Source organism: Salmo salar, chromosome 17 (genome assembly GCF_965601325.2).
Source record: "Salmo salar chromosome 17, fSalSal1, whole genome shotgun sequence".
NCBI classification, from domain to species: Eukaryota; Metazoa; Chordata; class Actinopteri; order Salmoniformes; family Salmonidae; genus Salmo; species Salmo salar.
The window spans coordinates 24,176,377-24,290,348 of record NC_138307.1 but is presented as its reverse complement, the minus strand read 5'-3'; the positions used below and the strand labels follow the sequence as shown (position 1 = coordinate 24,290,348).

The 113,972-nt window shown below is 45.2% G+C and overlaps 1 protein-coding gene across 1 annotated transcript; it reads right to left on the bottom strand.

Annotated features, from left to right (window-relative positions):
* Positions 1–10,208: 10,208 nt before the first annotated feature.
* Positions 10,209–63,761, bottom strand: LOC106574839 (Krueppel-like factor 7). Its single transcript, XM_082963635.1, has 4 exons — positions 62,822–63,761; positions 24,736–25,375; positions 17,502–17,625; positions 10,209–14,358 (listed from the first exon to the last, which is right to left on the bottom strand). The coding sequence occupies exons 1-4, from the start codon at positions 62,921–62,923 to the stop codon at positions 14,307–14,309; spliced, it is 918 nt and encodes a 305-aa protein (XP_082819761.1). The 5' UTR covers positions 62,924–63,761; the 3' UTR covers positions 10,209–14,306.
* Positions 63,762–113,972: the final 50,211 nt, after the last annotated feature.

The following is a 113,972-nucleotide window of genomic DNA, read 5'->3' as shown; positions in this document are numbered from 1 at the left end:
AGAAAAATGCTTATTGAAATTCTCAATTATCGTGGATTTATCGGTGGTGACAGTGTTTCCTAGGCTCAGTGCAGTGGGCAGCTGGGAGGAGGTGCTCTTATTCTCCATGGACTTTACAGTGTATCAGAACTTTTTGGAGTTTGTGCTACAGGATGCACATTTCTGTTTGAAAAAGCTAGCCTTTGCTTTCCTAACTGCCTGTGTATATTGGTTCCTAACATCCCTGAAAAGTTGCATATCGCGGTGGCTATTCGATGCTAATTCAGTATGCCACAGGATGTTTTTGTGCTGGTCAAGGGCAGTCAAGTCTGGAGAGAACCAAGGGCTATATCTGTTCTTGGTTCAACATTTTTTGAATGGGGCATGCTTATTTAAGATGGAGAGGAAAGCACTTTTAAAGAATAACCAGGCATCCTCTACTGACAGAATGAGGTCAATATCCTTCTGGGATACCTGGGCCAAGTCGGTTAGAAAGGCCTGCTCACTGAAGTGTTTTAGGGAGCGTTTGACAGTGAGGAGGCGTGGTTGTTTGACCGCAGACCCATTACGGATGCAGGCAATGAGGCAGTGATCGCTGAGATCCTGGTTGAAGACAGCAGAGGTGTATTTGGAGGGCAGGTTGGTTAGGATGACATATATGAGGGTGCTATACAGCTACAACCGGAAGTTACTTTTTCATTGCAGGTTAAGAGAACGTACGCAGCAGGTTAGGATAATTAACATAGCAGGTTAGGAGAATTAGGTTAAGGTTAGGACTTTTCATCCTAACCTGCTACGAGAAGTCACTTCCGGTCGTAGCTGTATCGAAGGGGCGTGTTTTTAGGGAGTCCCAGGTGGGGGCAGTAGAACACTGTCTGTGAGCATGCTGTATAGATCTGCTGCCACCCTCAAGCTGCAAATCAGCAATAGGAAGCCTCTACAATCTGGGTCCTGTTGGAATACATACAAAAATACATGCTTCCATCTTCCCTTTAGAAAGAAAGGGATAGGTTTTGATTAAGGTCTCTACTAAAGCAATACCCAATATCGTGTTATTGTAATTATTGGCTAGGTACTTTCAGTTATCTAATCTCTGATTAGTGATCACGTTGAGGGAGAAAGGAGGCATGTTTTGGTATTCCAACAGAGAAAACCCTGATCTTGTATTGTGGGAAATGCTGTGCTGGGGTTATTGAGTTTCTGTTCATTTTATAATGCTCAAGATGCCCATTTAATTTGCTTTATCTGTCTAGTATTCCTCTCCAACTTACACAAGCCATAAAAAAACACCCCTTTATTGCAGACACAAAATTATCTGTGTTATAAAAGAAATGAACCCTCAGCTTTGGCAGCTGGTGCAAATCCTAAGGGAAACGTACACTTCAAACCAATTTATGACAATCATCTTTATTAGTTTTAAAACATATTTTTTTTTTAATAGATTGAACCATATAGTCTATACACCCCCACACGCATTCAGCAAACAGTGACTGACCTTGAGCTGGCAGTGAGTGGAAGACTGGAGTGTTTCTCTGACGATCCCCCCCACTGTGCAACTCCTCCAGGAGGGCGTGTTTGTGTTCGTGTGTGAACTCCCTCTAGCCTTCACTCCAACACTCAGCAATACTGTATCCTTCAGCATGAAGCCAGTCTGCTCTTTTTATCTGTGCTGTTAGAGACTTTGCCTACTGTGCAAAGTACACTCATTGTAAAAAGAGGAGCCTACAGGAAATGAAACGTTTACCTTAAAAATAACTTTACTTTTTATTGTTTGGATGATGCTTAAAATCTTAAATCCATAAATTGTTGTCAAATTTTCCACATTCGCTTCATTTGGAACACACTCACACACACAAACATGTGTGCATGCTTTACCTAATAACGCTACAAGAATGCAGAGGAGAAATGACCACAACCACCTAGCTCTTGAGATAGGCCTAACAGCCATAGCCTGCTACACCTGGGAAAGAGTAAAGACAGAGGTGGTGGGAGAAAAAGACAGTCGCTGATCTATTTTTACTGCAGAGAGACAGAGGGAGAGGTGGTGAGATGGCGACAGAGTCCTACATAATGCATGAAGGCCAGGCGTCCCCACAGTGCAGCAGCACTGCCGTGTCTTCATCCACCAACCCACCAGCTCTCCTACTGCACATCCAGCTGGCTACCATCTCCTACTGCACATCCAGCTGGCTACCACCTCCTACTGCACATCCATGTGGCTACCACCTCCTACTGCACATCCAGGTGGCTACCATCTCCTACTGCACATCCAGCTGGCTACCATCTCCTACTGCACATCCAGCTGGCTACCACCTCCTACTGCACATCCATGTGGCTACCACCTCCTACTGCACATCCAGGTGGCTAACATCTCCTATTGCACATCCAGGTGGCTACCACCTCCTACTGCACATCCAGGTGGCTACCATCTCCTACTGCACATCCAGGTGGCTACCATCTCCTACTGCACATCCAGGTGGCTACCATCTCCTACTGCACATCCAGCTGGCTACCACCTCCTACTGCACATCCAGGTGGCTACCACCTCCTACTGCACATCCAGGTGGCTACCATCTCCTAGTGCACATCCAGGTGGCTACCATCTCCTACTGCACATCCAGGTGGCTACCATCTCCTACTGCACAGCCAGGTGGCTACCATCTCCTACTGCACAGCCAGGTGGCTACCATCTCCTACTGCACAGCCAGGTGGCTACCATATCCTACTGCACATCCAGGTGGCTACCATCTCCTACTGCACATCCAGTGTCTCCCTACCCCTCCTGTCTCAGCCTCCAGTATCTATGCTCCAATAGTTTGTGTCGGGGGGCTAGGGTCAGTCTGTTATATCTGGAGTATTTCTCCTGTCTTATCTGGTGTCCTGTGCGAATTGAATTATGCTCCCTCTAATTCTCTCTCTCTCCCTTCCCTCCCCGAGGACCTGAGCCCTAGCACCATGCCTCAGGACTACCTGGCCTGATGACTCCTTGCTGTCCCCAGTCCACCTGGTCGTGCTGCTGCTCCAGTTTCAACAGTTCTGCCTGCGGCTATGGAACCCTGACCTGTTCACCGGACGTGCTACCTGTCCCAGACCTGCTGTTTTCGACTCTCTTTCTCTACCGCACCTGCTGTCACTAAGTCTGAATCATCGGCTATGAAAAGCCAACTGACATTTACTCCTTAGGTGCTGACCTGTTGCACACTCTACAACTACTGTGATTATTATTTGACCCTGCTGGTCATCTATGAACGTTTGAACATCTTGTCCATGTACTATTATAATATCCACCCGGCACATCCAGAAGAGGACTGGCTACCCTTCAGAGCTTGGTTCCTCTCTAGGTTTCTTCCTAGGTTCCTGCCTTTCTAGGGAGTTTTTCCTAGCCACCGTGTTTCTACATCTGCATTGCTTGCTGTTTGGGGTTTTAGGCTGGGCTTCTGTACAGGACTTTGTGACATCGGCTGATGTAAAAAGGGCTTTATAAATACATTTGATTGATAAACCGCTGTGAAATATCTTTTCAATAACCAAAAATATTGTATTTTCAGCTGTTTAAACCTGGTGTACAAAACCAAAAGTCAAAACAAAACTTATGAAAGGGAAGCATAGAAATAGTGCAGATAAAACAGATCTATCGCTTATTAGACTTGCTGTCAATGAGAATGATAGATCTAGAACTCACATTTCTATGTGAATTTTGTCAGATCGCCCAAAAAGTGACATATTGCAGGTTTAAAGCAGCAGAATGAGGAGGGCTGGCGAGGGGCGTCGGAGAGCCAGGTGGAGACTAATCAAACATTGATGAGGACTACACTCAGAATTCACCGGGATGATTAGGCTTTAATTACCGAGGGCCACGCTGACATATTCCCAATGACTGGATATATCTAAGGGCTCCCGTTGCCCCGAGCGGGGAACAGAATAATCCATTGGAGTCGGTGATGAAATCCAAAGCTGTGAGGTGAGGAGGATGACCATCTCACAGACTTCCTAAGCGGGGGGTCACAGACAGGCAAAATCCACCCTTCTAGCAAAGCAACCACTGAATAGACTCCTGATACAATGCGAATGCCAAGAAGTTTATTCTTGTACGTATGTTTGTTGCATGTTTTTAATGCAATACATTTATTAGACAGCTCATTCATGTACATCATCCTTTTCAATAATGCTATCTTTATTTTCCCTACAGGCCTAATGGTACTTTTCACCAGCGAATCATCTCGTTACCAGACACCAGTGTCAGAGCATAATGAACACCAGACACCAGTGTCAGAGAATAATGAACACCAGACACCAGTGTCAGAGAATAATGAAACCAGACACCAGTGTCAGAGAATAATGAACACCAGACACCAGTGTCAGAACATAATGAACACCAGACACCAGTGTCAGAGCATAATGAACACCAGACACCAGTGTCAGAGAATAATGAACACCAGACACCAGTGTCAGAGCATAACGAACACCAGACACCAGTGTCAGAGCATAATGAACACAGGCACCAGTGTCAGAGCATAATGAACACTAGACACCAGTGTCAGAGCATAATGAACACCAGACACCAGTGTCAGAGCATAATGAACACCAGACACCAGTGTCAGAGCATAATGAACACCAGACACCAGTGTCAGAACATAACGAACATCAGACACCAGTGTCAAAACATAATGAACACCAGACACCAGTGTCAGAGCATAATGAACACCAGACACCAGTGTCAGAGAATAATGAACACCAGACACCAGTGTCAGAGCATAATGAATACCAGACACCAGTGTCAGAACATAATGAACACCAGACACCAGTGACAGAACATAATGAACACCAGACACCAGTGTCAGAGCATAATGAACACCAGACACCAGTGTCAGAGCATAATGAACACCAGACACCAGTGTCAGAGAATAATGAACACCAGACACCAGTGTCAGAGCATAATGAATACCAGACACCAGTGTCAGAACATAATGAACACCAGACACCAGTGACAGAACATAATGAACACCAGACACCAGTGTCAGAGCATAATGAACACCAGACACCAGTGTCAGAGCATTATGAACACCAGACACCAGTGACAGAACATAATGAACACCAGACACCAGTGACAGAACATAATGAACACCAGACACCAGTGTCAGAGCATAATGAACACCAGACACCAGTGTCAGAGCATTATGAACACCAGACACCAGTGACAGAACATAACACCAGACACCAGTGACAGAACATAATGAACACCAGACACCAGTGTCAGAGCATAATGAACACCAGACACCAGTGTCAGAGCATTATGAACACCAGACACCAGTGTCAGGACATAATAAAGCTGTAACATGGAAGGAGCAACAGGGAGGGGAAATCTCAACTCCACCTCCCACTTGGTAGGCAGATCAACACTGCCAGATGTGACAATAATGTCCCCTAAACCGCTGGCGCTGCCAACATCCTGCAGACACCTGGCACCGCTCAATGATTGTTCTGTTGCACAGCCAATAGGGTTTGTATCAGGGCAGTTTAACAATTGTTTTGTTTTTACCAGGGATGTAGATTTGTAGATTTGTAGTGTATTATTTTACTCTTTCTCTAGCTTGTCTCTACCACGGTCACACTACTCATTCTGATCATTCAGAATTTCCCACAGTGCACATTGCCGACTTCTATAGCTATATCCCAAATGGCATCCTTTCCCCCCAAAGTAGTGCACTATTTGGGGAATAGTTTCATTTGTCACGTAGATGTTTAAGCTGCCTTTTCTCAGTGGCTGAGAACTGTGATTAGGCAGCCTGTTTTGAATCGATGTCAACATTTCCAATACAGTCCTGGGGTGTTGGTGTGTTGAATAGTCCGGTCTAGACCGAGGATGAGTCACACACGATCCAAAATGCCCGCAGGTAAGGAACGACTGGGAGATGTAAACACTAGCTGGCCAGCTTTTTTTCCCTGTCACATTTTATACAGCCAGGCAGACAGACAAGTGAAAAGGAAGAACACACACCTAGGTCCATGTGAAAAACACTTCTTCATCAATTAAACACTTCTTCAATCGACTCATCACATCAATCAAACTAGGAAATATTCATGTCATGTAGCCTATTGACCAATCTGAATAACGTCCCTGGTCTGGTGTTCTGGGGTTAAGGTGGGCATTACCTGAAGTACAGCCCTGACATCAGACTGACTGCTCACTTTGGACAATGTTATGCTATAGCCATCTTCTTTACAAGAACACCAAAGCATTAGGGACACGAAGTAATGTAGCTATATTAGCGTTCAAAAGTTTAAGGTCACTTAGAAATGTCCTTGTTTTCCATGAAAACATACATGAAATGAGTTGCAAAATGAATAGGAAATATAGTCAAGACGTTGACAATGTTATAAATAATGATTTTTTAAAATTGAAATAATAATTGTGTCCTTCAAACTTTGCTTTTGTCAAAGAATCCTCCATTTGCAGCATTTACAGCCTTGCAGACCTTTTGGCATTCTAGTTGTCAATTTGTTGAGGAAATCTGAAGAGATTTCACCCCATGCTTCATCAAGCACCTCCCACAAGTTGGATTGGCTTGATGAGCACTTCTTACGTACCATACAATCAAGCTGCTCCCACAACAGCTCAATAGGGTTGAGATCCGGTGACTGTGCTGGCCACTCCATTATAGAAAGAATACCAGCTGACTGCTTCTTCCCTAAATAGTTATTGCATAGTTTGGAGCTGTGCTTTGGGTCATTGTCCTGCTGTAGGAGGAAATTGGTTCCAACTAAACGCCGTCCACAGGGTATGGCATGGTGTTGCAAAATGGAGTGATAGCCTTCCTTCTTCAAGATCCCTTTTACCCTGTACAAATCTCCCACTTTACCCCCACCAAAGCACCCCCAGACCATCCCGTTGCCTCCACCATGCTTGACAGATGTTGTCAAGCACTCCTCCGGCATCTTTTTGTTTTTTCTGCCTCTCACGAATGGTCTTTTGTGTGATCTGAACACCTCAAACTTAGACCTTTTTTCCAATCTTTCTCTGTCCCGTGTCTGTGTTCTTTTGCCCATCTTAATTTTTTATTTTTATTGGCCAGTCTGAGATATGGCTTTTTCAATGCAACTATGCCTAGAAGGCCAGCATCCTGGAGTCGCCTCTTCATTGTTGACGTTGAGACTGGTGTTTTGCGGATACTATTTAATGAAGCTGCCAGTTGAGGACTTGTGAAACACCTGTTTCTCAAACTAGACACTCTAATGTACTTGTCCTCTTGCTCAGTTGTGCACCGGGGCCTCCCACCTCTTTCTATTCTGGTTAGAGCCAGTTTGCGCTGTTATGTGAAGGGAGTAGTACACAGCGTTGTAAAAAATCTTCAGTTTCTTGGCAATTTTTTGCATGGAATAGCCTTCATTTCTCAGAACAAGAATAGACATGAGTTTCAGAAGAAATGTCTTTGTTTCTGGCCATTTTGAGCCTGTAAGGCTGATGCTCCAGATACTCAATTAGTCTAAAGAAGGCCAGTTTTATTGCTTCTTTAATCAGGACAACAGTTTTCAGCTGTGCTAACATAATTACAAAAGGGTTTTTAATGATCAATTAGCCTTTTAAAATGATAAACTTGGATTAACTAACACAACGTGCCATTGGAACACAGGAGTGATGGTTGCTGATAATGGGCCTCTGTACGCCTATGTAGATATTCCATAAACAAATTTGCCGTTTCCAGCTACAATAGTCATTTACTACATGAACAATGTCTACACTGTATTTCTGATCAATTTGATGTTGTTTTAATGGACACAAAAAATGTGCTTTTCTTTCAAAAACAAGGACATTTCTAAGTGACCCCAAACTTTTGAACGGTAGTGTACGTCTAGATAATGCATTTCTGCCAATTAGGAATCCCCAGCTTCGAATTCAATAAGCTGGAGATGGAATCCACCTCTGTTTCTCTCCATGCCTCAATGCATTAGCTTGTTTCCCCAAGCTGCCAGACACCATTAGAGAACTGCAGAAGGACTGCAGGGTAAACTGGGTGGTGAAAAACACTTCTTTGGCAGCTTCTGTGTTTGTCATTGAGGATCTGACTGTTCCGTTCTGTGAGGCAGGGATGGAATATGTGTGTTGGTGGGAAAATGACATTGATGCATTCTCAACTGGAACAAACTGTTTTATCTCACGGGTTGACTTGTCCAGCCCGGGGAAATGTTTGGTACGTCTTGGGACATCTCACACATCTACAGGGCCTAGTGAAAGTCTACACACCCCTTGCACCTTGTTTTCACATTTTGGGGGACTTTATTTTTTTCCTACAGATCTACACAACCTACTCCAGATTTTTATTTTTTTTATTTTTTTACCCCTTTTTCTCCCCAATTTCGGGATATATAATTGGTAGTTAGTCTTGTCCCATCGCTGCAACTCCTGCACGGACTTGAGAGAGGTTAAGGTCAAGAGCCATGCGTCCTCCGAAACACAACTCCGCCGAACCGCACTGCTTCTTGACACACTGATCGCTTAACCCAGAAGCCAGCTGCACCAGTCGAAGGAAACACCGCTGGCGACCGAAGTCAGAGTGCATGCCCCCGGCTTGAATAAGATTCTACCAACCTCTTATGGAAACATACAGCCATTGTTTTTGTCAAAACTGCTCAAGCTCATTACATTTGGTTGGGAGTCATTGATGGAAGCAATATTCAAATTTTGTCTCAGATTTTCAAGCAAATTTAAGTCAGGATTGAGACCTGACCACTCAGGAACACTCAACACCTATTGGATACATGTGTGTTGACATAAGAGTTGTACAAGGTTGGTAGAATCTTATTCAGTATGATCCACAGCTGTAATGGCTGCCAAAGGTGCTTCCACCAAGTATTAAGTCTGGAGTATGAAGACATATGCAATCCGAGACGAGTGGTGCAGCGGTCTAAGGCACTGCATCTCAGTGCTAGAGGCATCACTACAGACCCTGGTTCGATTCCAGGCTGTATCACAAATGGCTATGATTGGGAGACCCAAAGGGCAGTGCACAATTGGCCCAGTTTCATTAGGGTTTGGCCGGGGTAGGCCATCATTGTAAATAACAATTTGTTATTAACTGACTTACCTCGTCAAATAAAAATACATTTTATTTTAATGTGTATTAATTAGGAACATTTTCTATAAGTTTCTTTCACTTTGGAAATGTGGAGTAGGTTGTGCAGATCTGTAGGAAAAACATCAATTTTAATCCCCTTTTAGATGTAATTTTAAGGCAGCAGAATGTGAAAGGGGTGTGTAGACTTTCACTAGCGACTGTATGTATCTTTTCCCCTCTTTTTTTTAACAAACACACTCCCATTCCCATTTCATCACTAGGAATCTTATGACATGATAGGGGTATCCCTGAATATTAAAAACTACTCATGGGATATGAGGGACGGTGGATGAAAAATGACTCTCTCGTTTCTAATTTCATAACCTGTCCGATAGATTGATCTAGTGTAGGTACAATGGGCAGTAGGTACGAGGGGTGTGTGTGGTGATTGTCTGTAATTACACATAGAGGAACATTAAGTCTGACAGATACATGGAGGCTGCTTGATGAGGGTGCCCATTTCAATTAAGGACATTAAATGAGAAAACCTTAGAGTAGTTCCCTGCCAGACATAAGCAGAATTAATACACTGCACAGGCTCATTAACTAGCATGTTAATTGCACCCTAATTAACCATTTAGTTATTTGAGTACCCTTTTATCATTTAGTCACAGTCAAAAGGAGAAGAAATGGCAGGTATGTCATCACCTTGGTTACTAACAGTTGTAATTCATCCATCATGGGTCTCAGTGTGAGTCTTGGGTTGAAAGTAGAACAAAATTAATTTCCATTGCCTCAACAAGACAATGGACTGTAACGCCTCCACATTGAATGTGAAATTAAATGAACTGATGAAAGAGTGCATGTAGGCCTACTCCCATATTGATGGTTGATTGGTCAAATAATGAACCTGTCACTGTAAGCAGGGAGAGAACGTGATTAGGAAGAGGAACCAAAATGGCCGCCAAGGTGTGAGCATAGAGATAGATAGAAGACTCATCTTTGTATCTGTGCCATTATGACGTCTGTGACAGTACATTTTCTTCTTCTCGATTGGCTGATCCCTGCTGCTGTCCCGGTTAGACATGACTCCAACAGGGTGCAACCTTTCTTCTATGAAAGAAGAAATCCCCAATGTATTTACAGGGACTAGCCAAGAAAAGAGAGACCACTGGCCAGTGTGATTCTACTATTTATTACACATATTACATTCTTAAATACAAATGATTCACTCAACAGTTCTTGCATAGAGATATTACAATACCAATTTAAAAAAGAATTATGAAACAAACCAGTAACAAAAATAAATCTTTCCTTTTTCCATAATAAAGAACGTCGTCATACTAACATCATAAAATAATAATTTTGAAAACACTTTGTACAGCAAAAAAAAGGAGAGAGAAAGAGAGAGAGAGTACAGTTAGGAATATGGGAGGGGGGCGCTGGTAGAAAAAGGGAATGTTTTTTGAGGTGCTGTTTCACTAAGGATGGTGTACAATACATCTTCATTTACTCTCACACAAAGCAGTGATTTAGTCCCACACAAAGCAGTGATTTACTCCCACACAAAGCAGTGATTTAGTCACACACAAAGCAGTGAAAGCCATTGTTGTATAACCAAGCTCTGATGCACAAAGACAAGTAAACATGAGGTGTAGACTGCAGACATAAAGTAAATGTGAAGTGTTTGTCTGTTTCAGTAGTTCTTTGTGAATGTTTTTACTAACTTACTGATGTGTCTCTGATCACAAACAGGAAACATGATGTGTCTCTGATCACAAACAGGAAACATGATGTGTCTCTGATCACAAACAGGAAACATGATGTGTCTCTGATCACAAACAGGAAACATGATGTGTCTCTGATCACAAACAGGAAACATGATGTGTCTCTGATCACAAACAGGAAACATGATGTGTCTCTGATCACAAACAGGAAACATGATGTGTCTCTGATCACAAACAGGAAACATGATGTGTCTCTGATCACAAACAGGAAACATGATGTGTCTCTGATCACAAACAGGAAACATGATGTGTCTCTGATCACAAACAGGAAACATGATGCGTCTCTGACAGGAAACTGGAAACAGGAAATACATCAACACTGGTGTGTGCATCATGATGTTTCAGGGAGCCGAATTTGGGACGTAACATCCAAAGTTCATGTGGTGGTCAGACAGCTGACATGGTAGTGGGCTTGAAGATGATGACAGAGTGCACAGCAAACACATGTCATACAGTACATCAAGATGCAGTGTATAACTATCCACAACTGTAAAACAATCAAAATGCCTGTCTTTCTGTCACTTTGAAATGTTGTAACAAATTGTAGTGCTGAATTATACCGACTGAAGAGATGAGGTGATGAATTATTTTGTACATTTTACCTCCCTTTTTCTCTACAATTTTGATCTTGTCTCATCACTGCATCTTCCCAACAGGCTTGGGAGGCAAAGGTGGAGTCAGGCATCCTCTGAAACATGACCCGCCTAACAGCGCTCCTTAACACCCGCCAGCTGAACCCGGAAGCCAGCCGCACCAATGTGCGGGGTGACCTGGGTCAGCCTGCAGGCACCCGGCCCGTCACAAGGAGTCGCTAGAGAGCGATGAGGTAAAGCCCCCCCGGCCAAACCCTCCCCTAACCCGGACGATGCTGAGCCAATTGTGCGCCGTCCTATGGGACACCTGGCCACGGCCGGATGTGGCACAACCCGGGAATGAACCCGGGTCTGTAGTAACGCCTCTAGCACTGCGATGCAGGGCCTTAGACTGCAGCGCCACTCGGCAGGCCAGAATGAAGCTTAATTTTGACTCCGCTTTGTATAAACCGCCCCAAAAGGGAACTCTGTTCAAGTACACAGTGAATCTTGTTGTACGATAAAAAAAAAGATGATATCACAATCAACATCTCAGTAATCAACTGGTGGCTAGCATTTACAGAGAAAACCTACATAAGAGCATTTAGTTAAGTTGTTGTCTTGACGGTTTCACCCTGGAATACAGAAAGGTCTGAGCACAGCGAGCTGCCAATGGAGGAAACATTAATCACAGTCCCAACTACTCTAAAACATTTGATGTTGCTTGTTTCCTGCTGTGTTTCCTACAATAAAACGGGTTTTGATTCTGATCAACCACCGTTGTCTGTGCATTTTTGGTCTTTCATGCTGGTTTATTGGAACCAATCAGACACATGGATATTGGACAGTAAGCCTCAAGGGAGAGTGTGGTAAAGGTTTGATATACACAGAACATTATTACCAGGTTCCTCTTTTGGTCTCTTTTATACAAATCATTGAGATGACGTGTGCAATGCATTCAACCTCCCTGCGTGTGTTTGTGCACAGCTAAGCTAGACGGGCCTGGAGGTCTGGGTTGTGTTCATCCAGGAACACTGTAGCAAAAGGTTTTAAAACGTCCATGCGGTACGTTCAGGTGGTAGCTTGTTTCACTCGGATTAATTTCCTCCCTACTGAACATGACCCTGGAGTTTGTATTCCTTGGTATTTGCGAGTAGCAGGACAGGAGGCGGACACTTTCTAGCAAACTAATGCCGGGGCTGGGAATCGGGCCGTGTTGGTCAGTGGGGAAATGTATGTTTGTCTGTCTTCTCGCCAAGTGATGTGTGCGTTTCTGCACCTGCCAATTCTTACACAGTTCAGGGTGAGGAAAGACCACGGTGATGATAATGGTGAAGAGAAGACTACCGATGAAAGTGAATCACACTGCCTGGCTTGTGCTTCCCAGTACCACCTATATGACTGCACAACAATCCCACTGACCAAGTCCTTTCTGGGTGCTAATGCCATGCACAGACAGACAACAGTACATTCACAATAACTCACTCACCCTCCAAAAAACCTTGAACGGTAACAAGAAGAATCCTCCCTCAACATAAAATACATTTCCCACATCCCACCTTGAGTACAAGCATCTCAGCCTATTGAAATGAACTGTAGACATGAGCAGAATTCTGTTAGAAATGCAAGGGGCCGACAAAGTCTCTGTCTGTATGCTTTTGACTCTGGCTCTAGTTTTGTCTTTTGTCTGGTAGTTGCATTCTGTAGTTCTGTAGGGGGTTGGCCAAGTACTCCCATAGACCAATGTATCATTTCAAGCATGTTGAAGAGTTCAGAGGCTTGGTACTTTGATGGCGAGGTGCTGTACAGGATCTGTGCGCTCCGAAATGAATTGTTCTCAGCAAAACATATAGGGAAAGGGAAGAGATTTTAGAAAATAAATTAAGAAACCTGTACACATAATTTACGATATCCTTTGCAGTCTGTGCTTCGGTAGCTGTTTTGCTACTTGTCTTTCGCTTGTGCATATGGCAGTCCACACTAGAACAGTATGTGTCCAAGCCAACGTTTGGTGAGTTTCAAGACTTTCCAGTTCAAGACCGAAGGGTTTACAAATTACATTTTTTACAAAAGTTTTAAAAGTGTCACTGCGCAGCTGTGGAGGGGAACTCAGAGAGGAAACAGAGAGGAGACAGGCAGGAAACAGAGAGGAGACAGAGAGGAGGCAGAGAGGAGACAGGCAGGAGACAGGCAGGAGACAGAGTGGAAACAAAGAGGAGACAGGCAGGAGACAGAGAGGAGACAGAGAGGAGACAGTGAGGAGGCAGAGAGGAGACAGAGAGGAGACAGAGAGGAGACAGAGAGGAGTGCATCTGGAAAATAGGAGTATGAATATTATAGTTCAATGTGATCATCAGTTGTCTGTCATTGACTGGGTCAATGTCTTCCGGTTGACCTTTGACTCCTTACAAGAGGAGTTTGACTGGGTTGGCTTTGCAAAGTAGTCTTGTCCTGTGGTTATTTGCAGTTGTCCAAACTCTAAGATAACCTTTGAAAGAGCAACAGAAAATGGGACGACATTTCTTTTACTCTTTATACGACACAAGTGTCAGTCGGTATTGTGTTACTGTCTCCAGGCAGAATCCCAATCTGGCAGTATCAGATTTCCAGGACTCGGGTGAGGCAGAGCTGCTTTGGGAACAACATTAGACCAGACTGTCTGTTTGTCTGTCTGTCTGTACACAAACGCCATGATTACGTGCCCAATGCAGCCCCACAGACACTGTCCTTTTGTCTTGCTCTCCCATGTCTTCCAAGGCTGATCCGATCCTTGATCTGATGCAACCAAGCTTTTGATTGAACTCTCTCTCCTCAGTACCCTTTTCAACACAACAGAGACGGGCGTGATGTTCACCTCCATCTTCACCTCTCCTCTTCTCGCTCTCCTCCTCTCCCTCTCTTCTCCCTCCACCTCCTCAGATATGCCTTTTCATGTGTAGTGCCAAGTGATCCGATCGTGAGAAACATCTGCAGAACGGACAGAAATGATGTCGTTAGCTTGTTGCCATGGCAGGAGGAACTATTGTTGAGTCAACAGTCTAACTGCTGCTGTTAGCGAGTCGCTAGTGCGTCAAGGCAATTCTAATGCACATGCAATTAAACATGTATGACTAATTCATAATCAACATTTCAATCAAGATGTTCAACAGGGCCGGTAATGACTGCAGCTGCATTATGAATAGGAATGGAAGCTGCAGATGAATCTGTTGAACCAGTGGTGGAAAAGCAACACTAACAGCGTTTGTTCTACCATTAAGGCACAATTAGTTGAGCTGTCTGCATGTATAAGAAATGCACACAAACAACATCAGAACTAAATTAGTAGAACATATTGAAATTGGACTCATATATTTGTTCGAGACCAAAGTCAACAAAGTAAAACATGAAATCACATTATGTACCAAATATGAATATTTTATTCGATCATATTCCTAACTTTTTCTTCTTTACTTTCCTCATTGCTACAAATAACGACATATTTATGTCTGACTCATACGTCTGGATGAATGGAGATGTTGGACACACAGGTCCCTGTCTGACTCATACGTCTGGATGAATGGAGATGTTGGACACACAGGTCCCTGTCTGACTCATACGTCTGGATGAATGGAGATGTTGGACACACAGGTCCCTGTCTGACTCATACGTCTGGATGAATGGAGATGTTGGACACACAGGTCCCTGTCTGACTCATACGTCTGGATGAATGGAGATGTTGGACACACAGGTCCCTGTCTGACTCATACGTCTGGATGAATGGAGATGTTGGACACACAGGTCCCTGTCTGACTCATACGTCTGGATGAATGGAGATGTTGGACACACACAGGTCCCTGTCTGACTCATACGTCTGGATGAATGGAGATGTTGGACACACAGGTCCCTGTCTGACTCATACGTCTGGATGAATGGAGATGTTGGACACACAGGTCCCTGTCTGACTCATACGTCTGGATGAATGGAGATGTTGGACACACAGGTCCCTGTCTGACTCATACGTCTGGATGAATGGAGATGTTGGACACACACAGGTCCCTGTCTGACTCATACGTCTGGATGAATGGAGATGTTGGACACACAGGTCCCTGTCTGACTCATACGTCTGGATGAATGGAGATGTTGGACACACACAGGTCCCTGTCTGACTCATACGTCTGGATGAATGGAGATGTTGGACACACAGGTCCCTGTCTGACTCATACGTCTGGATGAATGGAGATGTTGGACACACACAGGACAGGGAGGTGAGGTGACACACGGATGAGGTGTTGTTGTGAACATCAACATACTGTATTACTGTACAGCTCCTCAAGCTCCTCTCACGTTGTCATAGTAACATAGTCTCCTATAAAAAAAAAGTATAACCTGAGGGTTCTGAACAGTTGTCATGGTAATATAGGCTCCTATAGACAGCAGTATAACCTGAGGGTTCTGAACAGTTGTCATGGTAATATAGGCTCCTATAGACAACAGTATAACCTGAGGGTTCTGAACAGTTGTCATGGTGATTTAGGCTCCTATAGACAACAGTATAACCTGAGGGTTCTGAACAGTTGTCATGGTAATATAGTCTCCTATAGACAACAGTATAACCTGAGGGTTCTGAACAGTTGTCATGGTAATATAGTCTCCTATAGACAACAGTATAACCTGAGGGTTCTGAACAGTTGTCATGGTAATATAGGCTCCTATAGACAACAGTATAACCTGAGGGTTCTGAACAGTTGTCATGGTAATATAGGCTCCTATAGACAACAGTATAACCTGAGGGTTCTGAACAGTTGTCATGGTAATATAGGCTCCTATAGACAACAGTATAACCTGAGGGTTCTGAACAGTTGTCATGGTAATATAGTCTCCTATAGACAACAGTATAACCTGAGGGTTCTGAACAGTTGTCATGGTAATATAGTCTCCTATAGACAACAGTATAACCTGAGGGTTCTGAACAGTTGTCATGGTAATATAGGCTCCTATAGACAGCAGTATAACCTGAGGGTTCTGAACAGTTGTCATGGTAATATAGTCTCCTATAGACAACAGTATAACCTGAGGGTTCTGAACAGTTGTCATGGTAATATAGGCTCCTATAGACAGCAGTATAACCTGAGGGTTCTGAACAGTTGTCATGGTAATATAGGCTCCTATAGACAACAGTATAACCTGAGGGTTCTGAACAGTTGTCATGGTAATATAGGCTCCTATAGACAACAGTATAACCTGAGGGTTCTGAACAGTTGTCATGGTAATATAGGCTCTTATGGACAACAGTATAACCTGAGGGTTCTGAACAGTTGTCATGGTAATATAGGCTCCTATAGACAACAGTATAACCTGAGGGTTCTGAACAGTTGTCATGGTAATATAGGCTCTTATGGACAACAGTATAACCTGAGGTTTCTGAACAGTTGTCATGGTAATATAGGCTCCTATAGACAACAGTATAACCTGAGGTTTCTGAACAGTTGTCATGGTAATATAGGCTCCTATAGACAACAGTATAACCTGAGGGTTCTGAACAGTTGTCATGGTAATATACTCTCCTATAGACAACAGTATAACCTGAGGGTTCTGAACAGTTGGACAGTGGATCTGTGTTTGTGTTTTTACTCCGCTTCTGTTGTTTTTCTACACTTCTGTAAGTCTTTACATTTCTTAAGGACTGGAAGACTAGCTCTTGGTGGGCTAAAATACATCCTTATAAAAACCAATCAAACAGGTGGGAGCAGAATGCAAACACATAGGAATCTAGACGGGACCCTGCAATGAATTTCTCAGTAAAGTTCATCTTTGTTGGCTTTTTTTAGGCCTCTTTTAAGGCGTTTAAGTGCTCCCAACATGACGGGTGCCTTTCTGATCTTTATGGTCTGGACCTAACATGACTACTATATGCCCTGTACTACAGTGTTGCTTACTAGGGCTGGCTGCATCAGTCTGTTAAGTACTGTAACTGCCTTGCCAAACACTGAGCTTGAGTAACGCATGCCTCGCCTTCAGAGTCGATACACTTAACAGGCTTGTGTTGCTGCCTGTGTGTGTGTGTGTGTGTGTGTGTGTGTGTTTGGTGTGTGTGTGGTGTGTGTGTGTGATGCGATTGTGTTTTGACATACCTGTCACAGTGGTCACACTTAAAAGGCTTTGCGCCCGTGTGTTTGCGGTAGTGTCTCGTCAGCTCATCGCTCCGGGCGAACCGCCACTCACAGCCCTCCCATGAGCACTTGTAGGGCTTCTCACCTGAGGACAGAAAAAAACACTCCTGTTTATTACTCATCCACCAATCACACGCATGTTTAACACTTATGCACCAATCATACGGATGGTTATAGCAAGCATCCACCAATCCCACGTATTAGAGCTTGATTATTACCCCTCGGTAAACTGATATAACCATTACAGTTTATGATGAACAGGATCGACGTTGTACAGAACAGCTGCATGGCTACATAAAATCAAACATTAACATTGGGCTCAGTCAACTAGATGGGGGGTATATTCCCATCGTACTGTGTTTCACGTGCAGCTAAGTTGATAGGAGACTTCCATTTAGGAGGGTGTGTGTGTCTGTAGCAGCAGACTGGTCATCTGGCATTTCGGGCAAATGCCAGAAGGGCTGGTCCATTTTTTGCCCATTGGGCCTGTCTGACTTGGGGTTTTTTTGCACAAAATTATAATTTGTCAAATAATGGGCGTCTTAAGGAAAACATGAGCCGCTGTGTTAGAAACGCCATGGCTGATTCTGGTTCCAGTCTGCCCCTGTGTGTGTGTATGTGTGTATGTGTGTGTGTGTGTGTGTGTGTGTGTGTGTGTGTGTGGGAGTGTGAGAGAGAGACATGTTAGGTGTGTGTGTGTGTGTGTGTGTGTGTGTGTGTGTGTGTGTGTGTGTGTGAGTGTGAGAGAGAGACATGTTAGGTGTGTGTGTGTGTGTGTGTGTGTGTGTGTGTGTGTGTGTGTGTGTGTGTGTGTGTGTGTGTATAGTGTGTTTTCATGGATGCGGAGGGGTTCCCAGTGGTCTCTTATCCTGCTGAACGGGCAGAAATGAAAAGGAGGAGAAGAGGAAGAGGAGAGGGGCAGAGATACTGGTGGGAGGTGTGTGTATGTGCATGTGTGTGATAATTAGGCCAGTGGTGTTGCTTAATGGGAAGTTACTCTATATTTACAATCTGCCAGCTGCCTCCCTCTCTAAGGAGATGTCACACACATCCACCAATCATCCCAACTAGACTGCATAACACAGACATCAGACTAAATACAGTCTCATAGAAACACCAGACTAAATACAGTCTCATAGAGACGCCAGACTAAATACAGTCTCATAGAGACGCCAGACTAAATACAGTCTCATAGAGACGCCAGACTAAATACAGTCTCATAGAGACGCCAGACTAAATACAGTCTCATAGAAACGCCAGACTAAATACAGTCTCGTAGAAACGCCAGACTAAATACAGTCTCATAGAGACGCCAGCCTAAATACAGTCTCATAGAGACGCCAGCCTAAATACAGTCTCATAGAGACGCCAGCCTAAATACAGTCTCATAGAGACGCCAGACTAAATACAGTCTCATAGAAACACCAGACTAAATACAGTCTCATAGAGACGCCAGACTAAATACAGTCTCATAGAGACGCCAGACTAAATACAGTCTCATAGAGACGCCAGACTAAATACAGTCTCATAGAGACGCCAGACTAAATACAGTCTCATAGAGACACCAGCCTAAATACAGTCTCATAGAGACGCCAGCCTAAATACAGTCTCATAGAGACGCCAGCCTAAATACAGTCTCATAGAGACGCCAGACTAAATACAGTCTCATAGAGACTAGAGACTATATAATATAATATAACCTTTATAATATAATATATATACTATAATATAACCTATATAATATAATCTATATACTATAATAGAATTTATATAATATAACCTTTATAATATAATATATATACTATAATATAACCTATATAATATAATCTATATACTATAATAGAATTTATATAATATAACCTTTATAATATAACATATATACTATACTATAACCTATATAATATCATCTATATACTATAATATAACATATAATATAACCTATATAATATATATACTATAATCTATACAATATAATATCATCTATATACTATAATATAACTTATATTATATAACCTATATAATATCATCTATATACTATAATGTAACTGATATAATATAACCTATATAATATATATACTATAACCTATGTAATATCATCTATATACTATAACTTATATAATATAACCTATATCCTATATAATAGGTTGTCTATCCCTGTGGCTCAGTTGGTAGAGCATGGTGTTTGCAACGCCAGGGTTGTGGGTTCGATTCCCATGGGGGGTCGGTACGGAGAAAAAAGAAAAAAAATGTATGAAATGAAATGTATGCATTCACTACTGTAAGTCGCTCTGGATAAGAGCGTCTGCTAAATGACGTAAATGTAAAATAATATATATATAACCTATATAATATCATCTATATACTATAACTTATATATAATATCATCTATATACTATAATATAATCTACATAATATCATCTATATACTATAAAATAACTGATATAATATAACCTATAAAATATATATACTATAATATAACCTATGTAATATCATCTTTATACTATAACTTATATAATATAACCTATATAATATCATCTATATAATATATATATGCTATAATATAACCTATATAATATCATCTATATACTATAACTTATATAATATAACCTATATAATATCATCTATATACTATAACCTATATAATATAAATACTATAATATAACCTATATAATATAATATATATACTATAATAGAACCTATAATAATATAACATATATAATATAATCTATATACTATAATATAAACTTATATAATATCACCTATATAATATATACACTATAATATAACTTATATAATATCACCTATATAATATATACACTATAATATAACTTATATAATATCACCTATATAATAGCTCCCCAGTGTGCTTGGATGGTTTAATGAGGCACGGTTTGTAAGAGCAGTTGTCACACGTTTTATATCTCTCTTCAAGAGCTCCATCCAATCCACATAACACTTGCTTCATCAGCTTTCAGAATGCAATTAAGAAAGGAAGGAAGCATTTTGTGGTTTACAGTGCTTTTATAATGACCTGCCTGCTATCTCCCCAACCAAGCTGCTGAAGAACTGAAAAGGTACATTACCATAATAAAGCAAATGGGATGACGTGTGTCAGCAGGTGAAGATGTTTTTAGGGGACTAGCCCCCTCTTCCTCCTTGGGCCAGCCTTCTTTGGTGTTACTCTGATGTTGTCCATAAGGAATTCACTACTCAACAACTTAAAATACCAGAGGCCATTCTTATATTGAGAGGCTAGCTGAGTGGTAGGTAACAGAGGCCATTCTTATCTTTAGAGGCTAGCTTGGTGGTGGGTAACAGAGGTACCAGGTGTGTAACAGAGTACTTATCACTCACATCCAACTCATTCCCCAACACAGGTTCACATTTCCCCTATCCTCCCCTCTCCTCTAGCCCCATCCTCCTCTCCTCTCCTCTAGCCCCATCCTCCCCTCTCCTCTGTCCTTTCCTCTCCTCTAGCCCCATCCTCCCCTCTCCTCTAGCCCCATCCTCCTCTCCTCTCTCCTTTCCTCTCCTCTAGCCCCATCCTCCTCTCTCCTCTAGCCCCATCCTCCTCTCTCCTCTAGCCCCATCCTCCTCTCTCCTCTAGCCCCATCCTCCTCTCTCCTCTAGCCCCATCCTCCTCTCCTCTCTCCTCTCTCTCTCTAGCCCCATCCTCCTCTCTCCTCTAGCCCCATCCTCCTCTCTCCTCTAGCCCCATCCTCCCTCCCTCTCCCCTCCTCCCCCTCCTCCCCTCCCCTGTCCTTTCCTCTAGCCCCATCCTCCTCTCTCCTCTAGCCCCATCCTCCTCTCCTCTCCCCTCCTCCTCTCTCCTCTAGCCCCACCTCCTCTCCCCCCTCCTCTCTCCTCTAGCCCCCCCCCTCTCCTCTAGCCCCATCCTCCCTCTCCTCTAGCCCCATCCTCCCTCTCCTCTAGCCCATCCTCCCCTCTCCTCTAGCCCATCCTCCTCTCTCCTCCTCTCTCCCTGTCATTTCCTCTCCTCTAGCCCCATCCTCCCCTCTCGTCTGTTCTCTCTCCTCTGTCCTTTCCTGTCCTCTGTCCTCCTCTCCTCTGTCCTTTCCTCTCCTCTAGCCATATCCTCCCCTCTCATCTCCTCTAGCCTTAAAAACAAGAGGGGCAGATTTAGGTCTGGCCCACTCCCTCCCTCCCTCACACCGGCCAATTATAGTCCTGGGAGGCATGGATGCCTGACTCAGTCTCCTAGCAACGGGGTAAGGGATGAAACACGAGGAGGAGGCAGCTAGTGCAGCTGGCTGGATCTGGCATTGGCAGCACACGCCGCTGTGCCACTAGCCAATTACCACTCACGCTGGCAGAAAAGAATGCAGTTGCCTAGCAACCTGCACTGTAACGCTGTACATTCTTGGTGGGGGTAGGGGGTGTGGTGGTTGTGAGGGGGGAGGCATAGTGGAGAGAGCATCGATACAGGCTGAGACCAGTGCCTAGAGCACAGCATATAACCACTCCAGCTACACACTCCTGCATTGATAGGCTATGGTTGCCTAGCAACTAACACACACACACACACACACACACACACACACACACACACACACACACACACACACACACACACACACACTACACACACGACCCAGCCTCTCAGGTGCCTGAGTTGTGGTTAACTGCATTTCCTCCATTAGCTGGAGATGGACCGGGGTATCGTGATCTCTGAGGTCATTATGGGGGCACTGGGAAAGCACTTTACAGACCAGTACTACTCACTCCTACACTTTTACTGTTACACTCGTCAATGCTGGCTTCCTTTATATGAGCAGAGAGGGAGAGTGTGTGGGTGTGCGTGCATTGGTGTGAGAGAAAGGGAGAGATGGAGGAGACAGAGAGAGGAGGGGAGGAGGAGGAGGCAGGACAGAGAGAGACGTGTTTTTACTCTTCCTCTCTTCAAAATCGAATTGCACACTTCCTTATCTGTGTTCAAACCTCCATTCATAAAACTCACTGCAGGGACGTGTCATTTCCACAAAGTCTGCTCGATTCCAGCTCTATTGTTCATATCTTCTCTGTCAGTCATTTATGGGAATAACAAGTGAAGAAAGGAGGGGTTTGAGTCATGCCCTGATGATTGAACGAGAGGCCCATGGCACTATGTCTCCGACAGATGTTTCTACCTCTCCTCCTCAGTGCTCGGTCACTGTCTCGGTTCTGTCAGTGGCTAAAGTAACTATTTCAGCTAGCTATAACACTGACCCTGCTCTTTTAGAGCCAGCATGTCACTGAACAGTACAGGTGGACTGAGATGTTTCTACCTCTCCTCCTCAGTGCTCGGTCACTGTCTTGGTTCTTTATGTCTCTGAGTGACTAAAACAACTGTTCCAGCTATACTCTCTTCCATGTGTTCCAGCTATACTCTCTTCCATGTGTTCCAGCTATACTCTCTTCCATGTGTTCCAGCTATACTCTCTTCCATGTGTTCCAGCTATACTCTCTTCCATGTGTTCCAGCTATACTCTCTTCCATGTGTTCCAGCTATACTCTCTTCCATGTGTTCCAGCTATACTATACTCTCTTCCATGTGTTCCAGCTATACTCTCTTCCATGTGTTCCAGCTATACTCTCTTCCATGTGTTCCAGCTATACTCTCTTCCATGTGTTCCAGCTATACTCTCTTCCATGTGTTCCAGCTATACTCTCTTCCATGTGTTCCAGCTATACTCTCTTCCATGTGTTCCAGCTATACTCTCTTCCATGTGTTCCAGCTATACTCTCTTCCATGTGTTCCAGCTATACTCTCTTCCATGTGTTCCAGCTATACTCTCTTCCATGTGTTCCAGCTATACTCTCTTCCACATGTTCCAGCTATACTCTCTTCCACGTGTTCCAGCTATACTCTCTTCCACGTGTTCCAGCTATACTCTCTTCCACGTGTTCCAGCTGTACTCTCTTCCACGTGTTCCAGCTATACTCCTCTCTCCATGTGTTCCAGCTATATCCCTCACTCTCTTCCATGTGTTCCAGCTATATCCCTCACTCTGGAATGGACCCCGACTCTAAATGGGAAGCTAGTGTGGATATTGGAACAGACCTGTTGAGGCTGTAGAACTGACATGGAGCGTTAGAGTCGGGGTCTATTCCATTTCAATTCAGGAAGTGAACTAAAATTCTAATTCAAATTCTCCTCAATGCCTTTCAATAAGAGAACAAAAAAAACAAAAAAATCTGAATTGGTTTGGTTTACTTTTTGAATTGACTGGAATTTAAATGGAATTGACCCCAAACCTGGTTAGCATACAGGTGTTTGAGAAGTGCCAGACTTATCCTATAGAAAGAGTACGTAGAGGGATACGGGGCGGCAGACTAAAATAAACTGGGAAACCACGGCTTATCCAGGTCAATCCATCAATCACGGGGCAGTTAGTCACTCTGCGGACAGTTTCCTGACGGAGGTCTGAGTGGTTTGGGATTGAGATTGAGGAGAGTGAGAATTATGGCCATTTCCCCCTCCGGAAATCTGCTGAGGAAGTAGTGTGGTAACCTTGAGGAGGAATACTGATAGCAGAGTATACTGAGGGTACAGGCAGCGCTGAAGAGTACTGAAGTACTCATTTTGGGTGCTGGTGCCAGGACTCTAAGTTTAGGTGGTAATTCTATTTTAGGGCCAATATTCTATAATTGGAGGAGCCAGTGAGCACTGACCCAGGGTTAGGGTTAGACGAGGAAGAGGATGAAGAGGCTGAGTAGGAGGTAGAGGATGATAAAGAAGATCTGTGGATCTGTTCTGTAATTCATAAATGAGGCTCCGTTCACAGAAAAGACCATGATGAGTACCAGGTATGATTGAAGAGAACCTGAGCTAAAAGTAAGGAACGTGAAACATGGATGGACGAGGGATGTCTAAGAAGGTAATGCATGATGCGTAGTAGTTGTGATGGTGTTGGTCTGTAGAGTCTGTCTGAGAGCTCGCCCTGCCTGTTAACGACTCAGATGATCTACCTCTTTGATAAATGATACTTATGTTTTCAGATTAAGTGACTTTCCCTGGGCAGAAGTGAACATAATTAAGCTTGCCTAGTGCAATGGGATGGAACAGAATAGTCCCAAAAGTGCCGTACATTTGGTATTCAAGGCAGGCTCAATCTGATGCTCAATGTATCTGAAATAAAAACCAATGCTATTTCAACTGTGCTGTAGACTGCAGCGTAGTGCTGATGAGTGTCACCTGTGTGTGTCCTCTGGTGTGCCTTGAGATGGGAGCTCTTGGTGTAGACCTTCCTGCAGCCGTTAAACTGGCAGCGGTGGACCCTCTTCTTGTTCTCAGAGATACCCCCCACGCCCATCACACACGTGCCCCCCTGCTCGCCGTCGCTGTGCCCGCCTGTGGTGTCATGCCTTGTGGGCAGGGGTGGCGCGTTTGTCGCCGCCAGCCTGGCGGCGCTCAGCCCCACCTTCCTCGCCACCAGTTTGAGAGTGAGCGTGCCGTCCGCGGACGCCGTCAGAGTCTGGTGGGGGTCGGGCTTGACCAGGTGGCGTCCCAGCTCCGGGGACGAGGGCGGCGTCAGGGAGGTGACGGCGCTCAACTGGGCTGGGTGTACCCCTCCCCCTCCAGACCCTAACCCCACCCCGTCTCTAAGTTTGGCAGACTTCAAGGCCCCAGAGAGGTGCTTCCGAGAGGGGCAGAGCAGGGGCGGTAGAGGAGGGCTGGGGGGGTCCGGGAGGCTGGGGAGGAGGGGGTCTAGTAGGTCCTCTTCACTGTCCTCCTTCAGGTAGGCCGGGGTGAGCAGGCAGTCAAGCTCCTCGTCAAAGAGGTCCGACAGCCTCTTGGGCTCCGTCTGTAGATAACGCTCCAACTCCAGACATGTCTGAAGGGAGAAGGGAGAGGAGACGGGGTCAACATACACACTCACACATAAACCCTATGTCTTAACACTGATATACAGGTACTTGTATAGTGGTACTGGTATTCCCAGACTGGACTCATAACCTTGGCTGAAGCACATGCTACATAGAATGACTATAGTGCAGATTTCAGTGGAATACTGGAAAACGGTGCTGCTGGTGGTGAACATCCCTGTAAAGCTGGGTGGATATTTCCTGTTCGGATTTGTTCACTAGATCACCTCATTCAATTAAAAAACCCTGACAACTCACATAATTACTACGCCAGTCAGGGCTGGGTGATATGTGGAGCTCTCTCATCAACTGATATAATGGATCCAAGTGAGCAGGCAACTAAGGCAATTCATTGATGAATAGCTCACCCCTGATGCCCTCAATTGCCCTTCGTTCCCACCACAGGAGGTTGGTGGCACCTTAATTGGGGAGGATTGGCTCGTGGTAATGACTGGAGCGGAATAGACGGAAATGGTATCAAATACATCAAACACATGGATGCCATTCCATTTGATGCCGTCCTCCCCTCAGCAGCCTCCTGTGGAGCCCACTCCCATACCCTATCATTCTGTATGTCTTTCTGACTGTAACATGTATACAGGTAGATCAGAGAAGACACATCCCTGATTGGCAGATGAGTGACCACCCTGATTAGAAGCACCTGCTGCTCGTCGGTTGTTCACCTGTGTTCCCTCCAAATGCTGTTCTGAATGAAAATGATTTGTACCTACACACTCAAGAAGGCTGCAGAGCCCAAACGTCCCTGATGCAGTGAAAATAAGAAAAAAATAGATATTTTAGGCGACATCTTTTTGAGTGCGGACCCATCATACCTTTTTATATACGCGGAGAAAGACTGCTGCAGTATTTTTAGAACCCCAGGGAGGATAGTAGATGGTAGAACCAGCCCCACATTACCAGGCCTGGCAGCTCTGCAGAGATGGCTCATTACACACAGATTGATTACAATGGCTGGAGTGGGGAGAGGAGCCCTGAACCGACTAACCTTTCTCTCTCTCTCTCTCTTACACACAAGCACAGGTCTCTCTTTATTGAGCACAGATAAGCCATGCGTGCAGTTTTACAACCCTCAGATAGGGGAGAGGACAGATTTATTAAGTCATCAGTCTTGGGATTTCCTTCTGGTTTGGCCGTATGCTAAAATAACGGAATACTCCATCATAAACGCCCAGCATATACCTAGTAGACCAACTCCATCGGACAAAGTCTGGCTCTGTTCAAGAGGGACGTGTTGGGTTGGAGTTGCAGGAACGCTGTTCAGCACAGCAGCGCTCTCCGCACAAAACCATAAAGGCGTTTTGTTTGATGGCAGGGCCCCTCTCTCTCTCTCTCTCTTTCTCTCTGATAGCTGTGAGTTGTGTTTGGCATGTAGAGGCTAAAGTACTCTGACAGTGGCAATGGGAGAAAACAGCACTGCTGCCGGGCCCTTATGCTAACCATTTCAACTGAGCCAGAGGAGAATGACAGACAGCTCCATTATGGAGGTGGAGGAGGTACAGACGAAGTTCATATAACTACACCCCCCCCTTGTTTCTGTGTTCTGCACTCCAAAAAAACATCCGCTCTTTATTATATGCATCTGTTGCTAGGTGATACTTTTATTTGGGGGGGGGGGGGACTGTTAAACTAATTTGCATATTAACGTAAAATTGTAAGCACCCCCAAGAGTGTGTCAATAGAGAAATGCTGCGGAAATATCTTTCTTACCTGTTATAATGGGGACTTATTTCAAGATGCTTTTAAAAAAGAACCTTTTCCGTGGTTTTACTGTTCCCGTGATTGCTGCGGACGTTGTAAAATGTAATTGGAAAGAACTGAATTTACGAGGGAGGCAATTTAAGTGTTGGCGACATTAAGAAGTGATAAGAAAATGCTATGCTACAATCTTCACTGAATTCAAAAGGGAGAACAATCATCGATACAGCCATTGGTCACTGTCTGAGTCTGCTAACACTAGTGAGCTCACTGTCTGAGTCTGCTAACACTAGTGAGCTCACTGTCTGAGTCTGCTAACACTAGTGAGGTCACTGTCTGAGTCTGCTAACACTAGTGAGCTCAATATGTTCATGCAGTGTATAGTTCATGATGTGGACACGTTCAGCTTTCATGATTCATTTCAAGCTATTTCCCTCCCTCCCTCCCTCCCTCTCTACTCATGGGGTTATGAGTAAAGAAAGAAAGAGGGGGAAGTAAAAATGTACGAGGAAGAGAGATGGCTGGAGAGGGAGGAGGGGAAAAGAGATGAAGAGAGAGACATGAGGGACAGAAATGAGGTATGGAAGAGCAACAGATGGAGGGAGAGTGAAGGAGGGGCTGAGGAAGACCGAGAATAACCGGGTGAACGAAAGTGTGAAAAAAAGGGGAGGCCGAGAGCGAGAGAGGGAGCAAGGGCTTGCCTTGGCTCTCACAGTGGGAGGTAAAACCAATCCCGGGCCTGTGACATTCACCGTAACGGTATCCTCACAGCAGGCTAACTAACACACGGCCAGGAGCCTTGCATTCTGAATACCCACCTCAGGGAAAGGAGAGATGAGACTGCCCTCTGAATACCCACCTCAGGGAAAGGTGAGATGAGACTGCACTCTGAATACACACCTCAGGGAAAGGTGAGATGAGACTGCCCTCTGAATACCCACCTCAGGGAAAGGTGAGATGAGACTGCCCTCTGAATACACACCTCAGGGAAAGGTGAGATGAGACTGCACTCTGAATACCCACCTCAGGGAAAGGTGAGATGAGACTGCCCTCTGAATACACACCTCAGGGAAAGGTGAGATGAGACTGCCCTCTGAATACCCACCTCAGGGAAAGGTGAGATGAGACTGCCCTCTGAATACACACCTCAGGGAAAGGTGAGATGAGACTGCACTCTGAATACCCACCTCAGGGAAAGGTGAGATGAGACTGCCCTCTGAATACCCACCTCAGGGAAAGGTGAGATGAGACTGCACTCTGAATACACACCTCAGGGAAAGGTGGGATAAGGCTGCACTGTAGCGGTTCCGTAGCAGTAAGTGTAGGTTTCTACCCAGTACACCTAGAAGAGGACTGGCCCTCCCCTCTGAGACTGGTTCCTCTCTACCCAGTACACCCAGAAGAGGACTGGCCCTCCCCTCTGAGACTGGTTCATCTCTACCTGGTACAGCCAGAAGAGGACTGGCCCTCCCCTCTGAGACTGGTTCCTCTCTACCCAGTACACCCAGAAGAGGACTGGCCCTCCCCTCTGAGACTGGTTCATCTCTACCCAGTACAGCCAGAAGAGGACTGGCCCTCCCCTCTGAGACTGGTTCCTCTCCACCCAGAAGAGGACTGGCCCTCCCCTCTGAGACTGGTTCCTCTCTACCTAGAAGAGGACTGGCCACCCCTCTGAGACTGGTTCCTCTCTACCTGGTACAGCCAGAAGAGGACTGGCCACCCCTCTGAGACTGGTTCCTCTCTACCTGGTACAGCCAGAAGAGGACTGGCCCTCCCCTCTGAGACTGGTTCCTCTCTACCTGGTACAGCCAGAAGAGGACTGGCCACCCCTCTGAGACTGGTTCCTCTCTACCCAGTACAGCCAGAAGAGGACTGGCCCTCCCCTCTGAGACTGGTTCCTCTCTACCCAGAAGAGGACTGGCCACCCCTCTGAGACTGGTTCCTCTCTACCCGGTACAGCCAGAAGAGGACTGGCCCTCCCCTCTGAGACTGGTTCCTCTCTACCCAGTATGCTGATGTAAAAAGGGCTTTATGAAACACATTCAATGTATTGAATATGAGTATAGGTCAGTGATGTCAGGTGACCTGTGTTGAGGAGGAGAGTGTATGCCAGTGGAGAGGTTTAAAAACCTTGGATTGGTGTAAGATAAGCATGGGCTAGAAGGACTTTCCACCATATTTCTTACAACTTCCCTTTTAAACCCAGGAAGGGAAGTGAACAGTGCTTTAGTCAAAGGGCTAGAGAATTGGGATACAGACAGGGTGTCTGAGGGGTTTATTGGAAGGTAGAAGATGGAGAGAAGATGGAGGGCTGGGAGAGACAGCAGACTCCATCTCTCTCATTAAAGGAATATTGTTCAAGAGAAGGAATTATTCAGCATTTTCTTCACTTGTCTGTGTATCTTTCTCTGCAATGTGTGTGGTTTTCCTCTCGTTGTCAGGTTTAAAAGCAGTGCTCTGGCATCCCTCGGAGGCTGATGTCTCCCAAAGGGCAAGATGGGGCGGCAGGTAGCCTAGTGGTTAGAGTGTTGGACTAGCAACCGAAAGGTTGCAAGATCAAATCCCTGAGCTGACAAGGTAAAAATCTGTCGTTCTGCCCCTGAACAAGGCAGTTAACCCACGGTTCCTAGATCGTCATTGAAAATAAGAATTTGTTCTTAACTGACCTGCCTAGTTAAATAAAGGTAAAATAAGTCCTCTTTATCTTTCATTTTAACAGGACACTTGGACTGACACTGATCTAAAAAGTCAACATGGATCATCTCCACACAAAGATATCTTTAAGTCTTTCAGGTTTAAAGCAGACTCCTTTTCTATGCATGACTTATAACAAAAGAGAAACCCTCTTTGGGCCGCCAAGTTGGAGCGGAACTGAGGTGAAGTTATCCAATGACCTGCTGCACAAGAAAGTCGTCCAAAGACGGATCTTTCCACTCCAACTTGGCGGTCCATTTAGTGCTAACAGTGAAGACATGCCCACAGCCAACAGTTGCATTCAGCCCTAACCCTGTCTGAGTCAGCATGTTGGGCAAACAAACAGTCCGTGATATGACATTTTGCTGCTATGATAACAAAGCCTTTGGGTGGAGCTGAGCTGTGTGTTAGTCACCAAGCCACCAGGGATAGTATTTATGGCTGGAGAACTGACCTGCCCCCCCCTCCCACACACACACACACACACACACACACACACACACACACACACACACACACACACACACACACACACACACACCACAACAAAGATAGGAGGGGACCCAGAGATGCAGACAAAGCAGATTATCGGTCCAAGCACACACACTCCCCACATACACACACTCCCCACATACACACATACTATAATTTTACCTGGACGTATGTACACACTTTCCCAGGGTGGGATTTAGGAACTGGGCACGCAAGGCATGTGTCCCGGGGCCCTCTACTTCCAAGCGTCAAGATTTAGTTTTTCGGTCGGGGCCCCCCAGATAGCATACAATCATGTTATATGCCATGCAGGAAATTCGCTTTAAAACGGCTAAATGTTCTCTCAGTCACATGACAAAATGTGAAGAACAGCATGATAAAACTACAAATGTTTCTCTCTGCCCCATGACAAAATGTGTTGAACAAACCCCTCAACGGCTATCTAGTATTACGCTTGACAGAGGCTCTCTCCAATACCAGTTTTTGTTTTCCTTCTCACATCAAGCTAGTCAGTGGCTTACCCAGACAGAGTGAGTCATGTGTCACACGCTGAAGTGAGAGCAGCTCAGAATAGCGAACAAAACACCACTGAGCCAATCGTCAGGCTGGGGTGAACTATACAGATAACAATGTTGTTCCCCTATATATATATATCCTATCTAACTTCTACATATAGTAGAGTATCCTGCCTCTGTCTTAGCCTCTACCACTGCAGTACAACTGTTACCCCATCTATCTCAACACAGCCTTCCCCCAATATTCATTCCCACCCACATGGCCACCACTAGTGTCCCTGCAGATACCAAGCCTGCCAACACACGCTATCCCTCCTCTCGCCCCCTTTAGCATCCCTCCCCTCAGCCCAGCACACAGCACGCCATTAGTATCAAAGTGCTAGCTAAGCTACCACCCACGGTTGTCTGCCTGGCTGACTGCTGGAGAGGCTGGTAAAAACAGAGGTTAGCCTATAAAAACAAACAGATTTCATAGACCCCTGACTTGAGGCCAGAACACAAGACACTTAAGTGAGATAAGGTGGATATGGGTCATTAATGTTGTGAAGATTTAATCCTGTTGCTTCAGTGCAATTATTTGCCAGTTAGTGGCCAGCCTGTTAGCTTGCATGATTCTTGCCATTCTCCTTCGACCTCTCATCAACGAGCTGTTTTCACCCACAGGACTGCCGCTGACTGGATGTTTTGTCGCACCATTTTCAGTAAACTCTAGAGAGTCCGTGGGAGAGAACCATTATCGTGAATGGGGTGGTGTACCTAATAAACTGGCCTCCGAGTGTATAGTGGCATCACTATTAGCTCCATGAAATCTTCATCGACATGGGTCATCTGTCAAGTCAGGTGCCTGTTCTGTCCACCAATGAGAAGCTTCGATGTGCTGCCTCACTCTGAGGTGTCACCAGCCAAATGACCATTCTCCAGCAGCCTGACTCAAGCAGAATCGTTTGGTTGCCGGGCTTCATCCCTGTGTGTGTGTGTGTGTGGTGTGTGTGTGTGTGTGTGTGTGTGTGCGCGCGCAGAGTCACAACACCAAATCGATGCGAAATGATGCGACAGTGTGTGGTCTCATCAGCCGAGGCCCTCATGGCCCTCCCAGAGGGTCATTTATGACTTCGATGAGAAATACTTAGAAATGTCCCTCCTGCCTCTCCACCACATCCTATCCCCTTCCCGCTGCTCCTCAGCCCCTCTCCTCCTGCCTGCAACTGCACTGCCTGCAACTGCACTGAATTGCTGCGGGGACTTGCTTCCATTCAACCACAACAGCATTAGTGAGGTCGGGCACTGATGTTGGGCGATTAGGCCTGGCTCGCAGTCGGCATTCCAATTCATCCTAAAGGTGTTTGATGGGGTTGAGGTCAGGGCTCTGTGAAGACCAGTTAAGTTCTTCCACACTGATCTCGACAAAACATTTCTGTATGGACCTCGCTTTTTACATGGGGGCATTGTCATGCTGAAACAGGAAAAGGCCTTCCCCAAACTGTTGCCACAAAGTTGGAAGCACAGAATCGCCTAAAATGTCATTGTATCCTGTATAGTTAAGATTTGCCTTCACTGGAACTAAGGGGCCTAGCCGGTACCATGAAAAACAGCCGCAGACCATTATTCCTCTTCCACCAAACTTTGCAGTTGGCACTATACATTGGGGCAGGTAGCCAAACCCAGATTCATCTGTCGGATTGCCAGATGGTGAAGCGTGATTCATCACTCCAATGGCAGCCGACGCTTGGCATAGTGCATGGTAATCTTAGGCTTGTGTGCGGCTGCTCGGCCATGGAAACCCATTTCATGAAGCTCCCGATGAACAGTTATTGTGCTGACGTTGCTTCCAGAGGCAGTTTGGAACTTGGTAGTGAGTGTTGCAAACGAGGACAGACGATTCTTATGCGCTACACGCTTCAGCACTCGGCGGTCCTGTTCTGTGAGCATGTGTGGCCTACCACTTTGCGGCAAAGCCGTTGTTGCTCCTAGACGTTTCTCCTAGATGTTTCTACTCCTAGACGTTTCTACAATAACAGCATTTACAGTTGACCGGGGCAGCTATAGCAGGGCCGGAATTTGACAAACTGACTTCATGGAAAGGTGGCATCCAATGAAGGTTCCACGTTGAAATTCACTGATTTCTTCACTAAGGCCATTCTACTGCCAATGTTTGTCGATGGGGATTGCATGGCTGTGTGCTCGATTGTATACACCTGTCAGCAACAGGTGTGGCTGTAATAGTTGAATCCACTAATTTGAAGTGGTGTCCACATACTTTTGTAAATATAGTTTACTAGCAGCAGCACAGGCCTGACTGACTTGACTGTTCACAGGGAAGAAGACATTACTCCATTTTCTGTACTGATCTGAGTGAGAGAACACTTAGACTATAGCCTCGGTCTATTACCATTTTTAAACTACTGAGCCAAGCCTAAACAAATATTTCACATTTCTTTTTTATTTTATTTAACCTTTATTTAACTAGGAAAGTCAGTTAAAAAACAAATGTATATTTACAATGACGGCCTACACCGGCCAAACCCAGATGACGCTGGGCCAATTATGCGCCGCCCTATGGCGGTTAGGGTTGCAAAGGGTCGAAAAATTCTAGGTCTTGTGGCATATTTTGGTTAAACTATCCCCAATTCAATGGAATTGCAACCCTCTTCATACACAGTGCATTCTTCCATCACATGTACAGCTGATTCTCAAGATCTTGCACACTAATGAGATGCTATTGAGCCCACACTACTACATTGTCTGAGCCAAGGACTACATGCTTTCTGGTAAGTTCTGATTACAATACCGGGTGGGGTGAATATATTTTATATGACATACATAATTTTTTATTAAATAGTATATAGTAGCCTACAGCAAAGTGTGTTTAAATAATTTCTAACTTGTTAACAATTTCTGCTAGTTAGTTTTTGCTACCATGTGGGTTTTAGCTTGCTTGAGCCTGCTAACTGAGGAGTGTTAATTCACCTGTTTCCATACATGTTTCATTTAAAACATTTATCTTACAAAGGAGTTGTTTACTCATTTTTTCCTAATCTTTAAAGGAAAATACCACAGGCACTATCTGTTGTGTGGAGACATTTCACTGCAGCTAATGTAGAAGGAAAAGCTGTGTATATTTGCAAATACTGTGCCAAATCATATGTGAAGAATGCAACAAAGATGCAGAATCATCTGGCCAAGTGCATAAAGTTCCCTCAGCGTTCACAACAAGGAACCTCTGACAAAAGTCCCTCTACTTCTATTCTAGGTAAAAATTACGAATCAGACACCTTATCGATAGCAACAACTCATGGTCCTCCTGGAATCAGACTTTTTTTTACTCAATGGAGGAACGTAGTCAGAGAAATGCTAACGAATGTCTTGCTCGAGCTGTGTATGCAACTTGTTCACCTCTGATGCTCACAGGCATTGTGTATTGGAAGAGATTTCTGAATGTTCTTGGCCCTGCATACACCCCTCCAACCATACATGCTTTATCTACTCATTTGCTGGATGCAGAGTTCAACAGAGTTCAAGTGAAGGTCAAGCAAATCATAGCGAAAGCAGACTATATTGCAATCATCTCTGATGGGTGGTCGAATGTTCGTGGGCAAGGAATAATTAACTACATCATCTCCATCCCTCAACCACTATTCTACAAGAGCACAGACACAAGGGACAACAGACACACCGGTCTCTACATTGCAGATGAGCTGAAGGCAGTCATCAATGACCTTGGACCACTGAAGGTATTTGCACTGGTGACAGACAATGCTGTGAATATGAAGGCTGCTTGGTCTAAAGTGGAGGAGTCCTACCCTCACATCACACCCATTGGCTGTGCTGCTCATGCATTGAATCTGCTCCTCAAGGACATCATGGCACTGAAAACAATGGAGAGCCAAGTAAATGGTTAGGTATGTGAAGGGTCATCAAGTTATAGCAGCAATCTACCTCACCAAGCAAAGTGAGAAGAATAAGAGCACCACATTGAAGCTGCCCAGCAACACCCGTTGGGGTGGTGTTGTCATCTTGTTTGACAGTCTCCTGGAGGGGAAGGAGTCTCTCCAAGAAATGGCCATATCACAGTCTGCCGATATGGACAGCCCCATCAAGAGGATCCTCCTGGATGATGTATTTTGGGAGAGAGTGTTAAGCAGCCTGAAACTCCTGAAACCTATAGCAGTAGCCATTGCACGGATTGAGGGAGACAATCCCATCCTGTCTGATGTTCAGACTCTGCTTGCAGATGTAAGAGAAGAAATCCGTACTGCCCTGCCCATTTCACTGTTGCTCCAAGCAGAGGAAACTGCAGTTATGAAATACATCAAAAAGCGTGAAGACTTCTGCCTGAAGCCCATACACGCCGCAGCGTAGATGTTGGACCCCAAGTATGCTGGCAAGAGCATCCTGTCTGATGCAGAGCTCAACAAGGCCTATGGTGTCATCACTACCATATCTCACCACCTTGGCCTGGATCAAATAAAATCAAAAATCTAATTTATTTGTCACATACACATGGTTAGCAGGTGTTAATGCAAGTGTAGCGAAATGCTTGTGCTTCTAGCTCCGACCAGTAATATCTAACAAGTAATCTAACAATTTCACAACAACTACCTTGTACACACAAGTGTTAAGGAATGAATACGAATATGTACATAAAAATATATAAATGAGTGATGGCCGAACGGCGTAGGCAGGATGTAATAGATGGTATGGAGTACAGTATATACATATGAGATGAGTATTGTAGGGTATGAAAACATATAAAGCAGCATTGTTTAAGGTGGCTAGTGATACATTACATCAGGATGGCAAGATGCAGTAGATGGTATAGAGTACAGTATATACATATGAGATGAGTAATGTGGGTTATGAAAACATTATATAAAGTGGCATTGTTTAAAGTGGCTCGTGATACATCTAATTACATCAAGATGGCAAGATGCAGTAGATGGTATGGCGTACAGTATATACATATGAGATGAATAATGTAGGTTATGTAAACATGATCTAATATAAATAATATAAAGTGGCAAGTGATAAATTGATTACATCAATTTTCCCATTATTAAAGTGGCTTGAGTTGAGTCAGTATGTTGGCAGCAGCCACTCAATGTTAGTGATGGCTGTTTAGCAGTCTGATGGCCTTGAGATAGAAGCTGTTTTTCAGTCTCTCGGTTCCAGCTTTGATGCACATGTACTGACCTCAACTTCTGGATGGTAGCGGTGTAAACAGGCAGTGGCTCGGGTGGTTGCTGTCCTTGATGATCTTTTTGGCCTTCCTGTGACATCGGGTGGTGTAGGTGTCCTGGAGGGCAGGTAGTTTGCACCCGGTGATGCGTTGTGCAGACCTCACTACCCTCTGGAGAGCCTTCCGGTTATGGGCGGAGCAGCTGCCGTACCAGGCGGTGATACAGCCCGACAGGATGTTCCCTCGATTGTGCATCTGTAAAAGTTTGTGAGTGTTTTTGGTGACAAGCGGAATTTCTTCAGCCTCCTGAGGTTGAAGAGGCGCTGTTGCTCCTTCTTCACCACACTGTCTGTGTGGGGGGACCATTTCAGTTTGTCTGTGATGTGTACGCCGAGGAACAAACTGAAATGGTTATTGGCAGTCTGGCGAAGTACACTTTCAAGCAAGGGCTTTGGGATGGAGATATGCCATATTCAATATGGCAGTCATACCAACATATCTCATCAGCTACCTGGTGGAAGGGACTTTGTGGAGCTGAGGCTCTTTCCCCTGTTGCCTCCATCATCCTCCAAATCCCACCAACATCAACCGCCTCAGAGCACAACTGGTCCTTGTTTGGAAACATACACCAAAGCACGCAACAGGCTGACCAATACAAGGGTTGAAACATTGGTGGCCATCTGGGCAAATTTGAGGCTTTTTGAGCATGACAACGAGCCATCCTCAACAAGGTTGGAAAGTGACAGTGAAGATGAGGCCTCAGAGTCTGATGTTCAAGAGGTGGACATTGAGGAGGTCCAGGGAGAAGACATGGAAGCCTGAGAGGAAGACAACCAAAGCTTTAGTTTCTAGACTATCATTTTACAGATGTATGTTGAAAACGTTTTTGGGAGATGCGATGGATCATTGGGATCATTCAATATTCCCTTTCTTTTGTTCAGTGAAATCATTCCATGTGAAGAGTCAACTCATTTAATTAAAGTTAAATTCTTAACTAAACAGTTTTTTATATTTCTATTGGAAGGTTTTAATCATTTGCAATTATGTCTACTTATGATAAGGTAAAAGGTTTATGTTTCTGTCTCCATATGATATGGTAAATATATCCAATGCAAAAAACATCTACATTTAAATGGTATTAATATTAATTTGCATATATTTCCATTAATTCCCATATATACAAGTTAATTCCCACGAAAAGTTTCCACCTCTGAATATTCCCTAGTTGTGATACAGCCTGGATTCGAACAAGGGTGTCTGTAGTGATGCCTCTAGCACTGAGATGCAGTGCCTTAGACCGCTGCGCCACTCGGGATCCATGGAGTGGTCGAGGTTAGGTTCAGCGAGATCTAACACCTTCTGCCACCACTTAAGAGGCGTTAGAGACCGGTGCAGCCAAGCAGAGCAGAGATGTGAGATAATTACACACACACACACACACACACACACACACACACACACCACACACACACACACACACACACACACACACACACACACACACACACACACACACACACACACACACACACCTTATCAGACGACATTACCCTCACAATATAATCTCCCAGATCCTTCAGGGCAGGTTTAAAAGGCTTTGCTCCCATATTCTTCACGGCAGGATTAAAGGGCTTTGCTACCAGATCCTTCAGAGCAGGATTAAAGAGCTTTGCTCCCAGATCCTTCAAGGCAAGTTTAAATGGCTTTTCTCCCAGATCCGCCAGGTCAGGTTTAAAGGGCTTTGCTACCAGATCCTTCAGGGCAGGTTTAAATGGCTTTTGCTCCCAGATCAGTCAGGGAAGGTTTAAATGGCTTTGCTCCCAGATCCGCCAGGTCAGGTTTAAAGGGCTTTGCTACCAGATCCTTCAGGGCAGGTTTAAATGGCTTTTCTCCCAGATCCGCCAGGTCAGGTTTAAAGGGCTTTGCTACCAGATCCTTCAGGGCAGGTTTAAATGGCTTTGCTCCCAGATCAGTCAGGGAAGGTTTAAATGGCTTTGCTCCCAGATCATTTAGGGCAGGTTTAAAGGGCTTTGCTCCCAACTCATTCAGGGTAGGTTTAAATGGCTTTGCTCCCAGATCATCCATGGCAGGTTTAAATGGCTTGGCAAGCATGGTTTGTGATGATAAGACACACTTCAGCTGGCTGTTCAACCCAAAGCGCTCACCCTGTGTACCCGGAACAGTCAACAACATTGAACATTCATTTGGTGCAATTAAAAAGTCGACTTGGGGCCTCTCCCTGAAACCTGCTTACCAGGTTGGTCTGAATAATGTCCATAGATACTTCAGTGCTAATCAAGAAATCATACGTCTGCACAGAGAAGCTCACAGAGAGAGCCACACGAGACAAGAACCAATAATATCCCACACGTATGCTCCCTACCTCCTCAACCATGCTGATCTATTTCAGACAGACAGGAGTTATACCACCAGTCAGACAGGGACCAACGTGTGGAGCTAACAGGAGTTATACCACCAGTCAGACAGGGACCAACGTGTGGAGCTAACAGGAGTTATACCACCAGTCAGACAGGGACCAACGTGTGGAACTAACAGGAGTTATACCACCAGTCAGACAGGGACCAACGTGTGGAACTAACAGGAGTTATACCACCAGTCAGACAGGGACCAACGTGTGGAGCTAACAGGAGTTATACCACCAGTCAGACAGGGACCAACGTGTGGAGCTAACAGGAGTTATACCACCAGTCAGACAGGGACCAACGTGTGGAACTAACAGGAGTTATACCACCAGTCAGACAGGGACCAACGTGTGGAGCTAACAGGAGTTATACCACCAGTCAGACAGGGACCAACGTGTGGAGCTAACAGGAGTTACACCACCAGTCAGACAGGGACCAACGTGTGGAGCTAACAGGAGTTCTACCACCAGTCAGACAGGGACCAACGTGTGGAGCTAACAGGAGTTATACCACCAGTCAGACAGGGACCAACGTGTGGAACTAACAGGAGTTCTACCACCAGTCAGACAGGGACCAACGTGTGGAGCTAACAGGAGTTATACCACCAGTCAGACAGGGACCAACGTGTGGAACTAACAGGAGTTCTACCACCAGTCAGACAGGGACCAACGTGTGGAGCTAACAGGAGTTATACCACCAGTCAGACAGGGACCAACGTGTGGAACTAACAGGAGTTATACCACCAGTCAGACAGGGACCAACGTGTGGAGCTAACAGGAGTTATACCACCAGTCAGACAGGGACCAACGTGTGGAGCTAACAGGAGTTATACCACCAGTCAGACAGGGACCAACGTGTGGAACTAACAGGAGTTATACCACCAGTCAGACAGGGACCAACGTGTGGAACTAACAGGAGTTATACCACCAGTCAGACAGGGACCAACGTGTGGAACTAACAGGAGTTATACCACCAGTCAGACAGGGACCAACGTGTGGAGCTAACAGGAGTTATACCACCAGTCAGACAGGGACCAACGTGTGGAGCTAACAGGAGTTATACCACCAGTCAGACAGGGACCAACGTGTGGAACTAACAGGAGTTATACCACCAGTCAGACAGGGACCAACGTGTGGAGCTAACAGGAGTTATACCACCAGTCAGACAGGGACCAACGTGTGGAGCTAACAGGAGTTATACCACCAGTCAGACAGGGACCAACGTGTGGAGCTAACAGGAGTTCTACCACCAGTCAGACAGGGACCAACGTGTGGAGCTAACAGGAGTTCTACCACCAGTCAGACAGGGACCAACGTGTGGAACTAACAGGAGTTATACCACCAGTCAGACAGGGACCAACGTGTGGAGCTAACAGGAGTTATACCACCAGTCAGACAGGGACCAACGTGTGGAACTAACAGGAGTTATACCACCAGTCAGACAGGGACCAACGTGTGGAACTAACAGGAGTTATACCACCAGTCAGACAGGGACCAACGTGTGGAACTAACAGGAGTTATACCACCAGTCAGACAGGGACCAACGTGTGGAGCTAACAGGAGTTACACCACCAGTCAGACAGGGACCAACGTGTGGAGCTAACAGGAGTTCTACCACCAGTCAGACAGGGACCAACGTGTGGAACTAACAGGAGTTATACCACCAGTCAGACAGGGACCAACGTGTGGAACTAACAGGAGTTATACCACCAGTCAGACAGGGACCAACGTGTGGAACTAACAGGAGTTCTACCACCAGTCAGACAGGGACCAACGTGTGGAGCTAACAGGAGTTATACCACCAGTCAGACAGGGACCAACGTGTGGAACTAACAGGAGTTATACCACCAGTCAGACAGGGACCAACGTGTGGAGCTAACAGGAGTTATACCACCAGTCAGACAGGGACCAACGTGTGGAACTAACAGGAGTTATACCACCAGTCAGACAGGGACCAACGTGTGGAACTAACAGGAGTTATACCACCAGTCAGACAGGGACCAACGTGTGGAGCTAACAGGAGTTCTACCACCAGTCAGACAGGGACCAACGTGTGGAACTAACAGGAGTTATACCACCAGTCAGACAGGGACCAACGTGTGGAACTAACAGGAGTTATACCACCAGTCAGACAGGGACCAACGTGTGGAGCTAACAGGAGTTCTACCACCAGTCAGACAGGGACCAACGTGTGGAACTAACAGGAGTTCTACCACCAGTCAGACAGGGACCAACGTGTGGAACTAACAGGAGTTATACCACCAGTCAGACAGGGACCAACGTGTGGAGCTAACAGGAGTTATACCACCAGTCAGACAGGGACCAACGTGTGGAACTAACAGGAGTTATACCACCAGTCAGACAGGGACCAACGTGTGGAACTAACAGGAGTTATACCACCAGTCAGACAGGGACCAACGTGTGGAACTAACAGGAGTTATACCACCAGTCAGACAGGGACCAACAGGAGTTATACCACCAGTCAGACAGGGACCAACGTGTGGAACTAACAGGAGTGACCTGGCCTTCTCTTCCTGGTGCAGCCAATCCAAAACGTTGACAGTGAAGTGCAGTCAGCACTGAGAGTAAAGAAAGGGGAGCTTCAATCAAGGAAAGAGCTGAGGTCAAGCTTCCTGCTATACTAGACGGACCCCACATTTTCTGGCCACTTTGGATGTCAGAGACTAACTCCAGCCCTCTTATGAAGCACACAAAAAGACGACCCCACCAAACATCTATAAACTATGACAATCAGTCATGGAGGGAAGGAACAGGGAAGTACAAAGCCATTCACCTCCAGGGAAAGGCCACCGCTCACTGGGTGCAGAGAGATCGCAGACCTGGTGACCTCGTCTAAACGGTGTGGAAAGACATTTCCCATTGCTTTTCTGCCGCAACACTGTTAGCTGCTCACCGCTACTACCCCCACACATCTTTCTTCAGCCAATGATCCAGCATGGCAGCTCATTTCAGCTGGCTGCAAACCCGGGTTATGTCCCAAATGGCACCCTATTCCCTTTGGGCCTAGGTTAAAAGTAGTGCACTACATAGGGAATAGTGTCCTGGTCAAAAGTAGCGCACTACATAGGGAATAGGGCCCTGGTCAAAAGCAGCGCACTACATAGGGAATAGGGTCCTGGCTAAAAGTAGTGCACATAGGGAATAGGGCCCAGGTCAAAAGTAGTGCACTGCATAGGGAATAGGGCCCTGGTCAAAAGTAGTGCACTATATAGGATATAGGGTGCCATTTGGGACAGGGTGGCGGTGTACTCTGACTGCCACAACCCCACCTCACAGTTAGGCTTACACCAAAATTCAATGCCAATAAAAACAGCTGGGAGTTATACACTTCCACTTGATACATGCTGTCAGTATACAACTGATTGTCAGTATACAACCGATAGTCAGTATATAACTGTCAGTATACAACCGTCAGTATACAACCATTGGTCAGTATACAACCGATAGTCAATGTATAACTGTCAGTATACAACCGATTGTCAGTATACAACCGTCAGTATACAACCGTCAGTAAACAACCGATTGTCAGTATACAACCGTCAGTAAACAACCGATTGTCAGTATACAACCGTCAGTAAACAACCGATTGTCAGTATACAACCGTCAGTATACAACCGATTGTCAGTATACAACCGTCAGTATACAACCGTCAGTAAACAACCGATAGTCAGTATATACAACGGATTGTCAGTATACAACCGTCAGTATACAACCGATTGTCAGTATACAACCGATTGTCAGTATACAACCGTTTGTCAGTATACAACCGATTGTCAGTATACAACCGATTGTCAGTATACAACTGTCAGTATACAACCGATTGTCAGTATACAACCGATTGTCAGTATACAACCGTCAGTAAACAACCGTTTGTCAGTATACAACCGTCAGTATACAACCGATTGTCAGTATACAACCGTTTGTCAGTATACAACCGTTTGTCATTACACGTTCTGACACATTCTACAGTAAATGGACAGACTGCTTTGAGATGCAAATCCTTCTAGAAGAAAAGTAATTAAAGATTAGGAGAATTGCTGAGGCAAAATCATGCAGTGCCTCAGGAAAGCAAACCAAATGTATTCTTCTGATCAGCAGTCTAATTTGGTTGTGACGTGCTGTGAAAACGCCTGTGTGTCCTGGCAATGAAGAGAGGATGGAGAGGACAGGGAGATGAGAGGAAGGGAGGAGGAGAGGAGTGAGAACAGAGGGTGGAAATGAGAGGAGAGGAGGAGAGAGGAAAGGGGGAAGAGTGTCAGGAGTTGAGAGGAGACGAGAGGAGAGGAAAAGGTGACAATGAGAGGAGATGAAAAGTGGAAGACATGAGAGAAGAGGAGAGATTAGAAGACAGGAGAGGAAGAGGGAAATAGGAGAAAGAGGAGAGGAGGAAAGAGACAAGAGAGAGAAAGGGGGAGAGGAGAAAAGAGGAGAGGGAGAGGAGATAGTTGTGGGGAGAGGAGCCAAGCCCAGTGGATTATCCCAGTGACTGGAGAGACTAGAGTGACGGTAGTGGAGCTCACTGGGGAGAGGATCCTTGTCTCTTTAACTGGCTTTGGTTGAGCTGCTGTTTATCGGTGTAGCGACTCGCCAAGAGGTCCCCTCTCAGCGGCCAAATCCACGCTAATCTAATCAGGAAACAGCCATTCCCATTCAACCAATCAACCGGCCGAAGAGTATTACCCCCCGCCCCCACTGCACACGCTCACAGAAAGGGTTGGAGAGGGTTAGGATAGGGGTTGGGTGGGAGACCAGCGTTTTACACCAGGGTTAACAGTTAGCAGGGGGATTTGGAGTCGTCTGTATGGTGGATTTGGGTACCCCATTGTGAGCCACAAGCTAGCTAATCTTCATTACCACACACAATGACAGAGCAGAGAGAATGGCACTTGGCTGGAAATGAGTTTGGCGAAACAAAAGAGCTGTGAGAGAGAGAAAGAGGGGGGGATAACAGAGGCAGAGGAGAGAGAGGGAAGAGATAAAGGGAACAGCGAACCGGAAAAAGTCAGCTTCCTCTTCATACAGGCTTGGTGCAGATACAGAATGGGAACCCAAGTCACGTCGGGGCACCCAAGTCACAGAATGGAGAACAGAATGGCTAAACTGGGTCTGTACAGATAGAAAAAAACCTAACAGGTCCTGTCTGCTGCACGGTGCTATGGGCGGCAGGGCACTTAACAGTTAAGAGCATTGGGACAGTAACAGAAAGGTCACTGGTTCAAATCCCGAGCAGACTAGGTAAAAAATCTGTAGCTGTGCCCTTGAGCAAGGCACTTAACCCTGATTGCTCTGGATAAGAGCGTCTGCTAAAGGACAAACATGTAAACGATTTGCCATGGTTCAAACACAGTCTGGTAGTGAGGGCTGAGGTGTGATGTCTACAGACATGCAGTGTTTGAAGAAAGGGGTTGTGAAAGGCTATTTCACAGCCAGTCATGGGACTGATTATTGCTAACCACTGAGGTTAACTAAGGGTCAAGAGGGTCATCTCCACTGATTACAGCATTGAGATATGCCCCCACTTAGGTTAACTAGGGGTCAAGAGGGTCATCTCCACTGATTACAGCATTGAGATATGCCCCCACTGAGGTTAACTAGGGGTCAAGAGGGTCATCTCCACTGATTACAGCATTGAGATATGCCCCCACTGAGGTTAACTAGGGGTCAAGAGGGTCATCTCCACTGATTACAGCATTGAGATATGCCCCCAATGAGGTTAACTAGGGGTCAAGAGGGTCATCTACACTGATTACAGCATTGAGATATGCCCCCACGGAGGTTAACTAGGGGTCAAGAGGGTCATCTCCACTGATTACAGCATTGAGATATGCCCCCACTGAGGTTAACTAGGGGTCAAGAGGGTCATCTCCACTGATTACAGCATTGAGATATGCCTCCACGGAGGTTAACTAGGGGTCAAGAGGGTCAACTCCACTGATTACAGCATTGAGATATGCCTCCACGGAGGTTAACTAGGGGTCAAGAGGGTCATCTCCACTGATTACAGCATTGAGATATGCCCCCACGGAGGTTAACTAGGGGTCAAGAGGGTCAACTCCACCAACCACTGATTACAGCATTGAGATATGCCTCCAATGAGGTTAATTACGGTTCAAGAGTGAAAAAGGCAGGATCTTTCGAAAGCAGGTTACCACACCCTGCTAGGGCCTCAGGTGACGAGGTTAAAGTTCATGAGGTCAAAATTGTTTACACGTGTGTGTGTGAGCGCAACTTACCTCCCGCGGGTTTAACTGGGTGGGTGTATACGCCAGAAGAAGGAGACAATGTGTCGTTCTCCCCTGTCTTCATTCACACAGGAACGCTTTTAAAACAAACCTCAGGAACACAGATTAGCCAAGCTGCTGAAATATTGAAGAAAATACCTCTCTGTTGCCACTGCAGTGGGCTCGCCTCCAAGAGATAGAATGGAAGAAAAGGCTGTGTTCTGTGCTGATTGAGGACTGTGCCATGGAAGAAAGCACGCAACTCTGCTTGAACCTGCTCACCCCTCTCTGCCCAGAGTTTGCCTCCTCAGTGAAACGCTGAAACAGAGTGCAAGCACTTTAATCCCAATTTCCTCCCTATAACTAAACCTGTTTTATAACAGAGCCTCTTCTTAATAACTGAGCCTCTTCTTAATAACTGAGCCTCTTCTTAATAACTGAGCCTCTTCTTAATAACTGAGTCTCTTTTTAGTGAAGATAGAAGCACTACAACCAGACTTTTGCTTCTGTGTGTGTGTTGTGTGAGTGAGTGTGTGCACGTGTGAGCTGTCTGTCACATGGACGCAGGGCATAGTATGAGTCAGACACTAATAATACACAAGAGACTGGATCTCGGTTTTGTAAGCCTGTATTTGATTGGTTCAGGCTTGGAAGCCTATTTTATAAGCCTATGTTTGATTGGTTCCGGCCTGGAAACCTGTTTGTAAGCCTGTATTTGATTGGTTCAGGCTTGGCAGGCAGGTCCCATTTAAAAGGAAATTAGTGCAGTATAGTATGAAAGGTGAGACTGAAGAGTTTATCTGAAAAGGGCAACAACACATCTGCCATACTGATCATCAACACAGGGGCCCCCCACGGATGCGTGCTTAGTCCCCTCCTGTACTCCCTGTTCACCCACGACTGTATGGCCAAGCACGAATCCAACACCATCATTAAGTTTGCTGACGACACAACAGTGGTAGGCCTGATCGCGATGAGACGGGAGAAGGTCAGAGACCTGGCAGTGTGGTGCCAGGACAACAACCTCTCCCTCCACATGAGCAAGACAAAGGAGATGATCATGGACTACAGGAAAAGGAGGGCTGAACACGCCACCATTCACATCGACAGGGCTGTAGTGGAGCAGGTCGAGAGTTTCAAGCTTCTTGGTGTCCACATCACCGACAAACTATCATGATCCAAACACACCAAGACAGTCGTGAAGAGGGCACAACAAAACCTTTCCCCGTCAGGAGACAAAATATATTTGGCATGTGTCCCCAGATTATAAAGATATTTTTCTACAGCTGCACCGTCCTGACCGGTTGCACCCCCCCTTGTTTTTACAATGGTGCTACTCGCTGTGCATTATCTATGCATAGTCACTTTACCCTTACCTACATGTACAAATGACCTCGACTAACCTGTATCCCCGCACATTGACTCGGTACTGGAACCCCCTGTATATAGCCTCGTTATTGTTATTTTATTGTTACTTTTTACTTTAGTTTATTTAGCGAATATATTCTTAACTCTATTTCTTGAACTGCATAGTTGGTTACGGGCTTGTCTGTAAGAATTTCACGGTAAGGTCTACACCTGTATTTGGCGCATGTGACAAATACAATTTGATTTGATTTTGATCTGTCCATTAATAAAATCATATACAGTGGGGGGAAAAAGTATTTGATCCCCTGCTGATTTTGTACATTTGCCCACTGATAAAGAAAGGATCAATCTATAATTTTAATGGTAGGTTTATTTGAACAGTGAGAGACAGAATAAAAAAAATATCCAGAAAAATGCATGTCAAAAATGTTATAAATTGATTTGCATTTTAATGAGGGAAATAAGTATTTGACCCCCTCTCAATCAGAAAGATTTCTGGCTCCCAGGGGTCTTTTATACAGGTAACGAGCTGAGATTAAGAGTGTGCTCCTAAAGGGAGTGCTCCTAACCGTAGCTTGTTACCTGTAAAAAAGACACCTGTCCACAGAAGAAATCAATCAGATTCCAAACTCTCCACCATGGCCAAAACCAAAGAGCTCTCCAAGGATGTCAGGGACAAAATTGTAGACCTACACAAGGCTGGAATGGGCTACAAGACCATCGCCAAGCAGCTTGGTGAGAAGGTGACAACATTTGGTGCGATTATTCGCAAATGGAAGAAACACAAAAGAACTGTCAATATCCCTCGGCCTGGGGCTCCATGCAAGATCTTACCTCGTGGGGTTGCAATGATCATGAGAACGGTGAGGAATCAGCCCAGAACTACATGGGAGGATCTTGTCAATGATCTCAAGGCAGCTGGGACCATAGTCACCAAGAAAACAATTGGTAACACACTACGCCGTGAAGGACTGAAATCCTGCAGCGCCCGCAAGGTCCCCCTGCTCAAGAATACATATACATGCCCGTCTGAAGTTTACCAATGAACATCTGAATGATTCAGAGGACAACTGGTGAAAGTGTTGTGGTCAGATGAGACCAAAATGGAGCTCTTTGGCATCAACTCAACTCGCCGTGTTTGGAGGAGGAGGAATGCTGCCTATGACCCCAAGAACACCATCTCCACCGTCAAACATGGAGGTGGAAACATTATGCTTTGGGGGTGTTTTTCTGCTAAGGGGACAGGACAACTTCACTGCATCAAAGGGACGATGGACGGGGCCATGTACCGTCAAATCTTGGGTGAGAACCTCCTTCCCTCAGCCAGGGCATTGAAAATGGGTTGTGGATGGGTATTCCAGCATGACAATGACCCAAAACACACGGCCAAGGCAACAAAGGAGTGGCTCAAGAAGAAGCACATTAAGGTCCTGGAGTGGCCTAGCCAGTCTCCAGACCTTAATCCCATAGAAAATCTGTGGAAGGAGCTGAAGGTTCGAGTTGCCAAACGTCAGCCTCGAAACCTTAATGACTTGGAGAAGAGCCCCATCCAATGTAAACCAATGGTACAGGGATCTTTTGTTACCCTATAGTTTGTTTCCACATTAGTCATGTAGCACAGCGGTCCCCAACCCCCGGGCCGCGGACCGGTACCGGGCCGCAGAGAAAGAATAAATAACTTACATTATTTCCGTTTTATTTATTATCTGAGTCTGAACGATATTTTATTTTGAAAAATGAACACGGAGCACAGACACCTTCTCTTATACACAGAAATAACATGGTTATCCCGAGGGAGATCGCTGGCCAGAGTGTTTGAATTACGAGAGCCACTGCAGAGATTTCTCTCAGAAAAAAAGTCACCGCTGGCAGCACATTTCAGTGACGAGGAATGGGTCGCAAAACTCGCTTACTTGTGCGACATATTCAACCTGCTCAATGAACTGTCTTCAAGTTGGCAGATAAAGTAGCTGCATTTAAAGCCAAACTGGATTTGTGGGGACGGTGCGTGAACAGAGGTATATTTGACATGTTTCAAACATTCGCGGGGATTTTGGAAGAGACTGAGCCTTCATTGTCCCAGCTGGTGCACGATCACCTGTCTTTGCTTTTAAAAGAGTTTGAGCGCTACTTCCCAACCACAAAAGACCCACGAACTGCCAAGGAATGGATCCGCGACCCATTTGTCAACAAACCAGGTGAATCCAGCATGTCTATGCAAGAAGAAGATCAAACTGCTGGAGATCGCAAATGACGGCGGCCTTAAAAGTATGTTTGAGACAACAACTCTGCCGGTGTTCTGGATTAAAGTCACGGCAGAATACCCTGAGATCGCCACAACAGCATTGAAAACCCTGTTGCCATTTCCGACATCCTATTTGTGTGAAGCGAGATTTTATGCAGTGACAGAAACCAAAACAAAATTACAGAGTAGACTGGACATAAGCAACACACTTCGGGTGTTATTGTCTCCCATTACCCCTAGATGGGACCGTCTCGTTGCAGAGAAACAAGCTCAGGGCTCCCACTGATTTAGCGTTATGGTGAGTTGTATTTTTCATGCACTTTATATTTGTTTTTGTGTTGTATCTTATTTTTAAGGCATGTTTAAACGTTACCATAGCGACCAGAGAGTGTTAGGGGGCAGAGAGGATGTTACTCATGTTATGTTGTTGGTGCGATGTTACGAGGACGCTGCTAATAAAGTTGCATACGAGTACACAGTGGATTCACGTGAAAATATTGTCTGACATTAAACCGGTCCGTGGCCCAAAAAAGGTTGGGGACCGCTGATGTAGCACACGACCTCATCTCAACCCAAACACAACCTTTCCCCAACTCACCTTTCTACGAGCCATATCTGGGCTAGTATTGCCTGTGTTCGTTCACCACTCACCGAGAGAGCGCCATTCACTTTGCAGAGATCAGTCACATGTGCTTGAGGGAGTGTTTGAATGAACGCTTTCCATAATGGACTGTGAGGTGTGCTTGATGTTGCCTGGTTGGTTGGAGCTATGGGGGACTGTTTAGAAGGAAAACACCAGCCCACAGTCCCTTGGCTGTGGGTTCACTGGTTGCACCAGTTCAGGCTTAAATCATTCAGACTAGTTGTGATTTAAGTGAACACATGGGACCTGCTCCACTAAACCTCATAGAGAGAGTGGTCCCAGCAGGCACCTGGGACCTGCTCCACTGAACCTCATAGAGAGAGTGGTCCCAGCAGACACATGGGACCTGCTACACTGAACCTCGTAGAGAGAGTGGTCCCAGCAGGCACCTGGGACCTGCTCCACTGAACCTCAGAGAGAGTGGTCCCAGCAGGCACCTGGGACCTGCTCCACTGAACCTCGTAGAGAGAGTGGTCCCAGCAGACACCTGGGACCTGCTCCACTGAACCTCGTAGAGAGAGTGGTCCCAGCAGACACCTGGGACCTGCTCCACTGAACCTCGTAGAGAGAGTGGTCCCAGCAAACACCTGGGACCTGTTCCACTGAACCTCATAGAGAGAGTGGTCCCAGCAGACACCTGGGACCTGTTCCACTGAACCTCATAGAGAGAGTGGTCCCAGCAGGCACCTGGGACCTGCTCCACTGAACCTCATAGAGAGAGTGGTCCCAGCAGACACCTGGGACCTGCTCCACTGAACCTCATAGAGAGAGTGGTCCCAGCAGACACCTGGGACCTGCTCCACTGAACCTCATAGAGAGAGTGGTCCCAGCAGGCACCTGGGACCTGCTCCACTGAACCTCGAAAAGAGAGTGGTCCCAGCAGGCACCTGGGACCTGCTCCACTGAACCTCGTAGAGAGAGTGGTCCCAGCAGACACCTGGGACCTGCTCCACTGAACCTCGTAGAGACATCATTATACACTAGGGCATGTAGAAGCATACAGGTAATAATGTACACAGATCACTGCCTTGCTATAGCACACACACACACACACACACACACACACACACACACACACACACACACACACACACACACACACACACACACACACACACACACACACACACACACACACACACACACACACACACACCAAAATTATTGATGGGCTCTCTTATAAAACACAGTCTGTTCCCTAAGGTATTCCCGGCAACATCACCGGGACTAAAATAGCTAGCGACCCAAATAACTCCCCTGTTGGAACTGTCTGAGGTGTCCAACGTTACACCAAAGCCATTTGTTTGACTGGGTAATTAATTCCCTCCTTTTTATAACCAAATGTTTATGGCCTATCTAGGCCAAGAGTGTACAGTAGTGGGCCAGGGAGAGGTGGGGGAGACAGTCTATTGTATATTGCCTGGGAGACAGAGACATAGACATACATTTGCTCTAAAATGGCTGCAGGACAGGAACTGATGTCACAAGATTACAGTAAATAGGATCAATTGCTTGAAGGATTTCCTCTTTGGCCAAATATAGGCCTTCTATAGTAGGTCTATACTGGTAGTGCATTGAGACAGACTAATAGTACTGATCAAAACCATGCCACTGATGTCAGAAGAAGGAATGACTTGCCCCAGGATTCATCAAATCACTGGGGGAAAAGATAGTCTGGAGACTAAATAGAGACCAGCCTAGCATTAGTTTCTGTAAAACCAGCCACCCTCCTCTCCTCCAATCCCAGCAGAGTTAGCCTGTAGCTGCTATTGTAACATAGGTGGTTTGGTGAACCACAATGTAACTGCCCGGGGTTCAAATCTAGGTCTGAACTTAGCCCTCTGAGCTGAAGCCTGGGCATTACTGCAGTACAGCTGATGGTGCATATTGTATTCCAGTAGCCTGCATTTCTCTGAGTGAGAGACAGCAGAGGGAGGACATTACATCGAGGTCCTGACACACACTGGCTGACTGGAGAGCGGCCAGGTCGTGTTGGAACTGAGGAAATGATTACTCAGAGCATATGGAAATACCGCTGGGTTTGCATATTGGGTCAGAGCTGAAGACACACAGGCCTACACACACACACACACACACACACACACACAGCTCTTATTGGGCAACTCAATACCACCACATCTTCAGCATCCTACAACAAACCTCTTCTCCGTGCCAAGACTACCCTGAACACCACATGATGGGTTACAACATCCCTAAAACGTAATGGCACACTTCTCTAATGAACATAATGGAACTCTCCACTTCACCCCATGCTAGGTTGGGGGGTTGAGAATGGAGCAGAAGACATTTCTGTTGTTCGCTGTAACATATAGACAATAAAGTTATATTCTACTCTAAACAACCATATGCGTTGGTTCTTCATCCCTGACAGTCCCTATTAGGGAGCCGTACGTCTGTGTGTCCTTGCTGTCGTCACCGTGGGGCTCTTCAGGCCTGTGATTGATGAGAGTGACATTAACAAACACAACCATCAGTGTTTACACTTGGTCAATGGTCCTTGTCTCTCCCTGTGTCTCCTTCCATCTATGAAGACACAGTAAAGGAAGCCAAGGTCACTTTACATTCTGAATCTAACTGCACTGTACACTCATGCGATCAGTCCCTTACTCTCTCATTCATCCCAATCTCCCTCACCATCATCCATGGGTAACTCTATATCCCAATCTCCTCACCATCATCCATGGGTAACTCTATATCCCAATCTCCCTCACCATCATCCATGGGTAACTCTATATCCCAATCTCCCTCATCCATGGGTAACTCTATATCCCAATCTCCCTCACCATCATCCATGGGTAACTCTATATCCCAATCTCCCTCACCATCATCCATGGGTAACTCTATATCCCAATCTCCCTCACCATCATCCATGGGTAACTCTATATCCCAATCTCCCTCACCATCATCCATGGGTAACTCTATATCCCAATCTCCCTCACCGTCATCCATGGGTAACTCTATATCCCAATCTCCCTCACCGTCATCCATGGGTAACTCTATATCCCAATCTCCCTCATCCATGGGTAACTCTATATCCCAATCTCCCTCATCCATGGGTAACTCTATATCCCAATCTCCCTCACCTCATCCATGGGTAACTCTATATCCCAATCTACCTCACCGTCATCCATGGGTAACTCTATATCCCAATCTACCTCACCGTCATCCATGGGTAACTCTATATCCCAATCTCCCTCATCCATGGGTAACTCTACAGTGAGGGAAAAAGGTATTTGATCCCCTGATGATTTTGTACGTTTGCCCACTGACAAAGAAATGATCAGTCTATAATTTTAATGGTAGGTTTATTTGAACAGTGAGAGACAGAATAACAACAAAAAAATCCAGAAAAACGCATGTCAAAAATGTTATAAATTGATTTGCATTTTAATGAGGGAAATAAGTATTTGACCCCCTCTCAATCAGAAAGATTTCTGGCTCCCAGGTGTCTTTTATACAGGTAACGAGCTGAGATTAGGAGCACACTCTTAAAGGGAGTGCTCCTAATCTCAGCTTGTTACCTGTATAAAAGACACCTGTCCACAGAAGCAATCAATAAATCAGATTACAAACTCTCCACCATGGCCAAGACCAAAGAGCTCTCCAAGGATGTCAGGGACAAGATTGTAGACCTACACAAGGCTGGAATGGGCTACAAGACCATCGCCAAGCAGCTTGGTGAGAAGGTGACAACAGTTGGTGCGATTATTCGCAAATGGAAGAAACACAAAAGAACTGTCACTCTCCCTCGGCCTGGGGCTCCATGCAAGATCTCACCTCGTGGAGTTGCAATGATCATGAGAACGGTGAAGAATCAGCCCAGAACTACACGGGAGGATCTTGTCAATGATCTCAAGGCAGCTGGGACCATAGTCACCAAGAAAACAATTGGTAACACACTATGCCGTGAAGGACTGAAATCCTGCAGCGCCCGCAAGGTCCCCCTGCTCAAGAAAGCACATATACATGCCCGTCTGAAGTTTGCCAATGAACATCTGAATGATTCAGAGGACAACTGGGTGAAAGTGTTGTGGTCAGATGAGACCAAAATGGAGCTCTTTGGCATCAACTCAACTCGCGTGTTTGGAGGAGGAATGCTGCCTATGACCCCAAGAATACCATCCCCACCGTTAAACATGGAGGTGGAAACATTATGCTTTGGGGGTGTTTTTCTGCTAAGGGGACAGGACAACTTCACCGCATCAAAGGGACGATGGACAGGGCCATGTACCGTCAAATCTTGGGTGAGAACCTCCTTCCCTCAGCCAGGGCATTGAAAATGGGTCGTGGATGGGTATTCCAGCATGACAATGACCCAAAACACACGGCCAAGGCAACAAAGGATTGGCTCAAGAAGAAGCACATTAAGGTCCTGGAGTGGCCTAGCCAGTCTCTAGACCTTAATCCCATAGAAAATCTGTGGAGGGAGTTGAAGGTTCGAGTTGCCAAACGTCAGCCTCGAAACCTTAATGACTTGGAGAAGATCTGCAAAGAGGAGTGGGACAAAATCCCTACTGAGATGTGTGCAAACCTGGTGGCCAACTACAAGAAACGTCTGACCTCTGATTGCCAACAAGGGTTTTGCCACCAAGTACTAAGTCATGTTTTGCAGAGGGGTCAAATACTTATTTCCCTCATTAAAATGCAAATCAATTTATAACATTTTTGACATGCGTTTTTCTGGATTTTTTTGTTGTTATTCTGTCTCTCACTGTTCAAATAAACCTACCATTAAAATTATAGACTGATCATTTCTTTGTCAGTGGGCAAACGTTCAAAATCATCAGGGGATCAAATACTTTTTTCCCTCACTGTATATCCCAATCTCCCTCACCATCATCCATGGGTAACTCTATATCCCAATCTCCCTCACCATCATCCATGGGTAACTCTATATCCCAATCTCCCTCACCATCATCCATGGGTAACTCTATATCCCAATCTCCCTCACCATCATCCATGGGTAACTCTATATCCCAATCTCCCTCACCATCATCCATGGGTAACTCTATATCCCAATCTCCCTCACCATCATCCATGGGTAACTCTATATCCCAATCTCCCTCACCGTCATCCATGGGTAACTCTATATCCCAATCTCCCTCACCATCATCCATGGGTAACTCTATATCCCAATCTCCCTCACCGTCATCCATGGGTAACTCTATATCCCAATCTCCTTCACCATCATCCATGGGTAACTCTATATCCCAATCTCCCTCACCGTCATCCATGGGTAACTCTATATCCCAATCTCCCTCACCATCATCCATGGGTAACTCTATATCCCAATCTCCCTCACCATCATCCATGGGTAACTATATCCCAATCTCCCTCACCATCATCCATGGGTAACTCTATATCCCAATCTCCCTCACCATCATCCATGGGTAACTCTATATCCCAATCTCCCTCACCGTCATCCATGGGTAACTCTATATCCCAATCTCCCTCACCGTCATCCATGGGTAACTCTATATCCCAATCTCCCTCACCATCATCCATGGGTAACTCTATATCCCAATCTCCCTCACCGTCATCCATGGGTAACTCTATATCCCAATCTCCCTCACCGTCATCCATGGGTAACTCTATATCCCAATCTCCTTCACCGTCATCCACGGGTAACTACCAATATGACAGAGGCTGAACCATGCCTAAGCCACAGACGTTTATCCTGCACTACGTTCCTGTCTGTAAGGCTTCCCCATTCTGTTTCTGGGTGCATCTGAAAGGGCATCCTTTTTCATATATTGTGCACTACTTCTGATCTAAAGTGCACTACTGTTTAACTCTCTCATTCCATGTCCCAGTAAAGGACTCTTTGGCTGTTACTAGATGTCAATCCTTGCTTCCTCCGTCCTTGTTTCCTCCATTCCTCTTCTCTCTCTCAAAGAGCATAGGAGGAGGTCGTCAGAGGGCAGGGTCCTGGGATCCTCTCCTCCAATCCACTTTACCAGAAAGGTGAGGAACGGAATAAACGAGGATGGAGAAAACAGATTTGACATCTCCCTTCTCTAGACCTCGATGTTCCATGGGTAGGTGGGATTATCGTTGCAGACTAAACAAACAAATGATCCTAAGCCTGCCTGGTGCTCGGTGCTGGCTGCTTAGCAACAGGTGTTGCTAGACTGGAGAGATCTGAGGTTGATTTTGTGTTTGGTTGTCAACAGCGGTTGATCATTGATTTGGCATGCTTGGACACCTTCCATTGACGTTTGTCTGGGGTAAAAGGTTATAGAGGAATAGGGCAGACAAGTCAAGTACCATGTATCCTTGGTACACTGTGTTCAGTTGGAACAAAACTCCATGGTCTTAGATAACAACAACGGTGAACCTTCTCAGTCTTCCAGTTCCTCACCGATGCTGAGTGTGTGAGAGAGAGACATGGAGAGAGAACGAATCAGAGACAGGCAGTCAGACAGGCAGACAAACAGGCAGGAAGACAGGAAGACAGGCAGGCAGGAAGACAGACCGAGACCGAGAGAGGATAGAAGAATTGCCAAAATGCCAAATTTTAAGGACATGTCGGAAATGTCTGAGCCCTCTCTCTCTCTCTCTGGTTGCAATGCCAGGATGAATTGCGACGAGGCATGTCGGATCACTCTAAAGCACTGTAACAGCTTCCCATCTCCACTCAAATGATGTGAAAGTCATTGCCTGGCCATGTGTGAGTCTGGTGTGAGAATAAATGACTGGCTCCCTCTCCTCACTGTTAATCAAATCCCCCCAGGGCAGGGTTGCCAGATATGCTCGACGTGCTCGTCCAGCGCGGAGATGACAGAACCCATACATAAAGATGTGCTTTCCCTCCCCTTTTCTCCTCTTCCTCATCCCCTCTTCCCCCCTCTCCTCTCATCGTCTCTCCAAGCGGGTGCTACTGACGTGACAGTCACTCCTCCGAACAAGACGAGCCAGACAAATGAATCCATCGTCTCCTCCCTCCATCCTCTTCTTTACTTCATCAACACTCCAGCTCTCCATCGCCTCCTTTTCAATGCATCACCCACCCATCACTCGCAATCATCTTCTCGCTTGTTGAATGACGAGCTCACCTCTTGGAGGAGCAGGCAGAGTGCATTGTGGTCCGATCACTTAAAAGATGTGTTCTGAGGTCACAGGGTGACACACACACACACACACACACACACACACACACACAACCCACACACACACACACACAAAATGATGATTATGAAATTATTCACAGTGGAGTGCTTGAATGCCCGTTGAATAATGAGGGCTTGCTTTTAGCAACAGTCTTCTAAAATGTTTGTATGCATGTCATTTTTCTCCCTGACAGTGCAATAGGAATCTCATTAAGAATCTCCTTGCTGTCAGTCATTGTATCTGGTCTGAATTGCACTCTGAACTCTATTGTTCAATGTTAGATACGTTAGATTAGCCTGGTGGTCCAGTCTGTGTTAGTTTCTATACATTATATTAGCCTGGTGGTCCAGTCTGTGTTAGTTTCTATACATTATATTAGCCTGGTGGTCCAGTCTGTGTTAGTTTCTATACATTATATTAGCCTGGTGGTCCAGTCTGTGTTAGTTTCTATACATTATATTAGCCTGGTGTTCCAGTCTGTGTTAGTTTCTATACATTATATTAGCCTGGTGTTCCAGTCTATGTTAGACTGGATCACCAGGCTAATCTAATGTATGTTAGATTTAGATACATTAGATTATACTGGTGATCCAGTCTATGTTAGATTTAGATACATTAGATTAGCCTGGTGATCCAGTCTATGTTAGATTTAGATACATTAGATTAGCCTGGTGGTCCAGTCTGTGTTAGGTTTAGATACATTAGATTAGCCTGGTGGTCCAGTCTGTGTTAGGTTTAGATACATTAGATTAGCCTGGTGGTCCAGTCTGTGTTAGGTTTAGATACATTAGATTAGCCTGGTGGTCCAGTCTGTGTTAGGTTTAGATACATTAGATTAGCCTGGTGGTCCAGTCTGTGTTAGGTTTAGCCAGCTCCTCTCTGTCAATTCATTGTCATGCCAGTGTATGGTCTGACGACGATACAAGAGTTAGAAACAGCAAATAGAACAGAATATAAGCTGTAGGTGTAGAGCTTAGATACTGCGAATAGAATATAACTTTATTAGACTTAGATACTGGAAATAGAATATAACTTCATTAGACTTAGATACTGCAAATAGAATATAACTATATTAGACTTAGCTACAGAAAATAGAATATAACTTCATTAGACTTAGCTACAGCAAATATAATAGAATATAACTGTATTAGACTTAGCTACAGAAAATAGAATATAACTTCATTAGACTTAGATAATGCAAATAGAATAGAATATAACTTTATTAGACTTAGCTACAGAAAATAGAATATAACTTCATTAGTCCATCTGAATTCTGTCCTCCTGTTTTCTAAGAAATGGCCGCTCAGTGGCTCCTGAGTACTGCGTAACGCCCTCCTGAGAAATGGCGCTCAACCACATGAAGCTCCCTTTCATAAACCGTGTGTCATGAGTGAAGTTAGCTCAGGACAATCTCTGTCCTCTCCATCCTCTCTCCATCCACATGATGACTATCTATTGGATTCCTGTGATTGGAACAAAGCTTTGCTCACCAAACTTTTTCTTCTTGTCGATTCCTTTGAGATGGTTTGATAGAATTGGTATTACGTTGCTTCATTACTTTGAAATGTAGAGATCTGGATCATATCAGATGACGATAGTGATTTATCATACAAGTTACTGCACGTCTGACAATATTTCAGGGTTTTCTCACTACGAATGGGGAAATGAACGAAAAATGTATGGAAAAATACTATAATTGAATGAATCCTTCCATAAGTGAATGGCTGAATTGAAGACTGCTCCTATACCAGTAACCTATCAGCATCAGAACAGAATCCGCGAGAAAACATGGCCCTTCTAAAGAGGACTGCAGGCTTGGTGGTGAAGACAGATATAGAATAAGCTAGAGAGGACTGCAGGCTTGGTGGTGAAGACAGATATAGAATAAGCTAGAGAGGACTGCAGGCTTGGTGGTGAAGACAGATATAGAATAATCTAGAGAGGACTGCAGGCTTGGTGGTGAAGACAGATATAGAATAAGCTAGAGAGGACTGCAGGCTTGGTGGTGAAGACAGATATAGAATAAGCTAGAGAGGACTGCTGGCTTGGTGGTGAAGACAGATATAGAATAAGCTAGAGAGGACTGCAGGCTTGGTGGTGAAGACAGATATAGAATAAGCTAGAGAGGACTGCAGGCTTGGTGGTGAAGACAGAAATAGAATAAGCTAGAGAGGACTGCAGGCTTGGTGGTGAAGACAGATATAGAATAAGCTAGAGAGGACTGCTGGCTTGGTGGTGAAGACAGACATAGAATAAGTTAGAGAGGACTGCAGGCTTGGTGGTGAAGACAGACATAGAATAAGTTAGAGAGGACTGCTGGCTTGGTGGTGAAGGCAGATATAGAATAAGCTAGAGAAGACTGCTGGCTTGGTGGTGAAGACAGACATAGAATAAGTTAGAGAGGACTGCTGGCTTGGTGGTGAAGGCAGACATAGAATAAGCTAGAGAGGACTGCAGGCTTGGTGGTGAAGACAGACATAGAATAAGCTAGAGAAGACTGCAGGCTTGGTGGTGAAGGCAGATATAGAATAAGCTAGAGAGGACTGCTGGCTTGGTGGTGAAGGCAGACGTAGAATAAGCTAGAGAGGACTGCAGGCTTGGTGGTGAAGACAGAAATAGAATAAGCTAGATATATCCTGTATCTTCCCATACAGAACATGCACTCACAACCCACTGGAGCTTATTTTACATTTACATTTTATCAGAAACACAGCACTTTTTGTGTGTTTTTGTGTGTGTGTGTGTGTGTGTGTGTGTTTTTGTGTGTTTGTGTGTGTGTGTATGTGTTTTAGTGTGTGTGGTGTTTTAGTGTGTGTGTGTTTGTTTTAGTGTGTGTGTGTTTGTTTTACTGTGTGTTTGTGTGTGTTTTTGTGTGTGTGTGTTTGTGTTTTAGTGTGTGTGTGTTTGTGTTTTAGTGTGTGTGTGTTGTTTTAGTGTGTGTGTGTTTGTTTTAGTGTGTGTGTGTGTGTTTTTGTGTGTGTGTGTTTTTGTGTGTGTGTGTGTGTGTTTGTGTGTTCATGTGTGCGTGTGTTTTTGTGTGCTTTAGTGTGTGTTTTAGTGTGTGTTTTAGTGTGTGTTTTAGTGTGTGTTTTAGTGTGTGTTTGTGTGTTTTAGTGTGTGTTTTAGTGTGTGTTTGTGTGTTTTAGTGTGTGTTTGTGTGTTTTAGTGTGTGTTTTAGTGTTTGTTTGTGTGTGTTTTTGTTTGTTTGTGTGTGTGTTTGTGTGTGTTTGTTTGTGTGTGTGTGTTTGTTTGTGTGTATACACACGTCCTCTTACACACTAACCAGAGTGTTGCGTCTGACAATCCCATTGGAATTCATTCCTCATTTCATATGAACGAACTAAGGAGGTGGGAAGGAGGGAGAAAAGGAGGAAGGGAAGGAGAGAGGTAGAGATGGAAGGAGAGAGCGAGGGAGGGAGTAAGTGCTCTCCACCTCCAGTCTGCAAGCTGTGTAAGAAAGCAGCTGGGGCCCTACTGAGGATTACACACACACACACACACACACACACACACACACACACACACACACGAGATACTCCGGGGCAGATTCCCTGGTCAGTCAAAGGGAAAGCCGGTCAGTTAGTCCAGCTCCATGTGTGTCTCTTCATGCTTTTCTTTGACTCTCTCTATCTCTACATCTTTCTATCTATCTGCTCCTGCAGGCTTGGCCCAGTGGACTGTGAAACCCTGCAGTAGCAAATGTGCATGCTTGGCACTTCACTCCTCTATCTCACTGTCCTCCTCTCCTTCTCTCCTTTCCTTCTCTCCTCTCCCATCCTCTTCTTGTCTCAACTCTCTCTCCTCCTCTCCTGTTCTGTTCTCGTTTCTCCTCTCGTTTCTCCCCTCTCCTCTCCTTCCCTCTCTTCTTGTCTCCTCTCCTCTCCTCTCTCTGCTTTCTTCTCCTGACCTCTCCTCCTATCCTCGCTCCTCTTTCTTCTACTCTCTCCTCCTATTCTCTCCCCTCTTCTTCGATCCTGTCCTCTCATTTCTCCTCTCTCCTGCCCTCTCCTCTCTGCTTTCTTCTCATCTCCTTGCGCTCTCTCTCTCTCTCTCTCTCTCTCTTCCCCTCCCTCCCTCATCAACCACCCTGCTGCCTGCCAGGTTGCTGGAGATCTCCACGCACGCACGCACGCATGCACGCACACGCACACACACACGCAGCTCCTCTATACAGACATGCTATATCCCTTTCCCTCCATTTAGAAACCAACCACATCTCTGATATGGTAGAGTGATATTCAGCCATGTTGCCTGAGTACTGACTAGACATCCCTTACTGTGAGTGAACCCTGAAGGACAAAGTGAGTGTGTTGGAGGACAGACAGACTGTGTCTGTAGGTCAATGTCAGCCAGCCCTTGTGTTGTGGCTGTAGTATTACAGTGTAGCCATGAGGTCCATGCGATGTGGCCAGTGATAACTCTACATCTACCAACTGGGTATACAGGGAATAACAAAACACTCTGCAAATTCTATCAAGGCAGCTGGTCTGTCAGTCATGTGACAAAATAGGCAATGTGCTCCTACTCGGGTTATGGTTGGGTGCTGAATCTGTGTTTTGTATTGTGCATCCTATTCATGTTCTATGGTCGGCAGTCTCACCTCGTGTAGGCCTAGCAGCTGATGCCATAACCATCTGATTGATGCCCTGTAGACAGGGAGGAGGGAACACCACGACAATGCCAATGGTGACTAACATGCAGTGCCCTTTAAAACCAACGTTCTATCACAGCATCACTTAAAGCATCACATCTCTACTGTGGGCCACAGCATTAAGACAACATTGTTCCATGTGTCAGGCAGAGTTTTATGTGTTTTATACAGGGAATATTTCTCCATGGAGGTGGACAATGCCAGTCGCATGTCCCTGAGTGGCTGCCGTCAGGTAGACAGGTCTGTTATAATGACTTATCTGGTCTGGGGATGTCAACTCGAGACCTTGAGACATTTTTCATTCACTCACACAAACATCTAGGAAATATTGCAAGCATATACATTGTCAGTACAATAGGCTGTGTCTCTAGAGTACAACATTTTGAAACTACACTAGGCCTATGTCAGCCTGGATTTGCCATGCATTCGACCAGATTGATGAGAGGTTTTATTCTCCAGGCTAGTATTCTACCAGATTGATGAGAGGTTTCATTCCCCCAGGCTAGTATTCTACCAGATTGATGAGAGGTTTTATTCCCCCAGGCTAGTATTCTACCAGATTGATGAGAGGTTTTATCCCCCCAGGCTAGTATTCTACCAGATTGATGAGAGGTTTTATTCCCCCAGGCTAGTATTCTACCAGATTGATGAGAGGTTTTATTCTCCAGGCTAGTATTCTACCAGATTGATGAGAGGTTTTATTCCCCCAGGCTAGTATTCTACCAGATTGATGAGGTTTTATTCTCCAGGCTAGTATTCTACCAGATTGATGAGGTTTTATTCTCCAGGCCAGGGCAGAGCCATGTCAGTAATACAGTAATATGACATTTATCAATGGTTACATAGTCTTTCAACTGACTGCAGTAATATCTGGTGTGTGACTGGACAGTGATCTTGAGTTAGTCTGGATGTTTGAGTGGCAGACAGCGGGAAGCCAATTAAGAAGGTGACTAGAGAGGGTAGAGCCATGGTCATGGACCACTGACTGACCACTAGCCTTCATTTACACACAAGAACTCTACTGGCACAAGTAGCCGGCATCAAATTACCATGCAAAGCTGTTGCCTGCTGCCCAGCGATGCTGGTGGCGAAAATGATCATCCCAAACCGCTTCCATCAGTGCAGGTGGATGGCATGCCGCATGGCAACCGCGTGGTTCTTTAAATGGGGCGGCAGGTAGCCTAGTGGTTAAAGCGTTGGACTAGTAACTGAAAGGTAACTGAAAGGTTACCAGTCTACGGAGAGTAGAGCAGTACGTTGGTTTCACTATGTGTCCCCCGGCGTGACATTTCACGAGAGCCTGTGCTAATAAAAACTATGACACAATGTGACTCGGAAACCCCGAGACTTGACTCCTGGACCATATCATTCTCTCATTATAATCCCCCTCTTCCTATTCTCCATTTCCACAGCATCTTGTAAAAAGACCACTTGCTTATCTCGAACGGCAACCCTATACATCTGCGTTAATACATTATGCATTTGAATGGGGAACCTCCTCGCCTAATGCCGCCGAGGGTTTCAAAACAAGTAATCCGACGGAAGCAGATGCATTATTTATGTACAAAGCACTGTTTTTATTATTCAGAGATCTACATCTTCCCTGTCGAAATTATGACCGCTTTTCCCTAATTGCTTTTGACAGCTGAGACCATGCGCACCCGTGAAGGATACATTAACGGCAGCGAATAACAACCTGCGCTCGGCTCAACACAGAACAGCACTCCGCTGGTATGATCTAATATCATAACACAATCATACTTGGTACGAGTTTACATTGCGACACTGTTCATATTAGACCACATGCTTCAAGTTAATCACACAGGGTCATAGTCTTAACAACAGCGTAACAATACATCGGTGCAGATTTAATTGCCTAGTATGAAGATTTAATTGCAATAGCGCAGCAGTTTCCTTTCATAGACTCATCTATTTGACAAGTTACTCTTACATTTAGGCTATAGTACCTCTCTCTCTGAACTTGTGATGCAAGGTATTGGAGGAAAGTTGACACCTATGTCAGTGATTCGAGCGCACTTCGGTGACTTTGCCAAACCACCATCAGCAATATAGCTACAGTTAACGATTGATATAGCTAACGATTGAAACTCTATAGTCACCTGCTGCCAATTCTCCTCCAGCGAAGGCATCGCAGAGAAGTAGCCGGTGTCATGCACGAGTTGGAGTTCCTGAAAAATACCGTGATTCGCCAAAACGTCCATGATGATGCTCTGTGTGCGGAGCGCAGAAAGGAGACTGTTCCACGAAAAAAAGGAATCCGGCTGTGCCTAATCAAATGTCCAAATCCACGTTCATGCCAGTCCTATCAGGAAATATAATGCATAGAAAGAAACAAACAGATCCGAAAGAAGGAAATATATAGTTTCACTATTTGCTGGAGACTCTAATGAACGAGTTTAGACTTGGTGAGAGACGCACACTTGCAGAGATGATGGAGGCTCCATGTGTATCCGTAGGCTATTGCTAGGTAGTAACCTTGCTCATCCCCACTAGGCTTTTCCCCAGCGCTCCGCTTCCGTAGGAAAATGTTCGGGCAGGATGGTAGTAGGCTACAGGCATCGCAAGACAAACGGGGAGGAGAGTAGCGAGTGGAGGGGCGTGTGCATACTGTCAATCAACTTCGTGCGTGGCCATATAAGGTAAATTGCTTTGACGATCCTGCCAACGGGGCGATTTGACAGGTTAAGGTGTGTAAAGAGGAAGATATATGCAAATCATTGGACCTCAATAGGCTCTCCCTCCCTGTCACTCAAGCCATATATAAGTTTGAAAGGTGAGCCATTTATCCGAGGCTAAATAGACATGGTAAGCGGCTCATCGCGGACTGTCTACTAAAATAAGTTAGAGCACAAACATCTAGTCGTTTTCGTGTGCTCCTCGAATAGACAGGGAAACCAGGCTATATTCGGTTATAGGCCTACGAAAGACAAACACAGACCTCGGAGTTTGCTTTGAAGGCACCAGGTCACCCGTGATACAAGTCAGTATTCCACATCCATCCATCTCTGAGGAAGTCCGGAAATGACGTGGGAAAAGGCCACTAGGGGCAATTGTGAGCGCTGTTACCTTTCAAGTAGGTTTCGTTTTGTTTGGGTGTTGGGGATGGTGAGTGGGGGTGTAAGCAACTGCTACTGTTGCAGAAAGTTGAATCCTTGAATCCAGTGATAAAAGTAATTTTTTAGACTTTTGTTTTAAGCCTGTCCCAAACCTTAACCCTTACGTTAACCATTTGGAGTTAATGACTAACCTCCCTCTAGTACAAAAGGTTGCATGTTCGAATCCAATGATAGAAAGTTGTTTTTGAGATTTTTGTTTTAAGCCTATCTCAAACCTTTACCCTCACCTTAATCATTCATAGTTAATGTCTAACCTTAACCACTTCAAAATTGTGCGTTTGGAACAACTTCAAAATGATGAAAGTCTAATTGTGACGTGAGAGTTTGTTGAAGGAACCAACATTGTGCAGTACATGTAGGATATACCCTGTGTCTTTCCCATTTGGGGTCACCAATTTACACAAGGCCCATTTATTATGTGAGGTAAACAGGAAGTGTATATAACAGTATCCTTCAGTGCAATGATGTTGTTGGAATACACCTTAAAGTTTGTGAATGGAACTTAACTCTTGTTTGACAGTAGACTACCATTGCGTGTTAGGGGTGCCATTCACTACGACCTCTTCTGAAAGAGGAAGTGAAGGAAGACTCCCTATGTGAGAATTAACTCAACCTTACACCCCCAGAACCTACATTTTCTTAAAGTCTATGTAGACAAGATTGTTGGCATCTTATTTAAAAGTCCTGCTGAGACTGAGGCTGTCCTAATATGGACACCGTAATACAAACATACAGTACCAGTCAAAAGTTTGGACACACCTACTCATCCAGGGGGTGTTCTTTATTTTGACTATTTTCTACATTGTAGAATAATAGTGAAGACATCAAAACTATGAAATAACACATGGAATCATGTAGTAACCAAAAAAGTGTGAAACAAATCAAGATATATTTTAGCCACCCTTTGCCTTGATGACAGCTTTGCACTCTTGACATTCTCTCAACCAGTTTCACCTGGAATGCTTTTCCAACAGTCTTGAAGGAGTTCCCACATGTGCTGAACACTTGTTGGCTGCTTTTCCTTCACTCTGCGGTCCAACTCATCCCAAACCATCTCAATTTGGTTGAGGTCGGGTGATTGTGGAGGCCAGGCTATCTGATGCAGCACTCCATCACTCTCCTTCTTGGTAAAATAGCCCTTACACAGCCAAGAGGTGTGTTGGGTCATTGTCCTGTTGAAAAACAAATGATAGTCCCACTAAGCCCAAACTAGATGGGATGGCGTATTGCTGCAGAATGCTGTGGTAGCCATGCTGGATAAGTGTGCATTGAATTCTAAATAAATCACAGACAGTGTCACCAGCAATACACTCCCACACCATACCTCCTCCTCCATGCTTTACGGTGGGAAATACACATGCAGACATCATCCGTTCACCCACACTGCGTCTCACAAAGACACGGCGGTTGGAACCAAAAAATGTACAATTTGGACTCCAGACCAAAGGACAGATTTCCACCGGTCTAATGTCCATTGCTCATGTTTCTTGGCCCAATCAAGTTGTTTCTTCTTAATGGTGTCCTTTAGTAGTGGTTTCTTTGCAGCAATTCCATGAAGGCCTGATTCACACAGTCTCCTCTGAACAGTTCATGTTGAGATGTGTCTCTTACTTGAACTCTGTGAAGCATCGATTTGGGCTGTAATTTCTGAGGCTGATAACTCTAATGAACTTATCCTCTGCAGCAGAGGTAACTCTGGGTCTTCCTTTCCTGTGGCGGTCCTCATGAGAGCCAGTTTCATCATAGCGCTTGATGGTTTTTGCGAAACTTTAAAAGTTCTTGAAATGTTCTGCATTGACTGACCTTCATGTCTGAAAGTAATGATGGACAGCCGTTTCTCTTTGCTTATTTGAGCTGTTCTTGCCATAATATGGACTTGGTCTTTTACCAAATAGGGCTATCTTCTGTATGCCCCCCTACCATGTCACAACACAACTGATTGGCTCAAACACATTAAGAAGGAAAGACATTCCACAAATTAACTTTTAAGAAGGCACAATTGAAATGTTAATTGAAATGCATTCCGGGTGACTACCTCATGAAGCTGGTTGAGAGAATGCCAAGAGTGCAAAGCTGCCATCAAGGCAAAGGGTGGCTATTTGAATAATCTCAAATATAAAATATATTTTGATTTGTTTAACCCTTTTTTGGTTACTATGTGATTCCATATGTGTTATTTCATAGTTGATGTCTTCACTACTATTCTACAATGTAGAAAATAGTGAAAATGAAGAAAAACCCTTGAATGAGTAGGTGTTCTAAAACTTTTGACCGGTAGTGTATATGAGGCTGTCCTAATATACACTGCTCAAAAAAATAAAGGGAACACTAAAATAACACATCCTAGATCTGAATGAATGAAATAATCTTATTAAATACTTTTTTCTTTACATAGTTGAATGTGCTGACAACAAAATCACACAAAAATAATCAATGGAAATCCAATTTATCAACCCATGGAGGTCTGGATTTGGAGTCACACTCAAAATTAAAGTGGAAAACCACACTACAGGCTGATCCAACTTTGATGTAATGTCCTTAAAACAAGTCAAAATGAGGCTCAGTAGTGTGTGTGGCCTCCACGTGCCTGTATGACCTCCCTACAATGCCTGGGCATGCTCCTGGTGAGGTGGCGGATGGTCTCCTGAGGGATCTCCTCCCAGACCTGGATTAAAGCATCCGCCAACTCCTGGACAGTCTGTGGTGCAACGTGGCGTTGGTGGATGGAGCGAGACATGATGTCCCAGATGTGCTCAATTGGATTCAGGTCTGGGGAACGGGCGGGCCAGTCCATAGCATCAATGCCTTCCTCTTGCAGGAACTGCTGACACACTCCAGCCACATGAGGTCTAGCATTGTCTTGCATTAGGAGGAACCCAGGGCCAACCGCACCAGCATATGGTCTCACAAGGGGTCTGAGGATCTCATCTCGGTACCTAATGGCAGTCAGGCTACCTCTGGCGAGCACATGGAGGGCTGTGCGGCCCCCCAAAGAAATGCCACCCCACACCATGACTGACCCACCGCCAAACCGGTCATGCTGGAGGATGTTGCAGGCAGCAGAACGTTCTCCACGGCGTCTCCAGACTCTGTCACATCTGTCACGTGCTCAGTGTGAACCTGCTTTCATCTGTGAAGAGCACAGGGCGCCAGTGGCGAATTTGCCAATCCTGGTGTTCTCTGGCAAATGCCAAACGTCCTGCACGGTGTTGGGCTGTAAGCACAACCCCCACCTGTGGACGTCGGGCCCTCATACCACCCTCATGGAGTCTATTTCTGACCGTTTGAGCAGACACATGCACATTTGTGGCCTGCTGGAGGTCATTTTGCAGGGCTCTGGCAGTGCTTCTCCTGCTCCTCCTTGCACAAAGGCGGAGGTAGCGGTCCTGCTGCTGGGTTGTTGCCCTCCTACGGCCTCCTCCACGTCTCCTGATGTACTGGCCTGTCTCCTGGTAGCGCCTCCATGCCCTGGACACTTCGCTGACACAGGAAACCTTCTTGCCACAGCTCGCATTGATGTGCCATCCTGGATGAGCTGCACTACCTGAGCTACTTGTGTGGGTTGTAGACTCCATCTCATGCTACCACTAGAGTGAAAGCACCGCTAGCATTCAAAAGAGACCAAAACATCAGCCAGGAAGCATAGGAACTGAGAAGTGGTCTGTGGTCCCCACCTGCAGAACCACTCCTTTATTGGGGGTGTCTTGCTAATTGCCTATAATTTCCACCTGTTGTCTATTCCATTTGCACAACAGCATGTGAAATTTATTGTCCATCAATGTTGCTTCCTAAGTGGACAGTTTGATTTCACAGAAGTGTGATTGATTTGGAGTTACATTGTCTTGTTTAAGTGTTCCCTTTATTTTTTTGAGCAGTGTATATTGACTCAGGAGACTAAAAACAGGTAGACCAGAAGTATTCTGATGCCTATCTGTTTTTATGTGAGTAACAGAGCTTATTTGCCTGGATTTGTGTCAGTCAAGTTTAAACTGAGTTACCTTACAAACACGGTGGCATGCAGCAGAGCCGTAATCTTATTACAGTGTTCTGGGAGACTGGCTGACGGCCCTGGATGTGTGACTTACACATGGCATTTGGGGAGGGAGAGCACGCTGCGAGCTGATGAAGCACTGACTGACATTTATCCATTTGACTTGTTCAGCTCACTCTCTCACTCTCGCTCTGTCTCTCTTTTTCTCTCTCACAGACACAGAGACACAGCCAAATACACGCATGCACACACGTAAACACAGTCTCTTTCTCTCTACCTCCTCTCTACATCGCTCCCTCTCCATATTTCTCCCTACGTGTTGAGCCAGAGAGAGAGAGAGAGAGAGAGAGCTCAGATAAGATGTTCTCCCTACATGTTGAGCCAGAGAGAGAGAGAGAGAGAGCTCAGATAAGATGTTCTCCCTACGTGTTGAGAGAGAGAGCTCAGATGAGATGTTTTCCCTACGTGTTGAGCCAGAGAGAGAGCTCAGATAAGATGTTCTCCCTACGTGTTGAGCCAGAGAGAGAGCTCAGATAAGATGTTCTCCCTACGTGTTGAGCCGGAGAGAGAGAGCTCAGATGAGATGTTTTCCCTACATGTTGAGCCAGAGAGAGTTCAGATGAGATGTTCTCCCTACGTGTTGAGCCAGAGAGCTCAGATAAGATGTTCTCCCTACGTGTTGAGCCAGAGAGCTCAGATAAGATGTTCTCCCTACGTGTTGAGCCAGAGAGCTCAGATAAGATGTTCTCCCTACGTGTTGAGCCAGAGAGCTCAGATAAGATGTTCTCCCTACGTGTTGAGCCAGAGAGCTCAGATAAGATGTTCTCCCTACGTGTTGAGCCAGAGAGCTCAGATAAGATGTTCTCCCTACGTGTTGAGCCAGAGAGCTCAGATAAGATGTTCTCCCTACGTGTTGAGCCAGAGAGCTCAGATGAGATGTTCTCCCTACGTGTTGAGCCAGAGAGAGAACTCAGATAAGATGTTCTCCCTACGTGTTGAGCCAGAGAGAGAACTCAGATAAGATGTTCTCCCTACGTGTTGAGCCAGAGAGAGCTCAGATAAGATGTTCTCCCTACGTGGTGAGCCAGAGAGAGAGACCTCAGATAAGATGTTCTCCCTACGTGTTGAGCCAGAGAGAGAGAGCTCAGATGAGATGTTCTCCCTATGTGTTGAGCCAGAGAGAGAGAGCTCAGATAAGGTGAAAGAAAAACTAACGATAGAGCTCATGCAAAAACACAGACCAAGACATGTAGCACACACACACACACACACACACACACACACACACACACACACACACACACACACACACACACACACACACACACACACACACACACACACGGCGTACCACCGTATCATCCCAGCCCATGTTGCATTGTAGTAAAATGCATGCATACACAAGCTGCTATTGCAACATAAAAGCTTCCGTCAGTACCTTTGAGAGTCCCTGTGTGCATGCATATCATAGATAAAAAACAAACCGTCCACCAGTCTGCTCACACTGTTGCATAGGGATGCTGACATCGCTTTTACCTGGGAGATGGTGCTTTTACAGTATAAATAATTGAACGACTGCGATCCATCATTGGAATATGAGGCAGCAGGGCTGCTAATCCCGTCAGCTGAATGCAGGGCTTTTATTGAGGAAGATGGATCAGGACAATTTCAATGGACTTTAGTGGAGCAGAGAGCACAATGACAGATGCCCTTTACCCAGAAGGCAGTGGCTGGGTGTGTCACTGACAGGAGTTCAGTCATTCAGGTATTTAAACAGGATGAGATTAATGGGGACCTCTATGCTCGGTGTTCATTGGTTCTAGTCTATTATGGTAAGCCTGCAGTGGAGTGGAACATCCATATGAACGCACATTTCAATGGTGAAAGCTAGTGTTCTAGATGTCTGTGTGTGTTACCGTGGTTGCACTTCCTGGGACAGTTTCCGGGACTCAGGTTCTACCTATTCTTGGACTAATAAGCGTTTTTAATGGAGATGCTTCATTGAAGAGATCAGTGGTGTAGTGGTGCCTGGAGAAGTGGGTATACTCTAATTTTGCTAAAACATTTCCCAAACGGACCGCCCGGCGAAGGAATGGCGCCCTGTGTGAAAAATCATATGAGAATTGTACTCTGAATGACCTAAAATGATCAATGCCATATTGGTCTTTCACAGTAAGGCCAACCCAAGCTGTGCTGTGGAGTAGGCTAATAGTAGGACTACAATTATAATAGATGAGTCTGTCATTTGAGTCAGAAATTAAATCAGAAACCTGTTTTCCCATTTCTTTCAGGTTTTCGCTCTCAAAGTCACACTTTTTTAATAGAAAAACAACAAAATTGGATGTTCTAAGTCCACAACGACGCTTAAATCACATCAGGAGACCACTTTTGATGACTGTTGTTTGGTTACCAGTGTTTCTGTAGCCCGCATGAGATGGAGCTGGCAAAACAAATAGCCTCTGGATCATGATATCATTTGACCAGGTAGACATAGGCTACTTTAGTTAACATTTAACTGAGAAGGTTTTGGGGAAGCCGTTCCATCAGAAAACAGTTGCATGTGTGGTGTACGTTTTAGAACAGTGTTTTCCAGCTAATTACCTTTGGGAACATTGGCATATAGGCTTAACCGCCGTGTGCACGTCGCAGCGCTTAAATGTGAAGAAATAATACTTTATCAACATTTTAAGATAAACATTCTGATCTGTTCCATCAGCCTTAATTGATACAGCATATACCTCCACTACACTACTTTGATACACATCAGAGGGAATTATGAAGTGAGTATATGCAATGCCCACTGAAAAAATGTGTGTATATGGGCGTATACCTGCATATAGAGTACCACAGTATGAGTCATAATATCCATGAAATCTATCGGTCAAACAGGGAAATGGTTCCATTCATTTTTCCACCATTCATTTTTCCCATAGGGGATTTCAGAAACACTTCAAATAAGGGCTGTGTTTCATGTAGGCTTACCCTGGCGTGATGTTTTGATAACCATGTAAATCTCTCTCGGACAAGGTGACTTTTATCAATATATTTGTCTCTATTTACTCTCAGAATCGAAAATGCTAATTAGCTAAATCCCCTATGGGGAAAAATGAATAGTGGAAAAACGATTGGAACCATTTCCCTGTTTGACCGCTAAGTTTTATGGGTATTATGACACCTCCACTGTGGGGCTCTATACCCTTCACTACACCACTGGAAGAGATTGTTCATCAGCACGGGAAACTGGCTTTGGTTCAGCATGATGCAGTGCCTACACCATGGATGTTTAGATGTGTATGTACATAGATAACTATACATATGCACTACCAGTTTGCAGTGGGAAGTCAAGACCACAGCTGAAGTCTAGGGCCTTTTGTAGCACCCTAATGGACAGTTTTCCTCTTCAGACTATTTTCTAAGACTCTATGCTTGGGCCCTGGATGCTGCAGACCTCCTCACTACCATCCTCCATTACTCATCTGAGCAAGTAGACAGGAGGGAGGAAAAGAGGAGGGAGGGACTGCAGGGATTTGGAGTGACAGACTGAGGAAAAACAGAAAAACGATAATGAATGCTAGGGGTTTCGGAGGTTCAGTCTCCCCCGCAGTCGCTGAAAGAGAGAACCAGGGATGGGGGAGGGAGACAGAGCCAGAGAAAGTGCCCTTTTTGCTGGGTGATATTTAGTGCTGCGCTGGTCCTTCCTAAGCCAGAACACGCAGCGGAAATAGAACATAGACAAGGCCACCGTGGCCAGCTGTTTAGAACCAATTAAAGCCCGTTGAGTGTGAGAGAAAGAGAGAGTGACAGTGTGTGAAACGGACTGTTTCTAGCATTGTCTGGGCCTGCCAGTCTGTTGAAGGTTATCTCCATGATACTGTGGCCCTTCTGTGCTGAGTGTGGCCATGATTGGAGACACCCATGTCCTTTTCACACTAGCAGAGCCGATCCGAGGCCTATCCAAGCAATGGAGTACACCAACAATTCAACATCATGGCGATCCAGGTATGAATAAAGGATTGTGATGATTGTGAAAGTAAATGTGTGGTTTTTGATATTGGTTGCAGTGAGATCTGCATTGATTAAATATTGTGACAGTAAACGGAGCAGTTTTCAGTAGGGTGTGAATTGGTTTTATCTAAATTGATTAAATATGATTTGTGACAGTAAAAGGAGCAGTTTTCAGTAGGGTGTGAATTGGTTTTATCTAAATTGATTAAATATGATTTGTGACAGTATAATGAGAAAGTGACAGTGTGAAACAGACATTTTATAGCACTGTCTGGGCCTGCCAGTCTGTTGAAGGTTATGTCCATGATACTCCATGAAAATACACAAGCCAGCTTACTATGCTTTGTGTGGGCATGATAGTGTGAATACGGTACCATTCAGGTTTGTCCATCTAGCCTCAACCTGAATGGCAATGAAAAGGAGTAGGAAAGGGCCCGTTTGTGCCATTGGTGGTACAGGCTTGTCATACAGGTGTAGGATCTTAATTTGACCTGTATTGACTGTTAAATAGCCATCACTAGCCGGCTACCACCCGGTTACTCAACCCTGCACCTTAGAGGCTGCTGCCATTTATACATAGACATGGAATCACTGGCCACCTTAATAATGGAACTTTAGTCACTTTAGTAATGTTTACATACTGCTTTACTCCTCTCATACTGTATGTATATACCGTATTCTATTCTACTATATTTTAGTCAACGCCACACCGACATTGCTCATCCTAATATTCATAGATTTCTTAATTCCATTCTTTTACTTTTAGATTTGTGAATTGTTGTGAATTGTTAGATATTACTGCACTGTTGGAGCTCGGAACACAAGTGTTTTGCTGCACCCGCAATAACATCTGCTAAATGTGTGTATGTGACCAATAACATCTGCTAAATATGTGTATGTGACCAATAACATATGCTAAATATGTGTATGTGACCAATAAAATTTGATTTGATTTGGAATTTGATTTGATTGTCAAAGCAAAATAATCTTGCAGCAACAGGATTTGAATGTTTAGTCCATAATGTTACTTGATCGCTGGTTAGAATTAATATAACCGTGTGTTAATGGGGGTTTTCAGTGAATTTAGGTAAATCACGAAGCTCATCTGCATTTCCTGTGGTGCAGTGAAAATTCTCAGCAACAAAAGAGTGATCAAAAAAAGATCCTACATCTGTAGCTTTGAATTCTCAATGGGTGACTTCCTAATGGCATTCATGACTTGTCTTCTGCTCAGTGACAAACATGACAAGGTGTGATGAGACACAGGAAACTCTAATAGCCGCTTGGTTTTGGAGCATGAATAGAGACTGGAAGGTATTCATCCACAGATGCTGAACGCCATGTATTATCTTGTCAAAAATGAAGCGGTGATTTTGATGTGTGTCTGTCTGTGCGTTTGTGTGTGTGTTCATGTGTGCTTGCGTGTGAGTTTTCTCTCTCTTTCTCTCACACACTCTTTCTCTCTCTCTAGCTGTGTGTTTGATTTGATTGCAGCTTCTCCGTGAGGTGAGTGGGCATAAAAGAGAAGACAAGAGGTCAAAGAAACTAGGCCATCCACTGGGGAGCCATGGCAACAGCACACAGCCAAGCAGCTGTCAGGTATTGACCTCCACAGCACACAGCCAATCAGCAGCTGTCAGGTATTGACCTCAGAGGGAGAAAAGAAGACCTGGAGCAACCCAAAGCAAAAAAACATTTATAATTTATTACTATCTAACACCTCTCCACAAAACACAGGAGAACTGCCTGGGACAGATATACTAATCTGCACATAGGCCTACATATGCAGTACACTGTACACCAGCATAGCAATCCCAGTTTTGAATAGGATTGTGATTATTGTGTGTTTCATATTTTTTGTTGTTGTGATTTTCAATATGGTTGCAGTAAGATCTGCATTGATTCAATATTAATACATTACGTTTTCTATGGGCTGTAAATTTGATTGAATCTGAATGGATTGATTACGATCTGAAAGTAAATGTGCTGTTGCCGATATACTTTCATTGATATATCGACGTTGATAGTTAGGGCATGTGTGATTGCAATGCATTCGTAGTCGGTGTCTGTGAACGATCCATTGGAGTATGGTCTGATAGTCTAGTCTAGCTGGTTGCTATGTGTCTTCAACAACTTGATCCTCTTTGATTTCCCCTGATTGTCCTAGCTTGTGTCCCAAATGGCACCCTAATCTTCATGGGCCCTGGTCAAATGTAGTGCACTATAATGTGAATAGGGCCCTGGTCAAATGTAGTGCACTATAATGTGAATAGGGCCCTGGTCAAATGTAGTGCACTATATAGTGAATAGGATACCATTTGGGAGGCATGCGTAGACATGTGAGAGGTGACCGTATTGCATCTGTATATTAATGTGTGTACCTTCCTCTCTTAATCCTATTTGGTACCCAGGTGGCCGTCTGTCTCTGTCAGGAGAGATGTGTCTGCTCGTAGTGAATGGTCCAATATTGACAGGACACCTCCTGCATCAATGAGCAGTGTTGCTGTGCAGAGAACAGAGAAAGCCCTCCCGCTGAGATGCAGCTGGAATCATTCTGGGGAAAAGTGTGTTTTATCCTATGGTAATTAATGTTAATGTATGTCATGTTCAAGATAATCCAAAAGGTATTCTTTAGACTAGTTCCTATCTGTTCAGTATGGACATAACATTAACAGAAACCTAATGAGAAGTAGGATAAATACTTTTTTTATAACATAGAGAGGGAGGGAGGGTAGCTTGTGAGATCTGGGCCCAGTTTTTCAAAAGTTAGCTATCTGGATTTCGCCTATCGGATGGGATTAAAAGCGTAGAAATAGAATGAAGAGAACGGGAGTCCCCATTCAAGTCAATGATTTGTCCGTTCTGTTCATTCTATTTCGGTGTATTTAATCCTATCCGATAGTTGCATTTTTTCTATACCTGGGCCCTGAGGGTAGCTGGTGAGAATTTTGATCTTGTAACTCTATAGTGTAATTAGTCGTGCATCATCTGAACTGCTAAATGTTTCTTTGCTGAAGAGATGGGAAAGGAAACATTTCCAACCCCCGTCTTCATCAGCGAGAGGCGTAATGATGTGACGCTCACCATAGGTCCTCTCTCCACGAGGCTGACGATCACATTCTGCCTGGGTAACCTGCTTTGACCCCAGTCAAAGGGGGGGAAGCAGGAGGCATCAACCCTGTCACCTGATCCCTGATCAGTAGATAGACCTAGGTGAAAAGGTGACAGGGAAGGATGAACTTCTTTCATCTCTAGGTTGTTGTTCATAATATTGGAGCTTCCCTCATCTTTTCCATTTCAAAGGCATGTGTGATAATGATTTACGAGAAAAGAAGTGTCTGCATTCGCAGTTCTCAGATTCTGAAAGTCTCTCTCTCCCTCTTACTCTCTCGCTCTTTGCTTTTCACCCTTTCATGAATACATTTATATATTTCTGTGAAGAGTGTGAGAATGATTGAGCCTCAGTTCCCCGCTGCTCTTTCAAGGTGCATCAACAGTCAGCCAGCAGGCCGTACGTCATTACCACTGACATTAACAGATGCCACCGCAGAGTCTCAGAACACACTAACACTGTGAGGTTCAAAGAGCCTTATCTGGATAAACAGAACAGAGGGAGAGGGAGAAGGATAGAGAGTGCATGTGTGTGTTCGCGTGCACGCATAAGAGACACCTGCTAACAGTGTGAGATAAAGAAATGGTTGATGGTAAATCAAGTCTCTCCACGCGTGACGATCATATACTCCCTTCTTACTTATGTCTCCAATCTACCGTGCAGAAGTCAGCCATTCAGATTAAACCACTGGTGACCTTCGATTAAGGTTCCACACCAGTAAACCTCTCCACTAACACCTCCACACCATGAAACCTCTCCACTAACCACTCCACACCAGTAAACCTCTCCACTAACACCTCCACACCATGAAACCTCTCCACTAACCACTCCACACCATGAAACCTCTCCACTAACCACTCCACACCATGAAACCTCTCCACTAACACCTCCACACCATGAAACCTCTCCACTAACCACTCCACACCATGAAACCTCTCCACTAACCACTCCACACCAGTAAACCTCTCCACTAACACCTCCACACCATGAAACCTCTCCACTAACCACTCCACACCATGAAACCTCTCCACTAACCACTCCACACCATGAAACCTCTCCACTAACACCTCCACACCATGAAACCTCTCCACTAACCACTCCACACCATGAAACCTCTCCACTAACCACTCCACACCATGAAACCTCTCCACTAACCACTCCACACCATGAAACCTCTCCACTAACACCTCCACACCATGAAACCTCTCCACTAACCACTCCACACCATGAAACCTCTCCACTAACATCTCCACACCATGAAACCTCTCCACTAACCACTCCACACCATGAAACCTCTCCACTAACCACTCCACACCATGAAACCTCTCCACTAACAGCTCCACACCATGAAACCTCTCCACTAACACCTCCACACCATGAAACCTCTCCACTAACCACTCCACACCAGTAAACCTCTCCACTAACATTTTTCCACACCAGTAAACCTCTCCACTAACACCTCCACACCAGTAAACCTCTCCACTAACCCCTCCACACCATGAAACCTCTCCACTAACCCCTCCACACCATGAAACCTCTCCACTAACCCCTCCACACCATGAAACCTCTCCACTAACACCTCCACACCATGAAACCTCTCCACTAACACCTCCACACCATGAAACCTCTCCACTAACACCTCCACACCATGAAACCTCTCCACTAACACCTCCACACCATGAAACCTCTCCACTAACACCTCCACACCATGAAACCTCTCCACTAACCACTCCACACCATGAAACCTCTCCACTAACCACTCCACACCATGAAACCTCTCCACTAACCCCTCCACTCCATGAAACCTCTCCACTAACCCCTCCACTCCATGAAACCTCTCCACTAACACCTCCACACCAGTAAACCTCTCCACTAACACCTCCACTCCATGAAACCTCTCCACTAACACCTCCACACCATGAATCCTCTCCACTAACCCCTCCACACCAGTAAACCTCTCCACTAACACCTCCACACCATGAATCCTCTCCACTAACACCTCCACGCCAGTAAACCTCTCCACTCACCACTCCACGCCAGTAAACCTCTCCACTAACCACTCCACGCCAGTAAACCTCTCCACTAATACCTCCACGCCAGTAAACCTCTCCACTAACACCTCCACGCCAGTAAACCTCTCCACTAACACCTCCACGCCAGTAAACCTCTCCCCTAACACCTCCACGCCAGTAAACCTCTCCACTAACACCTCCACACCAGTAAACCTCTCCACTAACATCTCCACACCAGTAAACCTCTCCCCTAACACCACCACACCAGTAAACCTCTCCCCTAACACCACCACACCAGTAAACCTCTCCCCTAACACCACCACACCAGTAAAACTCTCCACTAACACCTCCACACCATTAAACCTCTCCTAACAACTCCACACCAGTGAACTTCTCCACTAACATCTCTGATGTCCAGTCAAGACAAAGACTTAGACACAATAGTTGTTAGTGAACTAAACAGTGGAAGTTACCACCTTTCTTTAAACAGTCATTGCACAGTGACGGTGGACAGACACGTTTATCTTGTTATCCCTCAAAACAAGTTCAGAAAGGAAACGCCACGTGTACATTCAACCATTTATTAGAAAGATTACAATGCATAGGCTTGGCGTTAGGCTCTGCTCCTTCAGGGTAGCACACTGCCAGAGCCAAGCATCATATAAAGATGATAAAATATCTACAGGCAATGAGCACAATATTCTATACCAAATCCCCTGAAGGAAGAAACCCAGAACACTGGGGTGGAGGCTGGGGTGGTGGTGGGATAGCAGAAAACAGCAAGCATAGCGACTAACAGCTATTTAGAGCAGTAGCGCAATGGCAGCAAGCATTGAGGAAGCATGTGTAGAACTGGTCAACTTAAATAGACCGCATGTGAGTAGTATGAATCCAGTTGGTGTGATATCCGCTGACGCGATCAGCTGATGGCATCACACTGGCATGCTCCTTCTGAACTGGATCACTTCATTTATACTCACTTTTAGACTAGTACGTATAGTCACATGAAAATCATTCTATCAATTAACCCAAGAAATGAAATTGCCTGAAACTTAAACAATCCGCCACTCCTTAGACACGTTCAGGAACAATGTACTTTACTTCCTCAGTGATTCTGGTCTGGTGTGTACAATTCCTGGTAGCTAAACAGATAGAGGTCAAGTAGTGCACTATATAGGGAATAGGGTGCACTTTGGGATGTAGTCAGTGTACATTCTACATAACAGCCTCATCTTCCGCTGTCTGCATAATGAGGTAACTAGCTGCGAGGTAGACGGTTATTGGGATTTTTGATTTTCGGTCGCGCTTTCGGCACATTACAAAATCCCCTTTTCAATTTGTCGTCCCCGAGCTTGTATACGCTGTCTCGCTCCCCCGGCATGGGCCTAAAATGACTTTTCTGCATCCCTGGCAAACAAGGGCTACATTCCAAATGGCTCCCTATGCCCTACATAGTGCCCTATAGGCTTTGGTCAAAATAAGTGGAGTATGTAGGGCATAGGATTCCATTTGGGACGTAGCCCTTGTTGTCCAGGGCTGGCAGACGGACAAACCCATCATCAGGCTGGAATAATAGAAACGCGGTCGCTGATAAACTAGAACAATTATGGCATCCTCTATGGTGTAAATGGACCTGTTCAGACTGACCTCTCAGAGAGGAAAGAGGAGGGGGGCTTGGAGAGAGGAGAGGAGGGGGGGCTTGGAGAGAGGAGAGGAGGGGGGCTTGGAGAGGGGATTGTCGAGGAGGTAGGTATTGTATAAGGCTGCAGGGCAGGCTAGTGCCCTCCACCCCTCCACTTTGCATCTGCACGGAGAGCTGGGTGGAGAGCTGGGCTAATTTCAAGTAATTAGACTCATTCTGCAGGGGTTAATCAAGGATGACTTACGCCCATTACAACCAGAGAGGATGAATCAGATGCAGCTGGCAGCCCGGAGCCTTGACACTGACACTGCCGGCGCTGGCAGACGTATCCTTCCATCCTGTGCCCTCAGGAGAAGGGATTCACTGTCGGGAGAGGCACGACAATATACACTGCTCAAAAAAATAAAGGGAACACTTAAACAACACAATGTAACTCCAAGTCAATCACACTTCTGTGAAATCAAACTGTCCACTTAGGAAGCAACACTGATTGACAATACATTTCACATGCTGTTGTGCAAATGGAATAGACAACAGGTGGAAATTATAGGCAATTAGCAAGACACCCCCAATAAAGGAGTGGTTCTGCAGGTGGGGACCACAGACCACTTCTCAGTTCCTATGCTTCCTGGCTGATGTTTTGCTCACTTTTGAATGCTGGCGGTGCTTTCACTCTAGTGGTAGCATGAGACGGAGTCCACAACCCACACAAGTGGCTCAGGTAGTGCAGCTCATCCAGGATGGCACATCAATGCGAGCTGTGGCAAGAAGGTTTGCTGTGTCTGTCAGTGTAGTGTCCAGAGCATGGAGGTGCTACCAGGAGACAGGCCAGTACATCAGGAGACGTGGAAGAGGCCATAGGAGGGCAACAACCCAGCAGCAGGACTGCTACCTCCGCCTTTGTGCAAGGAGGAGCAGGAGAAGCACTGCCAGAGCCCTGCAAAATGACCTCTAGCAGGCCACAAATGTGCATGTGTCTGCTCAAACGGTCAGAAACAGACTCCATGAGGGTGGTATGAGGGCCCTACGTCCACAGGTGGGGGTTGTGCTTACAGTCCAACACCGTGCAGGACGTTTGGCATTTGCCAGAGAACACCAAGATTGGCAAATTCGCCACTGGCGCCCTGTGCTCTTCACAGATGAAAGCAGGTTCACACTGAGCACGTGACAGATGTGACAGATTCTGGAGACGCCGTGGAGAACGTTCTGCTGCCTGCAACATCCTCCAGCATGACCGGTTTGGCGGTGGGTCAGTCATGGTGTGGGGTGGCATTTCTTTGGGGGGCCGCACAGCCCTCCATGTGCTCGCCAGAGGTAGCCTGACTGCCATTAGGTACCGAGATGAGATCCTCAGACCCCTTGTGAGACCATATGCTGGTGCGGTTGGCCCTGGGTTCCTCCTAATGAAAGACAATGCTAGACCTCATGTGGCTGGAGTGTGTCAGCAGTTCCTGCAAGAGGAAGGCATTGATGCTATGGACTGGCCCGCCCGTTCCCCAGACCTGAGTCCAATTGAGCACATCTGGGACATCGTCTCGCTCCATCCACCAACGCCACGTTGCACCACAGACTGTCCAGGAGTTGGCGGATGCTTTAGTCCAGGTCTGGGAGGAGATCCCTCAGGAGACCATCCGCCACCTCATCAGGAGCATGCCAGGCGTTGTAGGGAGGTCATACAGGCACGTAGAGGCCACACACACTACTGAGCCTCATTTTGACTTGTTTTAATGACATTACATCAAAGTTGGATCAGCCTGTAGTGTGGTTTTCCACTTTAATTTTGAGTGTGACTCCAAATCCAGACCTCCATGGGTTGATAAATTGGATTTCCATTGATTATTTTTGTGTGATTTTGTTGTCAGCACATTCAACTATGTAAAGAAAAAAGTATTTAATAAGATTATTTCTTTCATTCATATCTAGGATGTGTTGTTTAAGTGTTCCCTTTATTTTTTTGAGCAGTGTAGTTATTACATTTAATAATATAGAAATAAAGTTATTTTTAACCTCTTGGAGTTCAATCTCAACCGCGGTTAGGACACATACATTTCCTAGCATTAATTGGCGCTAAGTGATTATAAAGGCAAAACTGTAACGTGTACGCTAAGAATCGGGAAGCAAGTACATGGAGTGAATTTAATAAATAACTTAACATGGAACGAAACACGAGTAGCGTACAGACATGAAACAGAAACAGAGTCAATAACACCTGGGGAAAGTACCAAAGGGAGTGACAGATATAGGGGAGGCCATCAGGAAGGTGATGGAGTCCAGGTGAGTCTCATGAGGTGCAGGTGTGTGTAACGATGGTGGCAGGTGTGTGTAATAATGAATAAACTGGCGACGTGGAGCGCCAGAAAGTGGGAGCGGGAGTAGAAGTGACAGTACCCCCTCCCTGATGCGTGACTCCAGCTGCAGGACGTTGACCAGAGGGGCGGTCCCGAGGACCAGGAGCGGGCCGGTCGCTTCTGCTGAGGTGCAGGGACTTGTAGAGCCGGCTGGGGCGCGGGAACCTGTGGAGCCGGCTGGGGCGCGGGAGCCTGACGAGCCAGATGAGGCGCGGGAGCTTGACGAGCCAACCGAGGCTTGGGAACCTGTCGAGCCAGCCGAGGCATGGAAGCCTGATGAGCCAGCTGAGGCATCCCCGGGTTGCTTCGGCAGCGGCACTTGGACCCAAGGTCACCAGTAAATCCCTGTTGCTTTCCTTTGGTGAGACGTTGTTCTGTAACGTGTACGCTAAGAATCGGGACGCAAGTACAGGGAACAAAACAAGAAACACGAGTAGCGTACAGACATGAAACAGAAACAGAGTCAATAAAGCCTGGGGAAAGTACCAAAGGGAGTGACAGATATAGGGGAGGTCATCAGGAAGGTGATGGAGTCCAGGGGAGTCTCATGAGGCACAGGTGCGTGTAACGATGGTGGCAGCTGTGCGTAATAATGAATAAACTGGCAACGTTGTGTGCCGGTTAGGGGGACGGGAGAAGACGTGACAAAAACATGTCATTGCAAAGCTAAATCCTCCTACTGACTGACCTGATCAAATGATTTGATGTTTTCTGCACTGTCCTGTTGGTTGTGAGGATGAAGCATTGAGTCTAGCTCCTGCTGAAAGACAACACTGGTCTCCGTATTGGGTAGTGAGGCTAGCTCCTGCTGAAAGACAACACTGGTCTCCATATTGGGCAGTAAGGCTAGCACCTTCTGAAAGATAGCATTGGTCTCCATATTGGGCAGTGAGGGTTGCTCCTGCTGAAAGACAACACTGGTCTCCATATTGGGTAATGAGGCTAGCTCCGGCTGAAAGACAAAACTGGTTTCCATATTGGGCAGTGAGGCTAGCTCTTGCTAAAAGAAAACACTGGTCTCTATATTGGGTAGTATAACCTACCCTCATTCTTCTCTTTTCCTTTAAAGAGGCCAGTGCTGTCCATTCAGGAGGAACCCTTCACTGTACTGTACCTGAGTAAAGGCCTCTGGGACTAGACTCATTATGGCTGCGGCCCACACAACACATAGAGAGTAATGGGTCTGCTCAGGATGCTAATGGTGAGTGTGTGTGTGTGCCATGTAACCTGCAGGTTTGGTTTTTGGATGTTCCATTACAAGTGGAATGGTATGGGCTATGTGGTTTCTTCAATAGATCTCTTAGAGCAGTCTGATTGTCCACAGACCAACTAACAGCTGTTTGCTTTCAACTATTCATTTACTGCGACCAACCATCAAGGAAACGGCATTTGCAAACGATGCATAGCTACTCTTTACTGCTCTACTAGATCCACCTTCAGTCATTGATCCAGATGGGGATTTCTTCCACAGTGAGACACTACAAAAATGTCCTCTCATATCTTATGGGACTGCTGTTTGAATGCCTCTGAATGTGATTGTCTGTCTGTCTATGGTTCTCCATGGTACTGTTAGCAGGAAGCTGCAGAAAGGCTATTAGGGAGGTAATTCTGCACATAGTTAGCTGGGAGAGAGAGAAAGGGAAAGAGAGAGGGAAAGAGAGGGAGATCGAAAGAGAGAGGGGGGAGAGAGAGAAGAGAATGAGAGATGGGGAGATGGGGAGAGAGAGAGAGATGGCGGGAGAGAGATGGATTAGCTGGCTTCCATGAGCTGGAGACTCCCACCACATACTCAACTCCTCTCTCTCTCACACACACACACACACACACTGGACTCTACCTACACACAGGACTCTACCTACACACAGGACTCTACCCACACAGTCACACATACTTACACTGACACCCCAACACACATTACACACACACACTCTTCAAACACACTCATCACACCAACATTTCTCCAGTGAGACATCTAAACCACCTCAATCAATCCATAAAGTTGCTGGAACACTAACAGAAGGACCCTCCCATTGGTCACATGATTTAGTCTCAACTTTCTCTTGCACTGACTCAATGCACACTCACTGCACTCTACACACACACACACACACACACACACACACACACACACACACACACACACACACACACACACACACACACATACTGGACGCTACCCACACACTGGACTTTACCCACACACTCACACATATTTACACTGACACCCCAACACACACTACACACACACACAGGACTCTACCCACACACTCACACATACTTACACTGACACCCCAACACACACACACACACACACACACACACACACACACACACACACACACACACACACACACACACACACACAGGACTCTACCCACACACTCACACATACTTACACTGACACCCCAACACACACACACACACACACACACACACACACACACACATACTGGACGCTACCCACACACTGGACTCTACCCACACAGTCACACATATTTACACTGACACCCCAACACACACTACACACACACACAGGACTCTACCCACACACTCACACATACTTACACTGACACCACCACACACACACACACACACACACACAGGACTCTACCCACACACTCACACATACTTACACTGACACCCCAACACACACAACACACACACACAGGACTCTACCCACACACTCACACATACTTACACTGACACCCCAACACACACTACACACACACACAGGACTCTACCCACACACTCACACATACTTACACTGACACCCCAACACACACTACACACACACACAGGACTCTACCCACACACTCACACATACTTACACTGACACCCCAACACACACACACGCATACACCACATATGCTGATGCTACTGTTTATTATCTATCCTGTTGCCTATTCACCTTACCTATATGTAGAGTATATAGCTACCTCAATTACCTCGTACCCCTGCACATCGACTCTACTGGTACTCTCTGTATATAGCCATATTCATTTTTATTGTTTTTTAAATTCATTATTCACTGTGTATATATTCCTTGTGTCACTATTTCTATTTTTTATCTTGTAACTCTGCATTGTTGAAAAAAGACCGTAAGTAAACATTTCACTGTTAGTCAACACCTGTTGTCTACGAAGCATGTGACAAATCAAATTTGAGTTGACTAGGAACCCTCATAATAGTTACATGATATTTAGTCTCAACTATAGACCGTCTCAATGGTCACATGATATCCAGCCTTAACTATGGACCTTCACAATGGTCACATTGAGTGATTGACAGTTAGTGGATTAATACTAATCAAACATGATGCTGTGGAGTGATGCTGTTTAGGGCTGAGCCAGACACATGCTGTGGAGTGATGCTGTTCAAGGCTGAGCCAGACACATGCTGTGGAGTGATGCTGTTCAAGGCTGAGCCAGACACATGCTGTGGAGTGATGCTGTTCAAGGCTGAGCCAGACACATGCTGTGGGGTGATGCTGTTCAAGGCTGAGACAGACACAGGCTGTGGGGTGATGCTGTTCAAGGCTGAGCCAGACACAGGCTGTGGGGTGATGCTGAGCCAGGCACAGGCTGTGGGGTGATGCTGTTCAAGGCTGAGCCAGACACAGGCTGTGGGGTGATGCTGTTCAAGGCTGAGCCAGACACATGCTGTGGAGTGATGCTGTTCAAGGCTCCCATGTGAATGTGAAGAAGAGAGACTTTGTAGAAAGACCTTGAATCTCCTCTAGCTGTGTTGTCTCTCAATGCTAATGTTTCTCCTCCATCACCGCTCTATCACACCGAACCAACCTCAGTCCCAAACGGCAGCCTATTCTCTACATAGTGCACTACTTTTGATAAGGGTCCATAGGGCCCTGGTCAAAGGTAGTGCACTATGTTAATAGTAGGGGTGTCATTTGGGACACAGACCAACTCTTGATTGGAATGAGAACCTCCATATGATTGCAGTCTCTTTATACAAAGAAAAACCCATCTAATTTACTTGGGATATCTCTCCACCATCTTCCATTTGGTAAAGTGGAAATTGGGGGGAGAAATGTTGGAAATGTCCCAGCCCAGCCACCATGGTAAATCTTGGCCAATTCTACCCATTCTTTTAGTATGGCTCCCACCCCAGTGAAATGTCCCATCAATGAGGTAATTGGGGTTCTGGTTATCTTCCTGACATTTCTGATAGTGTGTGTGTGGTGTGTGTGTATGCACACATGTGTGAATGTGTGCTTCCATTTGTGTGTGGGTGCGTGCTTCCATGTGCGTGTGTGTAAGAGACAGTGGTAATTACTTCTCACAGTCGGAGAACAGAGGAAGAGCTGGAGTCATGAAGAAACTGTCTTCTGCTGTCTATAGGACACTATTCTGATCTAAGGGACTATAGCTCACACTGCAGTGAGCCATTCCACTAGGTTTGATACAGAGATATAGAAACAGCACTGATACAGAGACATAGAAACAGCACTGATACTGATACAGAGATATAGAAACAGCACTGATACTGCTACAGAGATATAGAAACAGCACCGATACTGATACAGAGATATAGAAACAGCACCGATACTGATACAGAGATATAGAAACAGCACTGATACTGATGCAGAGATATAGAAACAGCACTGATACAGAGACATAGAAACAGCACTGATACTGATACAGAGATGTAGAAACAGCACTGATACTGATGCAGAGATATAGAAACAGCACTGATACAGAGACATAGAAACAGCACTGATACTGATACAGAGATATAGAAACAGCACTGATACTGATATAGAAACAGCACTGATACAGAGACATAGAAACAGCACTGATAATGATACAGAGACATAGAAACAGCACTGATAATGATACAGAGATAAAGAAACAGCACTGATACTGATATAGAAACAGCACTGATACAGAGACATAGAAACAGCACTGATAATGATACAGAGACATAGAAACAGCACTGATAATGATACAGAGATATAGAAACAGCACCGATACTGATACAGAGATATAGAAACAGCACTGATACTGATATAGAAACAGCACCGATACTGATACAAAGATATAGAAACAGCACAAATACTGATACAGAGATATAGAAACAGGACTGATAATGACACAGAGATATAGAAACAGCACTGATACTGATATAGAAACAGCACCGATACTGATACAAAGATATAGAAACAGCACAAATACTGATACAGAGATATAGAAACAGCACCGATACTGATACAGAGCTATAGAAACAGCACTGATACTGATATAGAAACAGCACCGATACTGATACAAAGATATAGAAACACCACAAATACTGATACAGAGATATAGAAACAGCACTGATACTGATATAGAAACAGCACCGATACTGATACAGAGACATAGAAACAGCACCGATACTGATACAGATACATAGAAACAGCACCGATACTGATATAGAAACAGCACCGATACTGATACAGAGCTATAGAAACAGCACTGATACTGATATAGAAACAGCACCGATACTGATACAAAGATATAGAAACAGCACAAATACTGATACAGAGATATAGAAACAGGACTGATAATGACACCGAGATATAGAAACAGCACTGATACTGATATAGAAACAGCACCGATACTGATAAAGAGATATAGAAACAGCACCGATACTGATACAGAGACATAGAAACAGCACTGATAATGATACAGATACATAGAAACAGCACCAATACTGATACAGATACATAGAAACAGCACCGATACTGATATAGAAACAGCACCGATACTGATACAAAGATATATAAACAGCACTGATACTGATACAGAGATATAGAAACAGCACCGATACTGATACAAAGATATATAAACAGCACTGATACTGATACAGAGATATAGAAACAGCACTGATACTGATACATAGAAACGGCACCGATACTGATACAGAGATATTGAAACAGCACTGATACTGATACAGAGATATAGAAACAGCACTGATACTGATACAGAGATATAGAAACAGCACTGATACTGATACAGAGATATAGAAACAGCGCCGATACTGATACAGAGATATAGAAACAGCACCGATACTGATACAGATACAGATACATAGAAACAGCACCGATACTGATACAGAGATATAGAAACAGCACTGATACAGAGATATAGAAACAGCACCGATACTGTCAGTCTACAGTTTGTGATCAACTTTACAGTTGGTTTATACGGATGATATTAAGACAATGGTTTATTGTCTTAGATGAGGAGGGTGAGATGGAAGATAAATACAAGAGAAGGTGAATAGAGAAAAGCAATGGGAGAGGTAGAGGGGGATAGCCCAGCTGGACTCCAGATTGCCTGTGGGAATTGTGTGTGTGTTTGTGTGTGTGTTTATGTGTGAGGGTGTGTTTGTTTGTGGGTCTGTGTCTTTGTGTGTGTTTGTGTGTCTCTGTGCAGTCGTGGAAAAAGTACCCAATTGTCATACTTGAGTAAAAGTAAAGATACCTTATTAGAAAATTACTTTTGTGAAAGTCACCCAGTAAAATACTACTTGAGTAAAAGTCTAAAAGTGTTTAGTTTTAAATATACTTACAGTGAGGGAAAAAAGTATTTGATCCCTTGCTGATTTTGTATGTTTGCCCACTGACAAAGAAATGATCAGTCTATCATTTTAATGGTAGGTTTATTTGAACAGTGAGAGACAGAATAACAACAAAGAAATCCAGAAAAACACATGTCAAAAATCTTATAAATTGATTTGCATTTTAATGAAGGAAATAAGTATTTGACCCCTCTGCAAAACATGACTTAGTACTTGGTGGCAAAACCCTTGTTGGCAATCACAGAGGTCAGACGTTTCTTGTAGTTGGCCACCAGGTTTGCACACATCTCAGTAGGGATTTTGTCCCACTCCTCCTTGCAGATCTTCTCCAAGTCATTAAGGTTTCGAGGCTGACGTTTGGCAACTCGAACCTTCAGCTCCCTCCACAGATTTTCTATGGGATTAAGGTCTGGAGACTGGATAGCCCACTCCAGGACCTTAATGTGCTTCTTCTTGAGCCACTCCTTTGTTGCCTTGGCCGTGTGATTTGGGTCATTGTCATGCTGGAATACCCATCCACGACCCATTTTCAATGCCCTGGTTGAGGGAAGGAGGTTCTCACCCAAGATTTGACGGTACATGGACCGTCCATCATCCCTTTGATGCAGTGAAGTTGTCCTGTCCCCTTAGCAGAAAAACACCCCCAAAGCATAATGTTTCCACCTCCATGTTTGACGGTGGGGATGGTGTTCTTGGGGTCATAGGCAGCATTCCTCCTCCTCCAAACACGGCGAGTTGAGTTGATGCCAAAGAGCTCCATTTTGGTCTCATCTGACCACAACACTTCCACCCAGTTGTCCTCTGAATCATTCAGATGTTCATTGGCAAACTTCAGACGGGCATGTATATGTGCTTTCTTGAGCAGGGGGACCTTGCGGGCGCTGCAGGACTTCAGTCCTTCACGCCGTAGAGTGTTACCAATTGATTTCTTGGTGACTATGGTCCCAGCTGCCTTGAGATCATTGACAAGATCCTCCCGTGTAGTTCTGGGCTGATTCCTCACCGTTCTCATGATCATTGCAACTCCACGAGGTGAGATCTTGCATGGAGCCCCAGGCCCGAGGGAGATTGACAGTTATTTTGTGTTTCTTCCATTTGCGAATAATCGCACCAACTGTAGTCACCTTCTCACCAAGCTGCTTGGCGATGGTCTTGTAGCCCATTCCAGCCTTGTGTAGGTCTACAATCTTGTCACTGACATCCTTGGAGAGCTCTTTGGTCTTGGCCATGGTGGAGAGTTTGGAATCTGATTGATTGATTGCTTCTGTGGACAGGTGTCTTTTTATACAGGTAACAAGCTGAGATTAGGAGCACTCCCTTTAAGAGTGTGCTCCTAATCTCAGCTCGTTACCTGTATTAAAGACACCTGGGAGACAGAAATCTTTCTGATTGAGAGGGGGTCAAATACTTATTTCCCTCATTAAAATGCAAATCAATTTATAACATTTTTGGCATGCGTTTTTCTGGATTGTTTTGTTGTTATTCTGTCTCCCACTGTTCAAATAAACCTACCATTAAAATTATAGACTGATCAAATCAGCAGGGGATCAAATACTTTTTTCCCTCACTGTAAGTATCAAAAGTAAATTTAATTTCTAAAATATACTTAAGTATCAAAAGTAAAAGTATGAATCATTTCAAATTCCTTAAATTAAGCAAACCAGACGGCACCATTTTATTTCTTATATTTTATTCATTTACGGTACCCTGAGGCACACTCCAACACTCAGACATAATTTACAACCAAAGCATTTGTGTTTAGTGAGTCTGCCAGATCAGAGGCAGAAAGGATGACTAGGGATGTTCTCTTGACAAGTGCTTGAATTGGACAATTTCCCTGTCCTGCTAAGCATTCGAAATGTAGGTACTTTTTGGTGTCAAAGAAAATGTATGGAGTAAAAATAACATCATTTATTTGGGAATCTAGTGAAGTAAAAGTAAAAGTTGTCAAAAATATAAATAGTGAAGTGCAGATACCCCAAAAAACGACTTCACTGCTTCCAGGTGTTTTTACTTAGTTACTTTACACAAATGTATCTGTGTGTGTCTGTGTCTCTCTGTGTCTGTGTGTGTCTGTGTCTCTCTGTGTCTGTGTGTGTCTGTGTCTCTCTGTGTCTGTGTCTCTCTGTGTGTGTCTGTGTCTCTCTGTGTGTGTTTGTGAGTCTGTGTGTGTGTGTCACTCTCTCTCTGTGTGTCTGTGTGTGTCTGTGTCTCTCTGTGTGTGTCTATGTGTGTGTGTTTGTGAGTCTGTGTGTGTGTGTGTGTGTGTGTGTGTGTGTGTGTGTCACTCTCTCTCTGTGTGTCTGTGTCTGTCTCTCTGTGTATGTCTGTGTGTGTGTCTCTCACTGACCTAGCAACTCTAATTGATGATTTGGTGTCTTTCAGACACTCTCTGGCCCAGTTGGCATAGTTGCCCATGGGTGTATATAACGTGCATGATATAATTTGAGTTCTGTCAACTCCATAACACATGAGTATGATTATTGCTTTGAGAGAGTGGAGTGGAGCATCACTGCCGAGCAAATAGAGAATACAGTATTACAGTAAAATAATCACTTTCTTTGTTGATCCTCTTCCATTCCTACCTGTACACTGCCTTGATCCTCTTCCATTCCTACCTGTACACTGCCTTGATCCTCTTCCATTCCTACCTGTACACTGCCTTGATCCTCTTCCATTCCTACCGGTACACAGCCTTGATCCTCTTCCATTCCCACTTTTACATTGCCTTGATCCTCTTCCATTCCTACCTGTACACAGCCTTGATCCTCTTCCATTCCTACCTGTACACTGCCTTGATCCTCTTCCATTCCCACCTTTACACTGCCTTGATCCTCTTCCATTGCCACCTTTACACTGCCTTGATCCTCTTCCATTCCCACCTTTACATTGCCTTGATCCTCTTCCATTCCCACCATTACAATGTCTTGATCCTCTTCCATTCCTACCTGTACACTGCCTTGATCCTCTTCCATTCCCAATGTCTCGATCCCCTTCCATTCCCACCATTACAATGTCTTGATCGTCTTCCATTGCTACCTGTACACTGCCTTGATCCTCTTCCATTCCCACTTTCACATTGCTTTGATCCGCTTCCATTCCCACCATGACAATGTCTTGATCCTCTTCCATTCCCACCATTACAATGTCTTGATCCTCTTCCATTCCCACCTTTACATTGCCTTGATCCCCTTCCATTCCCACCATTACAATGTCTTGATCCTCTTCCATTCCTACATTTCCACTGCCTTGATCCTCTTCCATTCCTACCTGTACACTGCCTTGATCCTCTTCCATTTCCACTCACATTGCTTTGATCCTCTTCCATTCCTACCTGTACACTGCCTTGATCCTCTTCCATTCCCACCATGACAATGTCTTGATCCTCTTCCATTCCCACCATTACAATGTCTCGATCCCCTTCCATTCCCACCATTACAATGTCTTGATCGTCTTCCATTCCTACCTGTACACTGCCTTGATCCTCTTCCATTCCCACTTTCACATTGCTTTGATCCGCTTCCATTCCCACCATGACAATGTCTTGATCCTCTTCCATTCCCACCATTACAATGTCTTGATCCTCTTCCATTCCCACCTTTACATTGCCTTGATCCCCTTCCATTCCCACCATTACAATGTCTTGATCCTCTTCCATTCCTACATTTCCACTGCCTTGATCCTCTTCCATTCCTACCTGTACACTGCCTTGATCCTCTTCCATTTCCACTTTCACATTGCTTTGATCCTCTTCCATTCCTACCTGTACACTGCCTTGATCCTCTTCCATTCCCACTTTCACATTGCTTTGATCCTCTTCCATTCCCACCTTTACATTGCTTTGATTCTCTTCCATTCCCACTTTCACATTGCCTTGATCCTCTTCCATTCCCACTTTCACATTGCTTTGATTCTCTTCCATTCCCACTTTCACATTGCTTTGATCCTCTTCCATTCCCACCTTTACATTGCTTTGATTCTCTTCCATTCCCACCTTTACATTGCCTTGATCCTCTTCCATTCCCACCATTACAATGTCTTGATCCTCTTCCATTCCCACCTTTACATTGCCTTGATCCCCTTCCATTCCCACCATTACAATGTCTTGATCCTCTTCCATTCCTACATTTCCACTGCCTTGATCCTCTTCCATTCCTACCTGTACACTGCCTTGATCCTCTTCCATTTCCACTTTCACATTGCTTTGATCCTCTTCCATTCCTACCTGTACACTGCCTTGATCCTCTTCCATTCCCACTTTCACATTGCTTTGATTCTCTTCCATTCCCACCTTTACATTGCTTTGATTCTCTTCCATTCCCACTTTCACATTGCCTTGATCCTCTTCCATTCCCACTTTCACATTGCTTTGATTCTCTTCCATTCCCACCTTTACATTGCCTTGATCCTCTTCCATTCCCTCCATTACACTGCCTTGATCCTCTTCCATTTCCAGGGTGGTTTATACACACATTGTTTTGTTAAGCACTCTTGTGAGCGCTCTCAATTTAATCACCGGCATCTTTTTACAAGCTGGGTGTCATTCGTCTGATCTGCTCATGTTTTACACATGGTTACCACGACGATCCCAGCTTCTTCCATCTCCGTCTGATGATGCTGGAAGTCTGGTCCTGTCCCATTTCCAATCCAACTGCCGCCAGCACACACACACACACACACACACACACAAAGTTGAGCACACACACTCCCCCTACCCCCCCTCTTTCCCCCTTCTTCATCTCTCCCTCTGTTTAATAAGAAGCCAGCCGGTGGTCTCATCCCTCCTCTCAGCAGTGTTCTGGGGATGGAGTGAGATGACGGGAGCTTGTCAGAATGCAATCTGGGGGCTTAGTCCTGGCTGGAAGTAAACGTCTAACAGACATGAGAGATGTTATCACCCCACCGTCGTGCAGCACGGCCGAGAGGAGATGAGAGACAACTGTCTGTGTTTACCTGTTTATCTGTGTCTGAGGCCTAGGTGAAACACACACACACACACACACACACATATCATTCACAACGACCCGATAGCCATCGCTCCTTCAGAGTCAGACATCAGCCTCACACCTTCATATAGGTGCTTGGTTGTTGGCCATATGGTGCAGTGCTGTGATGACTTTCCTGATAAGGATCAGATGCTTTTGTAATATGATCAACCCTCTGTCTATGTTGTTCCGGGGGGAAGTTTCCCCCAGGTACAGATCTAGGATCAGCTTGCCCTCCTCCAATTCTAACCTCAATCATTAGTGGGGGAAATGCAAAACTGACCCAAGATCAGCGTCTAGGGGCAACTTCACCCTACACTGTCTGTGTAGTAACGGTTTCACCACAGTATGAGTGGTGGGGATAGTCAACAAGCAATTTCATAATGGTTTTATAGGGATGGAATTACAATAAGCATCCAGCTGCTACGATAAGGCAACGAGGAATGGAAGGGATGAGATAACAGGTGTTGTTTCGTCTCAACGTTCAGATAAAATGCTGACATTTTTTACAACACAGGCTACAGTGTCACCATAGCAACCCACAGAGTTCCCCTGTTGATCTGACATCTGACCTGATTCCTATTGGCAACTCAAAGCTGGAGATATATATTCTATTATACCCTCTACAGGCAGTTACAGATAAACAAGGAAGCAACAACATCGATTCTATGATCTGCCCAGTCAGAGAAAACCCATCGTGTGTTTGTGTGTCTGCTTGCATCTATCTGTGTGTGTGTGTATGTTTCGGCGTGTATCCATGTGTGTGTGTGTGTGTGTGTGTGTGTCTGCTTGCATCTGTGTGTGTGAGTGTGCACGCATGTGTGTTGTCTCTATGTCCCACTGGTCTCATGTAAACAACACTAGATCACCTGTGGAGACGCAGGCTGGATAGACAGCAGTCTGTCGTCCATACGAACCAGAGCCAGTCTGTTCAATACACGCACACACACACACGACCCTAGGGGTCTGTTTCACACCAAAACAACAGGGACTCTCGCTGGTCATGCAACAGTCCACATGGGATACAGGAGGGTTGTGTGTGTGTTGGGGAGGAGGGTGTGTGTGCATGTGTGTATGTGAGAGATTTTGTGTGTGTGTGTGCACTTGTGTGTGTGTGTATGTGTGCATCCCTCTCTGTGTGTGTGTTGAAGCTATGCATCAAGGCTAATAAGCAAGCAGCATTACCCACCAAGCATGTAAGCCCCAGCCTATGTGTCAGTGTTAGATATCATGATCTCTGTTAACAGCAGTCTGTGTGTCAGTGTTAACAGCAGTCTATGGGTCAGTGTTAACTGCAGTCTATGGGTCAGTGTTAACAGCAGTCTATGGGTCAGTGTTAACAGCAGTCTATGGGTCAGTGATAACAGCAGTCTATGGGTCAGTGTTAACAGCAGTCTATGGGTCAGTGTTAACTGCAGTCTATGGGTCAGTGTTAGACATCAGTCTATGGGTCAGTGTTAACTGCAGTCTATGGGTCAGTGTTAACAGCAGTCTATGGGTCAGTGTTAACAGCAGTCTATGGGTCAGTGATAACAGCAGTCTATGGGTCAGTGTTAGACATCAGTGGTCAGTCTGTGAAGTCATAAAGACAGCCCTCAGTGGGAGACAGCTCACTGATAGTATTACTGCTGCTGCTGTGGGTCATACATGAGCCTTTGGCATACACAAACACATGCACGCATGCACACGCACGCACGCATACACACACACACACACACACACACACACACACACACACACACACACACACACACACACACACAGTCATATGAAAGGAGGAAATGTCGTGCAATTCCACTTTTTATGTGAAAATCACAATCTCATTATCCCCCAAAACATGACAATGTTTCATTCTAAATTGGAATGGATATTCCTTCAATACGTAACAATCACCTGATTAAAAGGTAGTGTGAACTACCAACAGTACCTGGAAGGACCATTCCCACTGCTAGGCAGGAAGACAATCGTAGAGCCCTGTGACCAGTGGGGTATCATGACAAACGGCTGTGAGCACTCCTCCATGTTTCTTCCTGTTTCCCTGCTAGGATGGGAAGATTGAGGATCACTAAGGTAACGTCCCAAATCGCATCCTATTCCCTTCATAGTGCACTACTTTGACCAGAGTCCTATGGGCCCTAGAAAGAGAATAGGGTGCCATTTGGAACACAGACAAAGCCTTGCGTTAGGAGAACACAGTAGACGGGTATCAATAATTCAACTGCTGTTGCCGTAGTCGTGCAGAGACTCTTCATCAATGACTGTCTGATCATCCCTGGTGATCCCTGGTTCAGAGACTCTTCATCAATGACTGTCTGATCATCCCTGGTGATCCCTGGTTCAGAGACTCTTCATCAATGACTGTCTGATCATCCCTGGTGATCCCTGGTTCAGAGACTCTTCATCAATGACTGTCTGATCATCCCTGGTGGTGGGATGAACATGAACTACTGTCAGATATAAATCACTGGTTTCCAGTCTTGCAATGGTACAAGCAATAGCCTGGTCTCTAGGACTGTTTGTGCTTGAGCTTCAAGTTCAGCCAGTGTTGTGGCGGCAGACAGACAGGCAGACAAACAGTGTAAGTAAGGATTGCTCATACTGTACATGCTGAGGCAGAATAAACATATTACATGTATTTATCCATCACACAGAGGTTTGGGAGAGAGAGACTCCAGCGAGGTCCAACAGGGGAACAGAGGATAAAGAGATGAGGTGTAAAACAGAGCAGATAACATCTCTGTAGGGAAGTCAAGTAGGACATCCTGAACACAACCCATGCTCCTCCTCTCACTAAAAGATACAACTCACTCAGTGTGTCCTCTTTGCTAGTCCCTTCCCTCTACCTTAACAATACACTGACCCTTAAGTTCTCTCTACCTTAAAAATACACTGACCCTCATGTTCTCTCTACCTTAACAATACACTGACCCTTAAGTTCTCTCTACCTTAACAATACACTGACCCTCATGTTCTCTCTACCTTAACAATACACTGACCCTCATGTTCTCTCTACCTTAACAATACACTGACCCTCATGTTCTCTCTTCCTTAACAATACACTGACCCTCATGTTCTCTCTACCTTAACAATACACTGACCCTCATGTTCTCTCTACCTTAACAATACACTGACCCTCATGTTCCCTCTACCTTAACAATACACTGAACCTCATGTTCTCTCTACCTTAACAATACACTGACCCTCATGTTCTCTCTTCCTTAACAATACACTGACCCTCATGTTCTCTCTACCTTAACAATACACTGACCCTCATGTTCTCTCTACCTTAACAATACACTGACCCTCATGTTCCCTCTACCTTAACAATACACTGACCCTCATGTTCTCTCTACCTTAACAATACACTGACCCTCATGTTCTCTCTACCTTAACAATACACCGACCCTCATGTTCTCTCTACCTTAACAATACACTGACCCTCATGTTCCCTCTACCTTAAAAATACACTGACCCTCATGTTCTCTCTACCTTAACAATACACTGACCCTCATGTTCTCTCTACCTTAACAATACACTGACCCTTATCTTCTCTCTACCTTAACAATACACTGACCCTCATGTTCTCTCTACCTTAACAATACACTGACCCTCATGTTCTCTCTACCTTAACAATACACTGACCCTCATGTTCCCTCTACCTTAACAATACACTGACCCTCATGTTCTCTCTACCTTAACAATACACTGACCCTCATGTTCTCTCTACCTTAACAATACACTGACCCTCATGTTCCCTCTACCTTAACAACACACTGACCCTCATGTTCTCTCTACCTTAACAATACACTGACCCTCATGTTCTCTCTACCTTAACAATACACTGACCCTTATCTTCTCTCTACCTTAACAATACACTGACCCTCATGTTACCTCTACCTTAACAATACACTGACCCTTATCTTCTCTCTACCTTAACAATACACTGACCCTCATGTTCTCTCTACCTTAACAATACACTGACCCTCATGTTCTCTCTTCCTTAACAATACACTGACCCTTATCTTCTCTCTACCTTAACAATACACTGACCCTCATGTTCTCTCTACCTTAACAATACACTGACCCTCATGTTCTCTCTTCCTTAACAATACACTGACCCTTATGTTCTCTCTACCTTAACAATACACTGACCCTCATGTTCTCTCTACCTTAACAATACACTGACCCTTATGTTCTCTCTTCCTTAACAATACACTGACCCTTATGTTCTCTCCCTCTCTTTGCTTCACTACAGATAGTTAACACCAGGTCCTCTGGTCAGGGAGCAGCTGGGAGCAGACCTTTATTGATCTGGCCTGGGCCTGACACCATTAGGGGCCCCAGCCTGGTTCTGGAGAGGAAGAGTACTGTCCAGGGGGGAACCATCACTCTGAATACATTAAAGGCGATGAGGATGAGGTTGGGGCTGAGGCTGGGGATGGGTATGAGGCTGGGGATTGGGCTGGGGCTGTGGATGGGGCTGGGAATGGGGCTGTGGATGGGGCTGGTGAGGGGCTGGGGCTAGGGACTGGGCTGGGGATGTGACTGTAGATGGGGCTGTGGATGGGGCTGGGGATGATAGTATGGGCTTAGAGTTTGCACTAAGAATGGGACAAAGAGATAGCGAATCTCAAGAGTTTTAATCCTGTCATTAACATTTCAGACATTCATAAATAATTAGCATTATAAATGCATAGCTTTGTTCTACTCAGGCCTTCTCCCTCTCCCTCTAACCCTCTCTCCCTCTCTCCTTCTGTCCCTCTTTCCCTCTCCCTCTCGCTCTGTCCCTCACTCCCTCTCTCCCTCTCTCCCTCTGTCCCTCTCTCCCTTTCTCCCTCTGTCCCTCTGTCCCTCTCTCCCTCTGTCCCTCTAACCCTCTGTCCCTCTCTCCTTCTGTCCCTCTTTCCCTCTCCCTCTCCCTCTGTCCCTCACTCCCTCTCTTCCTCTGTCCCTCTCTCCCTTTCTCCCTCTGTCCCTCTCTCCCTCTCCCCCTCTCTCCCTCTCCCCCTCTCTCCCTCTCTCCCTCTAACCCTCTCTTCCTCTCTCCTTCTGTCCCTCTTTCCCTCTCCCTCTCCCCCTTTCTCCCTCTGTCCCTCTCTCCCTCTCCCCCTCTCTCCCTCTCCCCCTCTCTCCCTCTCTCCCTCTAACCCTCTCTTCCTCTCTCCTTCTGTCCCTCTTTCCCTCTCCCTCTCCCCCTTTCTCCCTCTGTCCCTCTCTCCCTCTCCCCCTCTGTCCCTCTCTCTCTTTGTACCCATGACCGAGGCTCACCCACCACATTAGTGTTTTAGTACGCTGTATGTTTTAACAGTCATCCACAGACCAGCAGGCTTTATTCAGCGCCAGCTCTAACAGCATGGGCTAAATATCTCATTAACTTATGGTGGCGACGGCGGATGGTGGGCCGACGGCGGTGTTTCTTGAAAGCGTGGGGACAAACTCCTCGTGGATATTGATTCAGCAAACCCCCTGCATATCCTGGGCATGCTGTTATACGGAAGGGGACTCAGAATTATTCATGCACCATCCGTGCATTTGTTAAAGCCTCTATAGTCTACAGACTCCACACACTGATCGGCATCTTCAGACTGTCTATGGTTTTGCCCATGTAGCTAATGCCTTCAGACGGACTGTCTATGGGTTTTACCCATGTAGCTAATGCCTTCAGACAGACTGTCTATGGTTTTACCCATGTAGCTAATGCCTTCAGACAGACTGTCTATGGTTTTACCCATGTAGCTAATGCCTTCAGACAGACTGTCTATGGTTTTACCCATGTAGCTAATGCCTTCAGACAGACTGTCTATGGTTTTACCCATGTAGCTAATGCCTTCAGACAGACTGTCTATGGTTTTACCCATGTAGCTAATGCCTTCAGACAGACTGTCTATGGGTTTTACCCATGTAGCTAATGCCTTCAGACAGACTGTCTATGGGTTTTACCCATGTAGCTAATGCCTTCAGACAGACTGTCTATGGGTTTTACCCATGTAGCTAATGCCTTCAGACAGACTGTCTATGGTTTTACCCATGTAGCTAATGCCTTCAGACAGACTGTCTATGGGTTTTACCCATGTAGCTAATGCCTTCAGACGCTGTCTATGGGTTTTACCCATGTAGCTAATGCCTTCAGACGCTGTCTATGGGTTTTACCCATGTAGCTAATGCCTTCCAGACTGTCTATGGGTTTTACCCATGTAGCTAATGCCTTTAGACAGACTGTCTATGGGTTGTACCCATGTAGCTTATGCCTTCAGACTGTCTATGGGCCTTAGCCATGTAGCTAATACCTTCAGACTGTCTAATGGTTTTACCCATGTAGCTAATACCTTCAGACTGTCTTTGGGTTTTTACCCATGTAGCTAATGCCTTCAGACTGCCTATGGGTTTTACCCATGTAGCTAATGCCTTCAGACTGTCTATGGGTCTTACCCATGTAGCTAATGCCTTCAGACTGTCTTTGGGTTTTTACCCATGTAGCTAATGCCTTCAGACGCTCTAATGGTTTTACCCATGTAGCTAATACCTTCAGACTGTCTGTGTCTTACCCATGTAGCTAATGCCTTCAGACAGACTGTCTATGGGTCTTACCCATGTAGCTAATGCCTTCAGACTCTCTAATGGTTTTACCCATGTAGCTAATACCTTCAGACTGTCTATGTGTCTTACCCATGTAGCTAATGCCTTCAGACTGTCTTTGGGTTTTTACCCATGTAGATAATGCCTTCAGACTCTCTAATGGTTTTACCCATGTAGCTAATACCTTCAGACTGTCTGTGTCTTACCCATGTAGCTAATGCCTTCAGACAGACTGTCTATGGGTCTTACCCATGTAGCTAATGCCTTCAGACTCTCTAATGGTTTTACTCATGTAGCTAATACCTTCAGACTGTCTATGTGTCTTACCCATGTAGCTAATACCTTCAGACTGTCTATGTGTCTTACCCATGTAGCTAATGCCTTCAGACTGTCTTTGGGTTTTTACCCATGTAGCTAATGCCTTCAGACTCTCTAATGGTTTTACCCATGTAGCTAATGCCTTCAGACTGTCTATGGATCTTACCCATGTAGCTAATGCCTTCAGACTCTCTAATGGTTTTACCCATGTAGCTAATGCCTTCAGACTCTCTAATGGTTTTACCCATGTAGCTAATACCGTCAGACTGTCTATGTGTCTTACCCATGTAGCTAATGCCTTCAGACTGTCTATGGATCTTACCCATGTAGCTAATGCCTTCAGACTGTCTATGGAACTTACCCATGTAGCTAATGCCTTCAGACTGTCTATGTGTCTTACCCATGTAGCTAATGCCACAACAACTAAAAGGACTAGTCTCCCTATGCCTCCCAGGGCACATTAAAGTGGATGTTATTTGCATTGGGGGGACGTTAATACCTTTGTTGGGATACAAAGTGGATGTGCTGAATGTAAATCTGGATTAAAGGCTAAAGGGATGAGGCCCCTGTCAGCTGCAATAAAGTATGGTTGCCGTGGACGAGTGTGGCGGGAAGAGGAAGCATAAGGCGGAGGGAAATGCATACAAATTGACACTTAACCTGCAGCCGCCACTTAAGAGAGATTACTGATGCAGATCTGTGTGTGTGTGTGTGCCCCTGGGAACAAGCTTCCCCACCTTTAAATCTCACCTTGTACTGCTTTATAAATATATATGGACCAGGCATCGTGTTTGGATTAGATAGTGATGGTCACTGCGTCAATGTATGTATGGTTCTCTTCCACACAACAGTTTTTCATGTTCTGCCAATGCAGAAAGGCTGGGATGTAGCAGCACATTGATAAGAGTAGAGGCTTAACTCCAATCATATAGACAGACGGTCAGTGTTACAGAGAGATAGTGTTACATAGAGAGGGAAGACATTCTTCCATGACTTCTTCTTCTCCTCTCTTCTTCTCTTCTCTTCTCTTCTCATTTCTTCTTCTCCTCTCTTCTCTTCTTCTCCTCTCTTCTCTTCTTCTCCTCTCTTCTTCTCCTCTCTTCTCTTCTTCTCTTCTCTTCTTCTCCTCTCTTCTCTTCTTCTCTTCTCATTTCTTCTTCTCCTCTCTTCTTCTCCTCTCTTCTTCTCCTCTCTTCTCTTCTTCTCTTCTCATTTCTTCTTCTCCTCTCTTCTTCTCCTCTCTTCTTCTCCTCTCTTCTCTTCTCTTCTCGTCTTCTCTTCTTCTCCTCTCTTCTCTTCTCTTCTCTTCTCGTCTTCTCTTCTTCTCCTCTCTTCTTCTCCTCTCTTCTCTTCTCTTCTCTTCTTCTCCTCTCTTCTCCTCTTCTCATTTCTTCTTCTCCTTTCTTCTCTTTTCTTCCTTCTCCTGGTCCTCTCCTCCACCCTCTCTCCAGATGGATTTCCTACTGATATTACAAGGGCCCTATAGGCCATAACTAGAGGGAAGACAGCTAGTGTGTGTGTGTGTGTGTGTGTGTGTGTGTGTGTGTGTGTGTGTGTGTGTGTGTGTGTGTGTGTGTGCGCACAATCAGCTGTATCATGTGTTACCATGAAAGGATAAAGTGGAATAAAACATAACATTTCCCCTAAAAGAAAACTGAAACAGTTCTGAAATGTGGAACTCTGAAAACAGTGTGTATACTTGGCCAAAAATATGTTAACAAACTGTATTGTGTTGATCATTGCCTATGAAGCAGTAGCCCTTTATTAAGGTTGCAGGTATGGGTGTGGTTAGAGGCGTGTCCAAACCACAGACGCCATCTTGATTTATGCTGCGTTCATAACCAAGTGGGAAGCTGGTAATTACCAGTTGGATGCATTCATGCGCTTTGAACTCGTTGAGAAACGCTGATTGGCTAATTACCAACAAGCTGTGTCAACAACAAAGTAAAAGTATAGCTATCATGCTTGTAATCAACTTATAGTTTTCAAAAACAATATTAATAGATTGCTTTCAGAAATAATATTTTGTTATTGCATTTAACTGCCGAAAAGGAAGTTATCTAAGTGATTTCCTTTGTAGGTGATGTCAGAGTTCAGCACGTGGGAGAAGTCGGAGCTCAGGGATAATAGATGAGTTTCCCACTAATAATTACCAGTTGGAGGGGGCGTTCAAGTAGATTTTCCCAGTTGTATGTGGTAAATACCACCTTCCCACTTGGTTATGAATGCAGTATTAGGACTGTTTTTTTTGGAGAGAACCTACTATTTTTTACTGAAAGGTATTCAATAAACCAATCAATCAAATGTATTTTAAAAAGCCCTTTTTTATCAGCAGTGCTTTAGAATTTCAGACCTGTTTTCTCCTAGAATTTGACCATCCCACACTGCTTTAGTGGAAACAAACATTGAATAGTTCAGTCATTTTCCATTAAAACTTTTGGATTTTCTGTTGGATCATTGACACATGCTGCGTTCCTAGCCAAGTGGGAAGGTGGTAATTACCAGTTGTGAAGTCATAAATACAAGGTTGGTGCATTCAAATTTTTTACCATCAAACATGGAGCTCATTAGAAGGCTTGGGATCATTTAGCTAATTTTTGCCCATGAAAGTGAATCCAGATCTGCTTTCTAAATCAAAAGGAAGATGAACAGAATACATTTTTTAAACAATTTGTATTGTGTTCTTACCATAAACAACAACTGCTGAAGATGCCGCCATGCTTGCTGTCTTTTTTGTGGACAAATTATGTTTCGGTCATTCAAAGAGTAGAGCGAGTGGGAAACTCGGAGCACGGGGATGATAGATGAGTTTCCCACCAGTCATATTCTGGTATTTACGAAATTACCAGATGTTGTGAACACAGCATTAATACCTGGGATATTTTTACATACATTTTTTTTTCTGTTGGATTGTATATTTGCCTTCACTTGGACTTCCATTCAAAGTCTCATCCAAAGGTTCTGGTAAAGTTTTCAGTTATTTTGGATTTGCTCTCTGACTGTTGGTTCTGTTGCTTAGTACTCTTTAATTGCATTGCTTATTGAACCCCCAATGTTATTCCTGCCACTATTATTACACTGAAAAAGTTATCTCTGACTTATCTCTGACTCATATCCGGCTCATCTCTGACTTATCTCGGACTTATCTCCAACTTATCTCTAAGTTTGTGGTGGATGCAAGGTAGTTGCACAATGATTGAAAGACCGAAACAGAGAGGATGTGAAAGAGAAAAGAAGATCATTCTTCCCGTTCTATTTGACATCCACCTTTCCCCCATTCCTTCTCTGACTGGCCTTGAATATACTGACTGGATATCAACCCACTCCTCTTTCTCACCTCTCCAGATCTCTTTATAACCATCTAAATGAGCATTACTCTGTTACCTCTCTTACTCATCCCTTCCCAACATGGCCGCCACCCCCGCCATGCATATATAATGAAGGGAGGGATCTGTTAACCCTGAGATAAGACTCGACAGCTGTCCATCAAAGAAATTCATTCTGAGACATCCAACCCGGGCTAACAAAGAGAGAATGTGATCATTGCGAGATAGTGGAACACATTTTCTAATCATCCCTGGCAGATACATGGAGGCTGGGACACTTAGGACTCACTCATCTACAATGACATCTTTGATTTCCCCCACTCCTCTGCATAATCATGGAGTAATGAGTGTAGCTGTGGTGTGCCATGCGGCCTCGCTGCACAGCTAGCGCTGAAGTGCTAAGGGGCTGTGGGGATGAATGGGACAGGGGAACAGTGTGTGTGTGTGTGTGTATGTATGTGTGTTGCTTTCTACTGTGTGTGTGTGTGTGTGTGTGTGTATCACCACCTCTATTGCTGGGGCACATTAAAAAAATTGCAATTACATAGGTGCATGGAAGCATACAGCCCCAGAATGATTTGTCCATTCTTCATTCACCAGAGCAGTTAATTTCTTCAGCGGCATTCTAGAAGTAGTTCTAGAATGCTCTGTAACACAAGCTTGCGAGAGTCACAGTGTATCCTCACGGTTTTCTCCACAACGTGTTATGTGCTCATTTCGCTTCGTGTCAGGAAGTGGTGCATTTTCAAAGGGGGACAATGTTGAACGCTTCAACGCACACGTCTTGAACAGCGTTGTGTTGAGGGCTCTGGTTTACAGACGTCTCTGGCACAGAAGACCATAACCCACAGGAGAAGAAATGCACACACACACACACACACACACACACACACACACACACACACACACACACACACATACACACACGTCATAAGAACAAAAGCGCGTAGACCCAAAGAAGAGCTAACATGGCTTTCTGCATCGGCAAAAACTGCCTGTACCAAATCAAATCAAATGAAATTGTATTGGTCACATACACATGGTTAGCAGATGTTAATGATAGTGTAGCGAAATGCTTGTGCTTCTAGTGCCGACCGTGCAGTAATATCTAGCAAGTAATCTAACAATTTCACAACAACTACCTTATACACACAAGTGTAAAGGAATGATTAAGAATATGTACATATAAATATATGGATGAGCGATGGCCGAACGGCATAGGCAAGGTATATACACTGCTCAAAAAAATAAAGGGAACACTAAAATAACACATCCTAGATCTGAATGAATGAAATAATCTTATTAAATACTTTTTTCTTTACATAGTTGAATGTGCTGACAACAAAATCACACAAAAATAATCAATGGAAATCCAATTTATCAACCCATGGAGGTCTGGATTTGGAGTCACACTCAAAATTAAAGTGGAAAACCACACTACAGGCTGATCCAACTTTGATGTAATGTCCTTAAAACAAGTCAAAATGAGGCTCAGTAGTGTGTGTGGCCTCCACGTGCCTGTATGACCTCCCTACAACGCCTGGGCATTCTCCTGATGAGGTGACGGATGGTCTCCTGAGGGATCTCCTCCCAGACCTGGACTAAAGCATCCGCCAACTCCTGGACAGTCTGTGGTGCAGCGTAGCGTTGGTGGATGGAGCGAGACATGATGTCCCAGATGTGATCAATTGGATTCAGGTCTGGGGAACGGGCGGGCCAGTCCATAGCATCAATGCCTTCCTCTTTCAGGAACTGGTGACACACTCCAGCCACATGAGGTCTAGCATTGTCTTGCATTAGGAGGAACCCAGGGCCAACCGCACCAGCATATGGCCTCACAAGGGGTCTGAGGATCTCATCTCGGTACCTAATGGCAGTCAGGCTACCTCTGGCGAGCACATGGAGGGCTGTGCGGCCCCCCAAAGAAATACCACCCCACACCAAGACTGACCCACCGCCAAATCGGTCATGTTGGAGGATGTTACCACCTGCAGAACCACTCCTTTATTGGGGGTGTCTTGCTAATTGCCTATAATTTCCACCTGTTGTCTATTCCATTTGCACAACAGCATGTGACATTTATTGTCAATCAGTGTTGCTTCCTAAGTGGACAGTTTGATTTCACAGAAGTGTGATTGACTTGGAGTTACATTGTGTTGTTTAAGTGTTCCCTTTATTTTTTTGAGCAGTATACATACAGTGGGGGGGAAAAGTATTTGATCCCCTGCTGATTTTGTACGTTTGCCCACTTACAAAGAAATGTTCAGTCTATAATTTTAATGGTAGGTTTATTTGAACAGTGAGAGACAGAATAACAACAACAGTATCCAGAAAAACGCATGTCAAAAATGTTATAAATTCATTTGCATTTTAATTAGGGAAATAAGTATTTGACACCCTCTCAATCAGAAAGATTTCTGGCTCCCAGGTGTCTTTTATACAGGTAATGAGCTGAGATTAGGAGCACAGTGCTCCTAACTGCAGCTTGTTACCTGTAAAAAAGACACCTGTCCACAGAAGCAATCAATCAATCAGATTCCAAACTCTCCACCATGGCCAAGAGTGTGAGGTTATTTTCCTGACACCACACTCCGAGGGCCCTCACCTCCTCACTGTAGGCCGTCTCGTTGTTGTTGGTAATCAAGCCTACCACTGTAGTGTCGTCTGCAAACTTGACGATTAAGTTGGAGGCGTGCATGGCCACGCAGTCATGGGTGAACAGGGAGTACAGGAGAGGGCAGAGAACACACCCTTGTGGGGCCCCAGTGTTGAGGATTAGCGGGGTGGAGATGTTGTTTCCTACCCTCACTACCTGGGGGCGGCCCGTCAGAAAGTCCAGGACCCAGTTGCACAGGGCAGGGTCGAGACCCAGGGTCTCGAGCTTAATGACAAGTTTTGAGGGTGTTAAATGCTGAGCTGTAATCGATGAACAGCATTCTTACATAGGTATTCCTCTTGTCCAGATGGGTTATGGCAGTGTGCAGTGTGGTTGCAATTGCGTCATCTGTGGACCTATTTGGGCGGTAAGCAAATTGTAGTGGGTCTAGGGTGTCAGGTAGGATGGAGGTAATATGATCCTTGACTAGTCTCTCAAAGCACTTCATGATGACGGAAGTGAGTGCTATGGGGTGTTAGTTGTTTAGCTCAGTTCAGTTACCTTAGCTTTATTGGGAACAGGAACAATGGTGGCCCTCTTGAAACATGTGGGAACAGCAGACTGGGATAGGGATTGATTGAATATGTTCGTAAACACACCAGCCAGCTGGTCTGCGCATTCTCTGAGGACACGGCTAGGGATGCCGTCTGGGCCGGCAGCCTTGCGAGAGTTAACACGTTTAGACCCTGCCACATACCTCTCATGTCTGAGCCATTGAATTGCGACTCTACTTTGTCTCTATACTGACGCTTAGCTTGTTTGACTGCCTTGCGGAGGGAATTGCTACACTGTTTGTATTCGGTCATGTTTCCTGTCGCCTTGCGCTGATTAAAAGCAATGGTTCGCGCTTTCAGTTTTGCACGAATGCTGCCATCAATCCACGATTTCTGGTTGAGGTGTGTGTGTGTGTGTGTGTGTGTGTGTGTGTGTGTGTGTGTGTGTGTGTGTGTGTGTGTTAGTACCTGTGAATAGCAGCAGGGATGTAAGAGCATTTTACCCATCATGCACTGTAGTGGAAAGTGCGAAACGCCGACACCTTCTCTGCTCTCTCTGCTGTGTGAGTGAGTGTGTCAGGTTACTAAACAAAAATACCACTCAAAAACAAGCTTTTGGTCATTGTTTCATTAGTTCACTGTGGTTACAGACCCACACATTTTTGCATATCAACAATACAGTTTAAGATACAGAACTTTCAAAATGCAGAAAGTGTCACAGTATGATATACACACACACACACAACCTGTAACGATCGTCTGACAGAGTGGACCAAGATGCAGCATGGTGAGTGTTCATATTGAAGTTTTAATAATACGAAACACTTGAACTTAAGAAACAAACGAAAGCCACCAGTTCTGTCAGGTGCAAACCACACAACAGAAACAACTACCCACAAAACCCCAAAGGAAAACAGGCTGTCTAAGTATGGCTCCCAATCAGCGACAACGATGTACAGCTGTCCCTGATTGAGAGCCATACCAGGCCAAAACAAAGAAATACAAAGCATAGAAAAAAGGACATAGAATGCCCACCCTAGTCACACCCTGGCCTAACCAAAATAGAGAATAAAACCCTCTCTATGGCCAGGGCGTGATCCAACCCCCACCATGTCTTCCCTTTCCATCAGCCCCCTGCCCTCCTCCCAACTCTCGAGACGCTGGGGTGACATAAATAGAGCACATGCAGACTGAAGCCTGTTAAATATTCATGAATGTGCTCCTGTGAGTTGACATGTGTGCCACAGACGGGCTGGTGGTGTGTATGCCCAGGCAGCGAGCAGAGCAACAGGCCCAACCCCCACTATTACACCCTACCAAGCCACATCCAGCGACCTATGAGGTATGTATCAGAGGCTCGACATGCTCTGCTCACACCTACTGTGATGGTCCGGGCCTAAACCACACAAAAACAACACTAGACACTATGGAACACAAAGCTTTTACTATTTCATCCTGGAATATACAAGGTCTGAGGTCATCTGCCTTTGCCTAAAGAGCAGGAACCCAGAGTTCATCAAAGAAATGGAAATACAGATATTGTCATCCTACATCCTAAGAAACCTGGTAAAATGAGACAGACCTACTGGTTGCCCTCTAGGTTACAGAGAGCTGGTAGTCCCATCCACCAAACTACCAGGTGTGAAACAGGGAAGAGACTCAGGGGGTATGATCATTTGGTATAGAGCAGACCTAACTCACTCTATTAAATTTCTCCAAAAACTGGAACATTTAACATCTGGCTGGAAATTAATAAGGAAATGATCTCAACAGAGAAAAATGTCCTCGTGTGCTACCTATATCCTCCCACTAGAATCCCCATACTTTATTAACGATGACAGCTTCCCCATCCTAGAGGGGGAGATAAACAATTTCCAGGCCCAGGGACATGTACTAGTCTGTGGCGACCTAAATGCCAGAACTGGACAAGAACCCGACACCCTCAGCACACAGGGGCACAAACACCTACCTGGAGGTGACAGCATTCCCTACCCGTATGCCCCCCTAGACACATCTATGACAACATAAGCAACAAAAACGGGTTACAACTCCTGCAGCTCTGTCAGACGCTGGGTATGTACATAGTCAATGGTAGGCTTCGAGGGGACTCCTAGGGTATGTGCACCTATAGCTCATCTCTTGGCAGTAGTACTGTTGACTACTTTATCACTGACCTCAACCCAGATTCTCTTAGAGCATTTACAGTCAGTCCCCTGACAACACCTATCAGATCACAGCAAAATCACACTCTACTTGAACAGATCTATGCTCGATCATGAAGCATTAAAGCCAATAATAATATTAATAATAATATTAAGAAATGCTTTAGATGGAAGGAATGTAGTGTGGAAATCCACCACAAAACAATTGGGCAACAACAAACTAAATCCCTTCTAGACAATTTCCTGGACAAAATGTTTCACTGTAATAGTGAAGGTGTAAACTTGGCAGTGAAAAACCTAAACAGTATATTTGACCTCTCAGCTTTCCTATCAAATCAAGCAGACAACCGAAGAAAATGAACAACAATGACAAATGGTTTGATGAAGAATGAAAAAACCTAAGAAAGAAATTGAGAAACCTATCAACCAAAAACATAGAGACTGAGAAAACCTGAGTCTACCCCTTCACTAAGGTGAATCACTAAAACAATGCAGAACTACACTACGGAAAAAGAAGGAACAGCAAGTCAGAAACCAGCTCAATGTAACTGAAGAATCCATATAATCTAACCACCTCTGGGAAAATTGGAACACACTAAACAAGCAACAACACGAAGAGCTATCTATCCAATATGGAGATGTATGGATAAACCCCTTCTCCAATATTTTGGGCTCTATAACAAAGAACAAACAGCAAAAACATATACATGATCAAATACAAATCTTAGAATCAACTATTTAAAGACTATCAGAACCCACTGGATTCTCCAATTACATTGAATGAAATACAGGACAAAATACAAACCCTCCAACCCAAAAAGGCCTGTAGAGTTGATGGTATCCTCAATGAAATGATAAAATATAAAGACCACAAATTCCAATCGGCTAAACTTAAACTCTTTAAAACTCTTTAACTGGCATCTTCTCCAAAATTTGGAACCAAGGACTGATCCCCCCCCCCCCCCCCCCACCCCCCCATTCCAAAAAAGTGGAGACAAATTTGACCCCAATAACTACTGTGGGATATGCATCAACAGAAACCTTGGAAAAATCCTCTGCATTATAATTAACAGCAGACTTGTACATTTCTTCCGGGAAAATAATGTACTGCGCAAATGTCAAATTGGCTTTTTACCAAATTACCATAAGACAGACTGTCATGTGTGCTCCCTCTCTGGCCTCTAGGTCACCAGGCTGCTCATTATGGTGCACACCTGTCACCATCATTACGAAAACCTGCGCGTCATCACTCACCTGGACTCCATCACCTTCCTGATTACCTTCCATATATCTGTCACTCCCTTTGGTTCCTTCCCCAGGCGTTATGGTTTCTGTTCCAGTGTCATGTCTGTGCGTTGTTCGTGTTTCTTGTTTTGTATTTAGTTGTATTTATTTATTAAAACACTCACTTCCTGAACTTCTTCCCCGACTCTCAGTGCACTCGTTACAGAATAACGCCTCACCTAAAGGAAGCATCAGGGAGTGTTTTTTTGTTTTTTTTTTGTCAGTGGGAATGACGTGGGTCCGGGAGCCGCTACAGGCTCTCATGCCTCAGCCAGATTGCCAGGCTCCCTTGCCTCAGCCGGCTCGTCGGGTTTTCATGCCTCAGCCGGATCGCCAGGCTCCCCTGCCTCCGCCAGCTCATCAGGCTCTCATGCCTCAGCTGGATCACCAGGCTCCCCTGCCTCCGCCAGCTCATCAGGCTCTCATGCCTCAGCCGGATCGCCAGGCTCCCCTGCCTCCGCCAGCTCATCAGGCTCTCATGCCTCAGCTGGATCACCAGGCTCCCCTGCCTCCGCCAGCTCATCAGGCTCTCATGCCTCAGCCGGATCGCCAGGCTCCCCTCCCTCAGCTGGATCGCCAGGCTCCCGCGCCCCAACCGGCGACAGGTTCCCGCGCATCAGCAGGGGTGACCGGTCCGCTCCTGATCCCCGGGATTGTCCCTTTGGTTGGCGTCCTGCGGCTGGAGCCGAATGCACCGGGGGGGGGGTGGTACCGTCATGTATGCTCTCTCTCCGGCGCTCTAGGTCCCCATGCTCCTGCATCTCAGCTGGATTGACAGGTTTCCCGCGCATCAGCAGGGGTGACCGGTCCACTCCTGATCCCCGTGATTGTAATTTTGTTAGCCATCCTGCGGCCAGAGCCGCGCGTCGGGGAGGGGGTACTGTCACGTGTGCTCCCTCTCCAGCCTCTAGGTCACCAGGCTGCTCGTTATGGCGCACACCTGTCACCATCATTACGAAAACCTGTGCGTCATCACTCACCTGGACTCCATCACCTCCCTGATTACCTTCCATATATCTGTCACTCCCTTTGGTTCCTTCCCCAGGCGTTATGGTTTCTGTTCCAGTGTTTAGTCTGTGCGTTGTTCGTGTTTCTTCTTTTGTATTTAGTTGCGTTTAGTTATTAAAACACTCACTCTCTGAACTAGCTTCGAGACTCTCAGCACACTCGTTACACAGACCACGTATTCACCCCGCACACCCTAACTGACAAACAAAACAAAACAAAACAAAGGCAAAGTCTTCTCATGCTTTGTTGATTTCAAAAAAGCTTTCGACTCAATTTGGAATGAGGGCCTGCTATACAAATTGATGGAAAGTCGTGTTGGGGGAAAAACATATGACAATATAAAATACATGTACACAAACAACAAGTGTGCGGTTAAAATTGGCAAAAAAACACATATTTCTTTCCACAGGGCAAAGAGGTGAGACAGGGATGTAGCTTAAGCCCCACATATATATCAACAAATAGGTCAGGGCAAGAACCGTCTGCAACACCCGGCCTCACCCTACTAGAATCTGAAGTCAAATGTCTACTGTTTGCTGATGATCTGGTGCTTCTGTCCCCAACCAAGGAGGGGCTACAGCAGCACCTAGATCTTCTGCACAGTGTCTCTCTCTCTCTCTCTCTCTCTCTCTCTCTCTCTCTCTCTCTCTCTCTCTGTCTGTCTCTGTTTCTTTCTTCTTCTCCTGTCTCCTGTTCTGTATCTGTCTCTCTGTCTGTCTCTGTTTCTGTGTCTGTCTGTCTGCCTGTCTACCTGTGTCTGTCTCTCTCTCTTTGTCTGTCTCTGTTTCTGTCTGTCTGTCTGTCTGTCTGTCTGTCTGTCTGTCTGTCTGTCTGTCTGTCTGTCTGTCTGTCTGTCTGTCTGTCTGTCTGTCTGTCTGTCTGTCTGTCTGTCTGTCTGTCTGTCTGTCTGTCTGTCTGTCTGTCTGTCTGTCTGTCTGTCTGTCTCTCTCTCTCTCTCTCTCTCTCTCTCTCTCTCTCTCTCTCTCTCTCTTTTTTTCTGTCTCAAACACACAACATACGCACGCACGCACACAAGCACCCACCCACACACACACACATGCACACACGCACGCACACGCTGAAGTAATTCAAGCTGAAATAGGGAGTTGTAGATAGCTCTCCAGCAGCAGCTTGTCAGGATCTAACACAGATCTCAACACAGCGTCAGAGCAAGGCGATGGAGGTGTTGCGTCTAGTGTTGCCACATTCACACCTTCAGAGGAACACCATATAGCCCCCCAAACATAGATTCATTTAAGAAGGAAATCTATCCTAAATACATTTTTTGATGGGACACTTTGATATCTTTGCATTCATTTGGTGTAAAAAAAACTCTACATTGTATTTTATCCTACAATACAACTTAAGGGGTCACATTCCCCCTCAATTTGAGCATGGATCTATGTATCATATGTACTGTACGGCTCAATCCCAAATGGCACCCTATTTCCTATATAGTGCACTTCTTTTGACCAAAAAAAGGGTGCTATTTGGAACACCGACTACCTTTGTACTGTTACATGTTACATGCATGAAGTGTTTGATAGACGAAACCACTGGTCTGTAGTGTCTGTAGTGTCTGTCTGTGTTTTGATGTCTCTACACTCCCCTCCACCTGGCTCACTGCTAACTCATGCTGAAAGAGAGACAGACCGAGAGAGAGAGAGGAGGGGAGGGGATGGGGAGCGAGATAGACAGTGTGAGAGAGAACAATCACTAATGATGCTGTCAGACAGGCTGCTACTCTTTGAAGACACTCCCAGCAGAATGTGTGTTTGTTGTTTTGTGTGTGTGTTTGTGTGTGTGTGTGCTCCTGTGCATTCGGGTGTATGTGCTGTCTGTTAGTAAATCAAACAGACCCTCCATCACTGTCAAGTGCCACATTTGTAAGGAAAGCCGTCTTCCTGCTCTTGAAACAAGTCTCAAAAAGCCCTTTTGTGAGATGTCAATCTACCGCTCTTTCATTTTGTTACTTGAAAAGCCCCGGACAGCAACAAACATAATGGTGCTTCTCTTTTCATCCTCCAGAGATGAAGGGACAATGACAAACCAGAGATTTTCGCTGTTTGGGTTTCTTTGTTTTGTTAGTGGAGTAGTGTAGTGGACTGTCTAGTGGACGGTTTAGTGGAGTGGAGTAGAGTAGTGGAGTGTCTAGCAGAATGTCTAGCAGAGTGTAGTAGTGGAGTGTCTAATGGAGTGGAGTAATGGAGTGTCTAGTGAAGTGTCTAGTGGAGTGGAGTAGTGGAGTGTCTAGTGGAGTGTCTAGTGGAGTGGAGTAGTGGAGTGTCTAATGGAGTGGAGTAATGGAGTGTCTAGTGAGTGTCTAGTGGAGTGGAGTAGTGGTGTCTAGTGGAATGAGGTGGTGGAGTGTAGTGGTGGAGTGTAGTAGTGATGTAGTGGAGTGGATTGTAGTAGTGGAGTGGAGTAGTGGAGTGGAGTGGTGGAGTGTAGTGGTGGAGTGTCTAATGGAGTGTCTAGTGGAGTGTCGTAGTGGAGTAGTGGAGTGTCTAGTGGAGTGGAGTAGTGGAGTGTAGTAGTGAGTGTCTAGTGGAGTGAGTAGTGGAGTGTGGAGTGTCTAGTGGAGTGGAGTAGTGGAGTGTCTAGTGGAGTGTCGTAGTGGAGTGGAGTAGTGGAGTGGAGTAGTGGAGTGTCTAGTGGAGTGGTCTAGTGGAGTGTAGTAGTGGAGTGTAGTAGTGGAGTGTCTAGTGGAGTGGAGTAGTGGAGTGTAGTAGTGGAGTGTCTAGTGGAGTGTAGTAGTGGAGTGGAGTCTAGTGGAGTGTAGTAGTGGAGTGTCTAGTGGAGTGGAGTAGTGGAGTGGAGTAGTGGAGTGTCTAGTGGAGTGGAGTAGTGGAGTGGAGTGTAGTAGTGAGTAGTGGAGTGTCTAGTGGAGTGTAGTAGTGGAGTGTCTAGTGGAGTGGAGTAGTGGAGTGTAGTAGTGGAGTGTCTAGTGGAGTGGAGTAGTGGAGTGTAGTAGTGGAGTGTAGTAGTGGAGTGTCTAGTGGAGTGTAGTAGTGGAGTGTCTAGTGGAGTGTAGTAGTGGAGTGTCTAGTGGAGTGGAGTAGTGGTAGTGGAGTAGTGGAGTGGAGTAGTGGAGTGTCTAGTGGAGTGGAGTAGTGGAGTGTCTAGTGGAGTGTAGTAGTGGAGTGTCTAGTGGAGTGGAGTAGTGGAGTGGAGTGAGTGGAGTGTAGTAGTGGAGTGTGTAGTGGAGTGGAGTAGTGGAGTGTCTAGTGGAGTGTAGTAGTGGAGTGTCTAGTGGAGTGTAGTAGTGGAGTGGAGTGTCTAGTGGAGTGTAGTAGTGGAGTGTAGTAGTGGAGTGTAGTAGTGGAGTGTCGTAGTGGAGTGTAGTAGTGGAGTGTCTAGTGGAGTGTAGTAGTGGAGTGTAGTAGTGGAGTGTCTAGTGGAGTGTAGTAGTGGAGTGTAGTAGTGGAGTGTAGTAGTGGAGTGTCTAGTGGAGTGTAGTAGTGGAGTGTAGTAGTGGAGTGTAGTAGTGGAGTGTAATAGTGGAGTGTAGTAGTGGAGTGTAGTAGTGGAGTGTCTAGTGGAGTGGAGTAGTGGAGTAGTGGAGTGTCTAGTGGAGTGTAGTAGTGGAGTGTAGTAGTGGAGTGTAGTAGTGGAGTGTCTAGTGGAGTGGAGTAG

Excerpts from the sequence above, each read along its gene's own strand:
- LOC106574839 (XM_082963635.1), bottom strand. The coding sequence starts at position 62,923 with ATGGACGTTTTGGCGAATCACGGTATTTTTCAGGAACTCCAACTCGTG. Across the intron at positions 25,376-62,821 it reads TGGAGGAGAATTGGCAGCAG|ACATGTCTGGAGTTGGAGCG; the intron begins GTGACTATAGAG and ends TTCTCCCTTCAG. Across the intron at positions 17,626-24,735 it reads ACACCAGAGGACACACACAG|GTGAGAAGCCCTACAAGTGC; the intron begins GTGACACTCATC and ends TTCTGTCCTCAG.